Source organism: Athene noctua, chromosome 1, assembly GCF_965140245.1.
Source record: "Athene noctua chromosome 1, bAthNoc1.hap1.1, whole genome shotgun sequence".
In the NCBI taxonomy this organism is placed as follows: Eukaryota; Metazoa; Chordata; class Aves; order Strigiformes; family Strigidae; genus Athene; species Athene noctua.
Genome location: NC_134037.1, coordinates 69,119,216 through 69,220,940, shown reverse-complemented (window position 1 = coordinate 69,220,940; position 101,725 = coordinate 69,119,216). Strand labels below are relative to the sequence as shown.

Below are 101,725 nucleotides of genomic sequence, written 5' to 3'. Positions count from 1 at the left end.
AGAGAAAGAGGAAGGAGAGTACCTGACTGACAGGAGAAATGATGGGAGAAGAACCATACTGGTAGGCTGCAACCAGAGAAAATGCCACCTCACCCAGCTCCCTAAGCAGTGGCACTCTACTTCCAAGCAAGCTGAATGAGAGGGTTCTGCTGCAAGCTGCAAAAGCATTTGCCATTTTCTGCATCTGCAACTCCTGAGTCACGGATGGAATCAGAGAACAGGTGAGACTTGAGATCCTCCTGTCTAACCCACCTGCTCAAGCAGGGTCAGCTACAGCACGTTGCCCAGGACCATGTCCAGACAGCTTTAGAGTATTTCTACAGTTGAAGACTGCAACATCTCTGGGCAATCTGTTCCCCACCTGTTTGACCACCCTCACAGTGAAAATGTGTCTCCTTGCGTTCAGGTGGAATTCCTCCTGTTTTAATATTTGCCCATTCCTTCTTGTCCTGTGTTGAGTGAGAATGACAGCTTGCTTTTGTAAAAAACACAAGCGTCTTGCCCTCATGGCAGAATGAGCATGAAGAGGTAATCCACGTGCAGTTGAAAGGCTCAGAAGCCACAGAACAGAAAACACAAACTTCAAAATGTACTCAAACGCCACAGCTACTTCTTTTGTAAGTGGCTCATTCTTTTTGATTGTGACAAGACTAAGGATCCCAAGAGGAACTGCTCATTTCCTGTCCTGTAACCACAGCAGGAAACACAGGGAGAGTAAGAATGGTGGCTTCACCAGAGATGAAGAGAGTCTCTCTTTAGGTCCAAGGTGTCCTAAGGCCGACAAAAATCACACTCAGAAAACCTACCTGGGCTCTAAATATTCAATATAGATGAGCCTAAATCTTCCAGCTCCTGGATGAGAAAGCCCATTTGGAACTCTTGTAAGGCATTTCAATAGACAGAAAAAGGGAGAAGAACTCTATACATAGTTAGTGAACAAGGGGTAAGGTGAAGGAGTTGTATAAAAGCATGGCCCAGTCCCCCTCATCTTGCTCTTGCATTCCTTCAAGTCCAGGAAACACCATGATTAAAGCAAATCGGAATGTAAATGTACCCCAAGATTTACTCTCTCACTGACAGATAACTTTTGTCTTCCTCCATCTCTTAAGACCTGCCTGATTAGTCAGCATTACTTTCATGTCACATTACTCCACAGAAGTGATTTCTCTTCTATATAAGCACTTAGGAAATCTAGAAAGACTAGAATGACATAGGAAGCAGAGAGCTTTGCTTTAGCACTTACTCGCCTGCTGTCAGCTCAGAAAACTGTTTTATCATACTGCCAGCCCATGTTACCACATTCAAAAATCCAGCCCAACTATCCTGGCCTCCAAGAGTAAGGCTCTTTAACTGCTATATCCAACAAGTGAATTACCTGAGTGCCTTTGCCAAAGCTGCCTTTGACTCCTTAGCCAGAAAAATCAAATACCCATTTACAGCTGAGTTAGCTGGAGACAGATTTTGGCACAAAAGTTGAATGATGACAGTAAACCTCCCATTCTCCACAGGTTACTTCATCATCAATATTGCATCATTTGCTACACACATCCAATTTTCTAATTTAATTTCACAAAGACACTCTAAACATACAAGGTGTATAGGACTGGAAGAGAGGAAAAAAGCAATACTATAGCAGAAAATCTAAGCCATTGCCTTGTAAGATAATGCTGGAATTAAGGCTATTGGCACAGCCTGAATTCAGTTCCTTGTGTTTGCATTCTGCTGTTGTTTTCAATCACATGATGCACCCTGTTCTTCCCCACAGGATGCACCTGTTCTGGGGAGGAACCAAGGCTGTGCAGCAAATAAGAAAATTTTAATTCTGGCATTCCCCAGCATGGCTGGCCTAGCAGGGCACCTGGACTTTGGACATATGTCCATGGCTGATTTTCTAGGATTTGAAAGAGCCGACAGAATAACAAAGGAGCTCCTCACAGAGCAACAAGCTCCTCTCCTTCCTTTCCTGTGTGGTGCACCAGGGAGCTGCAAACTCTTGTTCTCTGCCACTTGAATTAGGACAGCACCTTACAGCAAAAGCACACTGTCATCAACTCTATGGCCAAACCTTAGTGAAGGCTGAGAGAAACACCACGCCTGCAGGTTTCACAAACATTCAGACTGGCACTCAGGTGCAGATGGCAGACATGGTCACTTAGATTTAGTTATCCGTATGCAAGCATTTATGTGAGCCTGTTTCTCATCTTCTTCACAGTCTGTATTTGAGTATCTCTCTAGACTGCTGGGACAGAGTTGAGTGCAGGTGGAACACAGTTGCCTGTTCCCTGATGTGCATATCTTAGATCACCTTGAGGAATTTTCTAAGGCATCAGAAGTGGATGCAGGTCCAGATATTTAGGCAGCTGAATACTCCCCTAAAATCTTCTGTGATTGTGATGGGAGCTTAGACTCTCACTTCAAACATAGATGCCACATTTAGATCCATATAGGTCTCTATAATCTAGAGCTGATACTTATATTTACTGACAGTAGAGAAACAGTAGAACTTGGGATTTTAGGCTCCATCTAAGCCTTCAAAGGAAGCATTCTAGAGCAGGTGTAGGCCATCCTGCTTGCCCCTCTGCAGAGCCTGGGACCTTTGGCTCCATCCCACCACAGACAACCCTGACTCAGACCTTCCTCTTCTCTACTCCTGACTCCTCATCTCTTGCCTCATATTCATTGCCTCCTCATTCTCAGCCTACATTCCTCACCTTATTCAGTTATTTATCTTTTAACTGAACAAAACCCAGTCTATCCCTGTGGACTTGCTGTCCAAGTCCCAATTTCATTTCTGTCCTCTCCATCCCTAGAACCACTTCTCTGAGTCTGCCAGTTTCAGCTTTCTTCCTCCAATTCTTCCACATTTTTCTCTCATAACTACACTGGTTGTTAATGCAGTAAGCCCCATTAACACACATCTAGTCTCAGTCCCACACACACGCCCCCCCTTTTTAGTTTTAGTCTCTGCATATGCAGAGAATCAGGTTAAGAAAACATGTCTGCAAGCTACAAGAGAAATATACAATTCATAAAGTTCAGTGATGACCTCAATTCATAGCTGTAACTATGGAAAGCCTCTAGGATGAAACTTGCATGGATGGAGGTCCTTGACTGTACAGGATTTCAGCAAGGGGTCTGCACATCTCTTGTTGTGGGGAAGTATGGGCTGTCAGCTACTTTTGAAGGAAATCTGGAGCTAAGTTAAGGTAAAATAACAAGTCAAAATAAGCCATTTTCCCCCATGCCTCACCAAAGCAATTCACAAGCTATGATGTTAGGGATATTTCTGGTATTTTGCTCACATTCTCTGAGAAAAGGCATTGTTAGTACATTGATTTTTTCTGCCTCTATCTACAAGCAAGGTCTTGGAGAAGAAGCTTTCTCACCTGTCTGACCTTCTCTCAAAGCCGTTACCTGAAGGGCATCTCTTTCTAGGAACTTTTAAAACTAAAGAGATCATGAATCCTTCACACCTCAGAAAGAACAATTGCTGGACACTTAACAATGATGAACAAGAGAATGGTTACTGCCATGGTCCCTTTCTATAATATCTGTGGCAACATAGCCCAAGAAAGCTCTTCACTGGACATAGTCAAAGAACAGAACCATTTCTCTACATAAGATCTTTCTTCTGTATTTTCCTTCCATGCTTGCTACCTGTATACCCCAAGCACAGGATGCAACACTGACATTGCCGGTACAAACCCATGACAAAAATATTAATGGAAAGAATTCCACCAACTTTATACTAACTAGTAGCTTGGACTGTTACTGCCCACACTTTGTATTTGGCATTTAAATCTTTACAACACAGACACTTGGCTTTCTTTTTTCAGGTGCACTTGGCTCTTCAGAGAGCTGTATCTAAAACTGTATCTAGTTTGATAAAACACGATTTGCAATCTTCTTCTTTGGACATTACGGAAATGGAGGACAAGACTGCATGTCCTTCACTGACAAACATCACTTTAGTAGTGATATATGACCATAGTGATCACACATAGTAGTTCAACTGCTAGTATTAGGAAAGATAGGTCATCCTGTCTGTCACCCAGAACTCTGTTTCTGTTGGGACTGAACCACTCTGTAGGATGTGACTGTGCTCCACAATTCTGACACCCAAAATAAAGCCAAGAACTTGAGAAATTTTTTGTGATGGGATTGTATCTCTTCGGCCTTTTGCTTAAAAATAGATCTCTATATTTTCCTGTAGCACTACAGCCAAAATAGATGGCTTTGGGATTCTGCTTGGACTATGTATACTTTAATGTTGAAAAAGTTAATACTAATGTTAAAAGGTAATGATAAAATTACTGCCTCACAACTCGGTTACATACTGCAGGGAGTTCCACACAGACCATTTTTACCATAATGTTGCCTCTAGTAATACTGCTATCAAATGCCTCCAACTGCAACAGGAAGAAGTATCACAGCAGACAAAAATCCCATCTGTGTTATTTTTAATCTGGGAATGGGAGTTCTTATTTCTCTACTGCCTGTTCTGGTTTTGGTGCTGATCCATCACAGGAGACTGGCTGGTTTGCTGCAGCACCACACCAGCACTGCTTATTTCCAGGCTGACTCATTCCTCACCCACACACTGCAAGTGACAGTTCTAGCTTTCCATTGCACACAGGCAGGTCTCTTGACCGAGAGAACAAAATTTTTGCCATAGTGAGGCCAAGAGATGACAGCACTTGGCTATCACAGGGGTGAGCTCTGAACAAATATAGGTAGGCAGCTCAGGATTCTGAAGGATAGCCTACAGTAGATAAAAGAGTTCTCAAGGAGGCAATGATTTCCAGTGCCTCATTTCCAGGACCTCCAAACTCAAGGGTTCCCTAGAGGAAGATGGGATTATGGTTGTCAGGAATTTTATCCTTCTGCCACCTGAATGTGTCCAGAGCCACTTCTTCCCACAGGATTTCAATAAAGGGGCCACCTTCATAAAAAAGACTGAGAAAAACCCACAGTGGTTCACCGTCAAAACCTCCATGACAATAACATTATCTTTCTTTCCTTAAAGTCATTCATGCATTCCCTCTCTCAGGAAAAGAGGATGTTTTCAAGCGTCACTCATGCAATCCTACATTTCTGCTGAGTGTAAATCATGCCTGTGATAAAAGGTGCACGAGCCATTTCACCTGCCTACTAAGACATGTTCAAGGACAGCAGGCCACCTTCTCCACTGCTCTGCAGACTCAGGGGCACTGAAAGCTGTGTGCAGCAGGCATGAAAGGCTGCTTTCATGGTACACATTCCCTCTGCATGGCAAATATGCCTGTTTCAGATGGAAAGCAGCATAGAAACTCATTCACCAAGTTAACTTGGAAACTCAGCCATGAAGTTAACTAGTTCCCTTTAAAGTTGGCTTGGTTGGCTGTCCAACCCAGCAAGCATTTCACATCCATAACTGATCACTGCAGCTGCAAAAAGCAGGTGATTCAAGTGTGCTGCTACTCTGCTAGCATTAGCCAGATAGCAGTTACTGTGGCTATCGTGTGTCTCCACGAGGACAATTTCTGACTACAGGAAAAGGAAACCCACCTTGGTTAGGCGCTCTGGTTACCTTTTTCTCTGAATTTTGTTAGCAATCAGTCCCTATCACACGTATCATCAGAACAGTGAAAACTTCAGATGAACTTCTGAAGGCTGAAATTGCAGAAGAGGAAATATGTTTTAAATAAAAAGTCTGACAGAGAGGAAAATCCATAGAAAAAGGGCAGCCACTGTTGGAGAAGTGATATAATTCTCATATGGACAGCTAGCTCTCACATATATAGCCAACTGCAAGTCTCCATGGACACTGAGTGAACAATTGTTTTTTCTGTCTGTTACTCAGAAGTGCTAATTACCTAATACTTTTTTTTTTCTCTAGAATGAATTACTTTTATTATTTTAAATCAGTCTTTTCAATTAGCTGTGATAAATATACCAATTTAAATCTCACTTCTGAGTGAAGCCCATTCCAAGTTCTTCACGTTCTTCTACAAGGGGAGAGGAAACCGCAGATAATTTTCTGTTTCTAACCTGAGGTGCCAGCATCTAAGTCTGAATCCATGGTTCACAAATCCCAAACAGGGTTGACTCTTTTGAGCTCTGCTTCCTCTGCTGGGTAATAAAATGAAAAGGTTTCTATGAAGGGTTTCAGACTTTCTAAACAAAACATACTCTTTAGCCAATCAGCTATTTACAGAACTGATCCAATGGCTGCTTGAAACTCTTCCTTCCTACAACCCGCAAACCTCCCACCAACTTCCTTAACAGATGCTACAGTCAAAATTCAGATCTGCACCTTCAGTATCACACAGGCCAAGCTGAAAATTACAAAACTGTATTTTAAAAAAACGTTAAAGCCAAACCCAAGCAAATTCAAAGACATGATCAGAGAAGGTGTTCATGATAATGGTTAGAGATTTGCCTGCTTTTCCACATGCTTGCAGGGCAATTCAACCTCATCATATATAAGGCATAGCCCTGTCTACTTCCTCCATGCACTGAGGAAAAGGTTTTTGCACTCACCTCCCCCCTCACTCCTCCAGGTGTGAATTCTGTCTCTCCATCATAAAGCTGTGACTTCACACAGCATGTGCAGCTGCACAGCTTTGCCTGCGATTCATGAAGCAGTTTTCTTTATCACAACTGGTGAGATAGTAACCACAGTATCATTCAAGAATTTCACAGGGCGCTGTACTCCAAGGAGTAGACGATACATGATATGATATGATATGCAGATGCACACCCATCTTATGAGTGACAGACACCAGAAGACACGGCATTTGAGAAGTCTTTGGGTATCTGAAAGAGCAGAGCAGTCACTAGTTTTCCATAGATGATCAGGGAGGATGGTCTTGAAACAATGACTGGAGACTTGTAGTTAGGTTATTCAACATCAGGGCCTGCGTTTTCCACATGCCTCCTGTCCACTGCAGTTTTTGGACTCTGCAGTTTAACTCCAATAAAGCACAGATGATACTTCTCTGCCTCCCAGAGATGTGATAAAGGGAAATTTATTTCAAGATGGACAAATATGGAGGCTACAGTGAAGTGACAACATAAGATCGGTCTTGTTTCTTGCTCTGCAAGTTTAGTGCAGTTGAACAACTGCCCTCAATGCAGGGAGATGAAAAATAAGGCAGAGCTTCCTGGGGCAAAAGGAAGACACTGGGAGAGCCCTGTTCAAGGAAGGGAGAAGTAAGGAGGGGCTGGAGGGTGATTAGCAGCACACATTCTGTTTGAGCTTAAATAGGAAGGTCATCAACAATTGATTTTCCGGTTAGCAGCTTCATGAATGACAGTTTAAAATTAAGTGTGCACCGCTCCACCCTCTAAGGTGCTTTCTCACCCCTCAGTAGTTCTTTCCAGTTACTGGCTCCCACAGTGGTATAGAGCAAGAATGCAAGCCCCGAGAGCAGGCTTGTCACACTGAAAAACAAAGGTTGTGGGGGACATGGAGGGAAGGGAACCTAGGGAAAATGGTGTTGAGACTCAGACATGAAGTGGTAGGGGGAAGCAACATTTTAAATTTTTGTTGGAAATCATGAATAATAAAATCTGTTTTTTAACTAGTGATGGAGAAATGAGGGTCTTCAGAACTGGAATTTCCCAGCCCTGCCCAACCCCACAAGCTCAGGACAGGGGTCAAGAGGAAGGTGTGCTGCTACAGAGAAAAGTTTAATAACTTTGAAGATATGAGTGACAGGATCTGCATTTTTTTCTATTCACAATTACATGTCAAGATTAACAAACCTACTTAAAAAAATATTGATGTCACCATAAGGACTCAAGTTTAGCTCAGGTATGTTTTTTTTTTCCTTTTAACGTCTCTCATCTGTCAAACCTCTCAGGCTGGCATATATTTTTTAAAGCTAAAGTATCTCACTATAAGGATCAGGCCTATATGTAGGCAATGTCCATATATCATGGATGTGTCGAACCTAGTGCCTATGACCAGCAGCAAAGACCCCATCTGCAGGCTGGCAGACAGCAGTGACATAATACTGGTGCAGTATTGCTGATTCTCTTTGATCACGTCACTGCAGTGAGTTAAGAGCAAGTTTCAGTGCACTTTCATTAATTGTACTCCAACAGTACTGGGGCAAAGAGTACATTATGCACCTCATCTGGGTTCTGCAATTCTTTCATCTTTGCAGTCACACTGATGGCTCTCCATGTTTGTACTGTGTCTTTCGTATTTCTGTCAGACATCAATTAACAGCATCATGATACTTTCGGGGATTTTGAAGGCCACCCCAAGCATCTCCATTCCTGGAGATTTTCAAAACCTGGCAGAAGTCCTTGACCAAACCAATCTATTTCTGAATTTGTCCCTGCTTCAGCAAGGGAGTTACATCAGAGAACTCCATAGTCCCTTTCAACCTAGATTGCTCCATGATTGTGTGATGTCTGCTTGAAGGCAATGGCATTCTGGCCTCATGTAAAGTTACTCCCAAGACTGGGAGCTCTCTCTCTTTATCTGCAGGCCCAGAGGGGTAAGACTTGCAGCTTAAAATTTTATCTTAGGACCATGGAGAACCAGATCTAACCCAAATTTCAGGTAATTACAGAGTATTACATCAGCGAAGCATTCCTGTAATTTTGAAAGCAGCCATGGTCCTTTCCAGACAGAAGACAATGCTTTGGGAAGGCAACATGCCTCTCCATATCCTTCCTTCGTAATTAAGCGTTGTCTATATCCAAAGTGGCTCCATAAACCTCATTCCTTTCTTAATTATGCAATGCTGCAAAAAGTTAAGATAGGGGAAACTGGACACACCTAGTCTGCTCAGCACCATATCATGCAATGCACTGCGGCACAAAGTCTCCCAAGCTAGTGCCCCAGGAAGACCCAGACTCAGTATTACAGACCCCTTATATTGTATTTCAAGATGTCATTCAGTAGTTACAGAATGCATCCCAGTTGTTGGAGGAAATAGTGGATGCACACCTTTTGTTATTAGATGCTGACACCTTCACATTTGCTTTGAATAAACCCATTTCACTTTCAGAAAGCCAAGGGGCATGCCATAATGCATGGTACAGTGTCAGAAAATTATCACAAAAACCAAAAAAGGAATAGTCTGTTTGTGGCTCCAAGGCATTTTAACAGACTCATAGCAAGCCTGGAAGGAGACAAAGCCTTGGCTCTGCAGCTTTCAAGTCAGCTGAAGGGACCTCAAAAGACCCTTCTTAGCTGCCACATGGGAAGCAGGCTGATTCATTCCATGCTGGGCAGGCCCAGTCCCCAGGCAGTACCTCTGGTGCTGAGATCTGTGCAGGTTCCAGACAATTCTCCAAAGAATATGTGAAACAGCCACTATGACTGTAAGATCCAGAGTGCAGCTAAGGGTACTAACAGCAGTTTAGCCATCTGAATTACAATCAATGTGTTTTTGGCTCCTGCTGCAGTCAGTCTTGTGATGACATTAAATGTTCCAGAACTCAGGGGCTATATTTAGCAAAAAACAACATAAAAGGGGGCACGAAAGAAGAGTTGAGCTTTTTCCTGGGCATGGCTTTGTCACTTACAAAGCTCTGCTAACCCACAGAGACCTTTGCCTCTCCCACACAGGACGTGCAACACTTTTCCACTAAACTGGTAACTTAGGAGTTCACAATGTTTCACAGATGTTAAGTAGGAGAGTCGCTGCCATTCAATCAGCGCACATTCGATGAATGAGAAAATCACCCAACAAGTGAGACTGGGGCCAGTTTAACAGAATTAACCTGTCATGCAACATCTTCATCTTCAGAAAATTTGTGGGCAACAGTATGTAGCAGGCAGCTCCTCAGGAATCCATAGCTTCATGCTGGATTCTTGCTTCTGTTGTTATAGGCCCTCTTCTCATTGTTTCCCTACCCAGTTTGTTCTAGACAGATTTCTAGGGTTGTTCAGCAAACACACTCAATTCCTTACCAGGCATGTATAGAATGATGTGTTTGAAGGCTATGCTATGGCTGTTTTTCATGTGAACCGAAAACACCATGTCCCTAACAGCCTGGAAATGTCTACCCAGATTTCAAGACCCCAGTCCAAAAGCAGAAATGGCTGTATAGCCAAACTCAATTTTTCAGAAAATACGAGTCAAGTTCCCAAAATCAAAGGGTTGTATTGGTTCTGGTCAAATTTAAGGGCCATAGTGCTCTGGCTTGGCTGGACCGAGCTGCTCATTCATTAACTTTGCTTGCCCAGACACAAAGAAATATTGAAGTCCCCTCCCACCCTAGCAGCACCTGCACCGTGCCCCTGCAGCCCTATATCCTCTTGTCCCACCACCCAGCTGGTAACCGTGTAGTCAACACAACTCCTATTCCTGTATTGACTCTGCAAGCTGTTTGTTAATTAATTACAAAACCATTCCTTCCTCTTTTCACTTGCCTCCCACACTTGTCCTTGCTTTTTGGTAAGGTTTTTTTTTGGTTTCGGGCAGGGTTTTTTTATACTTCATTTTCTAAAAGTTTATCTTGCCAGACAGCTTCCCCTGTGCCTTGCAGGCCTCCCCTGAATTGCTCTCTGCTACTTGCAGTTCTCGTCTGTGACTGTCTACACAAGGCTGTCATGGAGTATAGACATCTGCCATAGTAACATAATTGAGCTGAAATAAATAGCATTTCACCCATGAGTTACATTTGAACCAAAGATTTCAGAAACAAAGAGTATGGATTATTTTATGGTTTTGATCCTGCCAAAGTAATCAAGGCATATCACTACCCACACAGGTTAAACAGTGAGCTGTCGCTGTACTGGTAACCCTTAATTGCTGTTATGTTTCTCTTAAGGGAAATTTCTCACAGAATCTGAAAACATCCTCGTGATTTGTCATGTCAGGGAGTGCAGCTCACCACAGATGGATGGCATACTGAGGGCCCACCTCCCTCTCCAATCTCCCGTCAGAGGGCACCTTTACGGTACCCAAATCCCCTACCCGTGTGGAAAAAACACTATTAGGAGTGCAACGGTTTGGGCTGAGGTACTTAAGCCACCAGCACGCCATCCAACGAGTTTTCGCGATCCCCCAGCCAATTTTTGCATCCCCAATGGCCCTGCAGACCGGGTTAAGACACCGCCAGTTTAACTGGAAACCTTCCAGTCCCTGAGCAGCCGGTACAGAGGCGGAAGAAGGACGGTGACACCTCGCGGTTGAACTCCCTCATTACCTCGGCCCCGGAGAGGCCCCGCAGCACCACGGAGCGCGAACCCGTCAGCGGTTAAAGTGACAGTTTTCCGCTAAGCACCCCCGTGCCCGGAGAGCAGGCACGGCCTCCTGAGAGCTCCCTCACGCTCTCGCGCTCCGCCGGCAGTAAGACCTGCGGGAGCGGCGGCGCGGGCAGCGCGGGTCGCCCCGCGACGCGCATGCGCGGCGCTATCCCCCGCCTCGCTCGCGCGTTGCCCTGGAGACGGCCGCGGCGCGCGGTGGCCGTCCCAGCCCGCGGCCGGGCCCCGCCATGCTGCCGGCCCGGCAGCCGCCGGCGGCTCCCGCCGTTCCCTACAGCTACTGCAGCCGGCCCCGCGCCCTGCCCGCCCGCCCCAAGTACCGAGCGCTGCCAGGCGCCGCCGAGCTGTGAGTGCCGGTGTCCGGCGGGCCGCGCCGTCCGGCCCGCGGCCTGCGCGCCCCGCTGCCCGCTCCTGCCCTTCGCGCCTTCCCCCCACCCCAGCAACCTCGCCGCCCTTCCCGGGGGAGGGGGGAGAGCCCGCCGCCCTGCCGCCAGGTCCTTCCCGCAACTTGGGGGGAACTTGCACGCCCTGGCCTTCTAGAGGCCGTCTGGCGTGTTGGAGGTGTGAGCCCCCAGGTTGCGGCTCTGTAACCACAGCTACTGTGCTTGATGTTGCAGAGAAAAGGAACCTGTTCGTTACGCCAACCTCATGTATGACAGGAGAGTGGTGCGCGGCAACACTTACGCCCTTCAAGTCACACCCGTGGTATGTTTTTTATGTGGATCGTGCTACAGCATTGTGGGAAAGTTATAGGTAGGGCGGGAAAGCTGTTCCTCGTTAATGCTTGTAACTGCTGAAGCTGTAATTCTGTTTCAAGTATGTCACACAGTCACAGGCTCTCCAGTTAAATTAGCACATGACTTCAGCTTTTCTTTAAAGCACTTAGTTTCACATGACTTTGTGTAGTTCTGATTTTTTTTTCCCCATTCAGTAGTGGATTATATTTTTCCTGACATTTCCTTAGCGTAATCATCCTAAGAACAAGTCATCACTGCATAATCAGTTATCATATGCAGGGTGTCATCAATGAGAATAGCAGCTCTTGGGAAATTAAGTCTTGTGGTAGACTTTGGCTTACCCTGCTATAAGAAGCAGAGCTAAATGGTCCAGCTGTATGCAAAAGCTGCTTGTGTGGATGCAAAACTATTTTATTTATCTCCATACAGGAGTAAATGTTTTAGTGATACTTTATTTTCAGATAATATTTCTACACAGATAATCTGATCATATAAGAATTTAAAGCAGTCTGTATTTTTAAATGCTACTTTGTGGAAGTAACTTTGTGTTGTTCAGTAGCTGTTTCTTAAAGTGAATTTCATGTATGATCTCTTTAAGAAGTTTGAAACTGATGCTCATTTCAGTCCATAAGCAGTAATGAATTTAAAAGTTAGGATGGGTTTCTTTTGCTTTGTCAGCAATAAAGAACCTCTGACTTTTACCTAGCAAACACTTCTGTTGATAATATGATAACTGAGCTTAAGTCCATTTGACCTTCTTAAAGCTTTACCTAGACATTGTCACTTGTCAGCAAGAACATGCCATTTTAATATCCTTCATCTCAGAAAGCAAAGTTCTGTATACAATATCCACTTCCAAATAACAATTGCTCTTAGTGTGAGATGCCATTAGTACGTGCCTGTAGGCAGCTAGCATACCTTATTAGTTTCATGTCCTAGTCTTTAAAGTAACTGAAAATTTAGGGTCAGAACCCAGAAAAGTAAATCCGAAATGCTAGATTTGTTGCATTAAAATCAAGCAATCACCTTCATTTTCTTGTAGAGAGAAATTAGTATTGTTTTCAAGTACAGAGTGTATTCTGTTTTGTGGGGTTTTTTTCTTCTTCACCCCTGCACAGAGTACCCAACCCAATCCCTTTGAGATTCAAAGGCAGAGGGAAGCACGGAAAACAGCACTGGCTAGAAAGCGCGCAAAAGAGCAAATACAACCAAGAACGCCTGAGCCTGTGGAAGGCAGAGAGCACATTCATGTGCAGACAGGTAAAAGGCTGAATTTTTGAAAATTCATCTGAAAACAAAAACTTGCTGATCTATATTCACTTACTGAATTGATGATGCAGAGTTAAGGTTAGAATCACAAAATTCTAGAACCAGAGGTTCTCTAAAGATGTTAATAAACTTGGCTAATTAGTAACATTTTCCCAGAGGCTCTGTTTTTCAGTTTTCAGTGTACATTCATGAACACTAGTGAAGACTTCTTCATTTATTCTTTCCTTTTCCAGTATCATCAGAGAAGTTTGGTATATGCTTAAAATTGAGGGATTTTAAAATTTTGCTTAAGAGTGCAGTCACATGTAAGAATAAAGCTACTATTAAAAATTGGGGAACACACCCTAGTTTAGAATAGGAAACTGCCCTATTTGTGGGAAAACAATTTTATTTGTAGGAAATCAAAGTTTGTCAGTGGGTTAATCATGACATGAGTGCAATATTGCCATGCCCTCTGAAAATAATTTCAGATTGGACTGACTTACGAACTGGGAAAACAGCTGTCTTATGTGCTAATCAGACGTGGTCTGTGATTTCTGAATGTTCCCTCTGCCCCAGCCCTGCTGAACCTCCTACACCACCTCCAATGCACACAGCAGCTTTTACCATTCAAATACTGTTGGACACAGAAGGAGGCTCTTCCACAAGTGTGGAAGTCTTGGTCTTGTATCCTTCCCACTGACTACTGCAGATAATTTTAAGTATTCCACAGACATTATTTTCTGAGCCAGGCTATTTATCTCTGCAGTAGGAGACAGACAGTTATAATTCAATTCAAGCCCATGCTGTTATGAATGTGTGGTTACCTCAAGGCTGCTTCTGGTGGGGCCAGAAGTAGAATATAATTCTTTAACAGATCCAGTGTTCTGTTTTGCTGCATACAATGAAGAAAAATGTGGTTTCGATATTACTTGTTAGTAGATAGGCAGTCATTATTCCTTTTTGAAATTGTCCTATCCTGTTGACTCTATCAAGAATTGTTTATGCTGCAGTGTGGGCTGAAATGGTCTAGGCACTGACTTTTGAAACCTCCTAAGTGAAATGCCCTTTTAGGAATCACTTCCAAGAACTGCAGCTGACATTACAGAGAACGTGGCATCAGATGTCCTATGTTGAGGTGTCTTTTTTTTTTTTTAAACCTTATACAAGACATTTTATTCCACTCTTTGGATATAATTCACACTGTATCTTTATCAAAAATAGTTCAGAGAAAATAAAAAGAATCCAACTTTCAGCATTCATTGTACTTCTGTTTCTAGAACTGTATTTGGAAGAGATTAGTGACCGGATAATAGAGGTTGATACAGAGTGTCAAACAGATGCATTTTTGGACAGACCACCCACTCCACTCTTCATACCAGCCAAAACAGGAAAAGATGTGGCCACACAAATAGAAGAAGGAGAGGTATGAAGTCAGGTCCACAAGTGCTGTCAAAACATGCCTCCCATGCAAAACACATTTCTGATGCAAAATTGAGGCAGAAGCACAAAGGAACTTATCCTCATAGAACATGCCAAAATAAAGAGAGTCTCCATTGCCTGATTTGAGGTTAAGTGCAAAATTAAGGAAGGTGCTTTTCCATGTGCACTGGTTCTGCTGCTTTCACCTGAGAACTACAGTGTTGAGAAATGCCCTCCCCTGTAGAAATAATGTCTGGCCGAGAAGGGGTTGGGAACATGGAGGTGAGCAGAAATAGGGTCCAGGTGAGGGCTCTGCTTCTCCCTGGCAGCCCCCACAGTGGCTGTGGTAGAGTGTGGGGTGTCTCACTCCAGCCCCCTCCTCACTTAGCCCCCAGCTGCATTTGTGTTTCTGCCTTAGCTGGCACTGGCCTCCCACCTGCACTTCTCAGCCCTGCCTTCAGCACAAGGGCTTTGTTCATCCTCCTTTTCTGCTTGCCAAGGTGTTAACAGTGATTGTGATCAAGGGTCATTCATCTCTCTTTCCCTGACTCTCATCCTCAGCTGTTTGACTTTGACGTTGAAGTCAAGCCCATCCTGGAAGTGCTGGTTGGGAAAACAGTTGAGCAAGCTTTGCTGGAAGTCATGGAGGAAGAAGAGCTGGCCCAGCTGTGGGCACATCAGCGTGCCTACGCAGAGCTGCGTAACGCAGAGCTTGCTGAAGTGCAGCGCCTGGAAGAGCAGGACAGGCGATACAGAGAGGAGAAGGTAGGACTTCCTAAGAGCAGAACAGGCCTGTCTGAATGCTCATCAGAAGAGAGAAAACCATTTCCAGTACTGAAAGACAAGCTGTGAAATAAGCTGGATGTGCCCAAAAGGATATTGTCAAGTTTGATATTCCTCAAAACATTTTGGTGCCATGCAGCTGCACTCTGCCATTTGCTCTCATGCACCATCACCGTGCTGTTGTGTTTATCTGGAGCAGTTGTGTGGACACCTGATCAAGAGACCAAACGTAACAGTGTTTTCTTCTGTACCTGGTGCAGCTGCTATTCAAGCCTTTTCATTATAATAACTGCTAAATGAGTAGTCACAGTTCTTGAAAGTAAGAGATACCTCCTAGTCTTTTACTCCCAACGCATGCACTACTGTGTGTGCACACATACCTCTCAAGATCTCCAAGTATTAAGCTGTATTAGTACTATGCAGTAAATAGGAATAAACAGAAATGGCAAGTCTTAATTACTCACAATTCATCAGCCTTGTATAACTTGTTTTTTTAGTGTTTTCCTGGACCAATTTGAGTTTTAATCTTTTCTCACATGAAATAGGATATAATATTGGAAAGATGAAACATTCAGGAAATTCTGACCCAACTTCATCTCATTCCAAGGCCAATAACCAGCTTGATCTGCAATAATAGAGAGTCATGAAATCAATGCATACTAAGGTATCAGAGAAGGGTTTCATTTGGCCAGCTTTGAAGCCCTTGTTCTACAGACTTGGCAAAAGCAGAAAAGGTATACCAAAGGAGCATGTTTCCCTCTAGTCCTTGTGGATTTTAGTACTGCATTGAGTACAAGCTTGCTTTCAAGCACTTTTTCATACGAGGAGTTTTTGTAAAAATGAGAGGCTGCAAATACCAGGTAGAGACAGTAAGTGTCTGTACTTTTGCTTATCTTTACTATGTATGACTCACACTATGGTCATTCTTCAAAGTCTGTATCAAAGGAGTAACAGCTAAAGGCCTGAAAGTTTTACATGCAATACTGCCTTGACAGGAACGTCGCAAACTCCAGCACATGCAAATGCTGCAGAAACAGAAGGAGACCACAGAGAAAATTGCAGCTCGGGCATTTGCTCAGCGTTACTTGGATGATCTCATTCCCTCTGTCTTTAATAACCTTCGTGAGGGTGGATTTTTTTATGACCCTATAGAAAAAGGTTTGTATTTATATTTTTTTTTAATATGTGAACTTTGTAGTATAAAGGTCAAAACAACCATAAAACATAGCTTATTGTCATATTATTTAGAATAATGTCATAAGACTTTAGTCATTTACGTTTGTGTAAATGTGTACAAATTGTGTTAATATCTGTGAAAAGATAGTTTCCAAACTCATATTTTTAACACAAACAAACATTATTGGTCATCTATACAAGTAGTCAAGAATGAGCAAGAGCTGACAGTGTGACAGTGAGAAGAGCTGCTTTTGAATTGGAGAGAAATGAGTGGTTAGGTTTGGCAGAGCAAAGAGAGATCGATCCAAACTGAAGTAATTGTATTTTGATAGGAGAGGCAAAGAAATCTGTATGTCATCCTGAACCTTTTTAATGTTTATCAGAGAAAAGGAGAAATCTGTCAGTTAGAATTAGGCCCTGAAAATAATTTTGGAGTTGTGTATCGTTGACTCCAAGCTTTTAGAATCAGCAGCATTTCTTGTGGGCTACCTTGCTGCACGCCACTTCTCCAGGCCCTGCACAGGCACACAGACCACAGATAGGGAATAGTTACACTCTCTTCAGAATGAGTCATGGGGCAAGTGCAGAAACTGAGAGTATTTCGCAAACAGTGCAGGCTTTGGGATCATGGTGTAGAAGGAGCATGATTTGAGAAATACATGGGTAAGCAAGAGCTCTTTAGTCAGAGGGAACAAATGTTTCAGCACACCAGAAGCCAGACAATTTTGGAAAGCAAGGCAGGAAATGTTAATCTCCTGACTTGTTCAGGATAATTATTTTCATCTCACTAGAACATTACTGTGTATCTCATCTGTGCTAGCCCTTCAAGGGTGCCAGACCCCTTTGAAAAACACTGCAGTTGAAACGACTCTGGTCTGGGTCCATAAAGGTGAGGAACCTCAGTAAGAGAGGCAGGAGATAAGAAACCCAACAACACCTGAGAGATTTCATCTGGCTCTTGCAAAGCAAATGTCTTTTGGCAAGGATGTTCATCCCTTAATGGTCGTAACAAATGAAAAACAGCCTCAAGATCCTGTCACTCATCCTCAATAAAAAGACATCTTTTCTTTCTTTCTTCCTGCTAAATTCTTACAGATATTGAGACAGAATTCCTTCCATGGCTGATGACAGAAGTGGAAGAAACACTAGAGAGGAAGGTTCTGGGGAGGACAATGCTTGACTGTAAGTACTAAATCCTGGAATGTAATCTGGGCTACTTGATGGTTTTGATTGTTTTTTCCTCAGTCAGAACAAGTATCCCATTTAAAGGGTCACTGTGGTTGGTAGGAGGTGTCATTTTAGCAAGAACTCCCAAGTACCCATGGCTTTTGGTGGTGTTTTCCTGGGAGTTTTTTTACTTTATAAAAACATTTTTAATGTTGGAAAACTACTACTACATACATCTACGTAATTGATTTTCAGCTGAAATCATAGAAGTGTGTTGTGGTTTAAAGCTGGCCAGCAGCCAAACACCATGTAGCTGCTTACTCACCCTCCCCTGCCCTGGGGAATGGGAGAGGGAGTTGGAGAGGTGAGGGTAAGGAAACTTGTAGGTTGAGATATAAACAATTTAATAATTGAAATAAAATAAAATAAAAATAATGATAATAATAATAGAAATAATAGAAAACACAAACAAGTAATGTACAATGTGCTTGCTCACCACCTGCTGACTGGTGCCCAGCTCATTCTTGGCTAGTGATCCCAGAGAAGAGAGAATCCTGAAACCACAATCCTGCAAGCAAGAGTGAGCTTCCCAATCAATCCTTATTTATACATGATGTTATATGATATGGAATATTCCATTGTCCAGTTTGGATCTGTTGCTCTGTTTGTGCTCCCTCCCAGCTGCTTGTGTACCTGCATGCTAGCAGGACATGGGAAGTTGTAAAGTCCTTGATTTCTTAGCAACAACTTAGCAAAAACATCAGTACATTATCAACATTCTTCACATATCAAATTCCCTACTGAATCCAAAACACAGCACTATTCTAGCTACTAAGAAGGAAAAAAAAATTAGCTCTATCCCACCCATAATCAGCACAAAGTGTCAGTCATGCTGCACTACTGTCTCTCTACTGGCTTTATACTGTTTGAGGTGTGTTGATGCTGGGGGATGCAATACATTTGGCAGGAGCAGAATGGTTGAAGAACAGCAGTTCTTTTCCCTGCTCTAAAGGTTTTATTTCTCATGAGTTACACAGCCACTGTTGCTGTGCTGTTCTCTGTAGTGTGTCTGATTGTGCCAGAGGGAACAGAAAAGTCCATCTTGTCTACAGCCATGTGTACACAACGAAAGTCCCTTAACTTGTTTGTGTAAGCAAAGTGAGCTACGGGTAATATGTTCATCCTTCAGGAAAGGAGAAGAGAAGGATAATCATAGGCCACGGTTGACTGAGAAGTCAGGTGACCAACACTTTTCATCAAAACAAGGGCTTACCTCCTCAGCAGCCAATAATCATGTCTTTGCTTTTGAAATAGATTAAAATATCATCCGTCTTTGGGGCTAGTTCAAGCTAAGCATTCCGGTTCTTTTATTAGTCAGTCTTCAGAGGCTGTAGTTGAAACACCTGAACAATCTAAACTCTGTCTTCTGTAGAAACACAAAATGATGATGAATGTGTGTCCACCATGGCACTCGTAGATCAAACCACTTTTTACAGTTGCGTTACATCTTCCATTCCTATGGTTTTCCTCCTGCTGTGATTTTACCTCTGAATTACAATTGTGTCTGTTTCCTTTGGGTTTATTTTCAGTTTAACAAGAACCCTGAATTTTATTTGTTAAGGTATAATTTGGATAATTACAGCTGGTCTGTTATTTTATCCTATGATATATATGCTGGTATGTACACTCAAGGATCACTTCTTCATATACCTCTTCAGGAGGGAAGAAATTTTCTTTTAAGAAAGAAGTATTGTATGTGACTACTGAATAAACATCCCAAGGACAATGTTGCTGCAGGATACACTATGGATGAGAACATCTGTCATATTCCTGTTAAATCTTTCTGTTTAATTTTTTAACCAGATATCGTGGTCTTGCACCGGTTCTAAGATACACAGAGCACCTGAAGCAGGCCAATAAGCAATACCAGCTGTCCATTTTGCTATTTACCCTCTGTATTTCCTGGCTTTTCAACCACCCACTGTTAGGTAAACATCATCTCTGCAAAAGGATCTGTGAATTGCATTCTCCAGGTTTTGTAGTGGCAGACACAGCCTCAGCTTAGTTCTTGGCTTCTTTCCTCTCTTCTGCAGAAGCATGGGAAAAGTCTTTAAGAATCCATATTTGAATCAAGATGCTACTTAAAGGATTTATTTTGTCACTGTCCAGTAAAGGAGCTGTGAACAAAAAGGAAGCACTCTCAGTTTAAGGCAGTTAACGTTTGCCCTCTCAGAAATGACCATTCCTTCTTTTACTTGCTAAAGTCAATCCATGAATTAACAATGAAGCTCTTTTTAGCACCAGTATATTGTCCTATTTTCTGTGTTAAACATCTCTTCTTTCACTGTTGGCTTCTATTTTTCATATTTAAATGATGTATATCAAAGTGACTTGATTTTTTTTGCTGTGCCCGTTGGAAGGGGTATAATATTTAGAAAATTTACAAAGGCTAAGCAGCAAAAATAATAAAGGATAGGTGCTTTACAGGTGCTTTTCAGAAAGATAAAATCTTTTGATGACTCCCATAGTTGTGGTATTTCCCACTGCCAAAAACATCACTCTGTGTGCAACCTGCCTAGTCCTTGTTCCTGGTGGGGTGACCTGCTCCAGAATTGAGAAACAAATGTGAGGAAAAGAACAAAACAATCCAGGTGAACCCTTTCAAATCACTGCTTTCAGTGTAAACGCCTCCTTTGGCTGGAACTGGGCTACAGCATCATGGAAGTTTTTTCTCATTCAAGTATTGTTTCATTTCTAGTGTTACTTCAGAGTTTTTTCCCTGTTTAAGAAGTTATAGGTCAGTAATATATAAAATAATCTCAAAATATATCTTTTCCTCCATGTTTGTTAATGGTGGCTTTCTCTGTTTCAGCCTTGATTTGTACAGTGGTTGAAAAGCGCTTAGATGCATTTAGCCATCAACCTCTGTCTGATCAGACAGAGGCACCTACTGAAGAGCCCAGGTCAACAGATGCAGCACCCCAGGTGGCTGGTGAGACCGACACTGCTGACCAACCGGTCGCAGAGAAAGAAGAGACTGACCAACCTGTTGCTGAGGAACAGCCTTCACGTCGCATCTCTTTCCAGTTAGAAAAATCAGATCAAGCAGGAACAAAGGATTTGGAAACTGAGAAACAAGCAGGCAAGTCATCAAGTAGATGAAGATGAATGGCTTAGAAAGAAGAAATTAATTCCTATCTATTTACAAGTATTGTGCCCTAGCCATGCTGAAGGATGAACCCAAGCAACAGTAGAACATTAAATAGTGTTTTCCATATGCTGACATTGCTGATTTCAGGCTGTACGAATCAAGAGAGAGGTTACTAGCTGTCCTGGTTTGAGGTCAGAGGGCAGCTGCGCACCATGCAGCCGCTCGCTCACTGCTTCCCCTCACAACTGGGAAGAATAAAATAGAGCAAAAGGCTTGGGAATCAAAATAAGGATGACTCACCCATTACAGTCACGGGCAAAAGACAGGACTGTTAGGGGAAGAAAAAGCACATCAATTTAATTTGAACACCACCACCACTTAATTTACCAATGAAACAGAGTCAGACAGTGAGAAATACAACCACATCTTAAAAACACCCTTCTCCCACCCTTCCCTTCTTCCCACGATCAGCTTTACTCTTGATTTCTCTACCTTCTCCACCCCAGTGGCATGGGGGGAGGGGGATGGGGGTTGCTATCAGTTTGTCACACGTTGTCCTCCTGGGGGTGGAAGGACTCTTCACACTCTTAACCTGCTCCAGCGTGGGGTCCCTCTCATGGGAGACAGTCCTCCACAAACTTTCTCCAGTGTGAGTGCTTCCCACGGGCTGCAGCTCTTCACAAACTGTTCCAGTGTGGGTCCCTCCTGCGTGTTGCCGTCCTCCCAGCAACAACCTGCTACAGCATGGGCTTCCTTCAGAGTCCTGTCCTTCTTTGGGTACAGCCACCTGCTCTGGGATGGGGTCCTCCATGGGCTGCAGGTCAGCATCTGTTCCACCACTAACCTCCATGGCTGCAGGGACACAGCCGGCCCTCCCACCATGGGCTGCAGGGGAGTCAGTGCTCCGGCACACCTCCCCCTCTTCCTCCTTTCTTCCACTGACCTTGGTGTTTGCAGAGGTGTTTCCCTCAAAACTGCTCCTCACGACTTCCACTCCTCCTCTCAAGTTCCCCTTCTTAAATTATCACAGAGGTGCAGCCACTGTCGCTAACTGGCCAGAGATAGGTCTGACTTTGATCCAGGGGAGCTTTGAGAAGCTTCTCACAGGGGACCACTGCTGTAGCCCCCTTCCCTGCTACCAGAACCCACCACCACACACACAAACCCAATACACTCGTGCAGTGAGTGGCAGTGAAATTCTATCCCCTGCTACACAATCCAATCCATCAAAAGCCTGGGATGTTTACAGTTGAAAATTAATGCTGTCCCATACCCCTCTGCTAGAAAGTCATGAGAAGGACATTGAGAGCATTCTAATAACCTTTGCAAGTGCTTTGGTAATATTCTCAGAATAGAATTTCCATATTTTCCCTATTTTGAAAGGTAGATACTACAGCACTTGGATAAATTTCTTTTCACACAGTTTAGTCTCCTTTCCTGAGAAACTTAGATGGGCATCTCGGCAGGTAACAGAGTGAAGGCTGTTGTTCTTGAAGGTTTTCTTCGGGTTCAAAGAGTTACCTGCCACTGGGAATTTTTGCCAGTGCAAAATCTTCCTCAGCTTCCTGACTTCTGGAGCAATGGTGAGGGGCTGCAGCCATGCTAATTTTATCTAGAGAAATAAAAAGACTTTCTGACATGATTCATGAGAATTGGAAATGTTACAGCTCACTTTTGGAACACTCTATGTGAGTTTTAAGGATTCCCCATTACTGAATGATTGTTCTATCATGTATTTACAGGAGACTTAGCATAACCTAGAGGACTGCTGTGGATCATTCCTGAAGAGATTCAAAGAAATGCTGACTTGAACACTGATTTTAGAATGTTACAAGAGGAAGGTGATCACTGGAATATTTTGAGTTTTGTCACTCCTGTTTTGTGTTTGATTGCTAGAAAATGTACTTGAAGTGTTGAATTACTTTATTTAAATAGGTCGTGGCATTATTATGTATTCTTAAATTCTTATAAAATATAATTAACTGTATTTTTACTTCTTTTTCTTCATACCCTGCATTTTTACTTCATTAGAATGTACAACTCCAGCATTGTAATAGGTTATGTTTTTATGGGGGCGCACAGCCGCAACACTTTATACTGCACTGGCAGTTTTCCATTAATAGCCCCGTACTTGAATTTCAGCCCCAGACATGGGCAGGTTGGCAGGGGAGGGGACCCCTCACATCCTGTCAGTCACTGTGAAGCAGAAAACCATGAGCATCTGTAAGGAGGGGAAGGGGGATTTGGGGTAATAGAGTAGCTGTCACCTGTTTGGGGTGATGCCGGCAGACACGCAGGATGTGCGGCACAGGCCTTGCCGCTGGCAGGGTAGCACCGGGGCTGGCATGCAGGTGACTGGGATTGCCACCCCAGCCGAGCCCAGATGCAAGCACCACACCCCTCACACCACCTCCCCACGGGGACCCCTCCTGCTGCCCTTCCCCTCCAAGTCCCCTTTCTCTGGTCAGTGTCCCCAGCAGCAGCTGTCCCTGTCAGGCAGGTAAGGCTGCAGTGTGGCCAGCTCTGCACCCACAGTGGCCAGGGGAGGCTCAGGGCTCTGCAGCTCCTGGGTGAGCCTGTGGGTGTGAGAGGGAGCGGAGAGAGGACAGAGGGGGATGGTGCTGCAGGCACTAAAGGGCAGGACAGACAGCTCACAGTGATCCCGCCACAGAGACACATAGAAAGACACTGATGTCACCTATTGCACACCCTGTGCTAGTGATGTCCGATTGGACTTCCCTCCTCTGCTAAACCACAAAGGTGTAGACCTTTTCCAAAATCTACTCGCATTTATAGCATGAGGAGACAACACTTAGGGTCTGCCAACACAGTCTACACTAAGATGACAGACTCAGAATGGTTTGGGCTGAAAGGGACCTTTAAAGTTCATCTAGTCAAACTCCCCTGCCATGAGCAGGGACATCTTTCACCACGTCAGGTTGCTCAAAGCCCCATCCAGCCTGGCCTTGAACACTTCAATGATGGGACATCCACAACTTCTCTGAGTGTTGTGGGTTTCAGGGCTTTCTAACTGCAGCTGCTGAGTTTTCCATGTCATAGCTCAGCCCTGGGCCGAACCCTTTCAAAAAGTCCAGAAGAGCTGTTTCAACTTGTCCTTTGAATGAGACTGGAGGAAACATACATTTTCCTGCCAATATTGAACCATCTTTTCAGATGATAAGCAACTTGTAACACGTCTGTGTGTTGGACCCAGAACACAGGCTTCTGGGTGCTTTCTTCATTGGAACCATTGCAGACCAGACACAAAGTTCATTTTGGCATTGAACTGTATCCAAAGGACCACTTGTAACACAGAGGAGTTGAGCTGGTACCTCTTCTAGTCATTCCCAGGCTGGTACCTGTCAGTAAAAGCTTAACAGTAGCATGTGTGCACAGTGAGGCTTCCTATCTTTGTGTGTTTTATCAAAAACAGCTGGTTACAATATGACTGTATCCACGTGGTTTCCATCTATTGATTTCTCTGCAAAGCGCCAAAGCATTACTCCAACAAACAGCTCAGCAGTTTAGCTCCATGTTTACTTCAACACCTGCTTGAGAAGTAGGAAAGACATTGAGACTTACTGCCTGGCCCTGATTCAGTTTGGGAATCCTCTTGATACTGATGGACCAAACTGGACTCTCCATGTTTCTCCATTGCACACTGACAGACTGGGAGAATTTTAGTGAGGATAAAATTCATGGCTGGTTTGCTGCTGGCAGAAATCACGGGTTTCACCGAGCTACAGAGAGAACAAATAAAAAAATATGCCTACAAAAGTGTTTGCTTGCTTGCTTATATGCATGTGTTAAACATGAACCTCACGTTATCCATCTTTAATGGCTACAGCCTTGGGAGCCTGCAGAAGCTGTACTGCTTTAACAGCAGCAATGGGCAGCAATGGCCCTGGGGCGTTCACAAAGCCGCGAAGATTTCTGTCTGGCCCCCCTGCAGGAGACACCAGTATGGCAGTGTTTATCACAGTGAAATAGTGAACCTATTTCAGTATGGTTTCTCACTGCCAGGGTTTCTTTACTGGTACAATCCAGAAGCTAGATATGGCCTAGAGCAGGGGTTCTCAACCTTTCCTTCACTGTGGACGCCCTTTAAATACGTTTTGTGGCTGCGGACCAATAAGACTTAATTCAAGATTTAAAGCACTAGACTGCATCAAATATTTATTTAAATTTTCTTATGAAGGGTCTTCAGATTTGGAGAGAAGGGGAAATAAGTTAATCTGTTAATGCACACGCTCCTATTATAGTATCTTTACTGCAATGATTCCATACGATTTTAAAATAATAGCATTGAAACTCTTTTTGCTCAAATGGCCCATTTTATGGTATTTTAATGTGCCAGTTCTGAATTTGATACCAATTTTTACATTAAAATTTGGTGATAAGTTTTTACAATTCTTCTCACCTCCTCCCTTGTTTGTCTGTGTTCAGACACCATATGTTTTTGTTTACAGGTCCAGGGCCACCACTTGGAGGAACGTGTGGCCCTAAAGAGGGCCGTTGGGTTAAGAAAATGTCTTTAAGAGAAAAACCTCCTAGTTAAATGGGTGCCACCAACCATACTAGCGCTGAGTATACTAGTGTGTCAGGGCAGGTGGAGGCGTGGGGCTTGAGTATGAGAGGAGCATTGAGGGGAGGGGGCTGTGGGAAAAGGTGGTGCAGTGCTTGCCTGGGGCCACAGCAAATGTTTCCGAGCTGGACGTTCCCCACCCCTGCTTTAAGCCTTTGCGGACTCTCTGTGATGACATCGTGGCCCCCCAGGGGTCCACAGATCACCAGTTGAGAACCACTGGCCTAGAGTACATTTCAGTGGTCCAGCAATGATGCTGCTTTATTGCATTATCACTGTAGTTATAAACTGCCTTATGTCACCTTACTCCTCCTCCTCAGTCCCACCACGAACATTTGTTGCTCAAGTTACCCAGGTCTTGGTTATTAACATATGATAATATTAGCATACATATATTGTTACTGGCAGTTTAAGTTAATAAATTTGACAGTGAACTGTAGCAGCCGTGGTAGTGGCATATCCCATGCTGCTGACTGCCATGGGGTTCATGATTTCTGGCAAAAAGTCTGGCTGAGAGGCTGGTACAATAATGCTTGAAACTGCCCCCGAAAGATTAGTGTTATCTGTCAGGGTCCTGGCTGGATCTTGCAGCCACTGCTGAGACAACATATGCTGTTAAAAATGACCTAACAGTGGAATTTGACTTAATAGGAGTCATGATTCAATCATGCTTTGGCAATTGAACTTGTATCTACTTTAAACACAGCTTTTTGTTAAGATAATCATGTTGGAAAGTGCTCATGTGTATGATGGGTTAGGGAGTACATCCAAAAGATTATTTAATGGGCAAATACCCACAGGCCAACCGTTACTATTTTAATGGTGATTAATCAATCAAATACATTTGTTTCAAACAGAGTTTACATAATGCATTATCTACAGCTCCCCAAACCACAACACACTGAATCACAGGATCACTGAAAGGTCTAGCTAGGTCAGAAGGGATCTCTGGATTCTTGGTCAGCTGGCCCAACCTTCTCTAAGAGCAGGGTCCTAGATTGGACTTTGCCTGGCTGGGCTGTAGCGCTGCTGAAACGGTTTGGGGGGACCAAACCGTTGGCCTCTGCAAGATGAGCGGTTGGTCAGCAGTGCCCTTTGCAGCCATGAAGGCAAACTGTGCTCCAGGTTGCGTCAGCAAGACCATAACCAACGGGATCAAGGGGTGCCATTATTCCCCCCCTATTTGGTACTTGTTGGTCCACACCTGGAGGACCGAGCCCAGCTGTGGTCTTCTCTGGTTCAAAAGAGGCACTGAAAAACTGGAGAGGGTCCCCTGGAGGGCCGCGGAGATGGTTAAAATGTGGAGAACTTGCCATGGGAAGCAAGACTGAAGGAACTGGGTGTGTTCAGCCTGGAGAAGGCTCAACTGGATCTGACGGTGGTTTTCCAGCCCTGAAATGGTGATTATGGAGAAGGTGGAAGCATCTCCACAGGATGACCAGGACATGAAGAAACAGCCACAAGCGGGTTCAAGGGAAACGCCAGCCAGAGGTGTGCACAGGCTCCATTTCCTGCGCCCCTCAGCCTGCCGAGGTGCACGTCTGCAACCAGACCCCAAGATAAGGAGGCAAAATCGGTACGTGGGCAGAAGTTCTTAATGCCGCGAGGTGCCTTCCTTGGAAGTAATTAACTACCACCGGTGCAGGTCAGGGGGTTTGTGTGGGCCCTTGAGCACGGACAATGAGCGGCCACAGCCGCGGCAGGGTCGGCGGCCGGAAAGTCGCGGGCCGGGACCCTCGCACTTCGGTTTTAACAAACGCGTCAGCAGCGCCGTTGCAGAGCGAGTCCTCGGGCACCGGCCCGGCTCCCCTCCGCGCTCCCCTCCCCTTCCCGGCGGCGGCCCCCGAGCACCGCTGCTCGCCGGGCGGTCGCTGCCCCGCCGCTCCGGAGTGGCGGGGAGGGGACGCGGCCCGGCCGCCCGCCCGCCCCTCGGCCCGGCCCTCCTCCGGCCCGCCCGCCGCCAGGCGTCTCCCCGGGGCCGGGCACCGCCGCGGGGACGGGAGGAGCCGGAGCTGCCGCCGCCGCTGAGCTCCCCGGCCCGGCGCTGGGGGAGCGGGCGGCGCCCGCGGAGCTGGGCCATGAGGTGAGGGGGCCGGGGGCCGCGGGCCGCGCCGCGCCGGGGGCGGCAGGTGAGCGGGGGCGGCTTGCGGGGCCGGGCCGGGCCGGGGGCGCTCCGCCGCCCCGCAGCGGGGCCGGGCCGCTCGGGGGAGCGGGGGGCGGGGGCCGGTGGGGCGCGGAGGGGCGGGGGCCGAGCACCGCGGCGGGCGGCGGCATCGAGCACCGGGGCTGGCGGGCCGGGCGGGCCGCCCGCCGCCGCAGGAAAGCGAATTGCGCCACATGTGTCCGCCTTCGGGAGGAGGCTTTTGTGCTTATTTATCACTTCTCCCCCTCAACTTTGCCCAAGCCCCAGCCGCTGCGCAGGCTCTCCCGCTTGTCCGGCCGCTGAGCCTCGCACCAAAGCCGCGGGGCGGGCTAACGCCCTCGGCCCGCTGCACCCTCTTGCCTCCGGCAACAGAAAGGCCTCCGGGCCGGGGGTTGAGGGGACACACACACACGCAGACATCTCCTCATCTTTCCTTCGTGCCTCTCTTCAGCCCCACGGCACTCACGGGGCTCATGGCAGAGCGCGGGGAAGCAGACGGCGCTTTGGCGTGCGTTTGGCGGGAAACTCAGGTCGTGATCCGGGAGGTTTGTTCCCACGTGAGAAAACATGCGTGGGCCCAGATGCGGGCCCGCCGCTCACAAACGGCTCTTGACACCCTGCTTCTGAGACCTGGCCGAAACAAGCGGCCGAGAAACGGTTTACATCAGTTTTTCATCACTCTTCAGCAGGGTGACAGCTTGCTGCGCTGAAGTCTTGAGCTGTCATCGACTCCTAGGGCAGATGTGACTTTTTTTGCCTGTGGGGAAGGTGGATTTACCACATTATATGATTGATTTCTTCTTAAAGTACATAACTTTATTAAAAATTTAACTTTCAGGGGTTTTTTAACCTCCTCATTAAAAGCCCATGTCCCATAGCCCAGTGACAGTTCGTTTTTCTAGAAAGGTGAATTTGGGACAGCCAGACTTTTCTCTGAGGGCTGTTGCTTTTCCTGTGTGACCTGAGCATAACAAGTATGTGTCTCCTTACAAAGGAGGGCCAATAAGACTAACTGCTTTTGTAAAAGGTACTTCAAGTAGTTGATGAAGAGCACAAAGTAGTAGCTGTCTTTAAAATGTGAGTTTAAATGTAATCTTCCCACCTCAGCCGATATTTTTAATTTATAAAGGACTGCATAAGACAGAATCCGAGCTATGTTTTTGGGTATGAGATGTACTCTGCATACATATTTTTGTGTGGCCATGTCATCCTGTCACCAAAATCGGGAATAAACCTTTTTACACCAATGTAGCATTAAGAAGCAGGCATTCTCTTTATTGCAGTGCTGGATGCACTGGATGCATAGCTCCACCTAACATGCATGCTGAAAGACAAAGGACACTCATCATATACAATAAAAAAAATAATTATTCATATAATTTCTGAGAAGTACCCACCTATTTCCAGGGAATCTGTTAATACATTGTGCAAGCACGGTAAAATTTGGGGAAGGGTTTCTGAGGGGCTTCCATGGAGGTCTTCAGTGGTCTGTGGTGGTCCCTTAGTGGTTGTTGAAGAGGTGTCTCTTAGTGTCCTTTCCGTGAACTCAGTCTTTTCTTTCATACAAGGTCTTGTCTTGGCTCATTGCTCTGTCTGTAAAGTTTCTCAGGTTCCTTATCTTGATTTCCACAGGTGTCTTCTGGTTTATCTGCCCTCCCCGGGATGTACCCATCACAGTTGCAAAAATTATGTCCTTGAGTGCATTCTTGTCTGAGGCCCCTTACAACAATTGGCATCAACTGCTTGCAGGTGTCAACTAGCAGGCATCAGTCCAACATATAGGATTATTCATATCACCTTTATGATGAGGATCCTCATAAATAAATACAAATGATACATACATTGTCTTTCCAATAAGTGGTAGGAGAGGGTGTGCTTGACGTTATTAACCAGCAAATCCATCTCTGACAGAACAAGGAAGGAAGAGGTTCCCAATCCAGGCACTTGGATTTCTTGGTATTGCAGTTGTAAAATTAACATCAACATGTGTGACCTGATTCTTGGTTGTTCCAATGTTTAGAAGAAAATTTGGCTGTTTAATTCTGAGATATCTAATCATGTGCAGCAGCATAAAGTGTCAAGCAGTCCTGTGCTGACTTGGCAACTTCTCCTGCAAGACAAGTGACTCTTTCTCTTGTGAGGTCCACAGTACTCCACCGACTCTGCACGTGCAGCACTTCTGTTGTGCTCTGACCCTTCACCGGGGAGAAATAAAGATGCTCACTGGGAATTTCCCTTCACTGGTCCTTCCTGTCCCTGTTGTTGGTTTGGAGAAGCAGTGCATGGAGCACTGCTCTGCCTCTATGCGTGGGGAGTGGTCATACTGTACAACACAAAATGGGGTTGTGCAGGGCAGGTGGTTCTGGGTGGAACACGTGTAGTTCTGCTAAACAGAAGTGCAGATACAGTGACAGGATCAGTGACAAATTGTGTGGTTATTATTTGATATTGTGTGTGTTTGCTGCTGTGGTGCCACTGTATGTGCAGTATATTTTCCACCATTAGTGTGCACTTACTTGCCCGGCATTGTAAATTAAAGCAGTCAGAATCTCATTTGCAAACCTAATGGGAGCCAGTATAGATCCTGGAATAGTGTAACTGTAACAGGCTGATGGCCACTATGTTGTGAATTGAGTGCTCTCAAGGTCTGACATTTAAACAGGACCTGATTGTTCCAGTCCTGCAGATGCTGCAAATTGATAATAGGATTATTTGTGTAAGAAGTAGAAGATGGGATGAGCAGGTTTCTCTGGACCTGCTCATCAGAGTGAGAACAGTAGTGGAAGGTTTGGAGAATTCAATATTAGAAAAAATAATTATTTCCTAAAGGCAGAAGGGGCTGTTAAATCATGTAGTCAGTTCTCCAAGTTTAAACAGGTTGAAGCCTTAGATTGGAATCTTCAAGTATATTTAAAATTGCTCAGTTTTTAAGGTAAAAATGAAAAATTAAACCATTTTGAATGCTTATAGGTAGACTTGCTTTTAACATGGATGCTCGTTTTGTGTTCGCTTTACAGACACGTAGGTCAGTGGGTCACCGGTTCATGCTCTCTAACTAAAGACAATAACTTCTGCTTCCTCTCAATTCTGTAATCTGCTCTGCAGTGAGAATCTCCTTGTTGTGAAGCTCTGTGAGCACACGCATTTCTTCTCTCACTGCCTTCTCTTCTGCCAGGGCTTGGTGGAAGGGAAACGGCGTAAGATAATTCCCCCTCATAACTGCTGAGACACATTTATTCTACAGAGTGTTGCAGGGGGTGGGGTCTGAGCTGCTGTCCCTTTCCCTCAAACTCCTAACTTCTTGGCTGATGATTAAAAACCAAAACCATCGACCCTCTCACCCTGCCCATAAGTGAATACACATGCTATACTTAAGACAATCTGTTTTGATGGTTGATACAAGTTTCATGTGTTTGATGTAAGCTTTTATGTGTTTGAGCACTCAACATTACACCTAAGTTTACGAACCTAAATAGTCCTCTTCAGTAAGAGCAATCTGCCTCACAAGATGTTTGCAGAACCAGAGCATATTTAAAGTATGCATTGCCAACTAGTTCCCTACTGGCTCTGCTGTGTTTTTATTTTAAGATGTTCCTGCTTTCAAAGATAAGCATGAAGCAAATGAGACTTCAAATGCCAAGTGAACAGCAGTCATACACTTCTACTTAAGCATGTGCCACTGCACAACCGTCCGCATCATTTAATTGTCACTAAACCCAGAAGAAACTGTTTGTTCTTTTCTTGCGTGTGTGGAAAGAAGTAGGAAATCTCTTTAAATGATGCCAAGGATACTGCTATTTTATGATAACTAGCAGGAAATAACAAGAGTTGGGACAGAAGGGTCAGTCTACTTGAATTCTGTATGGGAAAATCTTGAAAGTTGATCATAAAATTTAATTACACACATATCCCGAGGATAAATAAATGTTTTGTTTCTGCCTTTGCTTTTTTGCTGACTTAACCTCTTTCTTCCATGCATTTTTCTGAATATGGGCTATTTGGAATTTGTTGTGAAAATACGTTTAATGTTCTAGATGACTCTGACATGACAATCTGGAAGTGACACTGTTTCTAGTGATCTTTGTCTCATGCTTCTCATATTGCATCTTTTTTCTTGCTTTTTCTGCCTGTACTGATTGATCTTCTGTAAAATAGCATGAGTTACAGTGCTAAATCAGGATCAAAGGTGCCTTTGTAATAAACTAATTCTGCTATTATCTTATTTCTCCCTGCACCTGGAGCATTATTTTAGGAGAAGCTCTTTCACAAACAACTCAAGGTAGTGAAATTTAAGATTTCCAGATAGCATTAACTACTCATAATTCCAAGCTGGAATGCTGACACAATAAAGACTGTGTCATAAGGCATTGATTATAGTTCTAATGAGTTAGAGAGATAACTTCTTCACACTGATTACCTCCCAGTGTTTTCTCCCATTCAACTTCCATGATTTTTCAAAGGACATCCTGAACACACACTGTATATTCCCTTGCTTAAACCCCTGAAAAACTGCAGTGGGAATAAAATGCAGAAAGGCGTGCATTTCTAGTCCTTGTGGTGGGGCATAAAAGGGTTTAAAGTAAGATAAATCATGCGGGGTTGGTAACTCAACATCCTTGTTTGTTGTCATTTTTTCCTCAGGAGAGCCTCAAGTTTCAAGTATAGAAAGATTTGGCTCTTTGAGTTGCTAATAAAAGAAACTAGACAGATATAAATGGAAACGCTAGTTCCTGCCAGTATCAGTGAAGAGCCTGAACAAGTAGCTGTGCAAAATTGTTTGTATTTTATCTTGGTTTTCTTAACTTAGATGCTGTTATTGGAGTATAAAAGGAGATGTAGGGAGTATCTCAGGAATGTCACCATGGTCTGCTGCGAGTGGCACCTAGTCCTAACCCTCCAACGATTAAGTAATTGAGAAGACCTCCCAACTCTGATAGGCAGGGGTCAGAGAATAATTGCCAACGTTCATCCCAGCCCAGCTGCTGGGAGACAGTCCTCTGTGTAATGTGGATGGATTCCCTGTCCCAGTTGTTGTCTCCATCTCCTCTGCTGCTCTGAGGGAGGTAGAAATGGATCTGTCCTAGGAGGATGCTTATTCACTGCCTGTTTTCTGTGAGGAGGAGCAGGGAAGTCGTCTTGTGTGTGTGTTGATATACAATAGGAAAGCAGTCATCTCTTGGGTGTCTAGAGTGCTAGTATTCTTCCTGCCTTAAGTGGGGCAGTGGGGCTCCTGACAGGGAAACTTGTGCTCATGGTTAAGGTTGTTCAGCTGGTGGCTGCCCAGACCTGTGTGTTGCACACAGAGTTGTTTCAGTGCTAAATATCAACTCTGTGTGCTCAGGGGTGTTGCAGATGACCTGCAAAACCCAGACATCCCACATGGAATGGCTCATTATGTTCACTGTGCAGATGGTGCCGTGCTTTGTCCTCACAGTGACACTGACCGTGCTGGGGAAAGTTGTGTGCTGTCAGTTCGGGAGCGCTAGTCACTCCAAAATGGCAAGATTCATCCATGGATCAATAAGTTGATGAGCCCCATCCTGTTGGGAGGCATTGTTCCCTGTCAGCCTTCTGATGCCATTGCCTCTCAAACGGTCATCTGAAGAAACAGCAAGAAGTGCATTGGCAGCAAATGCAGAATAGCACCTGTGTGGTCAACTGTGTGCATTGGGCATACCAGTCACGAATATGGTGCATGTAGGCTGAAGAGTCCTGTAGTGTAGACACACAGAAACTGCAGAGATAGCCACTGTGCTCCCGTGCAGTCCATCTGATACCTAGAGCAAAGATGTAGCACAGCATTTGCTCGAAGTCTTGTACCATGGCACAGGTAACGAAGTCGGTGTAGATGTGCTTTGCTTTTCTTCAGGGCATGTAACAGAATCGCACTTAGGAAAGTACTAAAGTAGCAGTATCTAACGTATGCAATAACAAGCAAATGTAGCGCAGTGAGCAATATTATATTTTGCTCCTCCACTTTCTTGTTTCCAGGTTCCTGTTGCTATGAATGGTGTTGAGGGACTCTTGAGGGATAAGAAGGGTATCTTCTGCAAGAGTGTCTTTCAGAGATGTATATCTTTGAGAAAACTGCATCAGCACAAGTCTCAACGTGCTTTTTTGGCCGTAAACTGTCACTGAAATCTTGGTTTACTTCAGCTAGACTGTTATTTCAATCACCACAGCTGTATAATGTGATCAACAGCATTGGTTTATCCTGTCCTACAGAAATAAGCAACATTAGAATCAACACAGATTTTTTAAAGATCATGATTAAAAGTGCTGCAAGGCTGAGCAATAAAAAAGTGATTTATAGTGTGAAAATTCTGTTTTGTCAGTGCCTTGACAGATTGATGCCTAAAGAAGACACCAAGTATCTAATTGTTATAGTGTCCTGCAATAATAAACAGTGGAAGGACTAGTGAAGCACATAGCTAAGCCAATTCAAAGTTTATTTTGTCCCCAGAGAGGTGAATGTTCCTTCTTTGTCAGGTGAAATTATCTCGAGAATCATTGCTACAGATGTGGCATGCAGAGGACCAAAGAGAGTATGAAAGGAAGGAAAGCAGCAATGCTGAACAAAGATCTGGAAAGAGATGGTGAGAGAAAGGCAAAGGAAAGATAATAAAATACCGGAAAGTATTAGCTAAAGGAAAGAAATTACTGAAAACATAACTGGAGTTGGATTGAAGAAACAAAAGAGAAACTCTTAGATGGAAGAACAGCGCAAAAAACCCAGAGATTTGTTTTGTCAACATAAGAATTTTTATTTTAACTCAGTTTTTATTTAGTCTATTTAGTCTTAGCAACCAGCTCAACTGGTGCAGAGAGTCAACCTTTGTAACGTTCTAGAAAGCAAAAAGACTCTACATATGTAGTCCAGGATGCTTTCTGGCTTCTGATTTTTTCTTGTATCTTGGTGGGAGTCATGACTCACCTGCATCACTGAGTAAGTAAAAGGCATTAAACACTTTTTAAGCAATTAAGACAAGCTAAGAAGAAGTAACATAACTCTTTTCTGCTTCAACTGCACTGAGATATCTCAGCAATCACCCATATTAATTAAACAAGTGACTTAATACCTCTCACAGTGAAATAGCAACGGGTGATTTGCCTGCTGAAATCAGGTGATTTACCTGTTGAAACACTACCTTTTTGTATTCTCAGGGCTCACCCAAGAAAAGAGCAGGGCTGCTGGCCAGAATGAATCCAAATGCACTATGATAAAACCACTCCTCCCTCTTTTGGTTGAAGAGAGATTTGAAAACTAGCACGTGAGGTCTCCCAAGTGAATGCATCATTTGCTTCTTGTAAACCTGACAGCCAAGTAGCTCTTCCTCATTCCGATGGTGCCAAGCACTGGAAAGAGATTTCTCAGTGGTTGGTCCTCAGTGGTAGGTGCCAATGAAAGTATGAAAAATTATGTCAGGTGAGGATTTCCACAGTTGGGGGAGGAGGCTGTTCTATCCCAAGTGAAGGAGGATGAAATTAACAATTTCAGTGAAATACAACACAGCCTGTGACACTGATTCATGGCAAAGCCAGTGAAACTGATACATTTCTGCAAAATGTTTTGGTTTCAGTAAACTCAGTGTATTCAGACAAAAATAAGTTTTTCTGGAAATAGTTTGACTTGTTCATGACTCCTTTGTTTTTACAGACCTAAAATTCCTTTCCTCACAAAACGAGTAAATAAGTAGGCAAAACAAGCGTGTGTTTACTATAAAGTCTGTGATTTTGAAATTCTGTAGTTCTGAAAAGTATTCTCTGCTTTCCCTTTCATGAACCCACTGCAGGGGGCTGTTTGTGAAAAGTTGCTTACTGCTGTGGTGACATTCACAATGTCCTGGTTTGGAAACCTGTCGCTTTGGATTTTTACTTTTGCTTTGAACAAAAGATTGCAGAAGCATTTTGGGTCTCTTTAAGGTTGCAGATGGGTGGTAATGATATTCTTATCACTGGTCATGCCTGGCAAGGCTTCTGGACCTTATTACTTCTCGCATAACAGCTGCCAGTGACAAGAATAATTTTCACGCTTGGAAATCATCTTTACTTGACCTGTACACATTTACATGCTGCTGTTCTCTCTCAAAAATTCTTAGTGTGAGTGATAGATGGAATCATCTGCCTTTTTAATGCATGAATTTGCTATACAGATTTTTCACTGAGTCTGCTAAGGTACGTGGGGGTTTTTGATTAATAAAAATGTATCCTAGTTCTCAAGCATTTGTTGAATAAAGTGAAGAGAGGCTGCCCTAACCAAAATAGAGATTGACAAGGAAGAAAAGAAAACAAGGATAAATAGGAGAGTAAATTGGTTTTACTTCTTTATCTTATTCTAAAAGAAAAGACTGTGATTTTTTCTGTAAGTTGTTATAGTTTCAGTGATTTGTCAGCATTGAAGCCTGAATCTCAGAACACTTCAGTCTTTGCAGGCCTCAGCACCCATACAGGCAAATATTTACAAATCTCGGAACCCCTAGCAAAAATGAAATATTGAGTTACAGAATGTGTAAGAGAATGATAGAAGTCATCAAAGTGACTCGGTTGAGAAGGAAGGGGTTGTGGGTCTCAGTCCTTTTGAAAAAAAACCGTCAGATTTCTGCCAAGTTTTTCATACCACTTTTATCAGCATTAAAAATGTCAACATTTAAAAATAATTTTAAAATGGGACATTACAAAAATGAGTATAGAGTTCTTAAACTAACAGAAAACAGAATATAAAAATAAGGATACTTTAAATATTCTGTACACAAATCAGTAAAACAGTTCACAAAATAGTTGAAGTCAATGTAGAATGAGTGTCTTTGTTCTGTAAAAATATTATCAGTATATATGACTTTAAAACTTTTTTCTTGTCAAATTCACTAATTTTTTAGACTAAGTCTTAGAATTGCATTTATGGTCAGTGATTCGCACTGATTATTAATAATCTAATTTAGAAAAACCCATAGGCAGGTTATAGTTTTTAAAATTAAGTTCCAACCTGATAGCAAAAATTGTCCCACGTCTGCTTAGGTGCTAAGGTTGCTATCATACTTCTAATAAAATATTTGGGTCCCAGAATCTTAAATTGCATTAAATTGTAATTTTAATTTCACTTATTTTGTCAAGGATGTTCTTCAAAAGTTGAATCTATGGAGTTTACAGGACAAGTTAAAACAGCATCTTTGTGGAAAGTGTGACCTGTGCCTTCAGTTTGTCCCAGCAGAGCACTGGCACTTGAATCATACTGATGTGAATCTGGTTATCAAGTCATCAGTCACCGTTTATTAGAAATCTGTTGGGTTTTTATTAACATTGTAGTAGATGTTGACTAGAATGTCATGGTGCAACAAGTAAAATACACTTCAGTAGTTTGTTGACTGAAACCATCTAAGTATTGGATAGTGGTCACTTTTGGATAACCCTAAGTTCTTCTACTCGCAGACCTCACATCCCATACAAACATCTGACAGAATATGTTCATGTAGATTTTATAAATTACTAAAATGACCTTCTGGTAACTTGGGGTGCAAATGTCAAACGTCCAAGTTGTTCGGAGTTATTTTTCATTAACTCACTGAACCATACTGAATGGGTGTTTCAAATGTCAAAGTTGGGGTTGAAGAGGTCATGCAACTGGATGAAGAAATAAGGACAAATGACCTCTTGGTGAACTTTTAATGAAAGGTTAGAGGTCACAGGATTTTTTCTACATTATTGTAACAAGCTTTTCTGTATCAGGATAACTTTAAAATGAAGAAATGGTGTTTGCCTCTGTTGCTAGAGCCCTTGGAGAAGTTAATCAGATTCCAATACTGTCTCTGAATAAATGGCATACAGACAAGTGACTGTAATAAAAATGCTGAACTGCTGAAATATGAGGCATATTTTATATCTGTATGAATTTTGCATTCATTAATCCATGGTGTGTCAAATTTCAAGTTCCTAATTTAGTACTGATATGGGAATTAATGGTCATTTATTTTTAAGTGGGTTTTTTTATACTGTGGAGGTAGTGGCTGAACGCTACTGGTCTCTGCAGGGTTCTTCAGCATTGGCCTTGTTATTCTGGTTTCATAATTTCCTTCACATTCTCCTACACTGAAAAGGGAAGCTTGTGTAGACAAGAGGTAGCCTCCTTTAATTTATTCAAGTTTTGTTTTTGCTGGAGAAAAGGGTACAATTACATTACTGTGCAGGCTAAAATTTTAAACAAGCACTAACACTGTGCATGTAATGCCACATTTTTTTGCTTCTTGTTTGAATAATGTGCAAGAAGTGGCATAGGATCCCAAGAAGGTATGTATAACATACAATGACCAAGAAGGATTCCAGTCCAGACCTCAGAAAGGCAGGAGGCCAGTTATAAGTCTGTGTTACAAGCTGTCAGTGTGGAAGAACTGATCTTTAGTTGACAGTGGGGAGCAACTTTTTCTCTCTCCTTTATCTGAGAAACAGGCTACTCTGCTGAATATGAATGGTGATCCACTGTGTTGAATCTGCATCAATATCTACATTTATTTGACAATAACCTGTGAGCCACAATTTGTGGATTTCTGGAATCATCATGTGGCTTCATAATCAAAGGAAAAATTGAGGCAGCAGCTAAGTAATACTTGGGAACATGTGTAGCTTTCATTAACCAAGCATATATGCAGTATTTGGAGGATTTGGATATTTTTAGAGTTATGTACCGTGGGTATTCTAAGCACTACTGTGAAAATGCAACTCCTAAAACTAATGTACTATTTAATAAAAGGCAATAAGAAATCACTCCTCAAGTTACAGTTTAATTTCAACAGAATTAGTCCCTGATGATTTAATATAATGGTTGCGTTTCAGTAAATTAGTTTTAATAAGTCCCCCTTGCATCTGTACCATGTGAAGAGGTAGATTGCGTTTTTGATGCAGTATCTCACTCCAGCCAGTTCACATGTGTGAATGGGGATGGAAGGACGTGGGTGGCTTTGCTGCCGAGTTTGCCGTTGGCAAATGCAGTTGCTGTTGGCAGAAAATCTGAGTGTGCAGGTTGTGGCAAACAAATTGAGGGATGTGACAGGCAGCTCTTACCCAGCACAAGGCTTGTGGTGTTCAATTAAATCAGCTACTGTTGTCTCTTAGTGAAAAATCTTTGCTTATGCTTCAGTTTGAGTTTTGAGGATGTACAAGTGTTACCATTGCTTCCTTCAGATGGCTCAGGCAGTTCTCTAAGTCTGAGGCCTTTAGGATTGGACAGAGGAAAGAAAACATTTGTACTAGCCAAGATACTGTTAACAAATCACAGAATCACAGAATCAGCTAGGTTAGAAAGGACCTTGAAGATCATCTAGTCCAACCATTAACCTAGCACTGACTTCCAAATAGTGGGACTTCCAAATATGGAAGAGCATTATTATGCTTTGATAAATAATTTATATAGAGAGACATCCAGCTTTTATGAAGCAACTAAAGAGACAAAGCTGCTAAACCTGTTGAAATTGCCATTAAGTTCATATGTTGCATCTAAAATACCTGTAAAAATACCAGTTTTCATGACCTGAAATCCCTTTTCAGGTAAAAAAACTTCCTCAGTTTTACAAGTTTCTGAATGAAGTGGTTGTTTCACAGTGTTGAAATTTAAAGCTGCCAAAGAGTGAGAGCAAGATTTGGAAGGTGAAATTTGACCAAATAATTCAAATGTTAATAGTTACGTGATATAGCAGCATTGCACACTGCATTACATGATTGCAGTAGTGCTGTAGGACGCATCTGGATGTTGTTGTAGGTATGTGCAAAGTTTGTGAGCATGAAGCTGGGAGGTTTTAAATTATCATAATCTGAGCAAGATGTGTGAGGTAAGGTGTTGGCTTCCAGGTGACGAATCTGTTTTCATAATTTCCTGATGTGTATCCCCTTTTCTGGTCACAGGAGTGGCCGTTGCACCACAAGGGAACTTGTCAGTCTGTCTGTCTCTACTCTTGAGTTTCCCTCACTGCGTTTGGAATGCTGGTGGCTGCTAACGGGTTTTATTTGTAGCATGCTTATGAAAGGAGAGAGTGTTAGAGCCGAAGTATCCGTAAAAACCTTTTTTTTGAAGCTGTAGGAGGCTTGTTGACTCTTTGGGGAAGGCTGCCCGAGGAGGATGCAGGGGAAGGGAAGTGAAATCTGCCTGCCACCAGTCTGCCCAGTGGAGAGTAGCAGCAGTGCCCTTCCGGAAACGAGTGTTGGGATGTGGGCCTGAAGCGATGAAAAGAGTTTAGCCAAGGTATTGAGGGACAACTGGAAAAAGTGCTTTTTCTCGCGACCTCGTACGAGTGGGTTCGGTGTTTGTTTTGTGCCGGGGTTCAGTTGCGAGTTTCAGGGAGCAGAAGAGGGTCCTCACCACAGGCTCATTGAAATGGAAATGGTTTTGCCTGCTGCTGTGGAATGCAAATTATTTTAGGAATGTTCCTGGGTCTTGAGGCTTTTTAAAACTCACACTTCTAAGATATTTTTTTTAGCTTATTTTAACCAATTCTCATAACAAAAAAGGATCCAGAAAGATGATTGGTGCCTTGATCCTGACCCAGCAAAATATGAAGTGTAGGTTTGTCTTCACATGTACAAATAGTTTGGTGGTGGAAAGACATGGGAAATATAGAAATGCTTTGTTGGATCGCAGTCAAGATGCTGAGTGCTTTGCAAAGCCAAACAACAAGAGCAGCCCTCAGTAAGGCAGGCTGGCATATGATGCGATTTGTTATCATTCCCTAGGCATTTGTCTCCCTTTTGTTACTACCACTTTTAAAAAATACTATTTAATAGCATTTCTTCTGTTATCAGGGCCCGGGTGATGGAAAAAGACTTGTACTTGATGCCTTGTCTGCCATAGGTCTTTTGCTGACCAAAATAGACCAAGTGATACGAAGGTAGGAAAATTATGATAAGAGACAGTGCTGTATTCCGGAACGTATTTCAGGAAAAACTTCCTTAGAAACAAGGAGTGAGATTTGATGGTCTTTCTGTTTCTGGTATCAGGACACAGGATATAAAATGAAATATATATAATGAAAATAGTTTTTTCACTTTAAGCTGAAAATGGACTTGGATAGATGAGGTGCATATGTGGGCCATATTTGATGAGGCTACATCTTGGGGTGATTGTAACCAGGTTAGAATATTGATGGGTTGGTGCAGTAAATGGCAAGGCACGACTGTGTATCCAGATTTAACACTCAATGTAGCTTTGGCAAAATAATAGCCAACTGATTCACAAATTATTAAAGTCAATAGGATGTCTAATTGCCTGACTTCTTGAAGTCACTGGAAACTGACAGTGCTCTTGGTTGCTTTCATGCTAAGGCATTTAATCTGTACAGATGTGTATATAGTTATAAAGTTTCCTTCAGCAGCATGACTGGTTTATATATTTGTATAGTGTTTGTGTATGTTTATACACACCTTAAAACAATATGATGAAGGTGCACAAAATATTCTTAGTAAACATATTAGAGAAGACATATTCTTGAGTGCATGACTTCTATCTACCCACAGTCTGCCTTACAATTTTGTGCACCGTTCTTTTACATCTGCATAGTCCTTTGTAAAAGAGAGAGGTGTTTCATGTATAACTTTAGGTTTTCATTATTTTTTGCGTTCACAAGTAACACTTAGATTTGAAGAATTTCTGCAATGTCAGTGAGCCAGATTTCTGGATTTGGGACACAAGTGTTTGTGTTCTACTGTTCAAGTTCTTTGCTTAATCAAGGGAAAGATGGGGAATCCTGTATATAAAAAACCACATTATAATGGCAAATGAGTTATTCTGGTTTAGAATTATTAAACGATTCAATTATTTGAAAGAAATAGGTAATTTTGTAGAAGTACAAGTGTGTGATAAATTATAAAGTGATTTATAATTTCATGTTTTCTGCAGTGAGGGAGTCTACATGTGGTAGATACAAAATGCTCAGAATTTCACTTTCAGTTTGGACGTGTTTGAGGAATTGTACTTAACATGTAACAAATCCTGATTGTTGATGCACATGTGGGACTAACACGAACTTCAGAAAATCTACATAGGTTTCTCTGGAGATTTTGGCCCTCCATATTCATTTTTCCCTGTTAGTACTGTTATATTTAAATAATTTCTAAATCATTATGATTTTCCTTCACGTTCATGAATTCAGGAGAAGAGAAACTATGTCAACAGAAATAGTTAGCCCAGCATGAGCACTAGCAGTAGCCAAAAGAGAACAAGTAGGGACACTAGTGGAATGCTAATACTGTGTGATAGATGCTTTGTCTCCTGAAGGTATGTTTTCTTCTGATGGATGCAACCTGAGCCATGAGGTATGCTGAAAGTTAAACCCCAGCAACTGATTTCTGTAATGGGGGAAGAGAGTCTTTCCTGATTTAATCTTAGTTAAGTAGGTTAAGTGTGGTTTTCCTGTCACATCTTCGCTTGTGTATTTTTAAAGACATCTGCAACCACATTACTTAACATAAGTGTCTTTAAAAATGCTTTTATTTGCGTTTTACCTTCACTCAGTTAAAATGTGATAAAAGGTACTTAGATAATGTCATCGACATGGGGCTGTTGTGAATGTATAAACGAGTTGTTCTGGACATTCTTTGGAGTATCTGAAGTATAGCAGTGGCCTCTTTTCAGCTGCACAAGTAGGGTGAACAGATGACTTCACAGACTTCCAGTGTCTGGTTAACTAATGTGTCCCTTTGGCATGCAGCATGAAACTGAGGTGGGTTTTTGAGCCGTATAATGTCAGTTCATTAGAAAGAGCATGCCAGTGCTGACAGTCACTGGGGTTTGACATTGTTTTTGTGCAGAAAGCAATGTAAGAAATTCCGCAATAAATTCTGAAGGCTTGGCAAGGGCAGATGCTGACTGGTTCAGAACAGCCATGTTTCTGCTCACAGTGGATTCATAATTCAAAAGCTGTGATCCAGCTCTTTGTCCCAGCATGGCAGAGGTCTCTTTTGCAGACAGCATGTTCTCCTGTCATCTACAGATGGCATCATGAGGCAAGCATAAGGGTATCACCCACATTGTCAGTGTGGCAGTAAGAAAGCTTTTCCTGTTGCTCCACTTAAGTCTCTTTTCACATCAGTACCTGCTTTTCCTCTGGCTTTCTGGGGCATGATGCCAGGGAAGCTGGATGTTCCTATTCTGGAAGAGAGGTCAGTGGAAGAGCTCTGTCACATGAACCTATGTGAGAATGCTGCGGTGTTACATGCAGGACATCTGTCTTAAACAGCTAGTTGTAGTCTCAAGTTGCAGGCATTGGAAAGGACCTTCACAGAGCAGTTTCCTGACCTCCTGTGCCATGGAGTTGGTCCTCACTGGTGAAGATGAGCTTCAGGGCCAGTGAAGCAAGTGCTGGTTGGTAAAACTGTGTCATCCGCCTAGAAGTCATCAGTGACCTGCAGTGGATACAGGATTTTGGGTGAGAAGTGCATTCAGAAACTTTAGCCAGGTGTCATCGTAGTATTTTTCTAGGCATAGGAGGAGTGGAAATTGGAGCCTTTGCCGCCCCTATCGCCATCTCTCAATCTGAAGCACTGGTAAGCAAGGTAGTTACCAAAGCCATTGTTGGCAGCCTTTGTGGTTGTCTTGTGCTTCATGAGCAGCCCCAGAGGTTCTGTGCAGGCTGGTTTTCCTTGTGGGAGTCACCTTTCCTCTGGTGCAGCAGTGACCCTGATCCTCATGTAGGCTCGTCCTCATGGACCACACCTAGAAACTGGCTGTCTGATTTCATTACTCCCACTGCATCAGAACAGAAGGGGTAACAGGCATTGCCTTTACCACTGTGGACCCTGGATGTCCCAGGGCAATCCCACCACAATTGTGTATACCCATCCCAAGTCATACATGCCCAGAGTGTGCCCACTACAGTCACTTCTAAAACATAAAATGCATAGTCTGTAAATTTGTGGCCATGGTGGAACAACGAAGGAAAACAAAATCTAAAATCTTGGCTCCTACACAAATGTACTCTGCAACATGTCCTTCTTGATAGGCAATGCAGAACCCATCCTCACTTCTAACCAGCGCATAAACACTTTTCACCACCACAAAGCATTGACTTTCTCATCATCCAGTGTGCCTGTAATCACCGTTCTGCTATTTGTAGACTGATAACCATCTATTATACTTAACCCATTAAGTCCTGTTAAACCTAAATGCATAAACTAATTTCCTGAGACCTAAAAGCTTTTAAGAACCTCATAAGGCTGTGCCTCAAATTTTCAGGGCTGCCATTTTCATGGAAGGGAAACATCCACTACTGTGCTCCTCCTCCTGCCCATTCATTGATGAGAAAGTATGAGTAGTATAATATTTAAGAGCAGCTGTGAACAACTTCTTTTGGCTGTGTGGGCAGCACAGCAAATTTGGCCAATATACCTGCAGCAATTCATATAAAGGTCATTGTGGTATGTCGGTGTGGTTTACAAGGAGTAAAAATACAGAATATTGGCCAATGGGACTGTTACTGAGGCCAGTGTGGCCACTGGCCAGCCACCTAAGTTTAGATTGACAAGTGACCGATGTGGCCAGAAACCACCAGGCACTGTGCCTGGTTGGCACAGCCTAAGTGGCTGCTGTGACTCTGCACGTGTTGGAGCCCCCTTGGTTGGGCGGCAGTACACTGCGCAAGAGGTGCCCTCATGCACCAGAGAGCTGACCTCGAAGCAGGAGAGGGATTTATGGTGGTGGTTTTCTGCAGCTAGGACAGGCAGCTCTGGGTCCATGTTGAGGGTAACTGCAGGGAAGAGCCAGCATAGCTTATGAAGGAGCTTGTAGTTCTGCTTACACTCCCTTGGCTTTGCAAATACACCTTGCCATGCTTATCCTCACCCTGTCAGAGATAACGTCCTGACGGCTAGAAGAGGAGCAGTTCCTTGGGTTGGTACACCTGCTGCTCTGTTGTTCTGCAAGTGGCTTGTGTTGCAGTGACTAGGATGCCCTCATGGAGGTGTTCCCTCCTGGTCTGCAGTCTCTGTGCCCTGCCCAAGGGTTGGATGTGGGTGCTATAGGGTTACTGGGGCTAATGCTGCTTCATACAGGGGAAAAAAAGTGAAAGTTTCTCAGGCTTTGATGGCCTGTGGAGAAAAACACTTTGGTGATTTATGGTTATCCTCTTCATAGTGCCCTCATTTTCTGGGGCAATTCTTCTGCAGCAGTCTTGTACCTTTGACTATGTCCTGGGAGGACTTTAGGAGTAGAGGTCCGTACAAGGTGACCTGCCCGTACTGGTAAGTGCTTTTAAGCTTGTGAGGAGCAGCAGTTAGATGCCAGTGTCAAGGACCAATTCCTTCCTGGCTCCAGACCACAGGAGAAGGCACCCATATCAGCATGGGCAAAAGGGATGGGAGGGAAGAGCCAACCTGTGCAATAGCACTTTCCTGCTGTCGTTTTTGTAGCTGCTTCTGAGTAGTAAGTGAATGGAGAACCTCCTCGTTCTTCTGATAGCTGCCTCCACCCCAGCAGCAGATTAGCCTTTTGATTGCTGCAGAGCTGTCTCATAGGTGTTTGTGTTGCTCTGGACCATGCTGCTCTTCATCAGAATTCCTCTGATGTCATTCTGACCTGTCATTCTGTCACAGTCTCTGTGTCAAGAGGTATGGTCTTCTGTCCCACCTAATGTATGTGCTCCTTCTCCATGCCCCCTCCTCTACCACCGAAGTGACACCACTGAACAATTCAGCCAAACCTTAATTGGGGTGTTCATGGACCACACTGTCACTGGAATATGGCTGGATGGCAGACATGTGGGGGATGGGCTGAGAATGGGCTGAGGCTGGACTTTCTCATGACAGGAGACTGCTGCAGACCAGATGTGGGAGGATGAAGGTATACTACTGACTCAAACCATATGGAAAGGGAGAGTTTGTTGTATTGTGGTGGTTTACCAGGCAATTGCCCTGCAGACTGAATGCCAGCACAATTATAATTTTGTCTAGTAACTCAGTGGGGGGATGAAATCTTCATAGTTGATGGCACTGCTTTGACACTGACAACATGTAGCCTGCTGTGTCTGGAGATGACAAGGGTTGGCATGTGTACAGTCACATATGGATGCTGTTAAAGTCCACTTTCCTCTGCAAGGCCTAAATTCTTAGAAATTAACACCACAGACAAGTGCCTCACTCTCAGCCAGAATGGAGTCAAACTGCAGAGTAGTATTTTTGTAGAAAGTGTTTTCTGGTGAATGGAAATCAGGCTAGGACACTTGCTGCTTAGAAAGCCTCCTCTCAGCATGGCTGTTTTCACCTGGAAAGAGGACTCACTGATGCCCTTTTAGCGTGCAGGCCCCTTTACTGCTTCTCTCTCACATCTACCCACAGTCCCAGACAGAGACAAAAGCCAGTTTATGTTCACTGGAGGCAGCTGTTTTGGCAGAGTACAGGGGTTACAGAAGAGAAGTTGATGTGCTGGCACATCATGTGTTTCATGCCTCATCTGCAGTCCCCTTGATCTCAAGACAGAAGTGATGTACCAGCAACCTGCCTGTTCTCTGCCTGGCTTCTCGTAAAAACAGACAAACTGCAGTAGCATAGAACTTGATTAATTTGCTGAAACATAAGTGTCTAGTGCTGTCCGAGATGCCCTGGGTAGCCCTGCCTGGCTTCTAGCTCCTGGTCCAGGTTGGCCTCTTTTTCCTATATAGCCAATATTACATCTATCAGCCTCATGTGGGTGCTTCAGATGTCCTAGGGCACCTCAGAAGACAGGATGCTTGTGCATGGGCAATTGAAGCATCTTTCCTTATAGTGACTTCCCTGCTGAAGGTCTCTGATGAGCTGCTTCTGTCAGTCTTATCCCACTGATGTCAGGGAATGTGTGCAGCCCAAAGGTGGGAGGAGTCTTTTCAATTATGTATTGAAAATATAAATTTTCTGAAATAAAGTCTACAGCATACCTGTCAAGTACTCCTCACCACCCACCACTGCAAATCGTTCTTTGAAATGCAAAGCTTGTACTTGTCGTCTGTTTGGTGAAGGCAGCATAGACTTGAAAGACATGTTTAAGCATGTGGGAAGGAAAGACCGGGCAGCAATTTATATTTCAACATCAGAACTCTTCCAGATTGCAGGGCACCTGTAAAATATATTTTCTTTACATACTGTCTTTTATGCTAGGATGGACAGTTTAAATTCTTGGGGGTTTGACTAAGATGTGATGAGACACATGTAGCAAGTCTGATTTACTAACTTTGTGAGTCTTGGTCTTGGGCATGAGTCTGTGAGCACTTAAATGAGCATATGTAAGTTTACCAATTGTTAACTTGCTAAGGTAATCAGCATATTTATTATGTTGCCCAGTAATGATGATCTGTATGTGCATAATTGTTGAGTAAATGCCGGGGGGGGGGGGGGGGGGGGGGGGGGGGGGGGGGGAATGCTCAGCAAGGCTGCTTTTGTATGCAGGGACAAAGGGCACATACTCAAGCTAAGGTGGCAACTTAAGTGCTTACAGTGGATCATTAGAAATGTTACCTTAGTCTTCTCAAACTTGAAAGTGGCACCACAATGTGCTCATAGATTTCAGCAGATAGATGGATCTCAGCTTCCTCATCCTGCTTGTGGACAACCTGGCAGAGGCACAGCTTCTTCCTTGGCAAATTCTTGTTTTCAGGTCACTGACTCCTCCCTGCCTCATCCTGCTCTGCATTCACCTTAACCACTCCTGTACTCTGCTTGAGTCTGTTTTCTCCTTGGTTCTCATTATGCTTTGCCATTTTTCCTGTCATCTTTATTGCCGTCTTCCATACTGCTCTTCCTTCAGTTCTCCCACCCAGCTCCAGTTAATTAAGCATCTTACTAACGATCATTGTATTTTTAAAAATGAAGATGTTTTCTTTGGCCCATTTTAGTCTGCAGCAAAATACCACTGTCATCATCAGAGTCAAGTTTTCATCCTAAATCATACACATGCACCTTCAAACACTGCCTGAAATTTTCAAATTTTGTATAGGACACAACAAAATGGCATAAGCTGATATGATTCGTACTGTTATTTCCATGCCCTCTTATTATTATGTGCCTTGTTATTTCTGTTGCTCCAACTAGCCTTGCCCACACACTGGGATCCCACTGTGTTGGAGACTGCTCAGACAGCTACAGAAAACTCAGACTCTGTGCATCTGTGCTTGTAGTAAAATTTCAGTCAAAAACCAGCAGATGAATGGGAAGGGAACAAGATGACAGAGTTCAGCAGAAAGCTGGAAGTCTCCAGAATTCTTCCAAGAGAGCAGATAAAATGTCTTGTCCTATAGTTAATAATCCCTTTGACTTTGCAAGGGTGAGGACCCTTAAGATGAATACTAGAAATAGCAGGCTTGAATACAGAATGGCATGGGGTAAAATACATGGCACCTGAAATTTCTGTTTTAATATTAAATGTTAATGAAGATGTAGAATACAGTGAACTGCTCTTAAAATGCATTACATCAATACTGTCAGTTCATATTGTTTGTGAAATGAATTGGAATCATTTATTAAGGAATAAAATATGGATGGATTTACTCTTTTCCTCTACAAATCAAAATTCTTCTGTGTTAGATTTTCCTAGATATGTTCTCATTTCCTAAAGAACTAAAAAACTATGCATATAACTAGCATAAATAGTGCTAGTTCAGAAAACTGATCATTCTTTTTTCATTTATTTTATGTAGGTTTCCTTTGCCTGATCTGTAAACATGTCCACAGACCTGCTATGTAAGTACATTTCTGTCATCCCACAGTGATTTTTTTGTACCATATGTTTTTATCAGATTCCCAGATGTGCTCATGATTTATGTCTTTTATCTTAAGTATAAAGTCTGCTTTTACATTTGCGTTTCTTCTGAGACATCTGTGGAACAATATTGCCATTATAATCAACGGGATTATTCTTGGAGTAAAGCATGACTTAATATGAGTAAAATTGTAAAAATCTGGCCCATGTATAAGAACAGACTGGTTCATTGAGACTTAAAATTACAGTTCTATCTAAAATGTTTTATCTATCTTTGGCACAAATACCATCCTAGATTAGTACTGAGTGATGTGCTTGGGATTTTTTAATCACTGTGTGAATTTAACTCCTTCCAAGGCATCATTAGTCCAGTCACATCCAAATGTCATGCCCCATCACTTATCCATCCTTCTTTTTCAACAGCAAAGAATATACAAGTGGCATATCCTTATACTTTGTTATTGTAACTACCACAAAAAACTACTGCACAGGTCTCCCTGCTACTTGCACTCTCACACTCCAGCCTAAGCTATCTGCAGCATTAAGCACATTTTCTATGCTTATTGATCTGATCTACATGCTTGCTTTTGGAGTCCCTCCAGTGCCTCAGCTGCCATTTTTTATCATTGCCTCCAAGGGCTGCCCAGCTGCATACTGTGCAGTATAAGAGAGAGGAATTTCAGAAACCCATTTTATCAGTCTCCAATACTTCCTCAGAGGAACAAAGAAAACAGATTTTTTTTTTGGTCATTAACTGTAATCAGTTAATAAATACATCAGCTTACTGGCAGATAGCAGCTATCTGTGGAGGTGATATCTGTGCTTCAAGATCAAGTTATTTGTGAAAGTGCATTTTTTGAGCTTTATCTGGTAACGCAATTTTGGGGCATGCTTAAGTGCCATTTAGATACAGGGAGAACTCTGAAATGAGGAATATACTGTGCCTGACTGTACAAGCAAAACTACTGTTAGGAGTGAAATGTTAAAGAAAGGAGAGAGGCAGGGTGATTGCACAGTGGTCCTGGTCAAAATCAATTAAGACTCCTCAACTCTACTCAGATGTTCAGTCTGGTTTGACTGTTCTAGCTATTTCATAACCTGGGAGTTTCATTTTTCTCTCTTCAGGTCAGCGTCACCACTTTTCCTGATGGTCAGTGGGTTAGAGAAGTTGTTGCCTGAGTAAAGGTAGAAGGAGTTGGGTGTGTTCAGCCTGGAGAAGGCTTAAGAGGATCTAGTGATGGTCTTCCAGTACAAAAATGGTGACTATGGAGAAGGAGATGGAAGCATTCTTTCCCTGGGCATGCACCGTGACAGGACAAGAGACGGTGGCCACAAGTTACTTCAGGAGAGATGCTCCTGGATGTAAGGGGCATTTTCACTGTGGGATCAAGTAAACATTGGAACAGGCTGCCCAGGGAGGTGGTGGAATTTCCCATGCTGGAAATATTCAAGATGTGGCTGGACAGGGCCCTGGGTAACGCTGATCTAAGGGCTTGCTTTCAACAAGAGGCTGTACTAGTTGATCTCCACGGGTTTTTTGCAACTTAGATAATTCTGCAGTTCTGTCCCTGGTTTTCTCAGTATCATACTGCTTGTGCTGTGGCAGGTCATGTGATACTCTGTCATGCTAGAGGGATAGAAGTTTGTTTTCTCACTTGGAGATAGCCTCAAGACAGTACCAGTGCGGAGGGGCCCTTCCAGGTTCCAGCTGGTGGGGGTACACATGCATGTGAGGTTTGTGGCAGCCAGGTAGGGCTTTGGAAAAATGTTGGTGCACAGGAGAACGCTAAAGAATAATCTGGCAAATCTGTACAGATATGAAGTGACTCTAGGTCTTTATGTCTGTTTTTATATAAATAAATAGTACAGAGCCAGCTCATGAGCTTAGTACTGGCCTATGCTAACAAGCAACACCAAAGCATGTTTTGGGGATAACATCTACCAGGCTCCGTTCCAGGTAAGGAATTTGGATGTAACCAAACTGTTTGTGGGGGAAAAGGGTAGGAGGTGATACCAGATGGTCTCAGCACTAGGGAACAGTCTCTGGCTCTTACTGTTCAGTAGTAGGCATGCAGCCTAACCATCCAGTCCCTAAGGCTGACCACAGCATCGTCTTTCACCGATGCTTGGTTCAATGCAAGGTCAAATTCCAGGAGTAAAAATCTTGTTCCAGGTCACATTAATGAAAACTAGATGTATAACTAAAAAGAAAAAAATCTAACCAAACCAGAACAAACCCCCTTAGATTCCTAAGAAAAAACCCACTGCAGTCTGGGGCAAATGGCACAAAGAAAATGTCATGGCTGCACAATACTAGGGTTGCTGCAGCTAGACCTCAGACTCCAGCAACAAAGTCTTCAAGCCTGTGGAAATAAAACGAAAAGCCAACATCCCAGTGAAGTTTTGGCATGATGACTTTGAGGTAGTTTCTCTGTTTTAGATGGAGAAGCTAAGGAAAAAAAGAGAAGTTTCTAAAATGTCTGGCAGCTACAGAGGCTCGGACAGTTGGGGAAGCAGCAGACTTCCCTTGGAGCTTGTTTTTCTTTTTATCCTCGGATGAACTAGCGTGCAGTATATTATGCTGCCTGAATGTAGGGGTTTGTCACGGTTAGCGCCGGGGGCTGTCCCGGGAATGTAGGAAGGCGATGGGTGTGAATGGAGCACGCGGTGGTCGGTGGGGCTTGAGCCCGCTCTTCAGCAAAGCCGTCGCTGCTCCTCTCGGCCCGGCCGGCCAAAGCCGCACAGGAAAGGAGGTGGGTCTTTGATCTCTTTGTTGTAGCTGCTCCCTGGGAATTTGCTGAAATCAATGCCCTGTTTTCCTGAAGAAATGAATGGCTATGCCTAACTAGCTTTGTGAAGCGCGGGGGAATTCACTGCTTCTGTTTATTGACAGCTGAAAAGGAGCACATGGTGCTGAATGGTCCTCCTGGGGAAACAAAACAGAGCAGAGTTAGACTTAGTTGAACACAGGGGCATTTGGAAAAGTCTGACGAAGGAGGATGGCACAGTTTCTGCCACCTCGTACTAGCATAGCCTGACTTTTTACTGAAAATGCCATTTTAAATAAGGTAAGGATTATTTTGATTTCGCATACGTAGTGCGATTATGAAATGTTTGCATTTGTGTTCTCGAGTGCAAAAACAATGTTTGAATTGTATTCCGTCATGGGAAACAACACCTAGGTGACTCTTGTGCTGTCTCTAGCCTCTGTGTATGTTCATTTGTTCGTTATCTAATGGTGATTAATGAATATGAAAAGTAGTAGGAAATAATATGGTATTTGGGTCTTGCAGTCATGTCCTGAACATCATTCATGCAGGCTGTTATATACAGTTCTTTATGTCTTTGAGAATCATCTGAATTACATCAGATAATTTCTTCACTGGTACATATTGCTGCATTAATATTTATGCACAAGGCAGTGTCTAACAAGTGGGCCTATCTGGCAGAAAATCTGGGAATCTTAACAACCCTTGAAATGTAAGGGTATTTTTCCAAACCTGTTTCTATGCGTAGACTCCAGGCAAGAGAGATCGACTTCACCACGGTGCTTGCTGGTTTTTGATGTACAGTTTTTTTGTAAAGACAGCGAAGGATAGCAAGAGGAGGATGATAATGAAGAAGCAGTATTTTCTTCATGCAAGTCCAGAACAGTTTATCAGACCAAAGGAATTTGGTGTGTAATTCATATGTAAATTTTCTACTGAAAACAGGAGAACAAATCGCCGGAGTTTCTGTATTAGCTTCTGTGGTGACTGAAGAAAAAGATTTCTGAGCTCACGTAGCTATCTACAGGTTTCAGGTGTGGCCCACTTACGACTGCAGGAAAAAAATGAAGTAATGTAATTTCTTCCTTTGTCAGTTTAAGGGCAAGCTTCAAACAGAATATTGCCATTGTGCTGCCTTGTTATTACATGGCAGTAGGAATTGATGGGTTTGTGTTGCAAACCTGATTAAAAGTAACTGTGCTTGTGTGCAGTTGTTTGAAAACTCTGGAGTAGTCCCCTAATTTCAGGGGAAGTGCTTAGGAAGTTTCATATTTTATCAGAGTAGTTTGTGTTCCTCAGTCTGGAATATTTTCTTTGAGTGGCTGAGCTTGTAATCTTAGTAGTTTTGTCTCATTTTGCTCTTCTCTGCAGCAGATAACTTACCTGTTTTTCTTGGAAGCATTGGGGCCCCATATGCAAAACATGCTTTCTTTAGAATATACTTTGTGATCCTGAAAATGAAAATACATTGCATAGCTGTAAAGTGTCAGCATTTTCGCTTGTGGCTTCTGCTTTTAAGTTTCCAAGATTTTCAGAGGGAAAAGCAAAAAAGCAAATGCATTTATGAGTTTGACAAAGATGTAGAAACACTGAGCTCAGGCAGGCTGCTGCAGATGTTGGTGGGCTGTGTTGTCATTATCGTTATGCAAATGTGTGAGGACTCTTTTTTTGACTTAAGTGTATTTATACATGATAAGCATCGGAAGCTGCTAAAATTTAAAGGGAAAGCTAATTTAAAGTTCTCATTTAAGTTGGAAAGGAGATACATTTGTAGGTCATTTTAATGCTGTAATCTAGATGTGTTATGAAAATCTTGACTGGTGAGGGTGTCTGGAGTTGCAATGGTGCAAATAGAAAAGAGTTACCGTTGTGGAAAGCTCCGTTGATCAGAGCTTTTTTAGTTAGTATAATGGAGAAGAAAGTAGGTGATTCATGAGTGACACGGAAGGTGGCATTTGTTCTCTGTTACTTGGGTGATAAGGCAGAGTATGTTAATGTACTGGGAAGGTGCTTAGCCAGATGTGCCTAAGGAAGTACATGGGGATGTTTTGGCAAGACAGTTGTCGCTTTGCCTCTTCTAACATCAAGGATCTTTATAAAATATGAATATTGTTGTGACCTATTGGCAATATTGAAGTGGAAGGAGTATAAAAAAATTTATTTCCAACCAGTAGAGATATACCAAATACAAAGTGTTATATGTGATCATATACACAGCTCTAAGTAAATATGCGTGTTAAATGACCAGGGTTATACAAATACATATCTGAGGAATGGTGCATTTCCCCCAGGGTGATGCCTTTACCATCTGTTGATCTTGTTCTTTGATCTAGGAAACTAGGAAAATGGAAACAAATTCTTTGCAATTTTGCTTTACAAGCTCATTTCTTAGATTCTAGTAATGGTTACTGTTATTTTTATTTTTGTGACTTTTGGAAATAATTTAAAGAAACTACAAATTAATCAGGAACATAAAAGAAGTATTTGTATTTTATTTAATCTCAAACTGAAATGACTGTCAACAGGAGAAAAAATACAGCTTTATGGAGATATAATCTGAGTTTAGAGTTCTTCATCTGCAGAAAAAAATCTGCAACTTTTTTCTAAACCTGCAAATTTTTGCAACTCTCAGGTGTAATTCTCCAAAATACACTATAATGTACTTTGTAATTCTCTGTTTCAGAGAACTGGACTCAAGGCTGTCCTTATGCCTGAGGAGGATAGTTACTGTAAGGGAAATGTACTATACTACTGCCTAATCTGATGCTGCCGATTTTATTATTATTATTCTTTCTTAATAAGTCTTTTAAAGCTCAGGTGGACATAATATCTTTAATACAGTGACAGTCAAGATGTTAGATAATTATCTTATGGTTCCCATTTAAAGTCTTTAAAGTAGAAAAAAGAAGTATATCTTAGGGAACAGATAAATGGAAACTCAGAGACTTGCATGTGTGGGTCTTTTTTTCACAGAAAAACATTTTTGTTCAGCAGCAGACCTTCCCAATGTCTATGCTTTTTTTTTTAAAGAAATCACTTCATGCCTTAAAAGAAGAGGATAATTTAACAGGATCATAAAGGCTAAGAATGAAAGTGTCCTACCTGTTTGTTCCCAGAGAAGCTGGGAATCAGGCATCCTTTTTGTAGTGGAAATTAGGCGAGTGATAACAGAAGTTGTTAGCTGCATCCTCTGTTGGGAAGGTGATGCACAATAAGAACTAAAGCTGTTCTGCTAAACTGTTAATGACCCTTCATTTACAAAAAACAGTGGTTTAAAAGAGCCTACATTTCAGTATTTTAAACGTATGCTTTAGGATTCATTAGTCAAAAAAAAAAAACCAACCCAAACTATTTTTGTTCTTTTGTGTGAATTGGAATACCAGTGGGAGATTTGTATGGTTCACTGAGAAAGTTAACTGATTTTCCAGTTTTATTCAGACTTAGCTTCCACTGAATGTAATACGTCTTGGAGTGTTATTTTAGGATTGGCCTTCCAAGGTCTCAGTCCCCACCAGTCATGAGTGTCTGTGTATTCACTTCCCCACATGGGCTTCCTTTGTCCATAATGTGGCTACTTGCATATCAGTAGAGCTGAATGTATGGACTTGTACCTGCAGAAGTGGGTCCCATTGGTTTTTACACTATGTTTTCATTCCCAGTAGCCGTAGCTTGCTTCGTTTAGTTGTAACTGCCTCTGAAGACCTCAAGTTCTCCAACTGCAGGATGAATACAGCATCTCTTTTGCTCTGTCATGCCAGGCTTCCTCATTGCATCCTACAGTGAACTCGTATATCCTTCTCCAGAACATGTCTGTCTGCCTGGTTCTTTCTACCAGTAAGCTGCTGGAAGTATATCCCGGCTGCTAGCACTTTGCTGGGAAAGTTCCCACAAGTCCATCTTGAAAGCTGTGTCACAAGTGGAAGAGCAAGAATTGATTTAGGCTGGTTCCTAAGGAGAGGTGGCTCTTGGCACCAAGCTCTCCACCAGCCTCCTCCACATGACATCTGGGCTTGGTGGCCAGTAACAACCAAGTTCAGTGAAGGAGAGAGAGACCCAATCTAAGATTCCCTTTTAAGAGAATGTTGCAAGGGTTGGAAATATTTCAACTAATTAATACTAAGCATTAATAATTAGAATCGCTGCACTTTGTTATCGAAATTGACGGGTGTTAACCTGCCATGAATAAAATTGCTGACTATATTAATGCACTTGATAACATGCATGCAGCTATGTGCAGGTGTATTTATCCATTCCTTCATTTAGGAAGACATACGTGCTTGATTTTTTTCCTGATGGAACAAAGATAGAAGATTCTGGTGTCTGTTAACTGCAACGGGAGCATTAACATTATCCACTAAAAGGTCTGACACTAACATAAATCAGACAGCCTGCCAAAAATCTCCCCAAAAGAAAAGTGCCTGAGACCAATTAAAGCTACTTGTGCTGTGAGAGGTGTAGATTAGGGGGTCCAACGTGTGGCCCAGGAGCCATAGGGTGCTTATGAGTTTAAATATGACTCTCTTGACGGCTGTCTGTATTTCTGTGGACAGGGCAGTTTTAGTTTTGCTGTCCACAGTATGGAAGCTGTGCAGTTTGGACAGTACTGGTGAAGATGGAAAGCCAGAAGGTGCCGCAGCCAAGGAACCACAGCCTTGTTCCAGGACCCGCTGCTGCTGGGGCAGATGGGCCGAGTGCACCTGGCAGGCTTGGCTTTCAGGAAGCTTTTGCTGGGCATTTCTTAGGACCAGGCTATGCTGACAGAGGCTGTTTCACATAAAAAATAGCAGTTGTTTCTGTAAATTTGCTGTTAACTTCCTTCTCTGTTTCTGGATGCAATTTTATATGATTTCATGCCAAGCCAGTGAAGGGAGAGGGGGAGAAAGAAAAAAAAAAAACACCTGAAAAATCCAACTGCATTTTTCATTTTGATTTTTTGAAATGTATTTAGCTTTCAGCAGTGAGAGAAGTCTCTTTGTTTGTACTGATTAGAAGCTATTAAATGTAAACTATGGGAGGTGACTTCACTTGAACTGTGCTTGTTATGTACATGGGTTCTGATAGCAACCAGACTCCATGTGGTGTACCAGAAATGTGACATGTACGTTTCAGTCCCAAGAATAACCAAAAAAAGATTATTTTTTTAAATTAGCTTTCAATCGATGAATGCTTTGATCTCTAGTCATTTTTAGATGAATGAACTTACCAAGAACTTTGATAAGGCAGTTGCTTAGACTGCAGAGTGAAGTTAAACTTGATAAACACACCTACATACTTTTCCTACTATTTGGTTTGTTGTTTGTTTTGCGGTTTTTTTTTCTTTTAAGTTTGCAGGAAGGTCCTGTAAGTTACAGCCCTTTCTGGTGTTTGAGCAGTGTAGGTAACTTTTTTTTCCCTCCCAGTTGTGAAGTTTGTAAGACCCAGCAGAGCACAGGTATCCTGCTGCACAGGTTTCGCCAGAACCTGCTGAATCTGCTCTATGCAGTCACGTAGCCGAATTTCACAGTCCGGCTGAGCTCCTTGAGGCTTCTCTAACTGTTTTGCTCCTAAGATTTGCCAGATGGAAGGAGCACAGTGGAAGGCCTCATTGGGATTTGTGGGAGGATGACTTTTTATGGGAAGCTGGTTAAATTCCTTCTGGCTATGCCTGTTGTAGTACTTCATGGTCACCAGGCGAAAAATGTACTGTTCCCAGATGTGCTCGACTGTCATCATGATTGCTCCCTATTAGGAACTAGTAATGAATCATAGCTGTTGTTATCTTTTATATGTTTGTATAACAAATAGCTTTGGAGTTCTGAAGAGTTTACATACTGGAACTTGTGTCTGCCAGGAAAATGCATATGTGCTTTGCGTTAGAAGATTACTTTACAGTCAGAAAAGTGCTGAGCCTCTCTTCTAGAAGCATCCTTCTGTAAGAACAGCTGTGCTGGACAGAATTGTTCTGCTATGAGGCAGAAGAACACGTGCCTTGATGGGTGATCTCCCACTGCTGGAGACCCAAGGATGTACCCTCCCTCTGAATCTTCCTATCTCTTGGGTATAAAGGGAGGATGGAGTCAAGGTGAGGGAAAGTGTCACTGCAGATCAGGGTCTGGATCAGGATGCCTAAGGGCTGGGCTCACCCGCAGTGCTGTGCCCCAGTTTTAGAGAATTAGCTTGACCTACCGATCTGACTGAATGTATGGGGTGGCAGTAAGGCATGTTTGCTGTTTTATTTCTCTGTATCTGTCTCCAAATATAGTAACTCATTTTTTAAGTTTCACATTTTAGTAGAGTGAGGTCATGTTCCTATGAGTATGTTTAATGTTAAGAATGGTTGCTGGGATGTTTGCAAACCACCTACTGTTCTCCTCCATGGGGAGAGGGGACCCCAAAAGAGGGATAGGCATTTACTCACAGGGTGTTGCTCACCCAGTGCAGGACCAGGACTCCTCCTCCCCCTTCACCAGCATCACAAGGGCTCTGGTCCACTCACCTGCAAGCCTGGGGATGGCAGTCGACAGCACAAGATCTCCGTAGGAAGCTGATGTTGTCCCAGAAGCATGTCCCACAGTGTCTGTGCTGGTGCCACCAGGTAGAGACTGTGAGGCTTCAGGGTCTCCGTGTGTCAAAGATGTGGGAACTGGCTGCTTGAAATCTATTCAAAGTTACCCTCTCAAGCACTTAGGAGTAAATACATTTTTTTTTCCCCTTCTTTTTTGGGAGTGTGTTATTTTGTGTCTGGAGTTATGGAAAATATAATACTTGCTTCTCAATATGCTGCATGGTGCATGAAAGTGCAAGTTTTCAGTCTTTGCTCAGCTGAGCAATTATGATTGCAGTCAGTCTGGAGTGTGGTTTCTTGATTTTTTTTTTTTTCTTTTTCTTCATGCAGAGCTGAGCATGGTTTTGTTGTATGAGATAGAAGAAACATGAAAAACAGACATTGAAGAAATGTTCATCTGTTTTTGTGTTGGACTAGGCATCTGTTATTACAGTTAAAAAGTGAAGATCAGTCATTAGGAAATTTAGCATGACCAAATATCAGAAGTTAATGGGATTTGAATAAAATTATTCTGAATTCTGGTAATTATAACAACTTCTATTTTACTATAATATAAATAGGATGAATTATTAATAAAAGCTTCAGCTTCTTTGTAAATGCACTTTGCACATCAAACAGGACATGTAAGGCTTCTTTCATAAACGTTTTTTACAGAGGAAATGTGTAACAGTGGCCCACAATAATGGGAAGATAATTTGGGATTAACTGTTTGCTAATTAAGTACTTTGAATTTTTTGCCAAATAAATTATATTGTAGAACAAGGTTTTCAAGCTTTTCCAGCAAGGGGTACTGCAGAACAAACCACAGGGCAGGAAAAGCTCATGTATGTTTGGGTAAGAAGAACCAAGACTGGCATACTGTACATGTAGTGTATCTTAGACAGAAAATGTCCACAAGGTATTTTTGCAGTCTTCCTCCACGTGAAATCTGAACAAGGCTAATGGAGCAGTACAGTTTTACTCTGGGAAAAATTACTGGTTTTTGCTATGCAAATCTTATGATTGTAATTAGGCTAGGATTTGGACTGCTGTGTACACTGATCTTTGTTCCCTCTGTGTACAGGAGCTAATTCTAATGCTGCAAAACAGCACAGCAAATATCAAGCACTGCTCAGCCGACGATCGTTTCTCACAGGGCTTCTTGTTCGAAGTGGACATTTTAAAAGCAATGATTTACCTCTGCCTTCACAGGGCACGTGAATCATACTGCAGGCATCTTGTGGGCCACCGAAGCATTCAGGTACCGTAAAGTCTCACTTGAAAGTAGAAGTTGAAGAAAACGCAGGAAGGACTGCCTGATAGGCATCTAGTTTTTTAGCAAACTGATTTTAAAAAGTGGTGTTCTGTGGCTGATTGGTTAAGGAGCTGGTGGTATGTTTGAGCTATCACGACAGTGATTGCAGTTCCTAGTATGGCTATGTATAGCTCCTGTTATCTCTGCAGCCGGACTTTGTGTAACTGCAGCCTGTGGCTCCTTGCCCACGCTAATGAGCTCTCCCCGAGGTTGGGCTTGTGCCTGTGGGGGTGGCACGGTGCTCCAAAGCTGCTGCTGTTTTGGAAACCTGAGTTTGTTAACTGTGCTCAAGTCCAGCTTGCCCAAGCTACCGTGCCAGCTTGGCTACTGCTGGCCGCGGGAGCTTGTCCCCGTGCAGTGTGGCCAGCCCCAGAGCCGTCTGGAGGACGAGGCAAGCTGGGCACCAAGGCTGCCAGGCTGTAGTCTGCCCGAAGGAGAGCTGTCACCTAGACCTAGACCTGGACTTGGGGGAAGCACCAGGATGGTGAGAACAGTACAGGTGAGCCACACTCAGCCCATTCCCCTCCCCAGGAACATGGCTGCCAGTGTTGCGGTGAGCTGGGTGTGCTCGTGGGGTGGGAGTGCATCCTGCAGGCAGCGGGTGTCATTCTTCCGGTGACCCAGAGGGCAGGAGGAAGCCATGGCTGCCGGCCGTGCCTCCCAACGGCTGGGCAGAAGTGGGAGCAGATGCATTCAGGTGCAGGGGTACCAGGCTGGGGTGTACAGGAGACATACCCTGCTCTTAGCCCGTTCGGCGGCAGTTCGCTGGGCAGGAGCACCTCATCCCTGTGATAAGGCTGTGGCTGCACACCCACAGCCTGGTTGGAGTCTGCACCTGCACCCGTACTGGGCTATCTGTATGTGTGCCTCCCTACTGCTGCAGTGGAGTCCAGCAAAATAAATATTTTGCCAGCTACAAGATCTATTAGCTTGTGTAGTTTTGTCTGCAGATAGATAAAAAAGGAACTTCTTCAGAATCATTCCAGACAGAGAAAGAACAAAAACAATCTAGCACTGCTGCTCTAAAGATATAGTAAATGACACTACCTGTTTTTTAACAGCTTGTAATCCCTGTGAATCTCGTTTATTTCTTTTTTGTTGCCTGCTCATCTAAATCACAGCAAAGCAGAGGAACTGAGGCAGCTTTATTTTTTCTTGCATGCTTGCACATTATCAAGTATTCCTGTAAAAGTTACATCGAGTCCATTAATTTTGTGTAAATACAATTTAAGGGAGCAGGGAAACTGTAAAAGCATCAAGTGAGGTACTAAAGTGCCTAACAAAAAGCAGAAAAAGCCTTCTTCACAGAAAGTGATTTTTCTAACCAAGTGTATTTTATTCCTAGGGCTAATTCAACAAAGTGTGTGTTGTTTCCATAGCTGGCTGCTCCATATTTCAGAACAGGTTAGAGTGTGTTCTGAGGCTGTTGTTGAAAAAATTACATTTTACTTAAGCAGCCAAGTTAAAAGGGCATAAAATCTGTGTGAGTTTTGCAAACCAGTGCCGTGCTGCAGCGATGATAATGCATACGTTCCTTTGCCAACAGCATCTGTAATTTAGCACTGAAATACCAAGGATTGTGTGACTTGTTCTGTAATTATCTCTGATGAAGAATGTGAACTTGACAGTTTTACACTGTTAGTCTGGGGGGAAGAAGTTACAAAGAACCCTGTTCCCCAGGGTAGTCCCTAAAGTTACTATATTTATTGTGGTCCAATCCTGTGCTTCTGATACACCTGGTAGTTTTTACTGTGCAGTAAATTCAGAGTCAGGGTACTAACATGCTGGTGTGGGATCAAAACCACTGTGTAGTGAATGTAATTCCAGGATGCCTGTTAAACAACTAATTCATCTAGTTATCTTAATATCCCATGTAATAAAACATCAAAAATCCTAGAACAAGTCTTGGGCAGCTCCGGGTATTTCAGGGTGCTGCACAGTGATGCCAGTTCAGAATCCCAAGCCATACTAGCAAGGTGCTTAAAAACCACTTCCAGCTCTGCAGCTAATTTGATTCAGTGCTAGCTGATGGTCTCATCCCGCCAGTTAGGCATGCCATCTGGGGAGCCGTCTCTGCAGCCCCTAGCCTCGGTGGCATGCTCAGCACCTGTTCGGATGCAAAGTGGTCCCTGATTTTGAAGGAGTACCTCCCCAGCACCCACACCACAGGAATTGTTTCATACCTTATGTCTTAGATCCGGAGGAGCAAGGGGAATTAGCTAATGGGGCACTAGTGTTGAATTTAGAGGCTGATTCAAGGGGAGATGCTTTTTCCCTGCTTTCCATTTCCAGTCTTCCTGTGAGCTGCCCACCCTGGGGCCTCCATGGTGGGCACTGCCCTGGGGCAGCTGGAAGGTTTGCTCAGGAGCTCAGCAGTGATGAATCACAGAGGCATGGCATGGATTGATAAGGTCGTGTACTTTACGATTAGATACATCCTCTCTCTAACAGCGGTTCTTTGTCTCCATTTTGCTTTTGGTAATGTTTTTTCAGCAGTTTGCATACAATGACTCTCCAAGCAGGAGCTGTTTGACTTGAGACAAAGTCGCTATTATTCTAGGTAAGCTCAGGAAACCCTCATAATTTTGTTGTCCTCAGAAGACGTAGATTCTTGGGAATTTATTTAAAAGCCAGTTAAGTTAAATCACCAAGAAAATATTTTTTGCCTTGCAGCCTAGCTGTAAAGGACTTTCAGGTACATAAAACAGTGTGTAACAAGAAAAATCTGCCTTGCAGCTGTATTTTTTGTGTGTGTGTGTGTGTGCATTTTTAAGTGGTGGCTGTAGAGTGGCATGTTCTTGGTCTGTAGCACTAGCAAAAAAAATCATGTGTTTCGGCTATTCATAGTGCAGGTGTGCGGTCTGGGAGCCATGGGAAAAGAAAACTATGACATGGTCCCCAAATTAGTGAAAAATATGGACTACAGCAGCCTGATGAACACCCAAGTGTACCTCTTCTTTTAGAGTTCATGGAGAACCCAAAGAACTTGGAAGGAACACTTTCAGCTTATTTTGGGAGATTTGGGACCAGACTCTTGCGGCGTATAATTTAGTCAGGTGCCTACTTATGTTTACAAACTGAAACCTTTTTGAGCTACCCTGAATATGACATTTATGGTGCTATTGTCCTTTCTCAAAGACCATCTCCGTTGTCTCTCCAGGGGGTGTCCCCTGAGCCCTTACGCATCTTTTGACCTCTCTGGCCATGAGCCCTGGTCTGTGGTGAAGACTGACCTCTCCTGTCCCAGTCTCTGCTACAGCGTCCTGTGGCTCCCTTGGACTCTCTTGGCTGTTCTGGCTCCCCTCCTCTGCTTCTTATTGTCACTTACTGAATAGACTTGCTCCACAGAGTTTCAGAAGTAAAACAAAATGTGGTGGTCATGGGTGACCAGTATCAGCTTTTCCTTTTAACTCCGTTGTAAAGCGTTGTTGGCTCACTGGTTTGGTTTCTACTGTCTATAAAAAGGTTTTGTGCAAGAAGTCCCCTTTTTCCCATCGCCCTGTGTGACACCAGTGCCGGGATGACCTTCTGCTGGAGAGTCTCATTGCTCAGTTGTGTCGCTGCTCCATATAAGTTTCCCTGGCAACAGGTTTGAGCTACACTGAACCAAAAATATCTCACTGTGCTACGGGAAAGTCAGTTTGCAGACATGTATTTAATGACTTTCCTGCGTGGTTTGTGTGTTCAGCCTGCAGATGTCATTATTGTGAAACAGAGACTGGGAGATGCAGCGTGCCCCTTTTGCTTTCTTCCACAGGCAGCATGGTGTGTGAGCAGGCTGCCCTTGTCAACTGAGTTGTGACTGTAAGACCCATCGTACTCATTGTTCATGGTACACCAAGGGTCTTGTCTTCCACTGAGATTGGTCTGTGCAGGCTCACAAAGTCACAGTGATCTTTCCTGAACTCCTTGGATCTCTGCAAATTACCTTGGTTATTATTAGCACTTTGCCCTTCTCATTTCTTTATAAATGTGTGCACCTTGATTTATAGGTGTGCATGCTGTGAGCTCCAGTTTTGCTGCCATCCTAGTCTTCAAAGGCAGAGTTCATGATACTGCAGACGAACGTGTATAAATCTTTGGAGGTCAGGACCCACCACTTTGCACAGGAGAGAATGCACAAACTGGAGGTGTTACTTCAAACCTTCCTAGTTCAGTTTTGGCTTGCAAATAATCTTTTTGATATCTAATGTAGAACAGTGGTTTGAAGAAAAGCATGGGTAATTCAAGACGTGTTCTCAAGGTGGCAAAATTATAGAAGAGACTAAATTGGAGAGCAGTATGTCATTTTTAGTAACAGGTTCCCTTTTCTGGATTTGTAGGGTGTGAGGATTGCGGTAAAAGCCTTATAGGAGAATGCAAACTCCACGGACCACTCATCAGGGCTAAAGATAGGGTTATTCCTAGCCGAGCCCGTCTCACCCTACCTCATTACCTCACTTTGCGAGTGTTGGAGCTGCGAGCTGGAAACCAGCAGAGTAAGTATTTTAGCTCTTTTTCCCACATTTGAGAAAGAGGAGACAAAAATACTAACACTGGCTTGTTTTCATGAATAACTCAGGCATAATCATTGGGTATTAACAGTATGAAGACTGTTTTCAGCTGAGCACAGCTAAAGCTCACATTCAGCTACTGTTTTTTATGACTGATTTCTAGTAACTTTGGTGCGTAGACTGACGACAGGACATGAGCCAGAGCTGGTGTGACATTTAGCTGTGGGCAATCAGCCCTATTCAGTCAATACAAGTTTAATGAATGTTGAATTTGTATCTAATAGTAACAGCCATGCACTATTATATATTCTCTTTTCCCCAAGCGTGCAAAACCAGGAAGGAGTATTCAATAAGAGGTCAGAAACAAAATAGTAAATAACATCCCTCATCCACCCTATGCAAACTCAAAAGAATACAGGGGGTTAATTTACCTTTTACCGCATCTTCATATTATATAAAGACTGTTGTTTCCTTTTGAGGGCAGGGCAATTTGAATGCCCAAATTGGAACAAGGGAACAACATCCTTAGTGTATAATTTTTCCACAGCTACCTGTGTAAAATTAATCTTGCCTAGATTGCATTTCAGAAAGAGAATGACAAGGTGCCTCTTGTGTGGCATCATTGGTATTAGTCAGGAGAATAACTAGAATAATTAAAATGGCTAATGTTATGTTTTTATAGATTCTCTCTACTCATATTAGGAGAGTGTAACCTTGTAAATTTTTCCAACAAGCAGAGCACTATGATAACATCAGCTTATAGATTGAAGAGTATCAACACATTTGCGTTGCATACTCTGTTTAATATATTGTCATAGATTTTAGACACTTTTGAATTAAATGTAATACCCATTTTTTTTTAAATATGTGTACATATTTACATCCTTTTTTAGATTCTTCCCATTAGAATTATTTACCTAGGTTATTCGTCTAGAAGAAGAATTCATGTGTTCTGCACTATTGTGTTTCTCTCCAGTTTCATAACTGTAAATATACAAGAAATAGTTTGTGATGTCTGTATTAATATTAGACTGGTCCTTTTTTTATTCACAGTCCTTGGAGTATTTGCAAAGAAAGTAATACAGAAGAGAACACAGTTTGGTCCTTACGTTGGTCAACTGTCTACAAAACTGACCCGCTATGATGAGAGCAGGCTAGTCCTGCAGGTAAAAATCCAGTGACTTACTATGAAGTGCATATGTGTCTTCAACAGTTCATGTGTATTTATGTATTTCAACCAGTTAGTTTGCCGTCTGATCTAGTTAATTAATTGTATTTCTGATTTGTATGTATGAATGTAGATCACATTATTCGACAGCACAGCATAACCTGAAGTACCAAAATGTTCCTATATATTGTGTTTTCTAGAAGTTTTCTTTCCTGCTTACTAGTTTTACCACTTCTGGGGTGATTTACTTGTCAAATAGCTCTTGATACACTTTTCACAGAGCGTGGCTACTGAAAGTCTCCAAGGGTAGTATAGTCTTTCCAGATAAAATGATTTATGCTTAACACCGTGCCACTGAGAGGGTTAAGTTTGTGCACTAAGTTAGCAGTTGTGGTGGAAATGTGTACTAAGACACCTTCTTAGTAGGGAAGAGCAGTGCAGGGATGGGGAAACACGTCTTAATAATGTGATTATATATAAACATTGACACACAGTGCGCTAACTCAGTTTATTTAGTCAGATTGTTACTTAGGGCTGGTACCATCCCTTGCTGCATGTGCAGATACTGAGCGTCTCATCTGGACTGTGACGCTATTGTTTGTATTTTATCCAGTACAGATAGTGACCTCTCATGACTAGCCTAGCTTAGACATACCTACATGCACATCCTTTCCCACAGGAATTCCTTGGGAGTGATAGTTTATCATAATCCTCTACCTCCCGGTCTTTGCATTTTGCTGCAGGGGGTCGTGCCTGGGCACACCTCTCTGTCATACAGTAAGTTTGTGGTCAAGCCACAGCATCCATCAGGATTTCCCGACAGGTCACGGTTCTTCTAGAGCCTGCATCTCATATCATGCCCTCTCACCCCCCAGGAGAGAGGGACAAGTAGCAGCTGTCCTGTGACATGCTTTATGTCTTCATTTGAGCTTTCTCCAAAAGCTTAGGACTGGAAAACACTGTGTGGTGTGGAGGAAGGCATAGGTACAGATTATTCTGTAATTTTGTTTGAGAGCAAAAATAATAGCTTCAGTAATCGCTGTAAAACTTCTTTTGTTCATGGAAGTAATGTGAATGGCCTGCCAGGAAAGTAACACTGTCCTTCTGTAGGATTTTCATGGCATGTTGACACCAGAGAAGACTTGTTCTTCTTCATAACTATTTTTCTTCCATCTTTTTATGAGACACTTTTGTCCTTACAGAGGCAGAAAACGTGCTTCTCTAACAAGCTTGTGAGCACGGATGAGCTAAGCACCCAGTTCCTTCCTCTTCACCAAGCCATTGTAAGCCACACCCTATCCTCTTACCAGTCAGACCCATTTGCTTAAAAGTGTGAGACACAGCTCTGGCTGATGAATGGACTGTTTCTGCAGAAGAGGAGACTTAGAGTCCCAGGTTTCCACATTACAGCAGTAACTGCTTTGACTTCTCCCTAGCAGCATTCTGAGTATGTGACCAAACTTGTCCAACAGGCAGGTGTTTTCATTACAAACATGACAAAGTTAGATAAAAATAGGTCTCAGAAGCAATGGGAATGCAGCTTTTCTTTACAATGAAGTGCTCAGTTATGTGGTTAGTAGACCAGATACCTGCTGTGCTGATACCTGTTGTGCAGCTTCAACTGTCCGTGTCTGAGACTAGGTTGCAGAAAAGCAACTGTGTTGTATGAGGTCAGGAGTGTTTCACTCGTAGAAGCATTCTCTTGGAAAGGAATCTAGGAAGAATGAAGTAAAGCAAAAAGAAAGAGATCTTTCTGGCACAACTGTTCATTTGTATTTACTTTTGCATTGTTAAGGGGAAAAAGGGAAGACTGTTAAAATGTCATTATATTGTTTGTAACCTCTCTGGACTTATTACACAGGTTACACAATAGTTCCATGCAAAATGTAGCATTAATACAGTACTGAAGTTTGAGATTATCAAGTACTCAGGAAGTACATTAAGGCATAAAGCTTATCTTTCTACCTGCCTGCACTTAGTTCTTATATTATCTTTATATAACATAAAAATGTTGAAATATAAACTGGAAATACATACAATGGCCTACAGTTATTTTAGTAGCTGGGTGCATGACACGCATTCGTTCTTCACTTTCTTTTGCACTCAATATTCTTTAGGAGTGATCTGTTTCAAAACAACCACTATTTCAAAGGACATACCACCACCAAGACAGGGTAAATAACTGACAGCCATGATTCCAACTTAAGGAAAACTAACGTGCCTTGGTTTTATCATGTTCTTTTTCCCGTCCTCCCTCTTTGTTTCAGGTATTGAAAGATGGAGGGAAGTACTTTCTGGACACTCCCAATGAAGACTGTGGAAACTGGATGATGTTTGTCCGGCTAGCCCGGAACCAAGAAGAGCAGACCCTTGTGGCTTATCAGCACTGTGGAGAAGTCTACTTCACAACTGTTAAGGTAGTTAAACCCACATTGCTTCACCCATCATCGAAATGGAAATTTATAGGCAAAGGTTCTGAAAGGCTAACCCTTTTACAGATGAAAGATTGATTATATTCTGCCAACTGGGTCTTTATTACATACCACCTTTTATATCACTTCATCCATAGTAAAGCAAGCAGTGGGGTTTTCCCATAAAAGGTGGTGTGTACTTGCTGTTGTGGGTAGCGAAGAAACTGAGCAGAGGGAGACAGAAGTATCATTCGTGATGGAGGTGTTTAAACGTGAATGTTGTAAAGGTCTTTAGTTCCAAGCAGGTACATGGGGAGATTATTTAGCATTGTTACATTCAACCCTACTTCATCCTGGAAAAAACCAAACACATTCCTTTCCTTTATTACATTTTTGGACACATTGTGTTCTGAGCACATTACCAGGTGCTCAAGAACAGAGTGCTGTGTAGAGTCTTTATGTACTATTCTCCATGCTCGTTAAATCTGAAGATTTAACTGCAGAACTTACAATACTGCAATGTTGTCATGAAATGATCAGTTTATGTTAGAGATTCTGGACTGCATCTTGGTCTGAGGAGAGAGAGCAAAGTATTCTGTATTTATAAATCATACTAGAACATACAGTCTTGGTTTTTGATGTTTTGGCTGCTTTCTCAGGCAAAGTTTGTTTTCATCAGAACTTACTGTTTTGTACACTTAGGAAACTAAAGTCTGTAGGTTGAACATTCATTGTTTTCCTTTTTTGTTGTTAAATTAATGCTTGTATATCATTGTGAGCAACATTAAAAGTAATAAAAAGAAAGAATATTAGTCAAAAGAAGTTGCTGTGGGATTAAAATCAAGCATTTCAGTTTAATTTCCAAGACTGGCACACATTTCTTGGGATAGTAGTGTTTATTTTTGTTCCTTCATTTTTGTGTCTCCACCTACACAGTGAGGAGAAGAATATTTACTACACAGGATGATGTGAGAATAAGTTAACAGCGATAAAATTTTACACTTTCAAAGTATTTTATAATAGTATGAAGTATAATTGCTTTTGAATTAATATTAAAATAATTATTTTTAAAAAAGAAAATCAATTTAAACCAGCATATGTTAATTTGAGACATTGTTTAGGCTGTGTTTGAGTTTCTGATGCAATCCATACCGTTTGAGATTTCAGTTTGATTTGACAGTGCATGCTCTGTAGAATTGATAGGATTAATAATACTGTATTTGGGAAGCATGAACAAATGCTTTTCTAAGAAGTTGTAGTTATGATCTGGTAACTTACAATTTTCAGTGGCTCTTTGCTGACTTCAGCAGAAGTCTGCTCATTGTCATCAATGGAGAGTTGCATCCCATGTACTGACACGAAGAGTATCTTACGATGAGGAATGTGTCTTGTAACCTTTACTGTGCTGTGTATCATAGGGAATTGTTTTGGTTTTATTTCTCTTAAGTTCCAGTATCATTCACGGTACTGTGTTATCCTGCAGATTTTGTCCTGGTCAGCAGAAGAGATAGCCTTTTGCTATGCTTAGGCACACCCTGCTGGTCACAGGATGAGGCTGCCTTAGGGCTGGTTATAAAGACATTTTTTCAAGATATTTTGAATGAAGTCTGCTAAATTAGGAGCAGAAAGATTGGCTCCTCTTCTCACTGTTTTTACGGAGAGGTGGGATCTCAGTGACATGAAATTGAAGCTACAAAAGCATACATGTAAGTGGCATACTAACAGCACCATTAGCAGACTTGCTGACCTAATGACTGCAGTCCCTGGAAATAAGTGCTTTAAAAAAAAAAAGGAATTGTGAGGAAGTAAAAATCAACCACAGTTGCTATTTGTCTGATGACAGAAGAGTTTTGCATGGGTGCTTCAATAGCTTTCTCTTACTGTCATGTGTGAAACTGAGTAAATGACAATTTGTAGTGGCTTTGGATATTGGTGGTTAATCTCAGTTTTACTAAATCACAGAATCACAGAATCAGCTAGGTTGGAAAGGACCTTGAAGATCATCGAGTCCAACCGTTAACCTAGCACTGACAGTTCTCAACTACACCATACCGCTAAGCGCTATGTCAGCCCTACTCTTAAACACCTCCAGGGATGGGGACTCCACCACCTCCCTGGGCAGCCCATTCCAACACCTAACAACCCGTTCTGTAAAGAAATGCTTCCTAATATCCAGTCTAAACCTTCCCTGGCGCAACTTGAGGCCATTACCTCTTGCCCTATCGCTTATTACTTGGTTAAAGAGGCTCATCCCCAGCTCTCTGCACCCTCCTTTCAGGGAGCTGTAGAGGGCGATGAGGTCTCCCCTCAGCCTCCTCTTCTCCAGACTAAACACCCCCAGTTCCCTCAGCCGCTCCCCGTACGACCTGTGCTCCAGACCCTGCACCAGCTTCGTTGCCCTTCTCTGGACACGCTCGAGTCATTCAATGTCCTTTTTGTAGTGAGGGGCCCAACACTGAACACAGGAATCGAGGTGTGGCCTCACCAGTGCCGAGTACAGGGGTAAGATCCCTTCCCTGTCCCTGCTGGCCACACTATTTCTGATGCAAGCCAGGGCTTGAGAGATGAGAGCTTTTGCCTTACTTGACTTGTTTCACACACTGATGCACTTGCTCTCCCTCTGAAGTCACACTGACTAGGTCTCAGCTTCCCACAGAAGAGATCGCTGCTGGTCCAGGAATGTCAGGCAGAAAGTCATGACCGTGTCCTGCTGTGCAGTTGTTTGTGGATACTAGTCTGCGGTGGCGCTGGCCAAGATTCCAGGGCATCCCCAGGCATTTGTCTCTGTGGAGCTTCCCCAGGCTTGTTTTTCTCCACCTAAATAGACTGTGTGCAGAAGCACAACGCATGATCGGCCTCCTAGTTGGTGGTTCTGCCTCATGTCCTTTATTTAGTGGAGAATGCAGCACATACCATTTCAGTTTAGGCCAGGTGTTATCAAAACGTACAACCAACCCATACTGGTTGTAGTTAGCAAACAGGCTTGTGCTTGAGAGTTCAGAAGTTCAGTTTTCAACATTATACACATAAATTATCTGTCACCTGTCAGCATTCACAATCTAAGTTGTCTTTCACATACCATGCTTATCACCAATGTTATAAAATAAATGCGTTTTAAGATGTCACATTTTATGGAATAAGACTCAGCTGGTCTCCTTCCAGGCTAGTTTGTTCTTTTCAGTGACACAAGTTTAGCTTAGTTAAAATAAAACTACAAGTACAGTTGCAACAATGTTGGGTTTTATTATAGATGAAGAAAATTGTGTACAGGGCCAGAGAGTCATATAAATCATGACCCCAAAGTTAGATCTTTAGCCAGTGAATGTAATCACTCTTCTCTGTTTCTATTTGCTGCATTATTGACTGAATGTATTTGTCTGAGGAGGTCACAGTCCAGTCCAAGGAAAGATTTGGGCAGACATGTCTCGATGGGAGACTGCAGATTATGAGCTCCCTTAGTCCTGTGTGGGAAGGCTTCAGTGGAAGGAAGGCAGATACAATAAAGCATATGCATAGTGAGCCTAACACGTTAAAGCCAGCGCATGAAAACGCGCAAATTTGACTTGTGGTACACACAGTGCTCAACTCTGCACCCGTGCTCAGTGAGTGTGTCTTATCCAGGAGGCACCCGAGCCGTTGTGCATTCACGATGTGTTTTTCTTTGCCTGTACCCTATAGTTAAGTGTTGTGTCCAGTGGGCTTTGAGACATCAACAAAGGGGCATGGGATATTGCTTGGAAAGACTTCTGTATGTCTGGACATCACAGACAAATACATCTCACTGAGCAAAGCTCATGGAAGCTGAGGCAGCCCTCCTGCTATTGCCACCCCACCCCCAATCTCTGTACATATGCATTTCTGCTTTTAGAAACTGTGAAAGTGTCAAACTCCAGTGGATAGTAATGCTCAAAAAGTGCTTCAATCTTGAAACTAAGCTACCAGTAATTTAAACAGATTCAAAGAATGCAACTTCAGTAAGAACTACTAAATTGCACACCTCCGCCCCTCCAGTCTTCAGAATAATTTAGTATAATTGCCAGAATTAAAGATGTGCTGATTTCTTCCATTCACAGCCAATTGAACCCCACACAGAATTGAAAGTATGGTATGCTGCCGATTATGCCAAATTTATGGAAGCTTCTGCAGTCTTCATTAAAGAAGAATCTGATGTCTGTCCTTTGCCCCCAGTAGCAGTAAGTACCTCCAATCTGCATTCAAGCCATCACCAGACATAGTGAATTACAGTTCATTCACCTTCTTTCTCCATTTATGTAACTCTGGTAATGCTCGGGTAGACCATAGAGTAGTTGGCTAACACAAAGCTAAGAGCCATTTTAACCAAACAGCTACTCAGAGAAAGGCTGTTTTTCTCCTGTGTTTGTAATCCAGTGACGCCATTAGATGTAGCTAGGAGTAAGTGGCACCAGTGGGATGTGTTGGAAAGACTTAAGATTGGCATTAATTTGTAGATAACCAAGCTGTCCAGCCTCAGACTTTTTTCACCAATTCCCCTTTGTTGTGCTCTGACAGGATGGTCAGATGATGCACCGATTATTTCAGTCTTTTCCGTGCAAAAACCCTTCTCTTCTATTCCCAATACCTTCCCCTCTGTATGATGGTGGGAATCCTTAAAATGAGAGGAGAGGTTTAAGTGTTGAAAATATGGCTGTGAAGATTGATACCTAAGCTAGAAGGAAATGTTAAACAGGAAACACAAATAAACCAGGAATTCAGAGGTGCTCTGAAGTAACCCCATTGCTGCTTTTGCGTATGAGGCCTTCAGAAAGAAGGTGTGGGAGAGCCACAGCATCAAACATGAAGAGAGAAGAGTGCTCCATCTGTAAGTAAAGACAGAGTGGACATAGCCTCACCATGCTCTCCAGAGCAAGCTAGCCCAAGAGTAAAGGAAAGTATGGACAGTTTATGAGAAACTTATGTAAAATATAGAGACAGCTAAGGAAGTACATGGTCATGTATTAATTGGAAGTACATTTCATCATTTACTGGGATTTTTTTGTAATTGTTTTTCATTGGAATTTTTAGAATGTCAGTATTTATAGTGAATTCAAAAGAATCCAGTAGACCTCTTATTTCCACAGAAATAACACTTCCAAATAATGCATTGCTTGCCAAAAGAAAATGTTTTATTGCCTCTAAGTCAGGATAGGCTTGAGATCCTCCAGCCTAAGGTGTTTCTTTGAGTTTGAGAAAGTCTAATGCCAAATACCAAGCTAAGTGGGGAAGTCTCTCCTGGAGGCGTTGACCATTGCTGTCTGGTAAAGCATCAAGTCAGCCCAAAACATAGGGAAATCTTGTATGGCTAGACTACATTTGTGTGCAGAAACCCACCCATTTTTTTGTATGGTTGCAAGAGCAGATAAATTATGTCAGCCTAAGGATAAAGCACAATTTGCACCTGCTTTTATGAGTGATTCCATAAAAGGAACAAATGTAGAGACTCTGAAATTCAGTAAGCACAGATAAACAAAGGCGAAGGACTCAGGACTGTTATAGTAAATGCTAAACAAAAACATGGAAATGGGTATTCGGTCAACCTTTTTTTTTCTTTCTTTGAGTTTATAGACTCCTAAAGAGAATCCATTTCCAGTTGAACAGCTGTGTGGTAGTACATTGAAGTAAATATTGCCAAGGAAAGAACAGGTCTTGGGAAAGACCAAGAGCAGGTGTAGGGTCAGTGAGAAGAACACAGCCTTTTCTTAGAATGGCTAATGAGACCAAACTGTTCTGTTCTCATTACAGAAAGAGCCTGTAGACCCTTGGATATGCTCCAGCTGTAGAAGCACTTTTGCAACTTTTGCTCTGCTGGAATCTCACCAGTGCATCCATAAAGATCGAGTCCTTACCACCAGGTTCAGACCACCAAATAAATTGGGACCCGTAAAAGCAAAAAGCAAACTCAAAGGGAAACTGAGAGGCAAAAGCATTGCTCAGTGCTTTGGGACCCTTTCCTGTTCCTCTGCTGCAAAGCTTAGCTGTGCCAGCTCAGGAAGCACGTGTGATGCTCTCGTGAGGTTTATACCTAAATGGAGAAACAGCCGGTCTTCACTGTTGAAGGGAAGAGAAGTGAAGCAGCCAGACAGTTACCCTTGCCGACTCTGTGGGAAGATATTTGATTCCATTGACAAGCTCACAGTCCACACTTACGCGCACAAAGGGGAGCGCCCCTACAAGTGTTCACAGCACGGATGCGCAAAAGCCTTCATTTCCAAATATAAACTGCTCAGGTACAGCTCTGAAGGCACGGCTTTTCTGGTGGGTGTGTGGGGAAAAATCAAGGAGATGTTTTTCTTTTGGAGTGTCCTAGTGACAGTTAATCCCCGAGTTCCATTTTTTATTATTCCTGTTCTGGTAGAATTGGAGAAAACAAGTCTCCCTCAATTGCAGTGGCTATTCAGAAAGATTATGTTGAGCGGTTTTAACCTACTCTATGCTTTATGATTAACAACTTCCCCCCACAAAAAAAGTTAGGCTTTTACTAATAATCTGACAATTTGTGAAAATGCCTTCCTTCAAGAGTGCCAGTGTTTTCAAATCTTGAAGCTGCAAAACCAAAGGTACTAGAGTAAATGTAAACACAAATAACTTTTTTTGCTTTTTTGTCTTAGGCACTCAGCCACTCATTCTCCACAGAAATCTCACCAGTGTGGCTACTGTGAAAAGACCTTTCACAGGAAAGATCATCTAAAGAATCACCTTCAGACTCATGACCCTAACAAGATGGCCTTCAAATGTGAAGAGTGTGGCAAGAAGTACAACACCAAGTTAGGCTATAAGAGACACTTGGCTCTTCATGCAGCCACCAGCGGGGACCTTACCTGTAGGGTATGTGCCCAGGAGTTTGGTGGTACTGAAGTTTTGTTGGAACACCTCAAAAGCCATGCAGGGAAACCAACTGGCAATATGAAGGAAAAGAAACATAAGTGTGACCACTGTGAGCGTCATTTCTATACCCGTAAAGATGTGAGGCGCCATATGGTAGTTCACACAGGCTGCAAAGACTTTCTATGCCAGTTTTGTGCCCAGAGGTTTGGGCGGAAGGACCATTTGACTCGCCATACTAGGAAGACTCATCCACAAGAACTGCTGAAGAGCAGGTTGCAGAATGGTGACTCAGTGGGTCTCCTTGACCAGCTTTTTCCATTCAGAGTGAAGGAAGATGCCAGCATACTGTCCCCTTTTCCTGAAAGGGTCTCTGGGCAGAATGGGATTTTGAATAGTTCAGAATCAGAGGAATACAACCATTCACATCTTCATTCCCAGCCAAGCTTACAAACTGCTCTTCCTCTTGAACCTTCTCCTCATTTGCAAAGGATGGGCTGCACAGACAGCCTTCCAGCTGTCCATCCCACATCATGCTCAACAGCTGTTCCTGCCAACGTGAACCTTCATCAGCCTAATAAATATGACCTTAGTTCTACCTCATTTGCAGCAGGATGCCTTAAGAATCTACCAATAAAAGTGGATGTTAAAGGTTACAACGTGCATCTTCTTGAGGACCTGCCATTACCAGAACCTCAATCTCTCCATAAAATCAGTCTCGAAGAAGCTTCCTCAGGGCCTGTAGGGGATACTAACAAGTACCCAGTCCACAAGGACACAGAGGCAGCAGCTGAAACTACGAGCCTGCCTTTCATGGATCTCACTCATGTGATGAGTTTCTGGCAGCTCCCACCAGGTGATAACCAGAACACTACTGGGGACATCACAATGGCATTTGGTCCAGAGGAACCATCACACAGGCTGAATGGCCTTGGCCAACAGCAAGGTCTTCAGCTAGCAACTGGTGGGATGGCCATAAACCAGCTGCATCATCTTCCCCGCTCCTTTCCATCCACTACAAATTCTGTAACGTTGCCTCATTTTCACCATGCCTTCAAATAACTCTCACCGTGTTTGGGGTTTTTTTCTTTCTTTTTTTAAGACTGTGCTTCTTTCTTAATCCCTTAGGATGGGGTGGTTTTGGTTTGATTTTAAGAAAAACTGCCCCAAATGTTTTCAAAGCACGTTATGAACATGGTAGTTAAATTCATGATGTTAATAAACAAGAAGGTCTATTTTTCATACTACTATTAGTTTTTCAGCATATGACAGTAGTAGAACTAACATATTTCCCTCAACACCTTCTATATTTTTGTTCCTTACCTTTCATGCAAACCACTGAATAAATCTCTTCAGTGATAGCAAGGCATTATAACAGACACAATAAAACTATGGCTGCTGCAGTAGGGGAAATAGGGTTAGGGGGAATGGGAAGAAGGGGGAAATCACAGAAAAATAATTTTAATGAGCCATAAATCACAGCAAATTTATACACATGGCAAACACAGCAAACGATTTATTAACATAACATAGATTTCTGTTAAGCACTTAATTACTGAACTTTATGAATTTTTAATTTAAATCAGAATCATTCCAAGAGTAAATCTTACTTCCTTGTTTCACTTTTTTTTTAAATGAAGATGATCACTGTTGTGATTACATTTAACTAGATTTTGTTTTCTGAAGAGCACTTCAGCTGTATGCATCTCCTGCATGTTTTTTCCTAGGGCTGGAAATAACTACCACTTCTGCATGACTGTGTAAGAACTGATGTACACGTGTAGTTTTTAGAATGGGAAGTGAATTGTCTCAAAGTTTAGAGCAAAGCATTAATGTTCACTTAGAGCTGGATCTGGCACAGTATCAGGTACTGGTCTCTAGTAAAGCACTTAAGCATTTGCTTAAATGTAAGCATATGTTATCCCATTGGGTCAACAGTTTGATTTAACACTCAATAAAAAATAATACTTCCTACCTGAGGGGCCTTTATTCACCTTTTGTTGATAAAAATGACCTTTGTTTAATCTGGGAAATGATTATTAATTGTCACCATCTGAAATGGGGATTCCTTCATGGAAAGCCAACCATGGCACAGGGGAGCCCATGACCAAGCAGGACCTCTGTGGGGCCAGGGGCAGGTCCATGCATAGAAGGGTTGTGGTGCTGAGCTGAATCTGAGTAAATTGTCAACCCCCTAGAGCTACTTTTCTGTTAAATCCAAAGAGAGTTAATAGTACTTAATGATCATTACAAATACAGCATGAAGCAAGCATGTTCTTGCCCGTTAATCACAAAAATATTTCCAGACAGCTTCAAATAAAAAATATTTTCTAAACAATTTCTGCTATGCTTTTAATGAACTACGATGACATTGTACAACTACAGTGATCTGAATATTCTTACAAGTTTATCAGTACTTGGATTAAGTAAAGCTTGTATTGCAGTTCATTCGAGAATATGTTCTTCAGATACACTGTTGAGGGGTATTTTTGTTATGAAAATTTTTGTCATAAGGCAAACCAGAAGGAAATAAATTAAGATCATTCTTGTAATGACAGCAGCAGGAGGAAGAGCAGGTGCTGCAGAATCATGCCCAGTTAGCAGTTATTTAAACTACGAGCTCCAGAATAGGGAAAAAGTTGCAAACAGTGTTATAAGCACATTCTACAGCTAGGTTCATATTTTCATCCGGACTTGGAAAGGTGTGTGTGTATTCACTTACTGCATTGTTTTTCCTTCTTCATGCAAATTGTATTCATTTGGCTTCATCCAAGTTTATGTACTTGTAAAAAAATATACAAGTTTTGTAGCACTGCCTGATCATACGCTGTTAACAGACATTTTGTCATTTTGTTGTGCTTCTATAAGAGGTATAACAAATTACTGGAATACTTGTCTTTGAATTAAAACATGACGTTAAGAAGATAATGTTACACAAACACTGAGCTAGACTGGCGCCCGTGTTCTTCCAGCTGCTCGACTGTAGTAGGATGCCTGAGCTCTGAGCTGCCAACAGAGGTGCTGCTGCCTGACCTCAGCCTCTTCCAAAATCTAACTATGGGTTAAAGACTAAGTCTTATTCAAGTAAAAAGAAAATAACCACTTTTGACACTAAAGTGCTTAAAAAGGCCACAATGATGGTGTCTAGAAGTAAAACACAGAAGCAAACCTTAAATATGCAGTACTGCAGCTTTAACCCTTCAGTCCATTCAGATTTCTTCCAGATTCTTGGTATCATAAATGTAGAAACTGATGATGTCCCAGCACAAAGGAAGGCAAGTTATTTCAAAAGGTTATGTTTGCAGAAAAATTGTTTTGTTTTAAAATTCCCACAAAGCAGGAGATGCCCCCGAGTCATCTAATACTTAAAGTAGGGCTGGACTTCCTCATAGCTTTTGTTGAGGGGACCCCTGTGAGCGTTATTAGAGGCCATCAGTAGCTGAAGCTCAAGAATGCATTGCTTCTGGGCAGCCAAATTCCTTGGGCTCAGTAGGCCTGTCTGGTGTGGGCCTGAATGTCGCATTTCTGAAAGAGCAATAGCTTGCTTTAGGTGGGGTTAAGATCACAGGTAAGGCAGTGCTAAAGGAGAGGTGTGGAGACAGCACCAAGTCCTCACTGGCTCTCCCTGGGCTTACCTGTGGTGTCTGAGGATGGGGCTGCAGTGAGACTCCAGGCAGTGCCAGCGGAGGAGGCAGCAGAGCTGCAGGACATGTCTGGTGACACTGCCTTTGGCTCATGCAGGGCTGCCACAGCACCCGTGTGGGGACAGGCAGCCCCACACATATCAGGGTTATGGTGGAACAAGGCAACGGCCCAACCAGTGGCCCATCCTCCCTCCCTCCCTCCTCTCTGGCACAGCCCGTTCCTCCTCCAAATGCAAGGACAGAGCTGGCTTGGGAAAGGTAGGATAGACCATGGCATAGCAGCTAAGAGAACAGGAAGGTCTGACGCTCTGGGAGATCTTAGGATATTTTACTTCACATCCTAATAGAAATAAGAACACTCTTTTATCTGAACTCCACTTGGGAATCTGTAGAAGCAGAGCAATATGTGGTGGCTAAACGACAGAATGACTATAATCAAATGATACTGTAAAACAGCAAAACTTAGTAAACATGGTCTCGTACAAAAAAATGTACTCCTTTTATAAAAAAAAAAAAAAGTCATGTAAACCTGCTGAAATAATGTTAAGGAGCTAAAATTATACTACATAGAACAAAAGACCCTGCATCCTTTATGTAAACACAAGTATTTCTAGTGCTCAATTCCTATCCCCTATCAGAAACCATGTTAATTTTTTCAGTTTTATTTACCAACTGTTCCTGTTGGTAGTCTCCATTTTCTTAACCAATGAGTTGCTGTTAATTCCAAAACGTTTTCCACAGCCAGTCAGAAAGAAGATTGTATGTTCCATGTACTAGTGATTGTTTAATTTCTTGCTAGCAGAATTTTTAGCTACTGTTCTTTAACACACCATTCCTGTCCCTGTATTTTCTGTAAAATACTGGAAAATGAGCTGTGAAATCAAACACTTTTACACACAGAAAATAATAGGGGAACAACAACAAATACAGTAAAACTTGCTCTAACTTTTGACTTTATTTGTAAAACAAAAGCAGCTGTTGTAACATTGCACAGGATAGTTTGCTGTGTGGTTTGGGTTTGTTGGTTTGTTTTTTGTTTTTTTTTTTTCCCCTCTTCTTCTTGGATTGAAAAATAGGCTAAGCAGCACTGCTTTTATATATTTGGGCTCATTTCATGCCCAGTGTTTCTAAGAGCCTAGCTCTAGGACTGACACTTGCTTCAGTGTCATCCTTTCTGTGTTTAATCACTATTAGCTAGAGCCTAAGTAATGAAACTCTGTAAAGTCTGGTATTTATTATTGCTGTGTCCAACTGCTTTTCATCTTCATTTACTTTATAAACATTTAATAGGCAAGAAAATTCCTTACGGATTTTAATTGAAAGCCTTATTGGAGATTGCTGGACTAAAAAAACCCAGCATGTTGCAGCATTGAAAGTTTATGCAAGGTGATCCAAGGCTGGCAATAGATCAGATTGCCAAAAAATAAAAAGGGCTATGCCTCCACAGCATTTCAATCAATTTCTAAAAGCGATTGAAGTTTTTAATGCAAAAATGAGATTTGGTTTTAGTTAGTTGGACTTGATGTGCTTTGAAGCTGATGCACAGCATACATGGCCATTTATCACTTACTGATCACTGTCATTTATCATTTATTGTTTAATGGAAGATTCTATTAAATGTATACCTGAAATTCCAAAATGTTCATTTGTCTTGTTCAATATATCAAAGCAAAGCATTAGGGGGACAAAAAAAAACCAACCCCCCGACATGGTACTGGCTCTTTCTATCTTTTGTTAAAAGCATTGAATCCATCCCCTTGCAGGATGGATTTGATTTAATTAAATTTTGACAACTGATACAAATAATCTCACAACTTTAAAAGGGACAGCATAATAAGCTTTGTAGCCTAGGGAAGGGGGAAGAAGGACAGTGAACTTCAGTTTGCTTATTTTATTGAATGTGATAGCTGTAGCACTCTAGGCGGAAGTGGTGCTGGAAAATTGTGTTGCTTAAGATCTTCCATAATGCATCAGAAGAAAACCTTAGAACATCTTCGCCAACCAAGCCACTATATCTTCTGTTGTGCATTTGTGGTCTGAAAGCAGCAATAAACCGCATACTTGTTTGTATAGAAAAAGCTGCTGTATTTTACTCCCATTTTATCTAAGAAGATTTAACCTCAGTTCCTGGGAAGGTGATGGAGTAGCTCATCCTGGAAACCATTTCCAGGCACATTAATGATGAGAACATTCATTTGTACCACTGAAAGACAGTTTCTTATGTCTGCTTTCTCAGGTATAAAGCACTGTTGGGTAGCACTAAAACTGATCTCTCACTAGCCCAAAGCGCACTGTAAAGCACCTGACAAAGCTCAAGTTTTACAGAAAATGCAGCAGCAGTTGCCAACAGCCCAGCACTTACAAGCTCACAGCACCCAGTTGCTCCCACAGTTCCTAGGGATGTACAGGACTCTGCCTTGTATTTCAGACGCTAGCATGGATGTCTGCCCTGGGGACCTGCTGGAGACACTGGCTCACCCAGGCCTCTCTAAACTGGCTGCGGCTACAACCTTGGCAATACCTGGGCTCACCAGCATCCCTGGGGAAAGAGGTGTCTCGTCCTCATGCCTGTCAAGGTCCAAGTTTCAGAGTTTAGAGGCTAAACCTTGAGAATGGTGACGGTATCAATAAATACCTGTTGGTGGTCTGCAAGACCCTGCACTATAAGAACTCCTACCCTGTTAACATAGTCACAGGTAATCTGGGGAGTGGAGAACACCAGATGAGACTACTGGGTACTGTCAAACTGTTTTTCCTGTAGCTGGCAAAATCAAGGAGGTAGGTAGAGTTGATGATGGCACCATGGACTGAACACTCTCATGCCCATTACAGTCTTCCCCACCGTTGAAGGTACTTACCCACTGACCAGCAGAGCAATTAAGGACAGCAAAACTCCACATAAGAAGGACCCTGCAAAGAAGGTCTCTGCAACAGACTCTTTTGTGCACATTACTGTTCATCCCATGCTCTAAGCACTCTTACCATTCATCTCCCAGGCTCAAAATACATTGCCAGCTCCAGGGAATCCATCTTGGCCACATTCCCTGCCAGGATCTCGTATTTTGCTGTCATGTGCATCTCACAGGGGTGCAAGATGCCAATCACCTGAGCCATCCCCTTGCACAACGGCACCACGACCACCTTAAGCAGGGGCTGGAAGGCCACCTTGCTGCTCTGACATGGCTCTGCATAGCACGAGATGGGAGCAACACTGACTGCATGGTCTGAAGAGCAGAAGCACCAAACATCATGGTTTGGGAAAGTAAACATCAAGGACAAGGAAGAACCTCCACATGGTCATCTTGACATAGTGATTATTGAAATGGATGCTGGCATCTTCCTCATAGGGACAATGGAAACACATTGTGAGAGCACAAGACCTGCTAGAGAGGTTTGCATTATCAAGCAGCAAATCCTCTCAGGATGCTTGTTACAGCAGAACACAGGTCGTGGCAGAACACAGTCATGGCCTACTTGAGATGGAACTGATCCAAACCAAAGAACATTTAACACCAAAATGAATATTCTCAGCAGACTATACTGGGGACAGGAGGAGCTCTACAAAAGTTTTCTGTGCGATTGCTTCAGTTAATACAAAGAAGTTCATACTGTAAACACCACAACAGGATATTGATGTACACAAAAGCAAACAAGGTCCTTTTATGTTATAATGATGAAACAAGTAGACACACCCAAAGATTTTCTGGTTTTCTGCAGTGTTCTTGGAGAGGTCTCTGCAGATCATTATTTTAAAAATTATTGGCCATAAAAAAATTATAACCTACATAAATTCAACATAAAACCCAGAAATGTAGGGATCAAAGATACCGATACAAAGAGCAGTATGCATTATCATTCACAGGTTATACTACAAATAACGATTAAAATAACTTCATAAAACATCTTCCAAACACAGACTGAGTACGGGTCATGATTAGTGGTAGCAATGGGTGCTAGCAAACATACTATATGGCATCTTGCTTAGAGAGAACTGTTTTGGGGATGTTGTGGTGTTACTTTTAAGGCTGAATCAACAAGGGGAAAGTCATACGGAACAAACAAGATACAAAGCTTGATTCTTCATCTAAATGGACTTAAGATAAAGACAATGGAATAAATCTTAAAATCAAAGATCAAAGGTTATGGAGTCCTTTATGGGACCAAAGGAACCTTACACCCAGACTCCATATTTTAGGTCTGTGTGGATACTTCTGTTTGAGGACCTCTGAAAAGGGTAAGTCATCCCTCCTGAGGACCCATATGAAAACGTCTGTGTATACACTTGGCACAACAGATCTGGATAATGACTTGGAAAGCCATTCAATATCAACAACTTCCACTTGAAAATTTTTGACCCTTCTCATTTCTAACAAGTGTTGTACAGAAATGAGTTTATGATTTCATCTCAAGGACTGGACTTGCAAAAAACCCTACTTAAAACAACTGGATTCCAAAGCCTAGGATCTGCTTTAAAAATGCTGACCCCCCACCTCAAATACATCAGAGTTTGTTATAGGAAACATATAAATATGGCTAAATGAACTCTTTATCTGGCCTAGGTTCATCTGTATTGGCAACTTCTTGTACTCTCTTCTGAAGTGATAACACAGCAGTTTTTAAGGTTGGAGGGTGGTGGTGGTGGTGTGTGCTTACCCTAGTAAAAGAAGATGCACAATTCACACTCAACTCTAGCAAGGAACTTACAGAGGCTGGTGAAAACTCCCCAAAGTTTTGTTGAAGCAGTGCTAGGAAGGAACAGGAAAAAGGTACATCCCCTCCCACTTGGAAGCCATTCTTCCTGCCCAAAACAAGTATAAGAGTAATAAGATTTTCAAATATATTTTTTAAAAAATCAGTACTCTCCTAAAGGAATTGTTTACATTTTCTTTTCTATAATAAAATAGGAGCTCACTTCAAGACACTGCCAATTAGCTCCACTTTTCTGATTCCCCAAAGGAGCTTAGCCCTTTTGTCTAGCAACCACAGAATAAATCAGCAATACATTTGCAGGGAACAGCAAACCTGCCAGCAGCAGAGACCCCTAATGAACAGGAACAGCTTTCTCTATGTATTGCAAAAGCTGCCACGTTTCTGCTTCCCTACAGCTGTTACCCTGGAATCCAATTGCAGAAGAGTCTAAAGAAAAGTACTTTTTTGTAGTACCGTATTCTGTCACTTTTTATATCCCAGAAAGGGTTCCAGTTTTAGGGAACTCCTAGCTGATATTCAGCATGTATCTTGTCTTAAGAGTTTACTAACTTCCTCAGAATCTTAAGTTTTACATTAATATAGCTCCTTACTCACCATAAACTACAGTTTGGCAAATCTGGCTCCAGGACAGTGTAAGCATGACTGTGTGCGCTTACCAAAGCCTGTCTGGTGCTCTTCACAGCAAAGGCACAGTTTGTTCTTCACAAAACTTCACGTGCCTCTGTGCTGCAGCCTCATTAAATCTTTGTGAGCAGTGTGGACACTGAACATAGTCTGGCCATAAGAAAGGAACAACTTGTGTCACAGTTTATACACTACAGGAGAAGAATTGCTCTCCTTTACTGGAGTACTCAAGATATGGTTCAAAGCCCGGCCCTATCAGCAGGTGATGATGGTGAGTTCCCATCAGCTCCCAAAGTACACAGGAGAACTATAAAAACCTCCTCTGGAAAAGCATTTGGGATCCTAAAATACATGCTTACAGTATTAACCCAGCAACAGTAATTGCTTTCAGAAATAAGTGCAGGGGATTAATAAAATCAGATTTTATTATCTTTGTCCTGTTCCCACCCCCAACCTCACAATCAACAAGTCTGCATAAAAAGCATTATTTAAAATTACGAGACTAGTCAAACACTATGATTCTAAGAATACTTTTGGTCATTAAGATCGCTATTTGGCAAATCACTGATGAAGACGCTGTGTCCTGCCAGATGAGGCACATCCAAGAGCCAGGTTCCTGGGTGTGAAGCAGCATTGTGAAGAGCACACATCAGTGCTTCCAGGAGTCGTTTTTGATAGTGTTACAACCCTGATTCTGCTAAAAGTTATTCAGCAACATTTATCGCTGGTGCAGTTCTACTAGTTTCAATGACTGGTCAGTGTTTGTGGTCAATGCAGTCATGTTCAGCCCTCACACTGCCCTTGCCATTCTCAGACCCTTCCTCCCTGCCCAGTGCCTTTTACAAAAGCAGCCTGAGTGTCCTTATCCTATTACAGATATTAGCATATTTACAAATCATTTCTCTCACTAACAGCCCAGAAAAGTTGGCCCAAGCAGCCACCAAAAGCCAGCTCCAGACCAGCAGCATGGGCAAAATGGTTCTGAATGCAGGGGAGCAGAGGACGAGACAGGGCAGATGCCTGGATTTGTGGGGCTAGCAGCAGGACCTGACACTTCAGGGGAGAACGGGGAGCTTTGGGCTCTATTTAGAGGAGGACTCTCTCCCCTCCCCACAATCAATGTGCTTTCTCTTCAGTCGTGTAGTATAGAATATACATCCTCATTAGGACCCTCAGCAATTTGTCTTTCCTAAAAAGCAGTTCTCCAATTCCTTTCTCCACAACTACCACTGCTCTTGCACAACTCGGTTTCCTCCAAGAGGGAGAAGGAAAGGGAAGGGTCTGCTCTTAGAGTCAGTGGAGTCAGGCAAGAAATAACAGAGTCATTAAAGAATTCAGCAGTGGAAATTCAGAGAGGAGCTTGACCTCAGTCAAGGAAGGAATATGTGTTCTGCTGCTTATGCTGCATTGCTGTCATCTAGAAGAGGAGAAAGGCTGAAATCATGGCAGCTGGTTCTGCTATCAGTCACAAATTCCTGCTCTGGAATTGAGCCCAGAGAGTCCTCCACTTCCCCCTCCCGCCCTCTGCCTTCCTAATGCAAGCGGGACTCTGCTGAGATCCTTTCCAAGATTGCTCCCACATTTCATAAATCACATATCATGAGAAATATTGGCTGTATGTGCATCTTTTTGGATCCATAACTTCTAACATATCAAGCTCTGTGCAGAGATCACCCTTGGTATTAGTAGTAAACCAGACCTGTCTTCTTCTAAATGACTTCCCTGTCTGCGCAGTTGGGTGCGGAAGGGGACAGCGGAAAAGCCACCACATGGGAGTGTGGAAGCCTGTGTGCACTACAGTTGTTTTGAATGGTGAGGGGATGTATTTCACCCTCTGTTATACTAGAACACAAGCATCCTGACTCTTCTTCCAAAGTGTTGTCTAACATCAGACCCCGGCCTTGCTGCCTTTAAACTTAAAAGATACCGTTAGCTTTCTCTTCCTCCTCACCACCTCTCCATTGCACCCCTACTCAATTTAGTGAAGAAATACAACTAAAACTAGAGAGTATGGAGGGAATTAATGTTCACGTTGTGTTGTGCTGGAGGGTGCAAAACGGAAGTCCAGCTGTGGATAATAAGAGGTCATTGCTTTACCAAAGATTAGTACAGGAACACTGGTAAGATAAAGTAGACCACAAACATGGATTGATGCTTGGTGGGGGAGGAGGTGGAAGAGGGCAGTCCTCCTTCAGAGCTTTTTGACCTACTTGGCTGACCGAATAGTATTAATAAAATCCTCATGGTGCTGCCTCCACTTAGATTTCTTCCCTGGCTGTTTCTGTAATGGAAATAAAGGAAAACACAAACTATATTTCCCCCTTGAAAAGGACAGGGGGAAATCTTAGAGTTCTTCCTTTCTGAGAAAAAGGAAAAATATTACAAACAAGAGAAATTTGATTTTTTGAAAGGCATAGGAAAGATGATTTTGCCTTTTGCTAAATAGAATAGAAAAGACACTCTGACCAACACCTTCCATTCTCCTCCACTTGTCAGATTCTTCTTCTTGCTTTAAACCTTTGTGCACTTCTGTTTCTTTCCACAATTAAAGGACATTTTACAATGGCAGTCTGCATCTATACCAAATCAGCAGTGATTTGGCATCTCTGGGTAAAATTATACACATTCATGTCTAAGTGTACTCCCGTCCTCTTCAGCAACACATGAAAAAAACTTGTTCCAAGTAAGAGCTTAAGCCTCTTTCCCACCTGTAAATAAGTTCAATTCAAATATATTCTTAAACCCTTGAGTTCAATAGCAGTGAATCTCTGTAGCTTTATCTGTGGAAGATTTGGAGCTACTGACAGCTCTTATGTCCAACCTGGGGCATTCATGCACCAACCGTCTTGGATCACAGTCTCTTTCAGATTTAAGTGAAGAGGAAACTGTTGGAGACTTGTGTAGTCTTTAAAATACATACATGAACACTTACTAGAAGAGCAGAGACACTTACGTGCCCAGAGTAGTCACAGCACCTACTGGTCTGGATTCTGAATGGAGAAATATTCTCAAACACTAGCAGCACAGGGAGTGGGAGGAAAGAATTTGGCACTGAGTTAAACACATATGTGAGACTCATCCACAACATCCAGGCTTTGTCCTCAGAGGAAACAATACTGTTACTGAATTAGACTTCATATGGAAGTAACACACATGCCTCAATTTTAACTATACCTTTTGCAGGGGCTGCCTCTTCACAGTGGTGATTCCTCTTCCCTGCAGTCTCGGTTTCAAAGAGAACTTGCACTTCTTGTTGAAGACTTTCCTGCATATTGAATCATGTCTCAGCTGGGATGCAAAGACAAACAGCTGTTTATGGATTGAAGTCATGCTTTGTTAATGATGCTTCCTTACTCAGGCTTTAAAATTACTATTCCTAGGAGCAGGGAGCTAAAGCAGTATTTATTAAGTTCAGTTTAACTCCTGCAAGAGTTCAGCAAAACTTTAAAATGCTGTCCAAGTACAGCTGCAGTACAACACAAATAAGAACTAGAAAACATTTCTAGTTTGTTCTGCTCAGGGATATGCTGGAGGCCCGTGCAAATGGCTTTCAGAAAATAACAAACTGGGTCTGTGCACAGGAACAGTCCCATTGGACTACCGCCTCCCCCCTTCACTTGTTTTTCTTTCTTCCTTGGTTAAGAGGGAGAACAGACTGATCCTGTTCAAGGGCTTGATATTTACATTATTAGTTCTTTGAGTTGATAAGTATTACAGACCGGGGGCTCCCCTGACAAGCAGCAGCACTGTCCATCCCATCAACACCACTGAAACAGCAACAGTCCCAGGCTGAAAGGGAGCAGCTGCTTACCAGTACACATAACCTGACACCTCAGAAGGAAAACTAGGGATAACACCTGCAGCTGACAGCACAGGGAAATTTTAGGTAGATATCCGGTGCCAGATTTGTGGAAGAGCCTCACCTCACAACAAAGGAGGTTTTAGCGTTCAGAAAAGTCTCAGATTTTAGCACCAACCTCACTTTTCTGCAACAGGATGGTGAATCACCACGAAAGTGAGGACCAAACTACCTCCTCTCTCTTGTAACTGTGGATCACACCTATTTGAGCCTGTCTGCAGCTGGTAAATGAAACACCCCATTCCTATCTCCCTTTGCTTACTCCCTGTTTCCAGTTCTCATATTCTTCTTCATCTTCTCATGAATTTCTCTATGCCATCCACTGTCTTCCCATGGGAGTTAAGCAGCTGCCTGAGCAGGGTATTTTAGTTACAGCTCAGCTGGGCCAAAAAGCACCCCATTCTACTACAACACACATTTCTAAATTCTTTTTTTCCTTTGAACCTTTCTACTCATGTGCTTCAGGTCCTTATCTTCTGTTTCTAGACATTTTTGTCAGTAAACTTGAGAGGAGGATTTCTCTGCTGGACCAAGATGGCAACAGATACCTGTGTCTTGCTCACCAAGGAGCATACCAGTTGTGCATCAGTGGGACAAAGAGGCATTACAGGACCTGAATTTCATGCTAGTCATAGTGACAAGAAACTTTCTGCCTCCCTCAGAACATAGATAGCTGTCTTTTCAAATGATTTTGCTAGATTAAACCATCACATTCTTCATGCATCTGATCCGAGATACCAAACACAGAACTACTAACACAGGGTAGTTCCACTTTCATCTTAGCACTCATAGTCGCTCCAGCTTACAGTGTATTTTTCTTGCCTACTTTTTTTCTTGCTAAATCAGTTTTCAGTTCTATTGCAGAGCTGATCTGATCTACTACAGAGCCACAGATTCAAACTGAGGAGGAAAGGGATGTGTGCAGAGCTCCCCCTTGCAGAAACACCCCATAGTTGGGTTGTGCCAGGGCAAGCAGTGCAGCCACCCATTCAGTTTGCAATCCAGGGATCAGTGAGGTAAGGGGAAATCTTTTCATTCACTTCAGCAGGCTTTGGAACAGAGCCTGGTGCCCTCATTATGCTGTCAAAAGGACTACTTATCAGATGGTTTATTAGTCTATTTTTCCCAGGAAGCCTGAAATAAATTCTGCCCAGAAACCTGGAACACAAAGGAAGCTTCAGGTTGGTAACTTATGTCTCACCAAGAGGTAATATGTTATTTTAAATGCAATATATGGTAAACACCTGGTTTTGGACAAGCAGTTAAATTAAGATAGTGCAAGACTGCAGATTGAGTCACAACACTTCTGTGCATGTTCATTAATTATCTAATCAAGTTCACTAATGAAAGTAGTTATTAGATCATTTGGTCTTTTAAACAGAAAAAAAGTTTTGTTTTACCAGAACATCCTGTGCAAAATGTCTTCCACGGGTTGTACAAGATATCATATCTTGACTTTGGGCAGCTGTGTAAAATTCAAACCATGAAAGTCTTGGTTATGCAGTACAGGATGGCTTGACTACAGTAGAGTCAGTGTTTGGACGGAACCCTTGCCGATACAGTATTTAATTGGCAGAAAGGGGCATCTACAGTCATGTGCCAGTGCTCCCTTTGGCAGAACTACCTTATTTATCTTGTTGCTGTGAAGCACAAGCTCTCTTTACTACGATGGACAGCTTTGTGTTTTCCACATGACAGCTCAGGCATGTCTTTTCACAATGACATCACAGTTGGGCAAGGAGATGATGGAAGAGTACTCAGGTTCATCATGGCCTAAATTCAGAGAAGGGGGGCTGGAAAGCAAGAGCAGACAATCTGCACTCAGATTTATTCCACTTCATTTGTAAGTCATCACGAGATAGCGATGACCAGTAGCGGCTCAGGGTAAACCATCGCTACTTGAGAAAGTAGTAGGTGTCACCCTAAGTGTGACATGATCTTCATTCTTAAGACAGAACATTTTCATGACATGCTAAACAGCATTCTAAGATGATCTTACTTTGTAGATGTCAAAGTTGTGGGGATTTGTTTTTAAATCAGTAATTTTTTTATAACCTTTCTGTCTCCAATGGCAGTCACATATTCTCATTTCATAGCAGTGACATTACTTGTATTAAACAAAATCAGCTTTTAGAAAATTTGCATAATAACAAAGAGCCTTTTTCATGAGACTTGTAACATAGTGGGAAAGATTTAAGTGTATCTTACCTGCTCTTGCTGAAACAAAAGAAATCCTTAGTCTTACTGAGCAGGTGTGCAACTGCTTTTGTTCCTTACCTTTTCCTTCAGATTTTATCATTCTCCAAGGCACTTACTACAGTGTTCCATCTATTACAAGCATAGAGGAACAAAGCAATTCCATAACCTTTTTGACTCTTACTCTATTGCCTCTGTTGAAATGTCTTTCCACTTTTGCTCCCAAGCAACATCTTTCTGTGTGTCTGTGCTTAGTCCAGACTATACTCTTCCTTTCAAGCATCTTCCTTTGCCTCCCTGAAGTGCTAAGGCTTGGACAACTGGCCCAGGCCAGAGTTGACCTACATAAATCCTATATATTTTATAACTGATAACCACTCTGCTAGTAGGTATTGTACTAAGTTATAACAACCCACTTATGCTGATGTAAAAAGTGCTAAAGCATTGAAATACTGAGGCCTGAACAACAGGCCCCAAGCCAAAGCTGCTAACTTAGTATGTAATCATTGACAAAGTACGTAAGCTCACTAGTGAAAGATGTGGCCTACAATATAATCATTAGTGAGGACAAAATGCTGAGAAAATGTATCGCCTTGTTCAAGGCTGAGAACACAGGTATTTGGCCTTGTTAGAAACTCCCTTGGTCTCTCCCCTGAGCCCTGGCCAGGCTTTGGGTGGAATCCAACAGGAGAATGAGAACAGAAATTTTCTGCTCAAAACAGAGGTGCCAGCTATTCTGGCTTGCTGATTTTGGGGTATATAAGGCTGGACCTGCTCACAGCGACTTTGGAAGCCTCACCTATGGGTGGGCACACCATGTAGGTTTTCCCCCTTGCCGGGACAGGCTCTCCAAACCCTCGCTGTAACCGGGGCTGCCCAGCCACTGCAGGTCTGGATGATGGCAACGTATGCAAGTGGTGATGCATTTTTCTTGATCACTATTCTTCTCTCTTGTGCAGTAATGATGTGATGGATTACCCTGTATTTTCCTGTTTATTGCTTTAGGTGTACTATTCTGTCTTTTCTTGCTGCATGTTTTCTGTATTACACTGTTACATTCATTACCACCAGTAAAATACACCTACTCTTTTCACTCTGGTGTCTGAGTTTAACTGGTATCCTTAATCAGCAAACCACTCCCCCCTCTCTTTTATTTTGTTCTAATTCCCTCAAAGTTTTGACTGATACAGCTTTTTTCTTTTTTAAAAAGAATTAAAAAAGGTCACAGAATCACAGAATCAGCAATGAGAAGTCAGGAAAAAGGACAATTTGCCACAGATTAGTTACTTCAGACATGTACAACAGCAGACAAGTTAAGGACTAGTAAAGAACATGTGCATTGTCTTTAGTAAAAGATTTTCCTTTTCAGTAAATGACAAAAATCACATTCTGCCCAAACCACTGAACAGCATCTGTTACTCGCTTGTTCCATTTAACTCCTTTCCTGGTATCTGACTCATCTCAATAGAATGGTTTCTCAAATCTCCTCTTCTGCCTTGTTGTCAGGAGTCATGAGTACTAGGGGGTCAGCCTTCATTAATCAAAAGCTTGCAATTCAAGCTACCATGCATCAGCAATTACATAAGTGACAATTATGGCACAGGCAGACCCTGCTTAAGCCTTTGAACCAGATGAAAACTAGTACAGATACCAGCTAAATGAAAACCCTGAAACTTGTTTTAATATTTGACAATTTCTACCAATTTGGTTAACATAGGCTCTTGAACAATCTTAGAAAACGAAGGCTTCATCCAGATGTGAATACTGTATTGACACATCAGTTTTCTGATCAGTGATCAAGAGACTAGTAGACTTAAATGCCTGTTTCCTTCTCCAAAACCATGTTACTTTATGCTTTCTTCCAACAAAAACAAGTACTTCGAATTGTTTCTGTACATTAGAAGTCTTCATCAGTCCTTCTGTTAGCTTGTCTCCATCTAGAATTCACAAAACTATTTATGGAATATTTAAGACACTTTGAATTTAGTAGTAGTCAAGCCACTCTACTGATGTCTTGGTTACTGTCTTCCTTACCCGAAAAAAGGTGAACTTGACACCCAAAGGCAGAAGATTGCTCAGTCTGTACGTCCCGAAGACTGAAAGCCGAGCGTTTCTTGTGAATGCAGAAGGATTCACTACAAATCCTATTAATTTCTTTCACACGTACAGACTGGTCACAGTCAGAGTAATTCACAGGCACAGTAGAGACTTAAGATCGCATCAAGCCTAAAGATACTGGCCCTCTGCTCATCTTCAGAAAGTTTCTGCAACAACTGCAGTGGGTCTTAAGTTTGTATTTCAGTGAAACCAAACTGAATGCAAGACTCGAAGAACAGTTATTTCTAGAAAATTAATACAATGGCTATCTGCAACATATGGTATTTTTCTAAGTATCTGCTCTTTTGTTTGCCATACTACTTAAGATGAGTACTTTCAGCAAAGCTGATTTCAGCAGCAACAGTAAGGTTCACTGACTACTGTAACCACAACACTTGTTGCAACAGATGTTATTTGCTAAAAAATGTTAAAACTCAGGTTAGGTAACAGGGTTGTCCAGCTAGACAACAGCTTTTCAGACACCTGTTTACAAAAGATTATTCTACATCTTTCATAACAGTAACCAAACAATAAATTGCCAACCCAGAAAAGAACTAAGGAGCGGGTGAAAACTCCCTGACTTACAAAAATATCAAAATATGTATTTAACCAACAGTATAAGAGAGAAAACATAAATGGATATCCTAGTTTGTAAACTGAGTAATTTAATAGGAGACTCTAATTGGATCAAATCTGTAGGATTCTGATTTGTTGAATACATTCCACAAATATATATATATATAAAACTTTGTCCAGTGATAGCTTATAAGAAAAATATTTTTTTACAATTTTAATATATTTCTATTGTAATGAAACTTTGCAACAGCTGCCATGTCACTCATGACAGAATACATTGTTTTACGTATAACTTCATTTCAGAAAGAATGACAAGTTACTGGTTCTTGTTACAGTAATATCTGAATGACCCTCTTTGAGCATGACTGTCAAAGCTATGAGTTGGCAGTTCTCTTCTCAATACAAGTTAAAACTTAAGGATGTTTCCACAATAAGTTCCTCAGTTTCATCAAGACAGCTTCAGTCCTTGAATGTTTTGTTTCAGATTGAGCAATTCTTTTTCTTGCCTCGTTTTCTCCAATTTAAAGACTACCTTGTTGGCTTTCTTCTCCATTCTGCGTTCCTGAGCATACAAATAATTAGAAATTTACAAAACAGGCATAATATACAAAAAGAAACCATTCTAATTAACAGTTCTAGATAATGAAAAGAGCAGCAATCTGCACAACAGTATTATTTACGGCACTAAGTAGTCAAATGAATATGTGTACCACCAAGATTATAATTTTTAATTAGCTGAATCTTCTAATATGCTGACAATTTCTGTTCCTAACTAAAACAACTAGTATATGATTGTGGCCAATTAGATTTTCCAGACTTTCAGAGACTTTTCACTTTGGGTGATCTGAAACATCGTAACTGTTTTCTTTCCTTCCTTAAATAATAAGGAAATGAGGGCTCCTTCTGAAGCTATCTCTGTAATGGTGGCCACAATAAGAGACCCAGAATTTCTGTATCAGAAATTAGGATGACGAAATTATGATAATTTTTCTTTCCAGTAGATTTTTTTTTTTTTGAAGAAGCAATAAGTAGTCCTTTTAGACCAGTAAGTTTTTCCTATCAATTGCCAGACACAAGAACCAGTCAGCTTTAAAAAAAGTTCGCTAGGAAGAATTCAGATAATATTACAAGTTTTTTCAGGGTTTTATTTTAAATAAGGCATACCTTTCGCTCCTCTTTTATTGCCTGTTTTCTAGCTTTGCGATCCTCTTTGCTCTCGTCTTTGGAACGGGGCTGTGTTGATGCTCTTGGCAGATCACTGCCATTTATCATTTGCATGCGTTCTGTCTGCTTAGCAGTAAGACCTCTCTGAGGCAAGATATGTAGAGGTATTCCAGTCTTCTGGGAAATTTTTATTGGTTTGGGCTAAAATAGAGAGTACGTATGTATTAATGGCCCCTAGCTTTCTCTCCAAGAAATGCACATTGCACTACTTTATCAGTGTAAAAACATAATATTCAGATTTAACAGTAATAAACATGTAAGTTTCCTCATAGTGTTTTCTTCCCTGACAAAAATGCACATTAACCCCAAAGTAAGAAATCAAACACATCTGTGAACAGAATCTGACCTCCCAGAAGAAGAAAATTCCTCTTTTTTTTTTTTTTTCAGTAATATTTAAATAAAAGAACTTATGTAGGCACTTAGTATTCCTTCCTAAGCTTTCAAGAAAAATGTTTCCTTTCAAAAATCTGGAACATCAAGCTGTGCTCTAATGATGGGGAACATTTGAAAGGACAAAAAACTAGAAAAAAATGTTTCAAACTGTAAAAGGGAAATAGAAGCCTATTTTCAAGAAAAAAACCCTAATATATGGTTGAAAGAATCAGGTTACACAAAGGTATATCACAGATAAAAACAAAGTAAATTCCTTGCTCTCAAGTTTTGGCCTAGCTATTACAGAAATTTTGAACTTACTCATTTTTCCTTCTAATAGAAAAAAAAATAAATAAAATATAACCCCTTCTTCAGTGAAGAATACCAGAGACTAACACCCTCCCCAACTCTCTCTTCGTCTCCCTCCTTCTTTTACAAACAGATAGCCACTGAGAAAACAATCACTTCTGTCTCAAGTTTTCCCAGGCCAGGGTGTTACTCAGAACAAGTTTAATGATTTTACCTTTGATGGCTCCTTAATAAGTGTTGGGTGATTATATAAATTTGAATACGTACCTAGGTCACAAAGGAAAAAAAAAAGTAGTGAAGAAAGGCTTGCAAATAGAAATTAGGTAAATTTATTATGAATTGTACTACCACTTAGCCTTTGAAAATTCCTGCTCTTGGGCTCCAGCAGCATAAACCATTTTGCCTAAAGCACTGTTACAAGCGTTCTGAGATTGTCTATCAATTATTTTGAAATCCTAGGAACAAACAAGCAAACTCCAAACACTTACTCAAAATGGATTCACAATCCCACTTTTCTTTTGGTTCCTCAAAAACTACAGCTACTATTTCTTCCTTTTCCTCTTCACTTTGTTCATTCACAGGAGAGTCTAAATCTTCACAGGGTTCAAGAGCATCCAGTTTCACACAACTTCGAAGAAGTACAGAGAAGAGAAAAAATAAGATTTATCTTTACTTGAAAATGTGTAAGTAAGTAAATCTGGCCTCCCCTCAGTAAAATCCCAAACCAAAGAAAGCTACTCCCACCGAAATCTGCAGCAAAATTAAATTTCCTTAAGTAAGCATCCCCAAAATAAACTGAATCATTGGGACAAGAGACACAGTCTTAAAAGAAGTAATTCTGCATTTCAAAAGTATGCGGTGCACAATATTTGTGACTGGAAGGCAGGAAGAGAAGGGGATATACTTTTTAGCTGTAAGCAAGGCAGCTCTAGAGGGGATTATGTACTCTGCTACAGACCAGTCATCTTTCAGTACAGGAGACACATTACTGTATCTTTCAAACAGGAAACACAAGACTAATGTGAGGATGTATAGCCATTTAACTTTAGAGTAGTATCACTTGCTTTAAGACAAAATTAATATACTGAGGAAATGCAGTCTTACACTGACGTGGGGTTGCTTTATAAGCACTGACTTTTGCAGTGCTCCACACAGTGGTACCCATGCAACAGTCACCTGCAAGTTTATTATCACATAACTAGGTATACAGTGGAATCAGCTGCATGCCAGCCAACACGACAGAATACACTTGGCTACAGAGTCTGTTAAAAATGTAAGCAAATGTGTAAGGAGAAAGGTAAGTTACACTAAAAAGGGAAAGGAAGATGCCTCCAGATATTACTTGCACTAAATTCAGCACAATTATACAAAAGGAGCATAATCTCACATAAACCAAAATAAATGCCTGCACTTAATTTTATCATCTCAAAAGACTGACATTCAGTGACATAAAAAAAAATAAAAATGGGTAACACTCATACGTAGCTGCTTTTACTGTAGGATGTAATCATTGAGTATGTGAACTGGAAACAACATACTCAAACTTTCAATATAAACACAGGATTACCTAACTCCTTAGGTGAAACAGTACTTCTGGGAATACATACTTCTTTGCTTTTTCTTTGTAGTAATCGTTGAGGACTTCCTGCAACCGAGCATTGTCTGTGTTAATATAGCCTTCCAGCTCCACATTATCCAAGGCTCCAATTTCATCTTCATCAAATTGTTCAAAAAACTAAAATAAAGGAGTATCTATAATTAGATCACATTTGTTGTGCAACTTCTTGATAGCTTAAAGAAGATCGACACATTTCTTTCTATATGCCCCTTTTTCCTCTCCCCTCTCATCTGCTGAACAACTGCCAAACACATCTGCAGTAGGATTTCCTCCTTATTGTCTTTCAGAACAAAGTTATTTTTTAACAATATGTAAAACAGCTTCTGGAAAATGTTTCTTATTCTGATGCATTATTTCAATTTGTAATTAAAACGCCCGTCACTGCTCAGAACAAAAGTTACACAGTATTTCCACTGCTCTGACACCATTTCATGAATGTATATTTGGCACAGTGAGGAGAAAGTGTGAAAGAAATGAGTCTTTACCAGGCACTTGTACATGATTTGCTGTGTTGAACTAAGCCTCTCAGACAAAATAACACCAACTATGAATGCTCATTACAGTGACAGAAGTAATTTTGTTTAACTACATTTGCATTAGGCCTTTTAAGAGCAATTAACACTACAACCTATTTAACACAAGCCTCTTAATGCACACAATATTAAATGTGGAATATGTGCAAAGAACAGCTGTTTGATGCCCTGACAACTGAAGGCAGTAAGAATTTGCCCAGGCATACAGGACATCACCTTATGAGGTGCATCAGAAGAAAAAAGAAGCTTTTAATAGCCTTATGTTTAACAGTTACATTCTTGAGCTGCCTCACCTTCTCAAATCTGTCATCCAACAGTGTTAACTGCTCATTCCTTCTCATTACTGAAGAGGTCATAGAATATTCTGTGAAACGACTCCTGGTTTCTTCTTGCATAAAAAGAAATTCTTTTGTCTGTCCATTAACCCCATCATCTGATAAAGGACCTTCTGAATCATAGTCTTTATCATTACTGCAACTATCATTTTCATCACTATCATCTTCCACATCTTCCCATTCATCTTCATCTTCAGCATCTGATCTCCTGAACAGAAGTATAAAACATTTTTAGAATATGGACCTTTGCACAGCTCTGACCAGTGTTGGGTTATGTGAAACAATTTGGCAGTAATAGATTTAAATCTTCAGAGGAAAGAAAAAAAGTGATTATTTTCAAGCAAGTAAAACAAGTTTAGCAGTAATATAATGGTACTGCCAAAGTCAGCATAATATTACTTTTTTCTGAAAGCTAGAAATATTTCTGGTAACTGTTGGACCACACATCTGTGCACTGAGTGAAGTTATATTTATATTCAGCTATACATGTCAAAATAAAAAAAAAATACTAGCTGCATTCATGAATATTAAAACTTGCAAAATTTCTTATTGTTCATAAAATTATGAGAATGATACCAAAACCTAAATAAATAACATGCAGTGGGGTATCACATGAAGCATTTGTAAAGGTTCTGGAAACACTCATTAGCCTTAATCAATATCGTTACTGATGCATTTTAAGTGCAGTAGATGGCAGTGTTTTAAACAGTTCAAGAATCCTATTATTCCATACATTGCACCTGTAAAGAAATACATGTAAGCCATGAGCTCAAAGTAACAGACGAAGCCCATCTCATGGATAAGACATGAAAATGTGATTTTGTAAGCTGCCACCCACATAAAACAAATAATACTTTTTTCCTTTAATAATACTTTTTTCCTTTAACACACCTAAGTATTCAATTTGAAATCTGAAACCGTTCTTGTTTCCTACAACAACACAAGAAATAACAAATAGCATCACTCCTATTTACACGTGACAAACAGTTCTGCAAAGCTCTATCTACCCTTTCTGTGGTTCATTTGCTTGTAGGACAAAATCATCTTCCAGGATATTTTCTGGATTGTCAAAGTCAAAATCATCATCAAGAGCTGCAACAATATCAGGGTCAAAGTCTAGTCGTGGTCCTAGAAAGTTAAAAAAACCCCAAACCATAAATATATATGTTTATATTGATTTATATATTTATATAAATATGTATGTTTCTCTGACATTATGAAACTACTTTACCGGATAAAAAACAATCCAACTAGACTGTTAATTTACACTAAGAAAAGATTAAACCTCAGAACCACAAAATTCCTTGATAATATTTGTAGATTTGGTAGAAGCCAGGGCAAGTCACCATCCTCTTGAATTCTCATTCAGAAAAGAACATTCCCCAGAGGTCTTAAGCTTCCATAAATGTATTTTAATATATTTTACTTAGAATATTGTAGAAGAAAAAATATCCAAGTTAAAGTACTGTACGATCAACTGCTAACCCTACCTCCCACCCCCTAAAATTCCCTACATTACAAAAGGTCAGAAAAAAAAAAAGTGTTCTCTACTGCAATTAACAGAAGTGTCTTTAGCATCCTTCTGTCAGGAGAGAGAGAACTGCTATGGTTACTTCCTGTTACAAAATATTAAGATAGTTGTAAAGTGAATGTTCAGTGCAAATATGGACACATAACAAAAGTATACTCACAGCCTGTAACACTGAAATACTACTAATGAAGGAAAGTAAACACCACTCAGTATTTGAAAAGAAGATAAATTTTGAGAGTGAGAACCCAGTTCCAAACTTGGATTCAAACAGACGGGAGTAACAAATCAACAGCATTATCTACAGTTTTCCCCGTTATTAGGTTGTATTAGCTACACAACAGCAAGATATCATGGATTCTGCCCCCTCAAACAGAGCTAAAAAGCTATTATTAGTGAATCACAGAAATAGGTCTCAAATTGAAACACAGGTCTCATAGATCACTCTTTGTGTCTGTTATTGAGCCTGTTCTACACCAAAACTAATATGACACTGTAATCAAAGCCGCAATCACCACCTAGTACCTAGATGGCAACTCAACGTTACAGAAAGGTAGAAGATTTAATGATACCTGAAACAGGAGCAGCTTTATTTAACAAGCCCACATCCTCTTCAAACTCTGTGGCAAATACTGAGGAAGGCAACTTAATAGATGGAGCCTTAGGAAAAGAAACAAAAACCCATCATCACAATATATCTGTTCTCAGGTTCTCATCTGAGCTCACATTAACAAAAATGTGCCGATAATCATGTGGCCAAAAGAAACTCTGTGAGTGCTACTTATATATTAAGATAAGCTCTGCTTTATTGGTGGCTAATTTTCAAAGTTATGCAATGAAAGCCAGGTAAAGTGTTGACAGCATTAATTCTCATGTCAATATTCTCCAGGTACAGAGACAGAATTTTTGCATCTCTGAAGCTTTCTAGAGAATGGCTGTACAGCAGGCACAATGAAATTTATTATTTTTTTTGTTAACGCTAACACACATTTAAAACTACCCCTTTATTGAAAGGCTTATTAAAAGCTCACTAACACGCACATCTAAAATAATTTTAAGGTACAGTTTGGTGATACTACATAAGATTTAAAGTTATTTCTGACTAAGAACATTAGTTTCAACTAAAATTACAGTATTTGGTTAAACCAAACTCCCTCAATTAGAAGTGACTGACTAGTAATTGCATACCTCACTGCTTGAAATTACTTCTTGATTTTCTGTTCCAATGTGATCTAGCATCATGAAATTCCACAACTTATGCCAGCAATTTAAAAATTTGGTTTTATTCCCTCTGGGTTCTGTTACATTCCACTTCAAAACCATGGTGTATTGGTAATATAATCTGGTATATTCATAACCCTTAGGGCATTCAAAAGTTCTAGAAATCTTAGAAACAAATGCCAACCCCAGAAAAACATATGAGTTGTTCAAACAAATGCCTTTGTAATCCATCTCTGTCAAGAAAAGCTTGTTTTGGGTACACAAAGTGTTTTAACACTGTGCTGGCAAAACACTGTTCATCAATAAACTTTGGCTGCTCAACTTTTGTTTTTACTTGTAGGAAAGTCTGACTGTGGGTCAAAAGGATCCTAAATAAATAAATATTGATATAATATATATGTCACAATCAAGATAACACGTTGAATATGGTTAATGTGTCTACAGGATGCTCAACTCCAAAGAACAGCATACGATTATTATTAGTAAAACCACTACTTACTGGAACTCGCTGAATTTCATCTTCTATGTGTCCCTCATTTGTGACAACAATTCTGCTTTGCTGTCCACGCACAGAAGGGACAAGCTCAGAGGGACCAGAGGCTTCTTTTAGATGCTGCAAATAGTCATAGTCATCATCAAAGAAGACTCCATACTTCCGCTGCTCTTCCCTCCTTTGTTCCTCATGCCCCTTGGAATTGTAAAAAGAAATATATTTAGTTACTTAAGTCCATTTTAAACCTATTAGCAAAAAGAAAATACATCTATTAAGAATGCCTGAATTCTAAAGTCCTTTTAGTCCTCTCTCCACTCATTATCCCAGTGTACAGCCAATTAGGAAGTTGTGGCCATCTGGTTCAGCATTTAGATGCTGTCTGAGCCAGACCTTAAATAACTTTTTCCATAAGCAGCACAACTAACAAAGCCTGTCTTTTCAGGGTGGGTCAGACAGGTTTTGTGGTTTAATATGTTTATAACCATAATGCCAGTTCAATGCACCAAATTCCCGACATCATCCCCTTCTTTTTAATAAGCTGGACCAAAAACTACCTTCTCTCAGGTTGTTTTTGAATTGTACAATTGCATACCCACTTTTCTCTCCTGCAGCATTTCTCATCTGAATGAACATCAGTATCAAAAGCGAGTATTTACTTTCTGTGTAGGCAGCAGAACTCTCTGGGGTGCAGTATCATCAGCAGCAAGTGGATCCCTCTGACTTCTGTGCACTAAGTGAAATGTTACCGCTTTCTTCTTGTCTATGAAGGGTTTCTTTTTCTTGTGAGGCTGCAAAAGGACATTTGGTTAATCATTAGTAAAAAATTATATATTAAATGCACCTAAAAAGAATCTTTTGCTTGGAGCACGCTACTGTATTCCCTTTAAGGCAATGTCTTATATACTTAGAGACAAAGGAAAAAGGGACTAGTGGTAGCTTAACTCTTCTCACCACACGTACAACAGCCATTGCTTATTTTCTAATAGCATATGTGGCTGTATTCAGCTGCAAAATAGCAATACAACAGTACAATAAATATTTGATTACAGCATATACACCTTAACATATAATCCTTGAAAAGACATTTTAAATAACTATCTTCCAAACACGGGGTTAAATCTGAAACAAACTTAATCCAAGAAACACAGGAAACTGACATGAGGAAATTCATCTAGACACACCTAACTTCTTGAAAATTGTTTAGACACCTGTTCCTACACCAGTAATTCTGTATCAACCACAAAAACTATCGACTGTACCATTACACAGACATGGCTCTAACAGAAAAAATGTATCTGCATTCTGGATCAACAAAAATCTAAAGTATTCTTAACTGGGTGAAAGTCTTTTCTGCAAGTTAGCATATCTGACGTGGGGAAATACTTTTATCAAAATTTCCAGCTTTACTTACCTACGAGAATGTGTTAATAGCAAATATATGCAACTTGTGAACTACTCTATGGATCTAACCTATCTTCTTTACCTGGTGACTTTAAGTAAACATGACACACTATGACATATCAAAGTTCAGAGCCTATCAACCGCCACCATATATTTTGATATGTGCTTTAAAACCTTACGCTTGGCGCAACCATCAAAGGAAACGCTTCAAGTTTTTGGAAGCGGGCACCTGCTGCCCCTACAAAGTTGCCGGTGACCGGTGGTACCAGGGACGCCGCAGGAAGCCGAGCAGGACAGCTGCCCCCGCTCCCCGGGGGCTCAGGGTACACCCCTCGGGGCTTCGCCTTAGGTTGGGGCGCGCCTCGGCCGCGCCCGCCCCGGCGGCCGAGGCCGCCGCCGCGGGCCCGGGGCACATCTCACGGGCTGGGCCGGGCCGGGCCGCGCCGGGCAGCGGAGGGCTCCCGGACAGCCCGTCAAGCAAAGCGGTCAGTGTGGCGTTTCTCCTCTCCAGACCGCCCTACGGAAACGGCCCGGTTTCAACCCAAGCACTGGGGGAGAACGGACGGACACGACAGTTAGTGAGCCGCGCGCGGCCGCCCCATCCTCTGCCCCCCGTCCCCCATGACCCCCTTCCCCTTCTTCCTCCTCCTCCTCCTCCTCACCATGGCGCAAGGGCAGGCCGGGCAGCGCTACGGCCGCTCCTGGCACCCCTCAGTCCTTCTCGGTCTCACGCGGGCCGGGCGTCAATAGCACCCCGCCGCGGCCTCCATCTTGGGATAAACCAGTGACCAGCGCGGGGGAAGGCGATAGGCTACCGGTGCGGACAGGTCTTTTTTTACCCCAGTAACACAAAACCCGACAGCTTTCTCAGACTTAAATAGTATTTTAATAAGCGAGGCTCCGTGAAAGCAAGCAGGGTACTTCTCCCACTTTCTGGAAGCATATGTCCCACTTCTCCCCCCACCTGACGGAGAATGGTTGCGGCCGGCGGCAGCGCGCTCTGCAAAGGGACAAAGGGCAACGCGTCTGCGCAGCGGCCGCGCTGCCGCTCGCGGGATGGGGCGGGGCTCGCTGGCGGGGAGGCGCGGCCTAGGGCTCTGGCTCCGCCCCCTGCTCGAGCCGGAGCCGGGCCGGGGGCGGGG

General features: G+C 42.1%; 4 protein-coding genes across 6 annotated transcripts; 2 read left to right on the top strand and 2 right to left on the bottom strand.

Annotated features, from left to right (window-relative positions):
* The first annotated feature begins 11,402 nt into the window (after nucleotides 1-11,402).
* On the top strand, nucleotides 11,403-22,886 carry RSPH3 (radial spoke head 3). Its single transcript, XM_074924499.1, has 9 exons — nucleotides 11,403-11,561; nucleotides 11,833-11,920; nucleotides 13,071-13,212; nucleotides 14,481-14,626; nucleotides 15,184-15,387; nucleotides 16,401-16,563; nucleotides 17,677-17,763; nucleotides 20,621-20,890; nucleotides 22,642-22,886. Exons 1-9 carry the CDS (start codon nucleotides 11,446-11,448, stop codon nucleotides 22,653-22,655), a joined length of 1,230 nt encoding a protein of 409 aa, XP_074780600.1. The 5' UTR covers nucleotides 11,403-11,445; the 3' UTR covers nucleotides 22,656-22,886.
* Nucleotides 22,887-27,465: 4,579 nt separating this feature from the next.
* Nucleotides 27,466-79,120, top strand: PLAGL1 (PLAG1 like zinc finger 1). Of its 2 annotated transcripts, none has more exons than XM_074896473.1 (8): nucleotides 27,466-27,567; nucleotides 48,264-48,306; nucleotides 63,254-63,409; nucleotides 64,478-64,590; nucleotides 66,860-67,009; nucleotides 71,077-71,196; nucleotides 72,764-73,248; nucleotides 73,630-79,120. In XM_074896473.1, exons 2-8 carry the CDS (start codon nucleotides 48,288-48,290, stop codon nucleotides 74,903-74,905), a joined length of 2,319 nt encoding a protein of 772 aa, XP_074752574.1. In that variant the 5' UTR covers nucleotides 27,466-27,567; nucleotides 48,264-48,287; the 3' UTR covers nucleotides 74,906-79,120. The 2 variants fall into 2 exon arrangements, with proteins under 2 accessions (XP_074752574.1, XP_074752575.1); XM_074896474.1 differs by having other exon boundaries at nucleotides 27,512-27,613.
* Nucleotides 79,121-82,020: 2,900 nt separating this feature from the next.
* ZC2HC1B (zinc finger C2HC-type containing 1B) lies at nucleotides 82,021-90,355 on the bottom strand. Its single transcript, XM_074899263.1, is given in 8 exon segments — nucleotides 82,021-82,141; nucleotides 82,792-82,888; nucleotides 82,891-82,971; nucleotides 84,965-85,024; nucleotides 85,027-85,102; nucleotides 85,996-86,109; nucleotides 88,081-88,145; nucleotides 90,300-90,355. Coding segments are annotated over 8 exon segments (651 nt in total). The 5' UTR covers nucleotides 90,337-90,355.
* A 1,295-nt stretch (nucleotides 90,356-91,650) lies between these two features.
* LTV1 (LTV1 ribosome biogenesis factor) lies at nucleotides 91,651-101,359 on the bottom strand. 2 transcript variants are annotated; one of them, XM_074924487.1, is made up of 11 exons: nucleotides 101,246-101,359; nucleotides 99,839-99,970; nucleotides 99,189-99,377; nucleotides 98,041-98,128; nucleotides 96,948-97,068; nucleotides 95,899-96,145; nucleotides 95,062-95,189; nucleotides 93,943-94,082; nucleotides 93,669-93,721; nucleotides 92,714-92,914; nucleotides 91,651-92,111 (listed from the first exon to the last, which is right to left on the bottom strand). In XM_074924487.1, the coding sequence occupies exons 1-11, from the start codon at nucleotides 101,246-101,248 to the stop codon at nucleotides 91,998-92,000; spliced, it is 1,416 nt and encodes a 471-aa protein (XP_074780588.1). In that variant the 5' UTR covers nucleotides 101,249-101,359; the 3' UTR covers nucleotides 91,651-91,997. The 2 variants fall into 2 exon arrangements, with proteins under 2 accessions (XP_074780588.1, XP_074780579.1); XM_074924478.1 differs by having other exon boundaries at nucleotides 91,656-92,111; nucleotides 95,899-96,148.
* Nucleotides 101,360-101,725: the final 366 nt, after the last annotated feature.

Bases quoted from the DNA above. Each gene is read 5' to 3' on its own strand.
- RSPH3 (XM_074924499.1), top strand. From the start codon at position 11,446: ATGCTGCCGGCCCGGCAGCCGCCGGCGGCTCCCGCCGTTCCCTACAGC. The intron at 11,562-11,832 runs GTGAGTGCCGGT...TTGATGTTGCAG, and splicing joins CTGCCAGGCGCCGCCGAGCT to AGAAAAGGAACCTGTTCGTT. The intron at 17,764-20,620 runs GTAAGTACTAAA...TCTCTGTTTCAG, and splicing joins GGGGAGGACAATGCTTGACT to CCTTGATTTGTACAGTGGTT.
- PLAGL1 (XM_074896473.1), top strand. The intron at 71,197-72,763 runs GTAAGTACCTCC...TTCTCATTACAG, and splicing joins GTCCTTTGCCCCCAGTAGCA to AAAGAGCCTGTAGACCCTTG. The intron at 73,249-73,629 runs GTACAGCTCTGA...TTTTTGTCTTAG, and splicing joins TCCAAATATAAACTGCTCAG to GCACTCAGCCACTCATTCTC.
- LTV1 (XM_074924478.1), bottom strand. The intron at 99,378-99,838 runs GTAAATACTCGC...TACAATTCCAAG, and splicing joins TTCTGCTGCCTACACAGAAA to GGGCATGAGGAACAAAGGAG. The intron at 97,069-98,040 runs GTATCATTAAAT...TTAACTTTCTAG, and splicing joins TAAAGCTGCTCCTGTTTCAG to GACCACGACTAGACTTTGAC.